At 39.2% G+C, this 144,179-nt stretch overlaps 2 protein-coding genes across 6 annotated transcripts; both read left to right on the top strand.

Annotated features, from left to right (window-relative positions):
* Positions 1-3,016: 3,016 nt before the first annotated feature.
* LOC118699741 (zinc finger protein 474) lies at positions 3,017-13,994 on the top strand. Its single transcript, XM_036403881.1, is given in 4 exon segments — positions 3,017-3,178; positions 3,180-3,701; positions 10,368-10,548; positions 13,773-13,994. Coding segments are annotated over 4 exon segments (1,017 nt in total). The 3' UTR covers positions 13,925-13,994.
* Positions 13,995-53,089: 39,095 nt separating this feature from the next.
* On the top strand, positions 53,090-141,271 carry SNCAIP (synuclein alpha interacting protein). Of its 5 annotated transcripts, XM_036403272.2 has the most exons (13): positions 53,585-53,699; positions 54,342-54,563; positions 88,978-89,080; positions 98,882-98,954; positions 109,307-110,169; positions 111,818-111,997; positions 113,440-113,553; positions 118,952-119,077; positions 124,351-124,520; positions 131,024-131,116; positions 133,547-134,615; positions 136,428-136,495; positions 140,703-141,271. In XM_036403272.2, the coding sequence occupies exons 3-13, from the start codon at positions 89,024-89,026 to the stop codon at positions 140,785-140,787; spliced, it is 2,898 nt and encodes a 965-aa protein (XP_036259165.1). In that variant the 5' UTR covers positions 53,585-53,699; positions 54,342-54,563; positions 88,978-89,023; the 3' UTR covers positions 140,788-141,271. The 5 variants fall into 5 exon arrangements, with proteins under 5 accessions (XP_036259163.1, XP_036259168.1, XP_036259165.1 ...); XM_036403270.2 differs by lacking the exons at positions 53,585-53,699; positions 54,342-54,563 and adding an exon at positions 53,090-53,238; XM_036403274.2 differs by lacking the exon at positions 54,342-54,563.
* The last annotated feature ends 2,908 nt before the right edge of the window (positions 141,272-144,179 follow it).

Raw genomic sequence — 144,179 nt, 5'->3', positions numbered from 1 at the left:
ACAAGAAAATGATAGAGGTATTGAGCTGCTTGTGCTCTCATCATTCTGTTCTATTTTGATTAGACTGAAGCTCTTATCCTGATTCTAAACTAGACATAGTATTTAATTTGCTTTTAATTACATTGAATTTCTCTATAGTTGTAAGTGACGTCACTGCAGTTCATGAAGTTGTTTTTAAGTGTTGTCCTCATTGGAATTGCAGAGGAGAGAAATGTTTTCCCACAGCTATATGAAATGATCAACTGTACCTTCCTGCTTTATTAAAACATACTGCAACATTTTAAAAAGAAAAACATAAGAAAGTTTTATGTTTTGGATTGTTAAATCCCAGTCCTGATTTACTCCCACATCTTTACCACTGAGCTTGAGAGAAGATTTGAACTGCTCATATGCCTTTTCATTTCACACTGAATTTATAGGAAGTTTCCAAATAATAACAGTGAAGTTGGCAGGAATAAATGTAGACCAAATGGTGTAATCCCCACAAGGAAGCATAATTCTCTTATGAAGTATTTACAATAGCAAGCTTGGAAATCCAACAATAGGTTATATTGTTAATAGATTGTTTATAGCATCTTTTATTGACTGATTCATTCCTAATGCCAACAGATTTAGTCACCTAACATTCTTCATATGGCAGTTCAGTGTTCACTGTTGCTTTAAGAATCCTCTCAGGTATGAGAAAGTTTCTTTTTGACATAAATCAATGAATAGGACATAAATAGGACCTTGCAAAGTTCAGAAGTTCCCTGAAATGTTACTGAACTTTCTTATGCTCCCTTCCTGTGACCTGCCAATAACCCTTATCTCCGCTGCCTTCATGACCCTTTAATGTTTCCCTGGCTCTCCATTCCCTTCATCCTCCTAAAGAGCTTGGCTATTTCCCAACTTGGATTCATCCAACAGGCCACCCTCCTTGGAAACTCTCCCAGTCTTTCAAACAGCCTTGCCGTACAGTAGCCTAAATACTAGTTTGCATATTTAAATTTCACATACTGCTGAACCTGTTATTTTGATATCTGAACTAAAAATTCCGGTGCTGTAGTTCTGTGTAACCATCAGCATATATTATGTGCACCTGATACACCTGATAGCTTCAGACATGAGAGGATATGACAGGCACACACTTTAGCCTGTTTTTCAGCTGACTGCAGTTATCTAATACAGTTTTGGATGAGGTGTTAGCTTTGAATGCACCAAGTATAATGGTCCTCAAAAATTTTATTTTTAACAGCTAGCTACAACATACTTGCTCACAGATTTGTTCCAGCACAAATCACAGACTGGGTCTGATGATCTTCACATTTTCCAGTTTTCCTACAAATAAATACAAGCTTCACAGGAATTATCTGTAAAATAAGAAAGTATCCCAAGTGTCCCAGAAATATCCAGCTTTTTAAGTATTTAAGCAAGCAGTGTCAATGCAGCAATCTAAACATCTTTGTGTGCTAGGCAAAAGGATGATACTCACATGAACCTGATGACAACTTGTTTTCTCACTGTTGCCCCCATACTTAAGGTACCCCCTAGAATATTTGTAAGAGACTAGAATAAGCTCAGTTGCTGCTTAGTAACACAGACAAAGTTTAAGTTTGTCATCTCAAAATTAATGACAAAACTGTGTCATTGCAGTTGGGTATAGTAAAAGTCAGCCCATGGGTTTAGAGGTGGGACAGAGGAGGGTGAAAAGGCTGTTGAGTGGAAACAGAGTCTTGAAAGGTGACATGGCAAAAAAGCAGTAAAAACATCTAGGTTGCAGCAAAGGAAGTGAACCAAGACACCACGGCCGCCGGTGTGGATATGTTTGTGTATTATGAATCCCCCACAAGTTTGGAAGGATTGAGATAAAGTCTGGAATATTCAGTAAGGGCAAGATGACTTCAGCCACATATTTCTTCTATCACAGATGAAGTAGACTGTCCTTGGCAGTTACCTATCTATGTGATGTGCTAGTTTGTTTTTTTATTTTACCATGCAATTAAAACAGTAGCCTCTGCAGTACATGTGTATGGTCTGAATTATATTTTCTAGTCATTGGAGTACCAGCCCAAAATACTGTGACAAATGAACATTTAAGGGATAAAGCACAAATTTATCTGTTTACAGGGGTAGACTGGACATTGAAAAACTGAAACATATTTAGTAATATCTGGAGACTGAACAAATGCAGTGTCCTTTCTCTCTCATCCAGCACATACGTCAGCCCCCAAAGCACCTCAGTAAGCCTTATTAAGAAACCTGCTCCGTTTCATTAATATCACTCTTGTACTAGGACAATCAAGACTGGTCAGAGAGTTTGTGACACCACAAGTGCTGAATTAAGGGGCTAAATTATCTCTTTCAACCAATAGATTGACTGGTAACACTTTCCTTTCTTACTGTCCCTTTGTAGATTGGACATTGACATCTGTCTACTGAGAGACTTTTTCTTACGTCTCTGGATACAGGGAAATGATGTTTAAGTATTGACTTTGAAGACTGTCAGAAATACCAGTTCTATCAGAAACTGAAAATAAAGCATATTGGTTATACACCAAACCACTTGCATGTCATCAGTTTCAGTTTGTGCAAACCCATCTTATTTCATGTCCTTCATGATTTTACAGTCCTCTGGGACCAGAATTTCAGATTTACATTGTTCAGCTGATCACTACAGATAAGAATATATTTGATGTTATTTATCTCCTATTTAAAAATACAATAGATTAGTAAGGTTAATTGTGCCTTGTGATAAAACCAGTGGTTGGTAACCTCAACTAGAGAGAATGCATTTATTAATTTATACTAATTTCATTTGTTTCAGGGTCGTGTAGAACAAAAGACAAAAGGATAACACACAGAAACCCCCTTCTCTACTGAAGCAGGCATAAGGTTCAGTGTTCCAGCTTTGAAGTCCCTAATATATTTTGGCTCATGAAAACGGATTAAGAAGATGTAGAATCATTTTGAATACCAGACTTTCCCAAGCTCTTTATGTGTAGGAGAGAGAGAAGTTTCCTGAAATGTGATACTCTTCATGGAAACATATGTCAAGAAAAACAATGTGAACAAAACTTGTAGTAGTCTATCAAGTGCTGAAGAAGCCCCTATTATTATCTCTAACACCTTGCCTTTAGAGCAAGTTTCACGATCTTATGTTCCAGATCTTCCCAGAATTTTTCCCAAAGTAGTACATCTAGGAATCTGAATCCCAGAAAAGGTGACCAGGCACTGCAATAATATCACAACAGTCAAATTCTTCAGACATGTCTCAAACACCAAGAAGACCTCCCTTCAAGGTATGCTATATCTGTGGCAGAGAATTTGGGTCACAATCTATTGCTATACATGAACCTAAGTGCCTAGAGAAGTGGCGTATTGAGAACAATCAGCTACCAAAGCACCTTAGAAGGCCAGAGCCCAGGAAACCTGAGGTCCTTACTGGTTCTGGTTCCTATACACTTGCAGATGAAAATGAAGCAGCTTATTATAGTGCTCAAGCCCAGCTGGTGCCCTGTAGAAAGTGTGGCCGAACCTTTTTTCCTGACCATCTCCCTGTGCATGAAAGGTGCTGCAAAGGAGGTGGCAGCAGTGCGAGGCTACCAAGTGCTGCTGCTAGTAAATCTGATAAAGCACCAAGATCTGGACCTGGCCCAGCAAATGGTGATCCATCTGAGGCCCGTCAAGGAACGAGCAGGGCTGCACCAGCTGTATCAGACCAGGTAAATTGCTTACCATGTACTGTATGAAAGGGTGTGCATGCATCTTGATGCTTGGCATTACAGGGGAGATTGGCTTGCCATCAAATTTAAAATCACTTTTCTTCAGAAGCAGCTTTTAACTGCATGCAAATTTTTCTCTGCTAAATAGAGGATAAAGAAAAGGGAAATACTGGGAATGGAATAGGGGAAACTACTTATTCCTATTTATTTTGATTTTCCTTTTGAATGGGAGTAATTGGGTTATCTTTGAGAGTTTAAGAGTTATATCCTCACGAGGGACCATTGCTTGATTTAGTTCCCTAGGAGATTCTATTGAGCAGATCAGGCAAGGTTTGGATGTCGTATGTTTTGGGAGATGTTAGGTATTTTTCTTGAGTTAACATGAAATGCAGTGTTTCATTGTCCTGCAAGTGCTTCAAAACATGATTTTCATATTCTACTGTTATTCTTAATCTTGGCATGCAACATCAGTTTACTGAGGACTGCATGTTCAAAGGCAGCAGTTCTGGGTATAACAACAACAAAATAAATAAGACTGCACATTTTTTTCCACTGAATTTGATTCAGGATCCAAGAATAAAGACGCTGATTCACATTATCCAAAAGCTACACAGAGTTTTGGAAAATTGGATATTTTTTTTTGCATTTGTTTCTGCACAAGCTGTCTTTTGGCCAGGAGTTTTGTAAGATAGTTGTCTAAATTTAGGCCCAGTGTCCAAATTAAATGGCCTTTTTTTTTTCTTTTTTTTTTTTTTAATGTGGGCTGGAATCCTGATTGCCTACATTACTTTCGAAAATGGGATTTAGATCTCTCAGTCACCAAAGGAATGCAATGCTATGCAGAGCATTTCTTAAGATGCTTTAGAAGGCAAAGTGTGTAACATGTCAGTTTACTAGCTGCTGAGTAAAATTAAGACAATAGCATTACGCTAGCTCACATGAGACTAAAGACTTCAGGAGTCCCTTTTTTATTATGCTATATGAAGCCACTAATTGATATATTTTGGTGAATATATTTATTATGGTCTATGAGGCCACTGATTGATACATTTTCGAAAATTGATATATATTTGGCAAATTTGCTTTTATCAGCAAATTGTACATTATCCACAAGCAGTTCAAAGTGCTACACAGCTGCATTTATAGTTGTAGGAAAAGTGGTGCTGTTTATACTACATTGTGCTCTTTCCCAAAGAACTGTCATTGCTCTAAAGGTGATTGTTCAATGAAAGGCATGGGTGTGAAGCAGAGAGTTTAATCTATCACACATAATTCTGTAGATTATAAAAGAGAAGGTGAGGGCAATTTTCTATAATTATGGTCCCATAAAAAAAAAGTTTAGAGTGTGGTTTGGCACTGACAGTGATCTGTAAAAAATGTTACCCTCTTGCACAACGTATCTGCTCCCCTTGTGGATTCACTCACATCTGCTGACTTGTTGAACAACAACATTATTGCCACTTTTTACTTCTGTGAGCTCTGCAGAGCCAAAATGAAATCTGTTAAAATCTGTTCTTCCTTCTGTGTGAACAACAGGTTTCCTCATTTACTTTCAAGCAGTTAGAGTTCATCAGTTGCAGAACTAATGAGGCTGTACAGCTTACAGTTTAGTTTGTAATTGACTTTGAAGGACTTTATTATTAACAATGACTTTCAGGAAGAGATAATGGATTTTACATCTCTTGAGGTCTATTCTTTAGTACAGAATTATGCATTAAAGGTACAGATGTGATGGGAAGATTGAAAGAAATGTCCTGTGATCCAAGGGGTTCCTCAGGACTTGCAGACAATTTATAAGAAGCTGTCAAAGGAAGCCACTTTCCTGTAGATTTAAATTCTCTGTGAGAGAACCCTCATTTCCTGTTGAACATTTTGAAAGGTGTGGAAAACACACATTGAAGGATGTGGAAAAGCATTAGGCTTATGGAATAACTGCAGATTAATTATGAACACGGTCAAGGTCTGTGTCTCCACTAAAGTCTTCCTCTTTTTCCAGCATATGGTTTTCATTTTGCTCACTTTACCAGCTACTCAGCTGCTTATTAATACTGTTAAAAAATAGTGCTACACTAGTGGTGGAGTGAAATGGCTACTGTTTTGGTCCTGGCTGGAAAGCATTTGGGGCAGTCCCTGTCTCATCTAACAGACTTACTCACTGTGACAGTGAATTATTTAAGTACTTGCCTAAAGTCCTGATTCGGCAGAACATCAGAGGAAAGCAATAACTGAAAAAAAACCACCCAGCCCTTATGTATTTAAGAGAATTAGTGCTACTGTTAAATAAATTTATGCAGTGAAAGATGGCCTAAATGAAAAACCTGGATTTTCCTTATTTTCAAAATAAAGTTCTGACTGATTTAGTGATATATCATGTAAAGTGCATTTTAACTTTTCAACTGCAAGCACTTCTCCCTGTATGCCTCTGCCCGTACACCCTGGACTCTCTCCCCTTCAGCAAGTGTGGCATCAAGTATGCCAGTATCATTACTGACAAACTCTTTCTCAGTTCTGCATTAAATGTCTTTAGAGGTGGAGACTGAACAGCCTCTGTAAGCTGTCTCTTCCAGTACCTGTCCTCGCTCTCAGAATCAATCAACACATCTGAGTTAATCACATCTGGCTGTGTAGAATAACAGCATTTGCTTAGAGACTCTCAAGGGTCACATCAGCTCAGAAATTCTGCTTTGGATTCTGCTGTGATACCCCAAACAATGGAAGTGGTGTCTGCAGCTACTGAAACTCAGACTTGCACTAAAACGGAGTCTGTGTTCTATTGTAGAACACAGACTCTGTTTTAGTGCAAGTCATAGACAAAAATATGTGATATGTGTAAGTGAGCACCAATAACTTGCTGTATGTATATGAGTTATGGGGTTTTTGACAGTAGATAATGCTGATCTTAAAAGCCTATTAGATGGTGCTGCCATCTGCTGTTTTCTTCTTATCTGCTTAACTACCTAAAAAGATTTCACTGATGTTCCTTTGCTGAATTGTAATGCATTTTAACACAGTGCAAGTCTTGAAAATTTGTGTAGCAAGAGCTTTGATGTTGTATTTTGCTCTAGCCTAAAGCCATGTAGCATCTTGGTAAAGGGAAGGCTTCTTCAGGTGCACTATAATTCTAATGAACTTGGAAAGTCAATGATGAGCTTTTTTTGCCTCATTGCAGTGGTTTTCAATACCTTCCTAGAGAATACTGACAAATAAATTTGCAAATATAGAAAGGTAGATGAGAATGGACAGTGAATGGGTGGTTTGAATGAAGCTTACTGAGTGTTATCATTGGGAATGACTGTGTCCTTCCTTCCTTTGCTTGTACATGGATGCGCTATTCATTGTACTGACGTACTCAATTTTAAAAAAAGCACATCAGGAGCAAAATGGGATATTTCATGCTTCCAGTGGAGTAATATTTTTAATTGTATGCATAATCTTGCAGAATTACCTTGCTGTTCAAGGCATATGATCCTAACATGAGTGCTGTTGTAGGCTGTGAAGTGGAGTGACAGCTTTGGATAATCATGAGAACCATATACCTTGTCCGTGATCCTTATGCTAAATGTCTTTTACTTGGCTGAGAGGAATGTGTGGAAAGGGTTGCTTTCATACAATAGACTGCTGCTGCTAAGTGCTTGCACCATTCTTTTCCTGAGCCTCTAATCCATGGGCAGTTCAAGTCTATGACAAGAGCTCCATAGCAGAGCAGGATGCCCCCCCCTTCCCATTAAAATAAATGGATAATTAAACAAATAAGAAGGGAAGAGGTGTGTGCAGTCCTGGATGATAAATATTTATGTAGGGAAGTTTGGGATTCAGTCTTATTGTGTGTACTTAAGAAGAAATAAAAAGCTTTGTGCAGTATGGAAGGATTTGACCTCATGTAACACCATAACAGCAGCCTGGGGCTAACCTTAAGTAATGTCAGGTCTATTGAAAATACATAGTTGCATAGCCCTCTGAACTAAATAACTTCATTCATAGTCACGCAGACATACTTAGCAGTCTTGGAGTAAAAAAGAAAATACTGAGACACCAGAGGAAAGCCTAACTACACTGTTAGGTATTTGTAGGTATTTTTATAATAACACATATCCTCAGGAACAGACCTTCCCTACAACCCTTTTTGAAAGTTGAAAACAAAGCAGTGAACAGACAGCCTAGCCACTGGCCTGTGAGTAGTTTGGGTTGGAAAATTGTGGTGTTTCCAAAAATAGTTTAGTTTCAAACTGCAGGCCTCCAGATGTTACATTTGGGATAGACACACTGAAAACAAAAAGAAATGAAGGGTAAATATCATCAGCTGCAAAAATTCCAAGTAAAGCTTATCATATCTTGGATTCCACAGTTAAAAAAAGAAAAATCTGTTACTACCAATTGTTAGGCTAATCTCTTTCAGGTTTTAAACATGTGTGCAGAGAAAAATTTGTGTATATAATTGTATGTGTGGTGATGGGTCAATCTCAGTATTTTTCTGGAATAAAAATAATTCTATCCTAAGAGTGATCTGATTTCTTTTAATTAATTCTGCTTTCTCCTGTTGATTCTGTACCAGTTTTAATTGTGGCAATTGCAAAAGACAGATATTTCTACTTGAAAAGATTTCTGCATTTGCACTAGGATTCCTTTTTCTTATTATGTTACCATAGAAGAGTCCCTACAATCTGAATATAAGTCAAATTGGTCTTTCCTAGTTTGTAGCCAATAAGTAACTATTTAAATGAATGGTGGCAACCCAGCTAATGAGAACTCATGGGGAAAGTGTGTTCCCAATGATGTTACACCTAGCATTTTTAAAGAAATTTCTAAAATAGTATAACCATACTCACAGCAGTCATGCACACTAAAAAGAGTTCTCTGACCTCAGGAGTTTTGATTGTAGTTTCCTTATCTAAAATTCTCCAGAGCCTACAAATAAACATACAGTGTCTTCAGAAGACTTCGTATCTGGACCCAGAGTCGTACTTTAAAATCAGACAAGTTCTAGCTCACAACTTGAAGTAAAGAAGTAACTGAAATTTGATAATGAAAAGTTATAAGATGTTTTTAAAATAGCTGTTGTTGTATTCATCAAAAAAATAGGAGAAGAAGGCTGTATTTTTATATATTAGAAAATATGCTTATATAAAATACTGTGTTATCAAAGATAGCAAGGAAATTCCATTTGTAAGTCAAGAGGATGTGAAAATGTCCTTGGAGAGCCCATCTTTGGATGTTATGTTGCAAGACATTGTGAGAGCTTTCCAGATGAAGTCCAACTTTTCCCAGAAAAAATACACTTTATAGAGTAGTATTTCTTTCATGTAAGTGAGATTACATGTGTGATACAGGAAGGCAATCTTATGCAGATTGTTCACTAATGACATTTTCAGACTGTAACATAAATACAAGAAGAGCTGCCCAGAATTTCGTGAACACATTGATGGGCTGACAGAAAGAGTCATAAATACGGGAACAGGTTATGCTTTGTCTTACACAGCAGCAGAGGAAAAAATGAAACCCCCACTACTCTTGTTTGAGTGAGAAAGGTTTCCTGTATTTGGTCTGGCATGGCTGTCCGTCTAACTTGAGTAGGGCAGGGATAACTCATCTCTTACTGGTATTCTGCAGTCAGAAGTGTAGGAAGTGCTGGCAGTTGTGAGACCCATCTGTGTGCCTCAGAGTTCTTCTCTGCAGCATGTTTTTATCCTACTTCCTGAGCACGGCTGGTACTGACACCACGCGTAGCCCAAGACACGCCTAAGGACACAGCTGAGTCCATAATCTGCAATACCACAGTAATTATACATTTTTCAGCCTTAGATTATGTATTTGTGAGGTTTGGGGTTTAGGAATCTTTTTCTTCTGTTGTTGAGCTGTTTTCCTCTGAGAACAAAAGCAGATCTTCAGTGTGGAAACAATGACTTGCTTAGAGTCCAGTTCTGCCCTTGCTGCAGTCACTGGCAAGGTTCACACTAAGGCCTTTGGGATAAACAAGCAGCAGTTTCTTTTTTGCCCCTCATCCTGAAATATCCTGGCTTGGTTTTAATCTTTGAAGGCCAAGAATTCCACCAGATAACTAATCTCTGTCAAAAGTGATGTAAAGATCCACAATCATCTCTTGGGAGTGCTGCCCTCACTGTCCTGCTTAAGAGAGATACTAAGGCTGGACACAGCGCTTTGAGCTGTGTTCTGGTAGAAGATGGAGTCTTTCTGTTATTGTACTAGACATCAAGAGTTCAGCAGATGAAGCTTCTGTTGCTGCTTTCCATTTTACGTCTGCTTTGTAAGTAAAAAATGGCTTCAGCCATTTAAGATGGATGTTGCATTGCAACCTGATGAAGCAGAGGTGTTGTTTCTGCATGTGAAGACTTTGCATTTTCATGAACTTGCAGGTATGAAAATAAAAGAGAGGAAACTTAACACAGCTAAGTATAGATTAGTCACACCCATCAGTCATCCCAGCATCTGCATAAGAAACCTGCCTGTTCCAGGTGCCCACTTAATGAGGCAGTATCTCTTACAAGCCTCAGGACTCATTCCCAACAATACCAGACTGAAAAAACCAGTTACACAGATTTCACAGATAACACATTCCTTATCTACATGATTGCTTTCATACAAAGTCATTCTGATTCAAAATGAATATTGAAAACAATGTTTATTCTTCTTCATGGTTGTTATTTGCAGGCAAAAGTGATAAGACGGCCACCAACAGTGATTTGCTACATATGTGGCCGTGAGTATGGAACAAAATCTATTAGTATACATGAGCCACAATGCCTGAAAAAATGGCACCAGGAGAATGAAAACCTTCCCAAGCCCTTGAGAAGGCCAGAACCCAAAAAACCTGAAGTCAGAACTGTGCAAGGTAAGCTACAGACCAAATTAAGAGAGATGAGCAAAAAAGTGTGAGGAATTAAAAAAATATTTTAAAGCAATAGGTAAACAGTTTGCAAGTACTTTGTTCTCCAGTTTACTGTCAAGATCTTGTTTTAAGCTTTTCTTCTGCTTCACAGAAGGAAACCTTAAAAATAATAATAAAGTCTTGAAAGTAAAAGTAGTCATAATCTGTGGAACATGGCTCCTAGGACATTCCCCTCTATGTGCCAATGTGTCCTGAATCAAAACACAAATAGATTAGCAACCTGCTTCACAGCTACACTACTACTTTTTGACTTCTTTTAACACAGGCATGTCTTAAAACGAGCAAAAACATCCAAAAATAACATGCAGACATGACACAGAATCATTAAAATAAAATACCCTCAGGCAACATAGGTGTAGATACTTCAGCCAGATTCTTCTACAGTCAACAGCCCGTATTGATCCCTTTTTATTTACAAGTCTGAGAAGCTTTCATTTTGAGACACTGTAATATAAACTCAGTGGAGAAAAATATATATGTAGTACAAAGTAAACAATTAATTTTTGCCAATTTTACATGTTTGTGCTGTGGGTTCTGTTTCCTAAGAATCCACTTCTTCAAGTCAATGAACACTGATGATCCCCAGCATCCCCACAGATGGGCTGTCAAATGTATCTGAGGGTCGTATGTTCACTCTAGGATGTAAAGGAATTCCTATCCATGCTTTGCCTGGAAGCTGTTTCCAGGACTTCCCACATAAAGTTATTTCATCTTTCTTGCTGGATGCTTTCCCTGGCCCTGCCAGCTGGTCTGAGCTACTTTGGGCCAAGTTTGGACCACTTCCTCACAGGCATTTAATTCACACACACTTTTTTTTTAAATTCCCCACAATTTCCCTCAGCTTCCCAAAATGTCTGGAAAAGTAGACAAAGTCTCCTACAAGTCACTTGTAAAAGAGTCGTACACTAGATCAGTTTACAGCAGTACAAAGAAATATGTCCTCAGAAGACATGCTGGAGAGAGTAGGATCACTGAGAACGCTAACCAGATGTTCAAAATAATAATCAAAGTTAATTAAAGTGAATTAATATAAAACCGGAACTTGGTTAACAGATGCCAAGTGGCATACTTGAATCTGCAGTAAAAGATGTGTTCAAAAGACATCTTCATTGTATTTGCCTTTTAAGATGTTAAGCACTTTTTAATTATTACACATTGTGTGGTAAAACAGATGGAGAAAATGAGAATTCCATGTGAAAGAGGGGGATGCAAAAAGGCAAATCAGGTTATTTTGAAATACACTATTCTTATTTTGAAGGAGTGAAAGTGGAAAGACAACCACTCTTTGAGAAAACAATCTAGCAGAAGGCTCCCAGATATGAATCAGAAAGTTGTCTCATTTACTCAATGAGTCATATCACAGGCGCCTCCAATCTCCTGTGAGGTGTGTGCCCACAGTTCCTCTGGGGATACTGACCTGCTTCCAGCATCTGTCCCTAAATGCCTGCTGATGCAAGCCTGATCAGTTCTGTAGCTTGAGCTAAAACTGTTGTTCCCCCTGCAGCTGCCTCATATTCCTGGCTTTGAGAAAATAATCTCAGTGTTGCTCTTTTTCCATAAGACTTACTCTTGATCATGTGGTAAATGCTATAACTGACCTTCAGACCACATGCATGTACTGCATGTCTCACAGTTTCTTAGCTCAGGGGGGAGGGATTACCCCGTTGTTGAATGAAATAGACAATGTTCAAAAAAAGCTCAGAAATATTAACTGCTTACATAAAACTTTTTATAACTTACATAAATCTTTTTCTGAAAACTCAAGTGTCACGGGAAGACAACCACTGCCTTCATTACACAGTGTTTTGTTTGTGGAATGCCTAACACATGCCTGCAAAGAGAAAGTAATCTCTCTTTCTCCCTCTCCTTTTTTTTTTTTTTTAATATTCCATAAACTTTCCAAAGTACAGAAAATACACATTCATTTCCTGCAAGCAGAGGGGATATTTGTCTCAGCCAAGAAAAGAAACACTACTTGGTTACTCTTCTAACAAAAAGAACATTAGGAACAGGCATATTAAGAGATCTAAGGCTTATTGTGGTTATGTGAACCATTGGATATGATTCATATTAAAATTGTATGGGCCTTTAATGAAGAGCTCTATCATGTGCCAATGACAGAAACCATGGAATATTTTTAAATGCAAAAATCCTTTTCTTTCAAAAATTGTCCACTGCTAACAGTTCAAAGAAAAAAACCAGATTTTAAAATCTTTTTCTATATTGTCATACCAAATAAGAAGGGTGAAGCAAATACGTATTTAATTTGAGCCATGTAGACTTTGTAGACTTTTTTCTGCATGCACTTCAAATGAAAATCCTTAAGATCTAAATCCAGGTATTAAGCAACCTGCCTGGCCTTTTTGCAAATCAGTTTGAAACGACACTATGTGAAAATCCATTTCAAAAGGAAAGTCCATTTCAAGATGAAAGTAAACAAGACTATTTTTTTTACCCAAATTAAATCTTGAAAACACATCTGACTGTTTGAAGAATGCTTCCGAATTTTCAGAGCAGTCATTCTTCCCGCAGTGGAAAATAACTGAGGGTAGGGCTGGATTAGTGTTTAGATGACAATAGATGCATCACTGCAATGACTTCACAGGAAGTTGTGGCTTTAAAGTACTGTAGTTTTTGTCTGTAAGGTTTTAGGCTTATCTAAGATTTACTCCACTTTTTAGTATAACTCACATAGACTTTAACAGGAAGAAAATTGGGCCCCTTGTCCAGAGCAGTACAAAGAGCCTATTCTCAAGTATGATATGCTCCCACCCATAACCATGGTCAGATAACACATGCTTGTTAAACAGAGCTTGAAGCAAAGCCAAAAAGTGAATTTGCTGATAATAGTACGTATGCAAAGATGTTAATAATTATCTGAGAATGCAGATCATAACACACAGCATGATGTTTTCTCTGTACTCTCATACAATACAAAATTATTCAGTTTGAAGTTAATTTAATTCAACCCTTGGGACAGAAAACAGCCTTTTTAATATACTTTTTACTCTTTTGCTTCTTTCTTTTCTTTTTCATTTGCAAAAGCAATATGTTTTGCTTAAACTGAAAGGCTCAGTCAACAGGTATTTCCTGAAAATATTTTCCATAAAGAGTTGAATGTGGGTCTCCAGAATGAAAGCTGATACTTTCTTTTTCTAATTTTCCAGCCAAAGGTTTCTATGATCTTGATGCTCTAAATGAGGCTGCCTGGACCAGTGCCCAAGCCCAGCTAGTTCCATGTGATATTTGTGGGTGTACTTTTCTTCCAGACAGACTGATCGTCCACCAGAGGTCCTGTAAACCGAAACCTGCAAAGTGAAGTGGAGTAACACACATGCATACAAATGCATGTCTGCTCACACATACACAGACAGACAGACACACATTTATCCTAAGCTAAATAAAGTGTGTGTGTGTGTGTGGTGTGTGTGTCCATGCCTTTCAGACAAACCATGAGAAAAATAAAATTCATCCGGAGAGACATGGTCACCAAAACTTTATTGTGTAACGATATCATGTGCTCCAAAAGTCTCCAGAGTAAAAATCAAAGCGTAAAGTCAAATAGAGAAAATTACTTCATTGAAAACAAAATTTTGCTTCTCCTCTTTCAAAGACTCTCTGGTTGGTGTAAAGACCTTTAGCCGAATTTGACTAACCAGAGAAACCATGTAGCTCCTTTAAGTTTGTTCATTTTTGTTTGGGTTTTCCAGTTTTTGGGGTTTTTTGTTTGGAGCACTCCAGTGTTCACATTCATGTGTAACTGTATCTCATGAATCTCTTGACTGCTACAAGTGAAACCTTCTCATGTAAAGGGATCCATTCGTGTGGTAGAAGCGGACACAGGCTGTTTTTAAAAAAACACCCAGAAGTGCCCTCATTTTGTTTAAGAATGATGCTGACCATGTGATTTGTCCTCAGCTCAGTAAACTCATCATGCCAAAAAATTTGTAAGTCAGGGAAGCACATCTTGGTCATGAACTTTGTAAAAGAAAACATTTTAATGTCAAGACAAAATGATCATGATGTGCCAGATGGCTGGCATAAAATACCACCCTGCCCTCTGTACCAATTGTGGCCATAACAGAGCCAGTGCTGGCTGGAAGAATGGGTATTATACAAGAAAGCCATGGGGAAGGTGTTTGAAGGTGCTGTTTTGAAGAATGCTGTTACCTTATGTAGAGGAATGAGTGCCAAAACACATCAGTATAGGAATAGGCTAAACACATGAAGGACGCAATACTCCCTTTTACAAGGTACAGCAGAGAGCAATAATTATTTTACTTACTCTGAAGCCTTTTATTAAGTGGTGAGGTTATTCAAAAGGTATGACAAAATCCAGTACAGGTTGTGAACTAGCAATGTAGGCTTCCTGATATCATGAAGGAAACTGTACATCATGTATGGGCTTAAGGCCTAGAGTTGTCTGTTATGTATTATGTGATTGATATGACTTTTCTCAGAGCATTCACACTTAGTATTGGACTTACGAATCAGAGGAAGTGAGTGCTTTTATACACACTAAAATGAAATATGGGTACCAACAACTTTTCCAAGCGATCAAGCTGTGTGATTTGTGGAGTAAGTGAAACAAGAAGCAATATCTTTGTTCTGTTATTAGAGAAATGCTCCTGACTCCAGCCCTGGCGGGCTGTTAATTCAGACTGGAGAAGTACCAGCATTCTTTGGTGAAAATAATTTCCAAAACAATCAATGGTACCTCAGCAGCCCTTTCATCTTTGGAATGAGGATTGTATAGTCTGAAGATAGATATCTTCAGGAGTCAAAGGTTCAGTTTCTGTTCTACAGAACAAAGCTGTGTAAACCCTGCAGATCTGTTCTTAGTGTCTCCAGCATAAGAAGAGGTGCTGTCGGAGCTGGACCAGTGCCACCCCTCCTTCTTTTGGCTGTGAGAAGGCATGTGGCCTGAGGACAGAAGAATGGGGGCACTAGTTTGTGATTGCTAGACTGGCTCCTAGGAGCTGCTGGCTGGCAACATATACTGCGAGCTCCTGAGGTCACACCAAGTGCTGGCCCACTGACAAGTGGTTTGGTAACTGGAGGATTATGGATATCATACAATCTCACCTTTATGTCCCCTCTTGCTCTTCTTGGAATGATCTCTTTTCTTAGACACAATAAGCATTTTTTGGTTACATCTGCCTCATTGGGTCGCCGAGATTCATCTACATCCACTTCCAGAGCAAAAACATATTTTAAAGAAAGTAAGCCTTTGCAGAGTCTCTGCAATGTTTGGCATTAAAAATTCAGCTCTGCCTCTTAGTGGAATTCATATTTTGGAGTCCCCGTGTAATTCTGAAAGTTGGACTTAGTGTCTTGATGGTTCTAAATCTGTCAGAGATTTCATCCAGAACATGTTTTCTGTGTTTCATTGTCAGCTCTACACTTGGATATGTTTTGGTTTCTGGAATTTTTTCTCAAAAAGCAGTAAAATCTGTCTGATGAGCTGAATGTTTATGAACAATAAAAAAGTACCAATATTAAGTGTATGTTGTGTCCTATCCAGAAATACTACTGTAGGGGAACTCCTGAAGCCATAAGCCTTGAGTATGTTTTCCACATCATCTTTTAAAAAAGGAAATGAGGATCTGTCAAATTAAGAGCTGTCTCCGCTAGGTGGTGATTGCTGCTGAGTTCTGAATTCAATATGGGATTTGAGAAATGGTGAGCCTTACCACTCAGAGAGTAAAGTCAGCATTGGGCTGTGAGGGCTGATGGTGAGACCAGAGCATGCAGAAGCTCAGCTGGAGCCAACAGCCCTTGGAAAGATCTCAAGGGTTGTAGCATTCCCTTCCCTCCACAACTTCATGGGAACAATGATTTCCAAAATATGTAGAAATATAAAAATCATTGACATAGGAGTGCATATTGTTCCATTTCAGATGTCACTCATATCCCAAGGTTACTCTGTCACAAGCTTTTCTGCTGAGCTCACCAGTGCTGGTGTGTTTGCTGACGATGACAGTGAGGTCAAAGCAAGCTTTGTTTACTGTAAGAAGCACTGAGAGTGCCTTCATGGCTTGCTCTCAGCAGAGCTAAAATGAGATCTTATGAGCATTACAATTATTGCTTGGCATGTATAATTTTGACTTATTTTGCAGAAGAAGAAAAGGAAATGAGAAATTGAGCTACTTTCCTTCCTTTGTTTCTGTACTTTAGTGATTTGTCATTTAACCTTATCTCATCCACTGTTGGCTCAATGTTATTTCCAGTTGAATCCCATGTTTCCTACTGCCACAGCACATTTAAAGAGCTGAAAAATATCTTCTGATACTTCAAAACCAGTGACATTTCATTTGGTTTCCCACAATTGTGCTGAGAGCAGCTAAAAATATTGCTGGACAAAATATTCAGAAAGTCAGGACATGGATTGACAAGCAAAATTTAATCACATTAAACAAATGAGCATGCACTTTCTGATCATAAATAAAAGCCATGACTTACATTTTAGTTCAGCCATTTGAACGTACCAATTTCAAATTAAAAAAAGAGGCATTTTATAAAAGCAAGTCAGAAGATCATAGTCAAGCTAGAAGCATTTAACTGCAGACTTGAAAAATTGGGCATTAATGAATCCATAACTGTAGTTAAGTATTATATATAAAGGGTTATAATCTCTTGAGCTGGGAATGCCACAGTTACCATACAAACTTCAAAAGGCCCTGCATCTTTAAGGGCAGTAGTTAAAAATGCCTGATAGGCTTGAACAAGACAGTTTCATGGACCTTTTTTCTTAAAGGCTACTGGGAGAGAATGGACCACAACTTGAGGAATAAAAACATTTGTAAATGTAATGTCAGTTTCTAATTGAAGATAGTGAGCACTTTTATGGATCTGTGAATTCTGTTTGCAGGCCACAGACCTAGAAAGCATATAGCACCATGTAGAAATGATGTTTTCAGTACTGACAATTTGAATGCTTAAGCTTTAGTCCAGGATTTGTAAACAGGATTTTTGATCCTGTGCTCACTGAAACAAATCCTACATTTATTGAACTGTATGTATGTATATACTGTACTGTATGAGTAGAGGATGATCAGATGTTAAGATTAAGACATGTGTATGTCTTAATCCAATTAAATAGTACAATTTTTTATGATAGCACACAAGCTTTCAAAGTCTGTTTGCTTAACAATAACAAATTCTCATAGTTGAGAATTTTGTGTTTATTACCCAGTGCACAGAGCTGGTCCATGAAGAAGGAATTCTAGGTCTGAATTAATCTTCTGTCTGAATTAATATTTTCTTTGAGGGTCCTGTGCCTAGTTTTGCTTCGCTGTCAGTGGGGATAAGGCTTCTGAATTCTGTATTTCTGAACTGTGTTAACCACAGTGGGTACAAATGAGTTTGCTGTATGTGGAGACATGCCACCCCTAGCAACATGGTAGGATTGTGCAAAAGCAGGATTCAACAGGGGTGTGAAGTCCACCAAAAAACGAAACCTGCAAACCTGGAAAACCCTCCAAAAAGTCACCTGAGGGACTGTCTAAATTCTTGCATGCTGTTACTGTTTATTCCTTGGTCAATAACATAACTGACATACACAGTATTGATGACTCTGGAGCACACAAGAATGAGGTACTCCTCTTAAATATATATTTCTTAAAAAAACTTCCATCATTTTCACTTGAAGAAAAAATTTTATAATCTTCACAGAGTTGAGAAGAAAGAGTTGACAGAGGAGCAGGAAATTGTACCTGACAAGAGAGACTCCAGGAGGCCAGGCTGTTTAACTTCTCAAAAAAACCCATAAAGTGCCTCCCTGATAGCCTGTACATATCCAGACTAAAGAGACTTCTTTCCAGTCTTGAAAAATTTCCAAGCAGGAATTTGTTGCTAGTCAAACTCAGAAGGAAGAAACCCAGGATTTTCAAGCAGTTTACTGAGATTTTCAGTAGAATGTCTATGTCTGTGGCAAGATTTTTACAAATAAAATAATAAAAAGTTATGTATAGGTATAATATGAATAAATTTAGGCCAACCTTGTATTACAGTATAGCTTGTAGAACACTGGACTCTAAGATTTTTCCAGATGATCATGAAATATAATAATTAACATATATTTTTCAGGACAGTTTGTAGAAGTCTAAGAAAAATATTGCAAGTAACTAGTTTTGGAGGCCCAAGGACCATTTAATAAAATCATCCCTCAGCCTTGGAAAGGTTGCAATAAGTAATACATCCCAATATTAAGGCAAGAGAAGCCTCTTTCCCACAGGCCTTTGTGTTCATGTGTTAATTCCCTCTGAGTTCTGTTGTCCCATTGCCCATTGGCTTTGACCACCCCAGTTCAGCCCCCATTTCTGTTTATGTATATCCTCTAGAATGTTGTCCCTTCCCTGAATCCCCATTGGTCCTGTTTTACTGCATTGCTCGGCCCTGTCAATCCCAATGGCTCTCGCTGTCCCTAAGCCCGCCTTTGCACCATTTTGCCCTGCTCCCATTGGGCCCTAACCCTCTGCACTGCCTCCTCACCTCAGATATTGTCCTGGACCCTGAAGCCATCCTGATTCTTGTTCTTGGAGTGTATTTGAAGCTGTATCCTGGTTTTTTGGATTTTCAAGCAAGAACCTGTCCCAACACATCCTTTGTCAGCCTTCTGGTGGTCTTGTGCTCCAGGCCCACACACGTGGCCGGCCTGGGGACCTGTTTTAGCGTGTTGCTATTGTTGCTATGTCTGCCTCCCGGACAGGGACTTTCTCAGTGAAGTCCCTGAAAGCAGCAGGCGATCATCTGCTGGACAGCTGTCATTGGGAAGAAGACACGTTCAGGTTAGCCTGACCCTGACACTAAGCCTGAGTGTTTTTGGGCGAGGCTGCCAGGAGAGGCAGCACCCTTGGTGCAGCAGGGGGACCGGCTCTGTTGGTGAGCCCCCGCAGGACATGGTGTGCCTGACCTCTGCCCAGACACACAGGAGGGTGGGCAGCAGGGAGCCTGCCCAGAATCTGGGTGCTTTTCCATTAGAGGTCATGTGGGTGAGGGGTAACAGCCATGGGGAATGTGCTTAGTGTGGCTGAAAAGGATGTATATATATGCAGGTTAGGGAAGTTTTTAATTCTTAGGCAGAAATAATTTACAAAGAGAGATCTGAAACAATTCATTTGTTGGTTGTTTAAGAATGTTCCCGTCATTTCTAAAGACTCTGTTAATTCATTGGGTTTTTGGGACTCTGTTGGGGCAAAACTTTATATTCTGCAAACAGAGGAAAAGTTAAAAGTTGCTATGTTCTGCACTCTTTTTCATTTAATTTATGATGCAGTTCAAAGTTTATATTTGACCCCTGCTACCCAGTTGCTGTGTTCCTCCCTCCGTGTTCCTAATCTCTCTGTCCTGGAGAGTAGGACAGGAGATGGAAACTCCCTATGGTTGCAGATGAGCCACCTGCCTTCTGCTGTCTCCTCTCCCTTTCTGTCTCCTACCCAAGACAGTATTAGCCTGGATGTTTTGGGTCCTACCCTAATCCATGCTCCAGCATCCTTTATTCCTTTTCTTTCTTACCACCCTTCACAAAAAGGCAGTGGCCCTGTAGGGGGAAGAAACATCTTGAGTGACTGTCTCCCACTGCCCTCCCCGTTTCCCAGCCCTCCATGAGTTCCTCTCCCATGACCTGTGACACTCCTGTGTTGGGCATTGCCCCTGCATCAGGAGCCTCCCCTTTTGGGGAAAAACCCCTTCCCATTGAGGGCCCCACTTCCCTTCATACCCCTGACCCAGCCTCTTCTGGTCACCAGGTTTCCAGACCTGGAAATGATGCTGACTGGAAGGCAGCCATCCTGGCTACCGACAGCCCACACCACCAGGCCGTGCCGGTCAGCTGGCCATCACACCCCTCTGCCAAGCCATATCCATCCTCCTCAGAGGAGGAGGAGGGTGAAGGCTCGTCCAGTTATGAGGGTGAGTGTGATGACCATTGGCAGAAAGGGCAGAGGCAAACAGTCAAGGAACAGGACTGGACAATGGCTGCTAAAATTCAAGCAGCCCCAGTGCAGTACCAGAGGGGAGCTAATCCCAAGTGGGAGTGTTTATCCTATGGAGAGATGAAAGAACATTGCAAAACAGCCAAGGATTTTAGAGATGGTCACCTTATTTTAACAACGTTTTGTCTGTAACTTTGACAATGCATGTTTTAGTGCCACATGATTTAAAACATACAGTGCCTGTCCTACTTTCTCCCACTGAATATATATTATGGGAGGGAGTATGGAAAAGGCAACTTTGAAAAATCATAGAAGACTATGCAAATGAGGAGGGGTGGGCATGCCTTACCTTAGAGCACTTAGCTGGGGAAGGGGGACTACTCCAAGCCTGAAGATCAGGCCATTGACCTTCCCCAGGCTGTCTTGGAGTTCATCAAAAGTGCTGCAAAAACTGCTCTAATCCAAACACCTGATGGGATGATCCCCAGCCTCGGCTTTGCAGACATTGAGCAAGGGAAGAAAATCCCCTGGACAGCTTTGCAGTTGCACATCAGGACTTAATCCCAGATATACAGGAACTTTCCCCTAGATTTTCCCAAGGAAACCATAAACCAGTTTGATAAACTGTATCTATTGTGCCCATCAGTGACAAGGCATGGAAACAAAGTAGTCATTTTCAGCAAGTTTATCCCCACTACCAATCCTGACATTTCAACTGCTGTTGCTTTTGTTTGCAGGCTAACCCGTGTCCCCAGAAGTCAGGACCACTATGACCAGGAGACCTCTGCATATAGCCGCCAGAAAAGGATTCTGGATGCTCCTCACTGTGCCATATGCTCTTAGCTGGGTGATCCCACCAGCCGACCACAATGTTTGGGTCACCCTCGCCAGGACACTGAAAGAAGATAGCATGTGTCTGTCCATGGAAAGCCCTTACAATCCCCTTTCTACATGCCTCGTAGGGCTACCTATGGATGAATGGCCGGTAACGGTGGATGCCCTCCATAGAAGGCAAGGTAGCTCCCCCAACAACACCCACAAGAAGCCTAGCTCAGTGGATACCTGGGACACCTGGACTGAGGGACTTGAGCATGCACCAGAGGAACCCCAAGAATTAGATCTATAGGGATCCTCAAAAATGAATTACTTTGTTAAGTTTTATTATAAGCTCATATGGGGAGAATGGGACAGCAGAATGGTTAGGCCTGATGAAAAAAGTGTGATTGTTAGACAAAATGTCACTCCCCATCATTCACTTTATAAAAGGAAAAAGAATTTGTGTAATTACATATTTCCCATTACCTGCTGGTCCAGCCTGCATCCCAAAAGGTTACCTAAGGGTGTGTTTCTTGTCTGTGGGGACTGAGCATGGCCCAGGATTCCATCCTGCCTCCAGGGGGGTCCCTGTAGTCTTGGGCAGCTCACTCTCCTGACCCCGACATTGCCCTGATTCAAGACTGGAAGAGTCAGTTGGCCCCCAAAAGGAGATTGCTTAATGAATTTGACGAAAATTGTGATAGCCAAATTATGAATTGGAGCAAAGGTAAGAGAGTCACAGACTCCCTTTTGTTACCTTGTGTGGCTGCTGCCGAAGCTCTTGGAGAGTTAAATGCTTTAGGGTGTTGGCTTAGCAAGCAGTCCAATGCTACTTCCATCGCATTAAGCAGCCTGCTTGAAGATGCTGAGACCGTCTGGTATGGTACCTTGCAGAACAGAGCAGCTGTTGACTACCTGCTGCTCATCTCAAGGCAGAGCTGTCAGGAATTTGAGGGCATGTGTTGTTTAAATCTATTCTCACACAACGAGTCTATTAATCAGAGCATCCAGTCTCTACAAGATGAAATAAAGAAGATGCAAGCAGAAAGTGGCGGAGACTGGATTGATGGACTCCCTGGTGGTTGGGGGCTCACAGGTTGGCTCTTGTTGCTAGTTGAAACTGTCTTGTGGGTTACAATTCTTATTGTCACTGTGTTAGTTATGTTTTCCTGTTTTGTTTGCTCTTTGTGCAGGTCTGTGAGAGCGGCTTTTTTAGTAAAACAAAAAGGGAGAGTCATGGAGGCCCAAGGGCCAGTTACTAAAATCAGACCCTCAGCCTTTGAAAGGTTGCAATAAGTAATACATCCCAATGTTAGGGTGACAGAAGCCTCTTTTCCACAGGCCTTTGTGTTCATATGTTAATTCCCTCTGAGTTCTGTTGTCCCATTGCCCTGTTGGCTCTGATCACCCCTGTTCAGTCCCCATTACTGTTTATGTATATCCTTTAAAATGTTGTCCCTTCCCTGAATCCCCATTGGTCTTGTTTTACTGCATTGCTCTGCCCTATATCCTGTTTTTCAATAAACCAGCATTCAGATTTTCAAGCAAGAACCTGTCCCAACACCATCCTTCATCAGCTTTCTAGTGTTTTCATGCTCCAGGCCCGAACACATGGACTGCCTGGGGACCTGTTTATAGCCTGTTGCTATGATGTGGTATGTCTAGGGTATGTATTCAAGAATTCAGAGTTAGCAAACTAAAAGAAGAAACAGAAAGATGCATATATTTTAAAAATAGTGCCATCTCTACAAGAATGTGGGCCCTCACCTGTGAAACATGTAAATAACAAGGCTTTTTAAGGTAAAAGTGTTTGAATTGGGTTAGGATTTGTACCTGTATTTGAAGCTGAATCAGGCTGCCAAGTCAGATTGTGATAAAGAGATATTTAGAGCAGCAGTAAGAGATATCTGGACAAAAAATTTATAGGATACAGTCTCAAATGGAAGATAAACTGCCAGTCTTGTCAGAAAGAGGAGTTTGATTTCAAAACAATTAGGTGCTCTGCCTTCCTTGCTTTCTCTGGCACCTCAAAGGGAAAAAGATTTACCTAAGTTAGCTCATAGGACTTGGAAATCTCAATAGTTAGGAAACTGGCTGTTTCGGGTTAGTTTCACACTTTATTGTTGTAATACATCCAATTCAAAACAAGTCATACTTACTGTCTATTTATACCAGGTTTAAAGGCTGGAAAGATGTAAAATAAGGGCTCTGCCAGATACAGCTTCTGATAAAAGCAGATTTCCAAGACCTCTTTCTCCAGTCTACTCCCTCATTGTAACAAATGCTGGTTTGTTAGCCACCATAGCATTCCCTGTAGTTGTTTTCCTCCCTGTGTCCCCTGGTCTACCATTTAGGCTTATTTGATGCATTCAGACAGACGTATCTTCTCTAAATACCTCTTGGAGAACAGTTAAACTTCTCAGTGTATTGCCATGAGGCTGCAAAATGTGTGAAGCGTGGAAGAAGCCAGAGTCAGAAACATGGATCACATGCTACACTCCATGTTACAAGGCCATATTCTGGATACATTCAAACAATACAGCAGAGCCACATGGAGGGTTTTTAATCCCTTAATAAGAAATATTTACATTTTATCATGCAAAAGATAAGATGTAGAAGGGGTATGCATCTTGAAAAACACAGTTGTGGCTACGAGAATAAAGAGGCTCAGTCTGTTCAGCTTCTCAAAGACAAGACAGGCTGTTTGATCTATCTTACATGCCATATTTCAGCTCTGAATTTTCATAAACCAAGTACAAGGGGAGAAGTGAGCACTCACAGAATTCCACTTCTGCATACTTAACCTTGACATGCCCAGGATCCCAAGAGTGCTTTACAAACTTCATCTCATGTAGATAACATAGCAGACTAGATACTAGAATACTCATTGGTGTCACACTAAAAATACCCGGTACAACTTCCAGAGTATTACCTTTAGCAAAATTTAGACTTCTGGAAATACAAAGGGGGACACTCATGTTGTCTTGTCTTGGCATTTTTGAAAAAGTCTGTGGAAAATATCAGCAGGTTCTCTAGTGTTTCCCATTCAGTTTGGTCTGTGAAGCTGACCTGAATGCCAGAGAGAATAGAGAGTTGTCAGAAATGTGGCTGTGGTATGAAGTGGTCTGGACAGGCAGTTTATTTTCAGTGGAGGTAAGAGGTCTTTCTCCTTCTGAGCATCTGTGGTCAAAGGAGTTAGGTGCCTACATACCTCGAGAGATCTAGCTCTGTTTAACTAGAGAACTGTACTAGTATTTGGAAGCTGGAATGAGCTGTTGGCTTGTACAGAAGATTGTCACATATTAGGAAGGATCTGAAGAAGGTCTGTGGGCTTGATGTTGAGTACAGGACAAGTACAATGTCAGGCAGCCTAGTATTTCTAAGACTGAAGAGAGCTTCTATCCAGTAGAGTTCCAGCAATTATATGTAGGTGCTATGAATGTATTGAGGGTTTTTTATTAGGACTAAGCAAAAATTTCTGTAGTCTAATTAGATCTATAGTTTGATTTTTCCCTGAATGTGATCCTCTCAAATATTAGTAGTCTGCTATTCTAAGGGAAAACTTGTCTATGGAGAAGGGGAGCTGGTAACCAAGTCCCAAGGTCCTTATTCAGTGACTACAGACTAACTTCCTAGTCTAGGGGGCACACTAAATGTCAGCGTGTTCTAGGCAAGCCCAGGAGTTTCACAGCACACCAGAAAGGAAAGATCAGGGAGGACAACTCTGACCCTTACAGTTCCAGCAATCCAGCCTGAAATAAATGGAAAGATAAACACAGTCATTTGAAGTCAAAGTTTAATAAAACACAGCCCTTTTTCTGTTTTTTTTTCTGTTTCTTGAGAGTGTCCTTAATCCAGTTTATAGCCTCCATCTGTCTCTATTATCCACAGTTTGAGTCTGCATTTTTTTCATGCCAAAAACCTGTTTACAACACCTCTCTTTGTAGATGGTTGTTTTGCTTGCGACTTAATTGGTTCATTTATGACTTTTGTATTCTCTTTTCAAATTTATTTTCATCATGTGTTTTCATTCATTCATATAAAATCATGTAATAAAATTCTATACATTAAAATTACTCTGATATAGGTAATTAGTTTCAAACAGCCTCATGAAGTAGCTATTCTTTTGTCATCCAAAAGCTGCAGTATCATCCTAGTAAAATGAACCAGCCCTTGCAGAACCACGTAGAGATATTTTTTATGGATAAAATCAACATGAAGATATGTCAAAGTATCACTCCTCTCATAAGTGAAAACGGTTATGAAAACCCAGCATAGCTGGTATTGGGAGTGGCAGTTTCCAATGCAAGCAAGATGTTTGTCATGAATAAAGAGCAGGAAAAGGATACCAACTGTTGAGAGCAGAGTTACAGTACATACCCAGTGCTTTTCCACGTTGTGGTAATACAGATGTTTCTGATCTGTTCTGCTTTGGTCAGTGAGGAGGTTTTTGCCTTTCTGAGAGGACAAGCTGCAACTGAAGCTGTCCAACCATGCTGCCATGCTACAGTCTGCAGCACTGCATTTAAACATCCAGCTTAGTTCAACTCGCCAGGTTCTGACCTTGATAACATTCTATCCATGATGATCCAAATAGGCTAACACATTCTATTTGCAGACAGATTTTGCAGCATGTGTGATGTCCCTTGCTCTGAGCTGCATGTGGCTGAACTGCCTAAGAAAAACCCCAGCTATTTCCACTCATGTTGTATTTCTCAGAGTGTCTCACTCAAAGTCTAAGAGAAATAGAGGGTTAGAATCCTTTGATGAATGCCAAACATACGTGTGAAGCATGTTTTTCAATTTCATGTTTTCCAAGAAAAACTTGATTAAACAGCCATAAATCCTCTGACCTGGAAGTAGAAAGAATAAAGCTAACATGCAGGTGAAAATCAAGCATTTTTAGGGTTGAGTCTTTTGCTTGTTTTAGGGAGTTGTTTGTCCTTGTTCAATAGCATAGTGGTCAAGGGACCAAAATCTGTTTAGGAGTAAAAGTAAAGGGCCAAACCACAACCTTAAGTTTGATTTTGAATTTTTAAAAGTATTTTTTCCACCTCATTTTTGATTTAATCCGAAAAATTTTTAGATTCAAAAATCCCCCAAATATTTTGTGGTCTTAGATTCAATTTCCGTTGTTTCCCAAGATCTGTTTTTGTGGAAGAAAGAATACGATTTTCACAGAATGTATGACACTTTAATTGCAAAGTCTCATATGCAGCAATTTTCTACTAGTTCCCATTCTCATGACTTTTCTAAATCTACAGAGAGAAAAGGTGTTCATGAAGCACTTTGCTTGCTGCAAACTTGTTACCAGCTTGGGCTATCACTCACATCTACACCAAGGATGCTGCATCATCTTGTAGATGAACTGCATTGCATAAAACAGGACATAAAACAGGATGGCTGCACTGACACAGCTGACTACAGCTGGGAACTGATACAGTCTCACAGTAGCAGACACGGCCCTCTACAGTATCTGTACAACAACAGAAGTGACTAAAACAGTCAGCATAGAAGAGATGTAAATTATTCTATTTAAAAAGGTTCAAATACTTATTGTTGCCCTGTCTTTGTAGTAGATGCCACATTGTAGCAAAACAGCCCCCCTATTCAATATCTCAAATATATTTTTGTCCTGTCTTGTAAACAGGTACTTTCACATGTGGTAGGAGTGACCAAACATGGACCTTAAAAATGGATTTACTTGTATTTCAACAAAAACCAGCTTGTATAGTTAGTTTTCTGACAAGGGGTTTGGGGATTAGTGAGAAGTAGTCTGTTGGAACTGTAAGCACATTAACACTGATAGGTTTTTTTAAATTTTTTTTTCTGTGACGCTCTTTGTTCATTCAACTTTAAATTATTGGCAACCTCACATCTGCAAGACACACTTGAGAAACAGTGCGCTTGCTTGTGTGCTTGTGAAGCAACGAAGCCCAGCAGGTGGCAATATAAGCACTTCAGCTAATTTGAAATCGTTGAACACTTGTAATCCAATAGCATTATGATTTAGTCTTTCATAGGTCTGACTTGCATGGAAAACAAGCTTCAACACTGAAGGTGATTCTATTCACTGAAATAATGCAAATTCCACGTGTGAGCGTCTGGCATTCTTTCCATTTCTGGATCCTTCTTGTGTCTTTGGAATTTACCAAGTACTGTTCCATTCGTCTCAGATTGAACAGTGTCATGTAACTGTGACCAGATTACATCTAGAAACACACCTCGGATATTTTATTTCTGTATGTTGAAAGAATGAGCTCTGACCAGAAATTTCTCCTAAAGTGCTGTTCTAAGCAGGTTTTACATATGAGTCAACATGAAGTACGTATTCTCATATGGTTAAGGTTTCAAAAGGTTTGCTCTATCTGCAATTAATCAGCTTCCTTCAAAACCATGACCTCCTTCTGCAGTATGACTTCAAGATCATGTCTCCTGGTGGCTAACACTGATTTCCAGCTCTTCTTGTACATAAATGTACTGTTTAAAGAGGAGTGAAATTACTTGAGATTGGACTAGAATGTTTTACTTCTAAAAAGACTCAAACACAGACTTTATGTGCAAAGGCATGTGAAGGGCACAAATGATATATTGAAAGATGTTTATAGCCATAAACTACTCTCTTGAAGTGTGCTGATTATCTGTGTAAGCATAGAGAAATATATTGAGAAAATGAGTTTTAGTGGACATCCAGTTCTCTTCCAGGCTTCTGGGGACTGATGTAACTGGAGAGTTCCCCAGGGTGAAGCTAAGAACCAAGAGTGCTGGAGAGCCACTAGGAACTCCACACAGATTGCTAAGGCATCTGACAGCCTTTAAGAAAAGTAATACTTTGCACTAGCACTGCACCTTCTCTTCAGGCCTCTCTAAGTGCCTTAAAACCAGCCATTAGTTCAGGCTTAGAGCCTTTGCCGGGCAAGGCTCATTACCACCACTCTACAGCTGATGAAACTGCTGGAGTGCAACATTACAGCTCAGCCCTGTTTTCCTCTGCCCACTCTAACCTCCAAGAAATGGTTCACTCTTAAGCTGACTCAATAGTTTGCTAGGAACTTGAAGCTTGCTGGAAGCCTGATCTTCTGAACTGTAGCAGACAATGTAGAAGCTAAAATTAATATTTAATATTGCAAACCAGTTCTAGAAGAAGTCAGATGCAGATAGACCAATATGACTATCTAAAACCTTTGTCATTTTCTGTAATGCTGATGAGAAACAAGTCTTTGCAAATGCATTCCCAAGCAGGGATTATGGAGAACAGAACTGGTTGCTTTTGCTCATAGCAGTACTGTTGCTTGAGAAATCTGTTGAGCAACCTGCTCAATCTCAGGTCTTTTATTCTTCATTAATATTGATCTAATAACTGCTACTCACACTTCTGTTACATGTCTGGAGTGAAAGATGCACACACTAGAGACCAGCAATGTGTGAAGGACAGTTCACTCCCAGCATTCCTCCTGACTCCCAGAGGCCCTGCTCAAGAAGGAATCCTTCAGTAACTTCTCAAAGCATCCTGTGCCAGGATCCTTATGCTGTATGAGAGCAATTCAGAGGATGCTATAAACACACTCATCTGACATGCTGCACAGTATTTTCTTAATATTTAGGAACTTAGCTTTCTGGTATATTATTTGCACTTTGGGCTCTAATTATGTTTTTGGTTTTTTTGCTCTTTTGTTTTCAAAAAATAATAAAATAAGTAAATTTTTAAAAGGAAAAAATAAGGACATAAACCCTTCAAAATATGCTCTCTCAGGCCCTGTCACAGTCCTGGTCACACACACTTGGGGCTCAGGGGAGATCACTGTCTGCCTTCTAACCAGGCTGTACCTCAAGAGGACTCATGATTTTCAAGTTAAGATTTTTTCCCAGAGGCAACAACAGGAACCTCAGCAGGTTGCTTCTGCTGGCTGTGACAGGAGCTGAAGCACTGTCAGTGAGAGAGATGAAGACCATTTCCTCTCCAAGTCAGACTGTCTGACAGACTCCCATAAGAAGAGACCACAGTCTGACAAGCAAGTCTCAGCACTGTGTCACAGTGCTGCTTGTGGTCTGTGACTCCCTAGCCTTGGGGCACAGCCTTCAGACACAGACCCATGTGGGAAAAAAGCACCAGGACTGTGGCACACCATCACCATCTGGGCTTGATGAAAACAACTCAGAGGCAAGGCGACCTGTTAAGCACTGGGCACTGGCACCCCCTCTCCCCAGATATTGAACATTACATGGCGCCCCGTGCCTGGGAGGAGGCATCTTGCCTGACATGCTTCGACCTGGGGAAAGAGATGTGGGAGGTGGCTGGGAGAAGGAGCACATTTGGGAATTGCTGGGTGGAACATGGGAACTGTCAGCAGCTTCCAGCCCTTTCCCACATCACTCCTCCCTGCTGTGTACCACCCACAGGCTGCATAGAGGAGCTCATTGGCTTAGTGGCAGCTTCCCATGCCCAGAATTGCCACCACCGTGTCACTCCCCTCACTGAGTAATGCACATGGTGACAGAAGTGATTTCCATTGCCTGCTGGTCTCCCTGACAGCCCTGCCAGGTGTGCACAGTCTGCTGCAGACCTGGCACACGTGGGAGAGTCACAGTGACCAGTCACAAAGGACTGGATGAACATCTCTAAGAGATTTGGATTCCCAAGTTTTGAAATATATTGAAGGATTATAATGGTCCTTAGGTTACTTTTCCTACCAAGGGGAAGTGCACATCATGCTCATCAGTGGAGTGTCAAGAGGGCTCAAGTCTCTTGCTGCCCAAGCTACATTCGTTTAAAAACCTGGGTGTCAAAAATAAAAGACATACTAGTCATGAAGGTGAAAAGGCGAGCCTTTTGGATTCTAGCATTTTATTTTCTTGAAGCCCTTCTGTTTCATCTCTTTTTTTCCCCTCTCTCCTGTTTAATTTATTGTCTATATATCAGATTATGTCTATATTATCCTGCTTTAAGTTTCAGCAGATATACTTTACATGTTGCCAAATCTGGTGGGTAGAATTTCATTGTGTATGTCTGCATATGCCACAGACTCAAAATTTCTGTGGATCAGAAACTTGATGGAATATCATATTTTGGAGAGAAAAAAAAAAGGAAAGAAACTGAAGCCTGAACTTTGGTCTTGTTTATATCAGAGAATGTAGTGAAATTGTTTTTGATTTCTATGCATGTAATTGAGATCAGACTTTGGCTAAAGCCATGTATTTTGTCAAAGGCAGAAGACCACGGTCACCTTTGGGATATTGATTAATTATAACCACCAGGCTGTCTTTCCGGTGCAGGTGGTGCATTGTTATATCATGTGTTTTTTCTCCCTGAGTATCTAACTTACTAGATCTGCAGACTTTCCAGCCTTTATGAAGTGTTTTGTAACAAGGAAGAAATTAATGGTCAAAATCAGCAATGAGCCACAGAAGTCAAATCTAGACTGGATCATTGTAAGAGCTGTGGCTGGGCTGGAAGGTATGGTTATAAGGTTTCATCTAATTACTGTGGAGAAGTGATGGATTGGGGGAAGGTGTTAGGCATCTGCCAATGCCTGCAGGTGCTCAGCACCCACCTAGGTAGGGTCCAGTGTGAGTGCACACAAGTGTAAAAAGAAATGGGACTATTCCCCACACGTGCATGTAGGATTACAGAGAACAGCAGGAATAGCATTTACAGAATCCTCCTGACCTTGAATTCACCTCATCCTTTTTCAGTACATAAACTACTGTAAATATCTGATGTGACATACTGCAGCTTGATGCAAGCCAGTACAAAATTGCATTTAAAGAAGTGCCTCCTCCTTTAGCAACTGGGTAGAATCAAAGATGACCCAATTTCAGTTGTTTCTTACATGCACCAGATATTTGCTTCTACAAGGTCTCAGTTGCTACTAGAAACACAGCACATTTTCTGCAGCAATGACAAAGAGAAAAGGCTTGCATTGTACAGAAGAGTACAGATTTTTATCCTGGTAATATAATACACCTAAATACCTACAGGAAATCCCAAGCTGAGTATTATTTTAAAGAGTGGCAAAAGCTGCATTTAAAAGACAGCCTTTCTAATTTCTGCCCCATTTCCTTACTGATGAGAGGAGTGGAAGATGGGGTTCCTGTGGTGTATTAGAACAGGGTAGGGCCAGTGAAGGTCCCCACAGATGCTGCTTCCAAGAATATAGACTCAGATTTCTTAAAATGCTGAGCATGTACAAAGAGAACCCCTGAACCTGGTTGTGGAGAAGACCATTCTAGATCCTGGATGATTATCTACATTGAAGAAATAACTGCTAGCTGGTATGTTAGCAGTGATTCCCAACAATCCCTCTGTATTTCCTTCCTCTGCAGTATCTCAGGATGCCAGGAGGAGCAGCTGCAGCTCCTGGAGGTGGATATGTTAACCAACTCTACTTCTGAGATCCATTCCAGTTTTCAACGGCAAGAATGGCCGGCCTCTGTCTCCGTGCCAGGGTCTCCCATAGGGAGATGATGTTTCCCCTGCTCACCAGGTGTCTGAAGAACTAACACCCTCCTTGATCTGCTGCATCAACCAGTACCTCAGTTTCAGCTGGGTTTCTTTCCTCACCAGGCTCTGTCAGGAACAATCTCCAGCAGTGACCCTCCATGTGTTCTTGGGATGGCCCAGCATGGGAATAGAGCTTTTAGGTCAGGCTGAGGGGTGGAGACAAAAGAAAGGGCTATAAAATCTGAAAGTGATTTCATAAAATGCATCCTTTTCCTCCAGAAGAATTAACTATATGTGACTTAATCAGTACAAAAAACATTTGAAAACAAAACCTATCATCTAATGTGGAGAGGAATACTTCTAACTCAACTCATCAGAAGAATTCCTGAAGAAAATCACAGCTACAAATGTAAGGGGCAATGTCAGGGTTTTACAAGTGATAACCAGTTAAATATTTTACAAAGGATCAACTGAGAGGAAGACTGGATATTAAGAAGCTGAATGATGGGTTAGCTTTTGCCAAACACTTGTCTTTTATCTTTGTTTATATCACAAGCTCTGAATTCCAATCTCTGTATCTATAAATTGTTCTAGGAACAATAAAAAAAAGTGCAAGTACTGTGCATCACTAATGTAATTAATGCCTGACAGGTATATGGAAAAATTAACACTAAATACTTTGAAATTCATGCAAGTATTATTTTCTGTTCTCTAACGCAGGCCTGAAAAATATTTAAATTTTTTAGTTGTATAATTTTTAAAAAAATATTTATTTTTATTAGTTACTAAATATTTAAAGAGAAGAACAACCAACTTCCAGAATTTATAGTTATATCTCCACAAACAAGCCAATATAGAATGGTAGTGTGCCTCTGAGTGTCTGTGGAAAAAAATTAGGCAAAGAACAGGAAGAACAAAAGACTACTTCAGAAGTGATCTAAGGAGACGAAATACATATGGAAGACTTTTTGTTTCAGCATATCCAAGGCTGTTTGTTCTATAGCTAATTTACTGGATTTTCACAAAGTGTGAAATTAGTTCACAATTCTGGGTGCAATGCAAATGTGTCATTGTTTAAAAGTTGATTTGGAGTACCAGGAAACACCATAGGGATGGATTTTATCAAAAAAAGGGCTGGGCAAACCTGGCAAGTTGAAAGGCATCAGTAGCCAAAAGATTATCGTTCCCTGGTGGTTTCATTTTTACAATACCAGCTCCATTTTATTTTTACTCTGTTGGAACACGAGCCAAATGCTGTTGCTGGAAGAGGATACTCTGCTTTAAAAACGAGGACAAAATCTTGTGACAAGCAGCAAAAGACTATTTGCTGATGTCTGGAGCACTGCAGAGGGTCTGATCTCAGCTCTATCACTAGTATGCCATGCACAGCCATGGAGTGCTTCAGTTTCCAAGTGGGATACTGCTACTTAGCTTTCCCAGGGCTGTTGTTTCTCTGTCTCAGGCATGCCCTTCAATGAGGGGATTGCAGAAGTTCAGTTTACAGTGCTGCTGTTGTTAGTCACAAAGCATAACAAACTAAAGACTAACTGCTTTCTTGTGCCACTGAAATGACCTTTTCCTTTCTTTAGGGCCTTGGATTTTATCTGTCTGCTGTGCCTTTGTGTAAATTTGGGCAAAGTCTTTGTAGCAAGAAGGTCCTAAAGCTAAAATCCTGACCCTGAAGCCAAAGCCAAAAAATTGCAATTGATTTTGGTGCAGGCAAAAGATTCTGGGACATTTACCTGACATAGTTCTTTAAATTAAATATTAATTGATTATCCTCTGAATGGTAGAATTTTCTGTCTTTTTATCAGAGAAGTAGCCATTATTTTCTTCTGTGGCACAGAGTTGCAAAACAGTTTTGGCTCATTAAACACACATAAAAAAAAATTATGATGTGTTAGCAATAAGTGCTTAAGTGAAGCAACTCTAGATTTTCAAAACAATACCCACAATCTGGGTGGTTTTGAAAATTCTGCTTTTTCCTGTAGATCCAAATTTCTTACCATATCTTTTCAACCTTTTTAAAAATTGCTGTAGTTATCTGACCTCTAAAAGACAATTTATTTAGATTGATGGATGGCTTGCTGTAATTTTTTTTTATCTAAGTGGATGATAATAATAAGTTAATAATTCATTCCTTTGAGCCATGATTTCAAATCTTAGCAGCATAAATTCACCTATATTTTTCACATCAAATCAAATCAAATCAAATCAAATCAAATCAAATCAAAACAAATTTCATGCTTTTTTCTTTATTAGAAAATGATGAGTTCCATTAATTATTCTCTGGCCTTTTGTGCAAGAGGTTTTTCAGTTCCTTTGATCATTCTTCATTTCTTCTCTTTATTGCCTAATGTATTTAATGTACATCAGTTTTCTCTCCTTCATGGCAAAGGAATAAAACTGGTGATGCTGCGCAGTTATAATCCCTTAAGTGCTTTGTAGGAAAACACAAAAAAAGGAGTCACTGATGTGTGAAGTAAATGTAAAGTACTGGTCTGTATAAAAATTGTTTTGTGGCACAATAAGATGCTTCAAAAAGAACATTCTTAAAAGGCAAAACAAGAAAAGAGGTGGTGAAAGATTATCTCATCATTCTCCTAATGCACAAGTGCTCCACATAACTCATGCCAGCCTTTAAAATGGAGCTCTGATTTTATCCTTTTTATTGGGTTTTTTTATATTCCTAATTTGCCAGTGCATATAGGAACTGCTTTCATCAAAGGTTTGGAAAAGAAAAGATGCTTTTTCTTTTCTTTTTGTGCTTATACAGTGTTTACACTGTCTTGGAATGTTTCTCCAAAGCATACTTGTTCCAAAGGATAATGGCATTAGGCCCTTCCCTCGGTGAAGTAGGCAAACTAATCAACATCATTTTTCTAGAAAGCAGCATCAACAAAAATAAAAATACAAACATCATGTGGAAAGTATCAGATTTCACTGTTCAGTCCTCCCGACCAAATGTTCCTTCTGATTTGAATTTATGCCCACTGAGACCTCAGTTCTGCAGTCCTCTGCATGTGTTCCCATACCAACTCACCAGCAAACATCTCCACAGCAGAAGTCACAACATCCTTTTTCTCTATATGTGGTATTGTTTACCTACACTAAAGTGTCACATTTTAAACACCTAATTTACAGTGTATGAATAAAAGGTTTTGTAATTGCAACTAATGTCTGCATGTTGAAAACTTTCAATAAGAATGATATCAAAAATAATTCACAGAAATAAATTAAGGGTTTTTTCACCTCAACTTTGAAAGCAGTTCCAATACTGCTAGATGAGAATTTACATTATTGCTATGACCTTCATTAAGCTACAAAACATAGGCAGCTACCTTTATCCCAGCTACTGGCTTCTCCTTGAGAAGCAATGCCATTTTCTGTGAACAGAATCTGCTTACTGCATAAGACAGTAAAACCTGTCCTGCAGCTTCTGTGTATAAAAGTACTGACACAAAATACCTCTAAAGCTGCTATAGCTTATTAAAAAATTCTAGTCCAAAATAATAGTCAAGACTTGATCATCACAGCCTGTATACGCCTAAAATAAATAAAACTAAAAAGAGGACAAATATATATTGAGTTTTCTTGCAGTAAAACCAGCAAACAAAAACACCTTCATACTGGGCATTTAATATTTCAGAGCCTGTTTCATGCTTAAAACCAAATCAGGGCACGCGAAAACTCACACTTGTCAGAAACAATGTACTTTCATTTTGGAGTACTTTTAAAAAATAATAAAACAGGAAAAGATATGACAGGCTGAGCAAGCTGACAGCAACCCTTTTTTATGGCAATTCAGTTATGAGAAGATACACCAAGACTTGCCAATTCCAGATTCAGTCACATTGCCTTCCTTTGGGGACGTTAACAGTTCCTTTAGTGTATTCCAGTCACCATGCAATCCAATACCTGGGAAGTCTAGAAATGGGCTTGTGAACTGTTTTGTTTTAAAGTCTTCTACTTTGTATAATGAACAAAATAGTTCTTGTAAGACACAAGTTTTTCCTCCCAAGAGAATGTCAAAGGCATTCATCGATGCAAAGAGCATCTGCATCCTCCTCCACAAAAAATAAAAAGCACTTCATGCAACATGAATTATCTCTCTTAGAAGTAGAGGAACTTTGTTTGTCTAAACCTTTCTGAAGTGACCCGAAATTCAAATCTATTTGCAGCCTGAATTGTGTCAAGCTGAGCTTGTCAATCATTTCAGGATGAGCTCTATCATATTTGATGGAAAAGGATAGTACTGCTCACTTAATGCCACACCATTTATATTGTGACACTGCAACCACTGATGAAATCTTCAAAATTTGGCCTACTAGTCATTAACATCAGCAGGATGCTGGATGTTCATCAGCAGGACAGCAAACGTTGGAAATGGGGAGTGAACAAAGGGTAGAAAAATGCTTAGCTTTTTTTTGCCTTCTGATTTTGCATGAACTCAGATACAGTTGAAAATGTCTGGTTTTTTCTTTTTAATTTTTATTATCAAATATACACTTACCAGATAAAGTGGATGTTTAAAATATTAAGGTCTGACTTGTCTTTCATTTCCTGAGGCCAGTGCTTCAGTAGGTCTGACATAAGAGCCAGAACATCAGCTTAGCGCTTCTTTCTCTCAACACAAAGGAAAATATTTAGGGTCTTGATTAAGGCCTGCCTGCCAGCCAGGCCCATCTGGGACGCTGAATCACACCACGATTAGTGGGACAGCTGAAAGCCTTGGTGACAGACACACAGCACGGCACAGAGCTTCTGTGGACAAGGCAGGAGCCAGAGCATCAGAAAGAGCTGCGCTGTGGATCCTGAGCCCTGATTAAGCTGGTAGGCCCAAGGAGCAGCTCCCACCCTTCCCTCCCTGCCAGTAACAACAGCATCTGACAGAGCCAGAGAAGCCAGAACAAGTAATCCTTGTGGCCTCCTGTACCTCGTTTTGGGAAGTAAGGGTTCTCAGGGCAAAGGAATGTCTCGGTGTGCTGGCAGGAATTTGTTGCTGTTGCATGCTTCCCATACATCTGATACAGAGGGTAATTGATGTAGTTTTTCCTTAATTTTGAACACTGCACATACAGTAGAAAAAGACAACTCTTACTGTCCTTGTACACTTTCCAAAATCCAAAAAGATCAATTAAATCCATAGGAAGCAAACCCTCTGCCATTGACACTTGCCTGCACTTTCTTTGAACCTGATACATTTGGATCTGACACATCTGTGGAGCCATTAGCAGTGAGTGCCTTTTATGAGACACTGCCTCTGATATTTTTATCATACTCCCCAGACATTATATCATGAGAGCGCTCTCAGTGTGGGCTCTGATACAGTATGACATGAAGTTTTTCCATAATGTAGCTGAAACTGTCACAAGAAATAGCTTAGCATGGGTGGTACGTGAGGGCATGCAGCTTGTGTGCTGGGAGTTGTTTAAAGTAGTGAAAAACATAATTTTGTAGTAAGAACCAAGGGACTTAGACTGCATTTCTTTTATTGTTGCCAATGGCTGCTTCTTTTATCCAAAGAGATTAAAATATGCTCTTAAGTGCCTGCAAAGCCCTGGAATGTGTGGTTTACAGCAGTATTAAGAACTGACCTATAATTACAAATAGACATGGCACTAGTAATTTATTTGGTAAGCTTCTGAAAAGCTGACTGTTTCATTCCTTCTTATAGATTGAATTTAGGTTCTACAAAAGCAGGCAAAGCAGTAGGTCATGGTTTTCTCCCACGTTCCCTTTCTCCAGGAACTCAAACAAAGCATGTTATTTCTGGATGTAGTCTGGGTCTGAATGTTTTTTTTTCCTTCAGAATCCATGGCACCAAAGCATCCATGGCTTTGAGTAACCCAAGCTGAAGCTGGTCAGTTGTTTCTTATATGATACTCTTGGTGGCAGGGGCTGTCTACTTTATAACGATGGTCTCTGCAGATAAAGCAAGAGGTCAAAAAGGAGACTTTACAGTGATTGGGAATAGCTTATGGACACCACCTGGCTGTATAAACTCTATTATAGAAAGCTTTGCCACCTTTGCAAGCATCAAAGTCCAGGCACTCATTGCTTTCTCTGTGCCAAGTGAAAAGACTTTGGCAGAGACTAGTCAGCAGAAAATGGAGGCCTTTGTCTTTACAGTTCACTTGATATAATTGTTGTGTCACTCATGTAAGACTGAAATGCACCAGTCACCTATGACCAGAGGAGTAGCCCTAAAAATATGGCTTAAAGAGTGAAACTGTGAATTCTTACACAGATGAACTAGCAACTGATTTTGTGGCTATTGTCCTAAGTCAGCTCTTCAATTTTTCAAAAGAAATCAGATTTTTATTTTTGGTACTATACTGGACATTAGGAAATGAAATACACTGTTATATTCATATTGTGCGTTGACCTACTTACTTAAGCAATGACATATTCTGAACTGGAATACCTGAAATTAAGTATTACAGAAATAGAAGAAAACTAAGCTAAGAGTGCAGCCCTATGTCAAGAAAGAATAATTTGAGAATTCCATGTTTAAGTGTTAAATAAGAATTCTTAACATCACTCCTAAATAATGAAATTATTTCAGGATCAACATTTTGGAAAGAGTCAGCAATAGCTAGATCAGTTGCTTGCTCTTAGGCTTTTCTGCCACTTCCTTCTTCATGGTCCTCATAATTAATGAAATTATATTAGCTGAAACTCTGACTCCTTTAAAATAATTTTGCTTTTAACATAAAAAAATATCTTTAATGAATATTATGAGAGGAAACACAGTAGTCAAACTGCATGATATGTTTTAAATATTGTTCGCTGTAAAGTAAGTGTTGTGATACTGTACGCTAAAGAAGAATCTTCTAATGGTAGATGTCCCTAAAGCTTGCTGGAAGAGTGTCTTCCTTCACTGGTGCAAGTCCCACTGCCTGTTCCCACCTGGAAGTGACCTCAGTTGTGACAGTCAAATGCTGTAATTCAGTAGGACCTGCTGAGAGTTTTGCTGAAGGGCAAACGTGCTACACCAGGCCCACTGCAATGCCAAGGCATTGTAGCTTCAGCCAGCCAATAGCAGCCTCTCACACAGGCATGCTCTCAAGAGTCACACTCAGAAACTGACCTCTTATTTTGCATTTCTTTTGATATATTTAAGAAATTCCAACTTATTCCACCACAGATTTTTCCCATGTATGTTTTTTTAATAGGAAACTAACAGCAACAAAAAAGAGTTCAATTTGATGGTTATTTGTTATAAATAAATAATGGAGAGTATCCAGCAGCAGCAGAAGACAAACTGCATCATCTTTTCTTCATGGATATAAAGGAGGTAGCATGACAATCTTTACAGGAAAAAATCACATTAAATTTAGAGTTGTAAATGGGGAAGTAACACAAGAGATTTAACTTAAAAAGAAAACTTGTTGTCAAAGACTCCTAGAAGACAAAATATTTTGGTTCTGATATATGGAAGAGCTTTACTCATTCCAGTTACAGGCATTAAGCAGAGCGGTGGCAGAAAAAGAGAATAAATCTCCATGCCTCAGTCAAGACTTATTCTCCATGCCAAAGGGTAGCACAGAAACAGCAATGTGGATATTTTTATCTCCATACTGTCCAACCTTGATTTGAGTTCTTCTATAACGCATTTCTAATTTGGTATATTTTCCTTCATTTTGCTGCCCATTTTGCCTGTGGCCTGCTTACTTTGGCTAGTTACCCCTTCAGTCTTCTCCACCATCGTGTGCACAGAGTCCTTCTTCTCTAGTCCAAAATGATATACTTGTTACTGCTTTCTCCATGGATTTCTCACTTTGAATCAAATTTCACCAAGAATATAGTGAAAGATATGAGTGACTTTTTGGAAAATGTTGCTGGATATTTATAATTTCAGAAAAGATGAATGCAAAGGACAGGTGAACTTTCCATGGTATTTTCATGGTGTTTTTGTTTTCCTGAGGTAGACCAGTTTGCTGTGATTGTTACAGCTGACCAGAAAGTATGAAAATTCTGTGCTTGCAATCCCTTAATGCACTGAGGCGTATCAATGTTTCAGGAGGGAAGCTGGAAGAGCAAGTAAGTATCTTCCTTTCGCTGTTTGTAGTCACCCCCAGTAACAACATGTGCAATGCACACCAACCATTAGGGCATTTAGGGTCTCCAAATTTTCAGCTCATCATAGAGTACAGGTGCTTGCATTTGCTCTTCTAATGTAAAAGTAAAAATCATTGCAGTAAAGAGAAGATTGGTCTGATGTATTGTCCTTTATTTACCACAAAGATTCCTTTTTAAAGCAAATGAATGTACTTGCATGTTCAAACATGAGCTGGTAGGTCTAACTCCTGCCCTACTTTTTAGACTGCTAATCTCCTTGACTGAAAATCTTACGTGATAAACTTTTCATGAATTAGACTTCAAGGATTATGACTGAGAAAAACACTGACTTATAAAGGTGTTCTTTCATGCATAAGGAGAAAGGTTTATCCAGCTTAATCCTCTCTTTGCACAGCTTATACTATTACCATGGCATGGGTCCCTAATACTTCTGTAGCTAAAAATCAGTCAGCATTTCTCCAACACTCACCTCATTGAACAGCACCCACCTATTCCTTTATGCCCTCTTAAATTTCATAATGATCTGTGTTTTAAATAATTTGCCTTGGCTAAACATGGCCCACCCATAGGTATTTATAGCTCTAGTTGTCTGGGATTGTATGCTGCTTTATGTAGATTGAAAATATGCCCTAATGTCACAAACATGAAAAAAAATAAAACCAAAACCAAACCAACCGCAAAACCAAAACCAAAGCCACCACAAAAAACAAACAAAAAAAAAAAACCAGTGCTGATGAACTTATTTCTTGGTTTTTAATAATGACACATTGGTAGAATAAGTAAGTCTGCATTCCCATCAACTATCTGCATTTTTTGTCATTAACTATCTGCATTTTTATGTCTTCCATATAATTTCCTCCATAAATTTAAAGGAAAATAAACAAGCCTAGGCTTATTCCACTCTGAAATAAAGCACTGTTTTTAAGACTATCTGGATAGCAGAATTGAGAGACCTGATACTACCAGAGTAACCTGAAATCTAACCCCATTGCTGCAAACCTGAATGTATCTTATTGTAAACAGTGGAAAAAGCTTAATTTCAGAAGGTTAGAACTTTATCAAATAAAACACTTTTTTTTTAGCAGGTTTTGCACACACTGAATCCCTCAAAAAAAAAAAACTTTATGGGTCTGTTTCACAGGATATGCAAAAAGCAAGCACAGATTAAAGGCCAAATGAGTTGACTTTTGCAATATGGAAACATGACATCTTTCAAAATCCTGACCCCAGTGAAGCCAGTGGAAATTTTGGGGTTTTTTTTTTTCTTTTTACTAGAGCCAGAATTACATACTGTGTTGCATCCTTCAACACTTCAACAAATTACTTTGAATCCTGTATGTCTTCTTAAAATATATTATATGAGAGAGAGAAGCATGCTAAAAAGGATTATTTTAACTTAGTTAAGCCACTCCTCTTAATCATGGATTTACTGACAGTGTGCTGTTTACTCTGAAGAGCTATGTCAAAACAACAAAACAAAACAAGAACTAGCAACATAATATTACTAGTGAGAATTATTTGAGACATTGAATTGCTATTTTACATTGCAGAAGTTGGAGCTGTTACTGTATGTTTCACCCATCCAAAAAAAAAAAAAAAAGAAATCATTATTCCATTATTTTAAAGCACAAAAAATATTCCAACAGGGCAAAGTAAAATTCTCCAACTGGCAGATGGCAGATGAAGAGAACTCAAAGAGGATATCTCTTATTTCTGTATAACATTTTTCCTTAAAAAATAGTGAGGTCTCTGTAGCCAATAACTTTGAATACAAACCTTCATCCACTCAGCTAGTGGGAGAGTTTTTCAGTGATGTTTCAGTGTGAACCATGATGTTCACAATATATGTAATACCTTCTTATTTCTGACTCCTTATTTTGGAAATCTAGTTGGACTCTAACTCTGATATACAGTGCTTTCTAATGAATGTGAATATCTAAGCATATAATGAATTTGTCTTGGCTCTCATTGATGGAGTAGTTGATGGAATAATTTTGGAATTATATCAATTGGAAGAATTGAAGTTGGTTAGAAGTTAAATTAATTCTTCTGCAGGATGCCCACCAAACGTACTATGCTTCCCTAGCACATTTAGTCACAGCCATTCTGCAATCAGAATGAAGTAGAAACTCAGCTCTAAGTGGCTCGTCTACGTTGTCATTTCTTGCCAGAGTGTTTGTGATTCTGACCGTGATGGGAAATGCATGATAAATATGGAGTGAAAGTATGGAAAGGCAGGATTCCATAAATTATACATCAAAATGAAAGGAGCTAAAGTAGGAGAAGGAGATACAAGATGAGTGATAAATAGATCATGTCTATTAGGAAAATTATCAGGGAAATCAAGTGTGGCAAATAAATTTTTGTTTCATTTCAACAGCAACTATCTGCATAGTTATGTTGGGTCAGATGAGGTTATTCTGCTCATTATCTTTTTCCTGATAATAGTCTTATTGAGGTAGGGTTTTTTTAAGTTATTTATTCCATACAGGAGAATGACATAAACTAGAAAAAAAGAAGAAAATAATGCAAACAGAAGGGATATGTCAAGCCAAGGATACTAAATCTAAAATAGCAGCTGGCTGAGACAATGTTTGGCAAGGAGAAAATCAATGCCAGAGATAGGCATCTCACTGCTGGGTCAGGATTATTTCATACTCAACTGCATGAAATATTTTACCATTTCCTTTAAGTCAATAAGGCATTGAAAAATCATCCATCAATGCAGGAACATCTGCTATTTCTATGCAATGTCACAGCAGAAAATTGAGAAAAATCTGACACTGGCAACAGTTTTGGATTTTTGTGTAAAGAAGCATGTGGAAGAATTCTTCTACTCGAGGTGAGGGGCAGCCTCACCTCGAGTGCTGGGGGCAGTTCTGGGTGCCACAACACAAAAAAGACATTGAGCTGGTAGAGAGGGTCCAAAGGAGGGTAACAAGGATGGTGAAGGGCCTTGGGGTGAAGCCGTGTGAGGAGTGGCTGAGGTCACTTGGTCTGTTCAGCCTGGAGAAGAGGAGACTGAGGGGAGACCTCAATCCAGTTCTGCAGTACCCCCATGAGGGGAAGCAGAGAGGCAGGCACTGATCTTCTTCTTTGCGGTAACAGTGACAGGATTCAGGAGAATGGCATGAAACTCGGTCAGGGGAGGTTTAGGTTTGATATCAGGGAAAGGTTCTTCACCCAGAGGGTGGCTGGGCACTGGAACAGGCTCCTGAGAGAAGTGGTCATAGCACTAACCTGACAGAGTTTAAGAGGGTTTGGACAATGCTCTTAGGCATATGGTGTGGTTTTGGGGGTTATCCAGTGCAGGCCTAGCAGCTGGACTTGACTATCCTTATGGACTCCTTTCAACTCATGGTACTCTATAATTCTGTGAATACATTTTATAATTACTCCATATGGCCTGAAATTCCTTAAACGAATTTCTGTTGCAGTTAACACGGCTCTGACCTATTTTCTCTCTGATCTGCTGACTGTGTTCCCAAACCCTCTTACATGCCGTAATCAAATTCTCACCCAGTCACACTGGACCCAGTAAAATCTTTTCTTAAATGTTTTGTATATTTCTAATTGGGCCTTCCTTTTTCTGCTTTCAGAAATCCTTCCATTTCTTGTTTTAACCTGTGTTTGGAAAAAAATGATGAAGTCAGCCTGTAATCTTGACAGGTGCTGAGAGTGAAAATTCTACAGCTTTTCTTAAATTGTGTGGCTTCAAATGTAGATGCGGGGTTTTGGCACACATCAGTGTCAGATCACAATTGCTCTCTTTTTGTCTATTTTATCCTTGAAATCACAAATCCTTTTTAGCTAAGTCACAGTTACCTCCATGATCTCCAGTGCTCAAACTTCTACTTACATTTTATTTTTGCTGATATCATCCTTATGTGAAGAACTAACTTCACACCCTGAGGACTGGCTCTAAACTTTGCCTTTTCATGTTTCACTATTTAAAACAGACATCCAAAAGCAGCAGCTGGCAAAAAAAAACCACCTTGGGATTTTTGCCTGGCCAGGAGACAGCCTGTTTTGACTAATGGAGGATGACCCATGACCCTGTGACCCTTCAGGCTTCATTCATAACTGCAATGTACCATCCCTGGCCCGGGATAATCTCCCAAAGACTGAGGGATGTTAGCCTATTGCTGTACAAATTCTGATAGTGTGATAGACACTAGTGATAGCGATAGATAGAGCATCTGACTGAGTACGATTCTGGGTTAAACTCTAATTTTTGGTGCAGATTGTCTGAGATGTTCAATTTGGTCTTGTCAATCACACAAAAGTGTGTGGGGGAAGGAGGGCTGAATAGCTTGGTCCTCATGTTGATCCAAGGCCAGCTCCCACACCATTCTAAGTGACCAAAAGGCATTTCTAAACTATGCCAGCTGATAGTAGCTCTGGAGGAAACATCTGCCAGGTTGGCATATCTCAGTGCCAACCAAACATGCCAGCTTCCAGTTCTTGGACTGGGAGGACAAATTGTAAGGATCCACCTAGATGCTAATATAAGGCTTCCTTGGAAATTAGGAAATTCTGTTCTAGCAGATTATAAGTTTCAAACCCCTTGGTAATCCTCTCATATTGCTAAGAGTGTAGAAGAAAGAGATGATATGATTTCACATCTTCATTTTCCAAGCTCTCAAGAGGCTAAGTATTCTGGATTTTTTTCTCATTATGCAGGCACACCACAATAACAACCAGTATCCAGAACAATGGAGTTGTCACAAAGTGCAGAGGCTGGTACTTGCATGGTGGCCCATGAGCGGGGAACATGCTGCCAACAGAGATTCAAATAAGTCTGTTTTCTTCTGGAGAAAAAAAAATTGGAACCTGTTTCTTTGCCATTTCAAATAACAATAATATATCAAGGGAAAAGACACAAAAGAAAGAGGAGGAGAAACAGAAACAGCTGGAGAAAGAGAAGAATAACACTAGTGTAGTACACAATACTAGTAGGACAAATACAAAGAGAATAGGAATACCATGCAAGATGTGTTATCATTGGCTACTACTATCCTCCTTATGACATATTGGAAGGAAGAAAAGAAAAGATCAGAGTTGGAATCTTCACGGGTGTAAATCAACATCATTCTTCTTTGCTTAGAAAAGTTATGACAATTTAGAACAGCTGTTATTTGGCCCATATTGTTTTTAGACTTTTTTTCTGGTCTTTTTTTTTGTAAATCACAGCAGTGATCACGGGACAGAGGATGGATTGACAATACGAACTGTGAATCCCATGGGGCATGACTGCTGTTTTGAGTTTTCAAAGTCTTTTGAATGCTTAATACAATGCTACTTGAATAACTAACAAAGTTTTCTTTGGCAAAAACCCTATTTGGTATAGAGCAACTAAATGATGCCTTCAAATGATAATTACCAAATTGTGGTATTGCTGATTCATAATTGCATGTGTGAGTGTTGGGAGAGGGAAAAGTTGATTCTGTGTTGAGAAGTTTTCTCCATGTGGGGAGAACTTGTATTCCAGGTTTAGAGAGTATCCTGAGTTTGGAGGGATTTAGTTTAGACTTCAGTTCTGCTTGTGCTTTGAAAATATGCCCTCTTCCTCATGAAGAACAATATGTTGTTTCTTTATTAGGTTTTGGTCTATTTTACCCACAGTCTTTATCTTCTTGTCAAGGGTATTTACAAAGAGTACCATAGTGCAATATGCTTTTATAATTGTGATTCTTTTATGAATTATTTATTGCAGACAAATAATACTTACTAGCAATGGCAGAGTAGTACAGAAAAAAGAACATAAATAGTTTTCTCTTTAGTTCCCAATACTTGAAATAGGTATCTGTTAGATATCAAAGATGGCAAAGAGATAGGTAATTACAACAGTGGAAGAAAACAACAGTGGGACAGAACACAGAAGAGCCAAAGGAAAATTCTGTCTGAAATAAGCTTGTTTGTAACTGCCTCTATACAAGGTAAGACAAGCAGGTTTTCCTGTGGTTCTGCCTTCTGCTCTGCTCTGCTCTGCTCTGCTCTGCTCTGGTGAGACTCCCTGGCATGCTGCATCCAGCTCTGGGGTCCCCAGCACATCAGCCTGTTGGAGTGAGTCCAGTGCAGGGGCCACCAGGTTGATCAGAGGGATGCAGCACCTCTCCCACGTGGGAAGGCTGAGAGAATTGTGTTTGCTCAGCCTGAAGGGGAGAAGGCTTCAGGGTGACTGAATTGCAGAGCCTTCCCATACCTGAAGAGAGCCTAATGGAGAGGAATGTTTTCCAAGAACATGTATTGACAGGAGAAGGGATAATGGTTTCAGATTGAAAGAGAGCAGGTTTATTTTAGGTATGAAGAAAAAACTCTTTGCTGTGAGGGTGATGAGGCACTGGAACAGGTTGCTCAAAGCAGTTGTCGATGCCCTGTCCCTGGAAATGCTCAAGACTGGGCTGGATGGTCCTGAGCAACATGGTCTAGTGGGAGGTGTCACTGCCCATGGAAGAAACTAGAGGATCTTAGAGGTCCCTTCAAACCCAGTCCATTCTGTGATTCTGTGATTGTACAGAAATCAGCCTGAAACCTGATTTCTAAACCTTAAAGCAGTCAGGTTAAGTCAGCTTGAAGATTAACAAGACACCTCCCCTTTTCCAGTAGGAATGTATAGTAATATATAAAAATCTTTAATTCTAAATGTTAATTATGGTAAAGGAAAGCAGAATTCTCCCATGTTTTTCTTTGTTCACAGAACTATTTCCAATCTTACAGATGGAAGCTCAGGCAGACAGGTGGTTTTAGTAAGCTCTAGTAAACACAGATTTGCCAAATAAGAAGTCATGTGAATGGGAATTTTTATTCCTTATGTGAACATTAATGTTCTGAAGCATCTTGTCACCTGAGAAGGTGGAAACTCTCAACATCTGATCACAGCAATGATCAGATGCTACAGGTGACATGGTCTTCTTCCAGGACAAAGCAACACCTTTACTAAAGGTAGCTGTATCCTTGTATTGATGCTCGCACACAAAATCCCTGTACTCAACCATCTCTGTAAATGCCACATTTTTTTGCTGTCATCTCTCTCCATATGTTGAAACTCTGTTACTATTTTTGCCCAAAATAGTGCCTTTGTTAATGAAAAACTTCTTCTTAGAGGTTAAGAAGGCATCACAATGAGAGTGGTCCATAATGGGAGTAGTGTGGCCACTGTTTGCACCTTTACTTTTTTAAGATCCAAAGCAGACCACTGTGTATTCTCATTTGTTGAGCTAACCCAGCAAAAGAACCCTCTCTTCTAAGTGAACTCAGAAGGATAAAGAACTGATATTTACTTTCCAAGGAATAATTTCAGGGCTAGTTTTAGCTGTCATTGTGTCAATGACAGTTTTAGCTGTCATTCTTTTCATGTAGGTAGACATGCAGATAGATGTGTGCGTCTGCGTGCAACTGCATGTCTGCATGTGTTGCCTGAGATTCAGAAAGACAAGAGAACAGGAAGCAGCCACCTCTCTAACTGCTTAGAAACACTTTGTTTTCCTCTGTGTCGCCCAGTTCCCTCCACAGAGAGTTATTGTAGAACTCTTCAACTCAGCAGAGAAGTAACAGGCCCCAATACACTGGTCAACCCCCAAAGTTGAAGCTTTTCTGCCCTAAGTTTATAATGGGAATTTGCCTTCCTTTTAGGCCTTTATTACAGTCAGCTGGTTTACAGATTGTTTTCTCTAGAGTGTTTTTTAATCATTATTTTAGCAATTACTTAAAGACTGTTTGAAATGTCTTGCTTTGATCTAATTCAGGAAATAGAATCTTCTGCCAAGGGATTGACAGTAAGCACAGATTTAAACTTTCTCAAAATAATGTTATTAATTGGGGCATCTTCAAAACAGTCAAATCAGTAGTGGTGTACTGGTTAAAGCTATAAAGTTTTTTATTAGTTCACAGGGTTGCTGTGACCGGAATTCGCTTCTGGCTCTTACAATAAGTTTATGGCGGTACAGATTTTGCTTGAGGCTCATGTGAAACATAATATTTGGTCTTAATCCAAGTTAATGTGTTCCCCAGTCAGGATTTCCTCTAATGACTCATTCATACCCCTAATGAATTGAAAAGGATATGTGTAAATTGACATTGAACCTAAACTCCAAGGCTTTTGACTTTTTCTCTTATCTCTGGATTGGCACCATACAACATCTTTATATTCTAGTCACATTAAAAAAAAAACCAAACAAAAAAACAACTCTTTTTCCTTGTTTTTCTTGCCTAATGAGGTCACATCACAGAATGTGTGTCATATATAGAGGATGGGAGAAAACTGGAGTGTAATTCTGGACAGCCAACCCTATGTATTCCCAGTACAAAACAGTAGCCAAGTAATCCCACAAAGCTCTAATGCTGTAAGATAATGCAAAAACCGGTCGGGTTCAGCTGCTTTGTGGGATCTGCTTCTGTGCGTGCTCTCATCCTCTGAAGACTGCAAATTCACCCACCCCTTAAACAGGAGCATTCCCCTAGCAAGTGATCTGACTTCAGCATGGGAGGGAGAAGGAGCTACACCAGGGCAGTTAAGAAGCAGACATGTAATCCCTTGCTACAAATTCTGTCTTGCCTTGTGGCAACTTGCTAAGGTGGCCATATTCAAAGGTGGTCTTGGTACATAAAGCAGAGGAATAATGAAAGAAAAAAAAAGAGAAAGATTTATTATTATCTGTAATTTGTTGTGAGGTTCACACTTAGAAGCTTTCCAATTTGCCAAAATTAATTTTCAGAATGAAAATCTGTGACGTTAAATATTCACAAATTCAAAGCTGTGGGCTTGTATTACTGTCAAAATATCAGGGAAGTTTTAAGAAATCCTTTATAATCTGTCCAAAAAATTTTTGGAAGGGGGCTTGAAAACATACTGTAAATACACAGATGTTGTGGTAAGAAAACCTATAAGAATGGACAGCTTCCTATTTATATTGGGCAAAGTCAGAATCTCAAAACTCAAACAAGCTGAATGAGAAGATGAACAAAACATACATAATTTAACAGTGAAGCTAATGATATATTACAACAACATTGTTAGGAGTAAAGTAATCAAGATTAGATCACTTTCTGAAAAACATTCTCTAGTTCAACCAGGAATTGTGGGGCTTTATGCCAGAAATCATAGTAGCTGATTATGGTAATTGTCCCTGACCCTTTGATATAGTAATGCCATGTACTAGCTTTCCAACCATACAATGTTCAGTTCTTCTGCACAGCTGTGCCAAATGTGTGAGCAGGACCTTGGATGTCACATTGTGAAATTCTCTGTGTGATTTATCCAGCAGAATAGATCAAATAAATAAGCATTTAATAAAGTCCAGGCTTGAGTCTCCTCTCCGCCCACGATGCTGCCAACTAAATGGCCTCTTAAGATTGCAGAAAATACTTTCTGCCCAATCCCAGAAATAAAGCTATATGCACTGAAAGACCGTTTTGAACTAATTATTTTTGGTTTTGTAAGCCTCTCTCTTCTTATGGATGAGGAACCAATCTGCATTCTTTTCAAGGCAAACTCTTGCTTTCTGAATTCTGCTGATGTGAGATTGGCCCACTGTGGGCTAACAGATCAGGTTCAGGCATTACAAGCACTGAAAACAATGCAAAAACACAGCAGAAAAACAATTATTTTATTGCAGTCCTAGCTATGTAGTCTCAATTTTCCTTCAGATGTAGCAGTTCCATGAATCTCAGATGGTCAACTTACTCATCAGCATATGTGTGTATGTGTTTGTCATAATCAAGGTGAAGCAGTAAGTCATTACTTCCAACAGTCTATGAAATATTGTCATCATTTTCTCTGCCTAAGAGAATTGTGCCTATACCATTATTTGCTATATTCCTATATGCTTCTAAGAATTAAAATGGTTTTTCCAAATTGAGCAAAATATTTTATATATTTATGGCAGGGTAGACTGAAGGTGGGAAAAATTAAGAATGATGCTTTTAGAGAGTTAGATGCAAGGGTGACTTGATCCATGTCCTGTTTACATCCAATCAGAATCTGAAAGGTGAAGCTAGGAGCAATTCACCTGGTTTGGACTCCTTTGAAATCAGTAGATAAATTTTGTCATGCTCCAAAAACGCTCTTACTGATTCTCAAAGTTAAATGTGTTTTTAATATTTTTAATTTTTTTTTTAGAGAACTTCTAAGTGCCCTGATGACTGCCTTGAATGACTGTGAGTCATTGTGGTTCATAATTTGACTGAACTAAAGCTTGTTCTTTGTTATTTCAGGAGATACTGAATTACTCTTACACTGTAATTGCTAGGTTTTGCTAATATGATACTGTTGGTGATGTTCCTTGGTGGAGATACTATACATCAGCAGTCCTAGTTCACCATGTGCCTGTATGTATTCATTACATAAAGTCCCTAAGGTTACCCACTGTTAAGAGTTACCTGTTCAACACTGTACAATACTGATTAGCCTTTTCCAGCCTTAATGCTCGGGAAAAAATGGCAATATACTGTATGTTCCTGGGCTCATCTCTTCTAGGCTTCTGCTGCCTCCTTTCTGTTCCTGCCTACCTTTTGCTTCACAAGACTGCTGCACATACCCAGGAACAAATACAGAGACACTACCATTGGTCCTGCATAGGAATAGAAAAATCTCCTGCTGGAAATGTCTCCATGGGCTTTGTGCCTTAAGTATTATGTGGTTGTGTCTTCATGAGCAGTGTCACCAAGAACCAACTTTTAAGTCTCAAACTCATTTATTAGAAGAATTTCAAAAGTAATGGAAGGTTTTGTCTTGTGTTTATTAAAGTCAATGTATGTGATCACTGATGGATGCTGTGATTGCTGCTAACTGCCATGGGCCCTTGATGTGGGTCACAGATCAGTCTGTTCTCACGTGCATCCAGCCATACTCTGCAGCTGACACAAATACTGTCCCTGGCTTCACCGCGCCACTAAATGATCCTGCAGAGACATACTAGAAAAACAACAGGCAACATATTTTTTAATCACTTTACTCCATTTGGAATAGGATTATCAATGACAAGCATTTTACTGTTTCAGAAAATGTTTGTATCTGCACACACAGCAAGAAGAGAGCTAACATTCTGTGATTTTATTTTAGACAAAAAATAATGATGGGGCCGTATAGCTGGCAGTAAAAATCCATCCTGAAGTTCTTACAAGAACTGAAGCTTACAAGAACTGAAGTGTATCATTATTTAAGGATTTTAACAGTCATACAGTCTAATCAGCACTTCTTATTGAAATACTATTTTCAGCAATGATTTCAGAAGTACATACACAAACAGGGTTATCAGTACTAATTGAGACACTGATATATATACATATACTATATATGTATAATATATATACATATTCAAAGACACTTGGCAAGCTTTTATCTTAAAAATTGTATTTGCATATGAATGGTCTTTATAGATTCTAAATTAAAATAAGATTTTTTTTTTGTTTTGTTTTTTCATCAACACTGTCAGGCAGGTCATACTCCTATATAACATTGTATTCTGGAGCTGACATGCATTCCTTTCAAACCATTTAATTATACACAGCTGACCAACATTCCTGGATAAAACCACCTAATCAAGTGCATTACAAATACCCCAAATGGTTACTAATCTCCATATATGTACAAGTGTGAAATGTGCAGTATCCAAATATCCTTTTCCTAAAAGTGAATTACATAAAAGCAGAAGACCTGTCCAAAGAACTCCCTTCTCCATGTTCAATATGCCCAGGTGGTTAAGATACTATTGCACCACATAGTTGTCTTTGCACATAAGCACTAGAATCCATCACTGTAATTCATATTCAATTTGTTTTCTACATATCTTAAAATGTAGTTTAAAAGAAAGAAATATAACAGCTTTCCACTTCTGGGCAAGTATGTTAAATAAGCTGAAAATGCATAATGCTGCAGCTCAAGTAATGTATCATGGAGGGCTGTATTTCCTTTCATGTCCATGTTGCTGGGTTCAGATGACAAGCTTCTCAATGTTGTTAGTCTAATGACTTTGTCTCAGGACTAAGCAGAACTAAAAGGAGGGGAGGAGGGGAGTTTAGGCACTTTCACTAGAAATCCCTACAGGAAGAGCAGAGACCTACTTAGCTGGAGACTAGAGCATTTTCCCCGTTTCCAGAGACGGTCGTCCAGAGCAGCGCTACGTGCTGACTGATGTGGGCATGCTTGTGGCAGTGCTGAGCGTGCTCCGTGGGCAGTAGTTTTCCACAATGCCAAAAGAGCATAAATTCACTTAAATTTCCTGTATGCATCTCTCGGGCTTTTGCACTCCTCAGTCGTTCGAGCAAATGAAATTTAAGATGCTCTGTGTTTGAAAGGTAAAAGCACACAAAAGCAGTGGAAGGTGGAAAGGTATATAAAGGGATACACTTTAAGACACAGGATGGAAAATGTGCCTATGAAAAGTAAGGGGGAAACAAACCAGGCTAAATTGCAAAGAGAAAAACCCAGCCAAAGGGTTCACTTTTCTGCTCTCCTCGTGCTGCCACCGGATGCCCGGGTGGCAGGGCGCTACCCGGGCTAACCTGCTTCGTGCACCCACCACCCCTGCAGTGCCTGAGGGACAGCCGGCGGGTTTCTGCCCGGCTCATCAAGCACCTGCAGCGGCGGGGTGCAGAGGCACCTTTAGCAGCCCTGTCTGAGAAAACGCTGGTTTCTTGCCGAGGCAGGAGGGACCAGCTCGATGGGAAGGCGTGCAAGGATGCCACCGCCTCTGACCTCGTGAACCCGTGAACAAGAGTGAAGCAGCGAGGCTTTCCAGGTTTTAAAGCAGATTAAAAAAAAAATCCACCCCAACCCCACGGAGTTTTATTTTAAACAGATGCGAGCGGACTGAACTCGGCATTTTCAGGCTCGAGCTCTGCATTTCCATTATTTTTAGCGCAGCGGCGTACCACGCGCTTCGCACTGGTCACGCCGGAGCAGCGTTTTCAGACGCCGCAGGAACCCCGGGGCGGCGGAGCGGCAGCTCCGGGGCAGCTCCGCGGCCGTGGGCCGGGCCCGCCGCTCCCGCCGCCTCAGCGCGGGGTCCCGCGCAGCCCCCGCCCCGCGCCGCCGGTCACGTGGCAGCGCCCCCCGCATTGTGACGCAGCAGGGCCGGGCGGAGCCGCCCCCTCCCCTCGCTGCCTCCGTCCCTCGCTCCCTCCTTCCCTCTCCCTCTCCTCCTCCTCCTCCTCCCGCTTCTGCTGGCCGCTGCCCGGTGGCAGGGCAGGGGCGGAGGGCGGGGCGGCGGGAGCCGGGCCGCTGCCGGAGCGCTGCCTGCACCGGCGGGGAGTGGCGGGGGGCGGCAGCCGAGAGGCGGCACCTGGGTCCTGCCCCCGTCTCCATCACCCCGGCCGCCGTGGAACGGCCGCGGCCGAGCGGAGCGCAGGGGTGAGGTGAGCAGAGCGGAGCGGAGAGGAGCGAACGAGGGCTTTGTTGCCGCCGACAGCGCTGCCCCCGGAGCGGTGGGAGAGGGGGTGCGGAGCCGAACCCGGGGTGCCCCGCGGGTGGCGCTGGAGGCGCTTCCCCCGCCGAGGCGTCCCCGGGGGCGCGGAGCGGGGCTGCCGGGCGGCGGGCGGGAGCGGGGGGCGAGCCCCGGCCCCGGCCCCCGCCAGCCCGCCCCGGAGAAGTGCTTTCCGCATGAAATCAGGGCTGAACGCGGGGGGTTTCGCTGGGGCTGAGCACGTACGTGATGTCAGCCGCGCGAAGTGCCGCCGCGAAGCCCTGGTCGCGCAGTGACACTAGCCCCCGCCGCGGATCTGCCGCTGCTCTGCTCGGAGCCGGGCGTCCGGGCGGGCACCTCGCCGTCAGCACCCTCCTGTCCCGCCGGGCAAGCCGAAATCTGGAAGAAAATCAAGTAGGAGTTGCATGTTTGTAACTGTGGGGAAACAAATGCCAAGTTGTCTGGTAGAAACATGCTCCAAGGCTTATACTTGCTTGGGTCAGTCCAAAATCGTGTTTGTGCAGCAGCGGGGATCAAACCTTTTTCCTACCCGCATCAATGAGTGTTTTATGTGAGCAGATGTAGTTTATATAAAGAAGAGCTCGAGGATCAGGTTCCGATGGTACTGGATATATAAAGAAGATGGTTGGCTTAAAGCCACATCTCTTACAGCGATATTAATCAGTCACAACTGGTCCTCGGAAAGTCCCCTCACCCGAAAACCCAGGAAAAAACTGCTGGTGCCTGTGTTTTCCATGGAAAATCTTAGCATCTTAGCCTCCTTTTATACCTCAGCATTCCACCAGCAAAAGGAAGCTGAAAAAAATGTTAAAAAAATTCTGAAGCAAATCACTTGACTGTTGGACCCTTTTCTAGTATTTAATGGCTGAAGAAAGATATACAGTCATACCACTGGGAAATCAAAATAATTTTATATTTTGTGCAAGCAGCACTGATCCTGCAGCCAGAAATTACATTGAATGGTGTGCATGCATTTAGCCTTGTGTAACATGCTGTAGCAGACTTTTAATGGTGTCCTGCCCTTACTGAATTTAGGAGTTATGTGCACTGCATGTGCTTCCAGCAAGCCGTAAAAAGCATGACCTGTTGCCTTACTACCACCCATAAACATGAGATTCTTCACCCTAAAATCCTCTGCAGCTCACTCATGTGTGAGCTCATGGTTGGTGAACTTGGTAAACCACTTCAGTCTCCAGACTGCTAAGCCTGCAAATATGCCGTGTGGAATACGGGAGCCATATTTTGAAGATTTGGCAGGTAAGCTGAAAAACTGGTTCCGGGAGCAGGCTTGGGGGATTGCTCAAGAGGTAGTTCAGACACAATGAGAAGCACTTTTCATCTGAATGAAACAATTAGAATTTGACCTGTTCAGTAGTCAGAGACACTTGCCTCATCACTATAGGCAATCTGTGAAAAGGCCTGTAATGAAAAGGCTCCCTTTGTAAGGGGTATGTCGTATAAAGCTTGACTTGTGCAGACTGGCCATTTTGCTCAATACAGTCACTTACACTGTCTTAAACTGGCAGTTCACTTACTTTTCAGGTGTTCGTGATTTCTGGTCTGTGTCATTGATTCAGTGGGCTGCAGAAAGCACGTGTGTGACTTGCAGCTTGTAGAAAAAGTGAGTAAAAGAAAACTACATCAGAGTATTGGCCCAGTGTAGAGTTACCTCCAAATTCAAGGAGACTGGTTAAAAAAATCTCCTTCTTTTTTGAGCAAGCAGTCCAGTGCAGGCTACTCAAAATGCTTTTAAGTGTCATTTTGGAACAAGGAGCTGGATAGTCTTTTGGGTGAGGAAGTTCTGTAGAAGATAGTAGATTACATTAGCTAGAAGCTGCTTGTCTTAATATCTCATTCTGCAATGACAGCAACATGGAAAGTAAGTATGTCATGAGTTCTTTGGGGCCAGCTTCCAAGTTTACAAAGAGCTGCATGTAAAATTAGACTGCTTGGACAAGGTGACTGAAGGTACCCTTGAAGATTCAGTCCCTTCACGGAGTACTGTGAATCAGTGATAAGTCACTTTTTTCATAATCACAAAACCATGATCCCAAATATTAGGTATTTTGTAACTGTTTCTTGACTGGGCATCAACAGAGCTTGAAAAACGATGAAGTGTTCCTCTGCTTCCCAATTGTCTATTTTTCCTGGCAGCTGAAATCTGTTCCCATGTGGACTCCATAGGTGTAAGAAGTGTTCATCCCACGCACACCTGAGCTGGAATACCACCTGCATTGGCACAGCTCTCTTTCTCACAGTGTTCTTCCAGGATGTCTCAGACCTGTACCTAATTCCTCAGGCAGCTCTGTCCTTGGACACTTGTCTGATTAGAAGCAGGAAGGGGAAAGCATGACAGCCCCACTGCAGCTGCTCTAGCTTCTCTCCTCTGAGATGGAGACACACAAGTAGTGCTGCCTCCACGTGCCAGATATGCCAGCAAGAAAGGGGGAGCAGCCAGCCACAGGCAGCCCCTTGGGGTGGCTCATCTGTCACAGACAGCAGCACAAAAGTCGTGTTGGCAGTGGTGCAGGGATGATGGTCCTTGTGACATAGTTTGGTGTCCTGAAGTGGTGATGCTGCACACCTCATGAGCACAAAGACAGTAGTTCAGCAAGTTATGTGGGATGCAGCAAGTTATCTCCCTCATCTGGTGTTTAAATGCTTCAGCTGACTAGATAAGGTGTGTAGCAGAGCTTTATCTGCACCCTTGTCTGTCTCTGATTGTGTGCGAGAAGCTCCAGAGGCAATCCATGAATCATGCCTAAGGAGGCAGGGAACAATTATTTTTTATTTCAGTTTTAGAATAAACCTGCATCTCTTTTCAGGTAGATGTCACGAGGAGAATATTCTCATCCTTCCTTATGCAGCCATGATAATTAAAATTAATGCCAAGTAGAATAAAGAAAAGTTTCTATTTTTGTGCTAGTCTGTAAGTAATCTATTTGCCAGTGCTTTACTCTGTGTTGCTTAGCAAATACAGTTTTTTTTTACAGTTGAAATCTATATGATCACTGTCAAAATGAAAAATATGTTAGAAAAAGTTGAGAAACATTGGATTGTGGAAGGGCAAATAGTAATTCTTTTCAGCTCTTGTCTGAATAGTACCATAACTAAACTAAACTGAAGGAGATGGTGCTTAGATAATTGGCAAGAGGACTTGGAGTAGTGTTGTGTCTGAGCTCCCTATTTTTCTGGCAGATCTGTTGTTTCTCAAGGGAGGTAGAAAAGATAGGCTTACATGAAGCAGGTGCATAGTAAACACAAGGGAATTTCTCTTTAAATGCAAATGTGGTTCTACAATAGATTTATATGCACAGTGGAACCATTGGAAACAAGAAGATAGAACATATGCATCAGATACTTTATTGATTTAAGTCCCTAAGAGAGTTCTAAACTGAGGGGGAGAAATAATTAATTAATTTTTGTGGTAGAAATATTGTCTACTATTTACCTGTCTAAAGTAGAACTGTGATTTCATCTTCTACAATAAAGCAGCAAGTGATTCAGAGGTCTGAAGGTCTTAGAGTTATCAAAGAAAAGTACAGTTCAGCCGCCACAATTTGGCAATTGGGGAAATCCTTCATTAGGTGTGTTCTCTTGTGTGTTAAGGAGTGTTTACAAAAGCTTATTTTGAATACGAATATGGCTGATTTGCACTTCATGAAGAATTACGAAGCAGCACTTGAAAGTGTATTTTTTCTGGTTAAAACATAGCATTGGGTTTGTGAGATTTGTTGTAATCATTTCCTTTTTGGTTTAATTTCCTCCTCAGTTCTTGTTTGCAGTCAGACTGCTGGCATTATTTTTGTTTATACCAGATAAAAAAGCATTGTCTAACTTATCTTTTAAACTCAATACAGTGTACTACATGACCACTTTTATATATAAATCCTCCCCCTTCTTCCCCCTTCTGTTTTATTGTTACTGAATCAATCTGGAGCTTTCCTTTTAAAATGAAATTCTAATCAGGAACTTAGCACTTCCCTTCAACCCCCCCTATTTTAACCAACTTGTTTACATCTGTGACTAAAAATCAGGCTGTGCTGCATTAGCTTTCTTGGAGCAGGCTGCCCAGAGAGGTTGGGAAGTCTCCTTCCTGGACCAGCCTGGACATGATCCTGTGCAGCCTGCTGTGCGTGAGCCTGCTTTATCAGGGGATTGGATTCAATGATCTCCAGAGTTCTCTTCCAACCCCTGCCATTCCGTGAATCTGATGTGCATGACAGGGGCATGCATGAGATTGTGATTTGGAGCTGTGGATCTCTGTGGGTTATTCATCCATGTAGTTCTTTTGCAGGATCTTGCCATACTGACTGGCCTCTTTTTCTTATAGAATTAGGAAATACCTTTAACTGCTTATATGTGCATGTACATTCCTCATGTTCTCTTTAACTAAAATTCAGATGCAAATATTCTGCCTTTTGTATGCTATGCTGTCAGTTCCAGTTGAGTCACAGTAGTAAATTTATGAAGATCCCATGAGCTGCTTTTGTATGGGCTCAAGGTTTTGAATATTGAAGTTGTCAGCCTGTTGAGACACTTATTTGAATATATGTAAAAGCTGTCTCCAAGATGCTTTTAAAAGCAAACAAAAAAAAAAAAGGGCCAAACAAAATGGAGCAAAATATATCTTGGAAATATACTGCACACAGAAGCAGAAGAGTGCTGGTAAGGTAAATGAGCTGTGTCATTTTCCCTGACCCACATTCTACTGTGCTAAGTATAAGTGTACTCATTTCTCCTCTTGTTACATGGAAAGAGTCTTCAGTTATGTGTCCAAATTATGTTAATGTCTAGGATATTACCATTTTGCAAACTCATATGCTGAGGTCTGGATAAAGCACAATATTTGTGGTTGTTGCTAGGACATGGCCAAAAATTTACCTTGAGTTACAGAATGGAATCACCAGGAAAGTGAGTTACACTTACATCATTAATTATTTGCTTCTCATTAACATTGAAACTCTGACAGGTTTGGTGCTGTGACCACTTCCCTGGGTAAAGAACCTTCACCCTCTGTGTGAAGAACTTTTTCCTAATATCCAGTCTAAACTTCCCCTAACACAACTTCAAGCCATTTCCTTGGGCCCTGTCAGTGAGTAGAGATCAGTGCCTGCCCCTCCTCTTCCCCTCACAAGGAAGCTGTAACCGCAGTGGGGTCTCCCCTCAGTCTCCTCTTCTCCAGCCTGAACAGACCAAGGGACCTCAGCCACTCCTCACACAGCTTCACCCCAAGGCCCTTCACCATCCTCGTGGCCCTCCTTTGGACACTCTCTAACAGCTCAGTGTCTTTTTTGTGTTGTGACACCCAAAATTGCCCCCAGTACTTGAGGTGAGGCTGTCCCAGAGCAGAGCAGAGAAGGACAATCCCCTCCCTTGCCTGGCTGGTGATGCTTGCCTGATGCACCCCAGGATGTGGGCTGTTGCACTTTTGTTGACAAGAACTGGGAGCAGTTCTTAAAAATTCACATTTATAAGGCAGAGGAATTCTTCCATGTGCTTGATGCACCCCAGGATATGGTTGGGCCTTTTGACTGCTAAAGCATACTGTTGACTCATTGTCAACTTGCTCTTGATCCAAACCACCAGATCCTCTTCCATGGGACCTTTAATTCTTTCTCCAGCCTCTCAGTCTGTCCTTACAGCCAGGAGTGCCCTGTCCCAGGTGCAGAACATGGCTCTTGCCCTTGTTATGCTTCATATGGATGGTGTTTGCCCAGCCTTAAAATTTGTCAAGGTGTCTGCAGTGCATCTCTTCAATGGAGTCAGTAGATTCTCCCAGTTTAGTGGAATCTGCTGGAATGGCGCTGCCTGGTGACTGGAGGTTTTGCTGTCTTTGAGTGCTGAGATGCTCAGGTCTAGAAAACTAATTGCAGCACAACTGTGCATGTGCTCAGGGTTTCCACAAAGAGACAGGCAGCAGAATGTTTATCCCTGCACCCAAAACTTTATGTATTTTACTAGCTTGCTTCTTCCCATGGTAAATTGGCTTGTATGTAATCCCTGCTGCTGTGATCCAATTCCTCCCAGGTCTTTAATTGTCTGAGTCAACATTAGCTCTTGTGTGTCTTTATACTCTCCCAGTAAGGCAGCAAAATATGCAGAAAAACTGCATTCCTTCTTAACTTCTGGTTGTGATTTAGTGAAATGCACACGAAATCTCCTCAGAGTGAATCATTCACTGTGCAGTCAGTTTAAGAACACGCGTGGATCCCTTTGGTCACTTGCTGGACAAAAGATAGTAAGCCATCCTTGAGAGGATGTCATGATTTGTTTTTTGTATCCAGTGGAGGCTAGAGCCAGTGGAATAGTTGTAGTGTTGCTGCCATGCAGTGAACTGCTGTTGGAGGAGAGGAGTTCCTGAATTTGAAGGATCTTATTAGCTCTGGGTTTCTGCATCACAGTAAGTTCTGCCCTTGTTGGCAGCACTAATAGATAAAGGTATTAGTGTCTTGATGTTCTTCTGAAATTACTGTCCTTGAATCAGTAGGTAGCTAATGTGCCTGCTTGGGTTAAGGGTTCAGAACCCAGCGCTGGCACTGCTTTGGAATGGAGAGGAAAGAGTGCTGTTTACATGTCACAAGGTTTCTGCCAGCTGCCTGTAGAGTGTATGGTGTCTCTTCTGTAGACAGTAAAGCTGGGTGAATTGCTGTCCTTGAAGGTTCAGGTTAATCTGGCATGACTCTGTAAATCCCCACAGGAGAGGCCAACCAACACATGGTAAGGAGTATTAAGGGAAGTTCTCCACAATTCCAGCTAACGGAATTTAGCAAAATGGACACTCTCTCCAGCATATGTTCCTCATCAGGTCCCATATGCTTTACAGTATGCTTCCAGGCTTTTCTTTTTGCAAATGCAGTTTTTAGATTAATTTATCTACAGTAGCACTGTTTCTGGACGTGTCTACACTGCAATCGAGTAGTGTGACTGCAGGACAGTTCTGTAATTGCTTTGATCAGTATGTGATGTGAAGACATGCCAGCCTAGACTTAAGAGAGGGCTTTCCAAGCCTTCTGGACAGATTATTAAACCATGCTGAAGTCTGCTTTCATCTGTCTCCACTGCTATTTTTAACTGTCCTCTCTGGATTTGCACTCTTGTGGATATGCCTACACGTGCTGACATAAACTCAGGACTGCCTGCCCACTTCATGCCTCCTGCAGCATCGCTGGAGGATGCTCTGCATCTCGGTGTGTATCCCTTATTCTTTGTACTGAGACAGTCTGGTTTTCTATAGAGTTTAACTGACTGTCTCACTATTTAATTCCCCTCTGTAAGGAATTATAGAAAGGGCAGAAGAGTGTCAGAGAGACTTCTGGCAAATTTCCACTCCAAAAGTTAATTTTATAGTCCCTATTCCAGATTTGATTGTTAAGTTCAGCCTTAAAGAACCATCATATCCAGGCCATACATTTTTGCAAGTGTTAAAATCCAAATGAGACCAGGTTAAAGGAGCTATGTTAGAAAGTGAGCATTTTAAAATGTTCTGTATCAAAACATTGAATCTAGAGCACAATTATGGAGGGAAAAAAAAAGTGGAATTAAATAAATGATAAGAAATATCGGCAATAACAGTAAGGTCACTATAATATATAAAACACAATCCAACTCTGTTAAAAGGATTTGGAATTTTTTTTAAGAGAAGGACTGTATGTTTTTTCAACATTTCAAGGAAGATCCTTGCACTGCTAGGAATTTCTTGTTTTGGTTTGTGAGGATTTTATTGTTGGCTGGGGATTTTTTTTTTTTTTTTAATTTATGTAGTGAGGGTTATTTTTGGTTTGTCAGATTAATTGTTAAGTTACTCCATCTGCTTGAAAATGAAATCAGTGAACCTTCTTATGAAGGTACTATATTGTATGAGTAAAGTTTGACAACAGGTATAGTCGTACATCAGATTTTAGTAATTTTTTAATGCAGAAATTGATTTTCTTTCTGCATTAAGAACCAATCAACCAACCAACCAACCAACCAAAAAAAACCCCAAAAACCTGATCTGTATCTAAGGATATAGTCTGAAAACATCTGTCAAGTGTCTAATTCTTGCACTGTGCACTTTCCGTGCTATTTAACAAAGATAAGGGAGAAAATATGGCTTAAAAATTAGATCATAAAAGAATTAGTTAGTGCAATTTTTTTTCATGCCAAAAAAAATATTTCATATAAAATCAGTACTGTCAGACAAAGAGGAATACAAAATAGACTCTCGTTTGTTACTGTGACATGAGATATGCTGTAGAGGAGTAAGGTGAAACTGAGCTTTTCAGCCTGGTAGAATGCTACAGCCTACATGTCTGCCAAGAAAATATTTAGTTCCTAGATAAATGGTTAAACTGAAATAAATAAAATGTTCTTTTATCTTTCATCAAACAGTTCTTTAAAAGAAGTGTTTCTTACTCCTGTCCTTGACACCTTTCTAAGGGAAGAAGAACAGCCTTAGTTCACTGGATGCTGCACAAGAATGCAAGCTAAGCCTGGTTTCTGCCTCATGTGGTCTTGAATAAATTATCTGATTCTTTTCACTTATGAGAAGAAAATATAGTAGAGAACTTCAAATTGACAGTAGCAACATCTTTTTGTAATATGGCAATCGAACAGTGCCTAATATTTTTGTTATGAAAAGAATAATTCTTTATGTTAAACAGCTCCAGCACCTTCAAGCTCTGAGGTTCAGAGTGTGGGACAGAGAATGGGACATGCATCACTTCTCTGGACAACCCATTCCAGTGCCTCATCAGTCCCCCAAATTAGGATTTGTTCCTAATACCCAAACTAAACTGGCTGTTTTTTAGTTTGAAACTATTGCCTCTGGTTTTATTTCCACAAATCATGGTATAAAATGCCTCTCCAACTTTGCTGTAGGCCTTCTTCAATGAGGTTTCCTCAGAGCCTTCTCCAAGCTGAACCATCCCAATTCTCTCAGGAGACATGTTCTACCCCTTTTATCATCTTCATGGCCCCCTTCTGGGCTTGATACAGAAGGTCCATGTCCTTCCTGTGGTGGGACCCCAGAGCTGGACACTGCAATAGGGTCTCACCAGAGCAGAGCAGAGGGGCAGAATCCCCTCCCTCACCCTGCTGCCCACCCTGCTTTGGTTGCAGCCCAGGACACGTCTGGCTTTGTGGGCTGTGAGTGCCCATGGCTGGGTCATGTCCAGCCTCTCACCTACCAGCACCCTCAAGTCCTTCTCCTTGGGGCTGCTTTCAATCCCTTCATTCTCCAGCCTGGATGGATACTGGGAATTGCCCCAATCCAGGTGTAGCACCTTGTGCTTGATCTTGTTGGACCTCATCTCGAGCCCGTGTGCCCTCATCTTGAGCCTGTCCAGCTCCCTTTGGATGACACCCCACCCTTCAGGAGTGTCAGCTGCGCTGTCAGCTTGATGTCATCCTCAGCATTGCTGAGGAAACAGTTTGTCACGGTGGCCAAGAGCTGGCACAGGTTTCTCAGAGGTGGTGGAGTCTCTCTCCATCCTTGGAGATACACGACAGCCACATGGATGCCGTCCTGGGCAGCAGGCTCTAGCTGAGGCATGGGCAAGGGGTTGGACTGGATGATCTCCAGAACTCCTTTCCATCCTCATCTGTTTTGTGGTTCTGTGAAGCACTGTGAAAAGAAGAAACATTGTTATCATTAATACACAGGCTATTCCCTGTAGCCTTGTGTGTATCTGGCTCAGTGATGCTGGCTTTGCACGCAGCTAAGCACAACCCAAAATATGGCATGGCTGTAGCCAGGAAAGATGTGTGCTTTCTTATTTAGGTTCCATTTATTGAGCCTTTTGGTGTCGGGTATATGGGGTAAGTGAACTGCAGTGAGAGCCACCTCCCACTTCTGGCAGGGATCAGTACAGTTTGGGGATGTGGACAGATACACAGGAACACCTGTGTGCTCCCCTGCATCTTTCTGGCCTTTCTGCTGTGGTTTTTTGTGGCTTCCTGTAAGCCCCTTTGTTTCCAGCCTCTGGATAATAATGCTTTCTATCCTGTAATACTGGAAGACTGTGAATGAATTGAAGAGTTTGTGAAACACTTGGGCATTATTGATGAGTAACTATAAAAAAAGCTACAAGGATATCTTCTGCTTGCTATAGGGCTATGGCCGTCTAAAATTTTAAATAAATTTAGACTAGTTAAATGCTGGATGGGGGAACACAGGAAATGAAAATGCACACCTGATATTTCTGAGTAGTTCGGGTGTGCTCTGTGTAAGGCAGATCACCTTTTGCAAAGCATTGAAGTGGGATCCTTCAGTTAGTCCCTGCATCAAAATCAGTACAAGCAAGAAATGTGCTCATGCCTAAATTTTGTAACATTGTGGGGTTTGATGTAGTGAGTTAGTGAGGTTCATTTCTTTAACAAAGTTTCATTTTTTTTAAATGAAGGGTTTTAGGAATCTCTGAAGATACTACAAAATTTCAGTTTAAAATAATAGTACTACTTCTAATTGGCATTTCTGCCCCCTCATCCCGCAATTTATTACAGTACTAATAGCTGCACAGCTGAACACTAGTGCTGGTTGTATCTGCTGCCCATAACATTTTAAACAAATAATATTGGACAGCAGTATTCCACATAGAATAGCATTATATAGCTGCAGAGCTGCAGTTGCAGTCTATTTCTCAAATGAGAAAATAATGACAGTTTCAGAAGACAGCATTCTGGTTTCAGGGGCATAGATGTCTCTCGGGAATAATTTAGTTGTTTTTCATTGAATATTCCAATTTCCACCAAGCTATAATGGAAATAAAATGTTCATTTTTGACGGTGCTTAAATTTACAGTAGTTTGCACTGTTTAATTTTTAAGAAGTTTTGCAAACAACATCATAGTCTATGTCTATGGAATAAAGTATGAAAAACTCTACAGTTTCTCTATTGTCCTAATTTTAATTTTATCAAAATGAAAATATTTGCATAGATGTTAGTGGTCAAGTGTCATTTCTAAGTCAGAGGAAAGTTGATGTTCATAGTAGAAATGATAATATTTTTTTTAAATTATTTTCAATGCTTTTTTGCTTTAAAAGTAAATATAGTAAAAGTAAAACCTACAATACGTGCATATAGTACTTGTCAAATTTATTTTATTCATCATGTAGTGTAAAATGAAAGTGGGCTGGTCTGAGTGACAAGGAGTGTGAGTTCTGAGTTTTTTCAGTTCAAAGTTTGTTTTTTTGAGTATGAGGTTTGGTTCTTTTGGTCCATGGGCACCATGTGCACCGATATATGCGCTGTGTGACATGCCCTGTGTAAGGCTGGCTCACATCCCAAATTGAAGTGTAATGCTGGTTACCCACTGCTGCCCCTCAGCCCTGACTGCTAATGGAATTCACCTTGTGTCAATGGAAAATTCAGCTTTGGAATTTGGAGTGTCAGAATTTGCTAGAGTGTAGCTCTTACATATTCTAGCCAGTTTCAGGGCATAAAGGATAGGATAGCGGAATTGACAGCCCAAAAATAAAAAAGGGGAAAATAAAAAAGGGTGTAGTTGGAAGACTGGAACCACAGGAAAGTGGTTGCAGAGAAAACAGGCCTCCCACAAGAGAGCAGGACAGTGCAGAGGCTTCACACAAATGGTGGATACACTTGGCATATTCTGACCCTTGAAGCAGAGAATCTACTTACGTAGGAGTTTTCTCTTGACTTTATAATTAAAGCTCACTTGAAGCAAAAAATCATCATGGGACTGAATGCAGGATTTTAGCAGGGAAATGTAAATGAGGCAAGTTCTAAATTTCTAACTTCAAGCACAGCATTTGAATGTTGCAAACTTAAGAGCAGTGTTTGGCATTAATTCTTTTCCAGGATATTTCTAGAAATTATTTAGCAGGCCACTATGGGGCTACAAGGTGTTGAAATTCGACAGGACTATTATTGAATTTAGGCTGAATAATTTAAATGGAACAAAGAAAGATGCAAGGAAGTGCTTGAAAAATTCCTTTTACTCATCTGTGTAAAAATAATAATAATTAAAATTACTTCAAACCCTAACATGACCTAACACATGCTTTCAACATTGAAAGTGTATTAAACAAAGATATTTTCAATTGCTTGGTTTTATTGAAACAAAACTTATAAATTAAATGTGTTCTTCAGCAAAAAGAAAATGCAGCATAGGAAGATTTATGGGGATGATATACTGATTAAATTGGTTCCATATTTTTGTATGATCAGTACCTGAAGAAGATAAGGTGAATAAAGATGCAAAGTAGTAAGGAGAGAAACTAAAGTCAGGATTTGTGTAGCAAAACTTAAGTATCAAATAATATAATTTACTTTAAATTATTGTACTGAGCAAAAACTTCTGTAGGATTGCTGCCCCAGTGCTACTGCCCCCAGTGCTGCTGCCACTAATTCAGAGAAAGAAGAGAAACCTCAGTTTATGGTTTGAAACGAGTGCAGTGAGTCACATCTGCTTTATTAAAGATGTTGACACAGAATCCTCCACCTCCCCCTAAACCAAGGCATGATTTGGAAAGGCTGAGCTCTGCTATGCTTGATTTCATCCTAACATAAGTGCTGGAGCCTACATTAGCAGTGGTAGTTGCCATAAGCTCTATGTTGCTCTGTCTTACTTTGGGGCCAAGTATCTGGTTCCTTGTGGATGTGGTTACTAGGGTATATTATTTTTGGATTTTTACATAAGAACTAGGCTACCAAAAGAAGGCATATTTTTTATTTCTGTAGTTCATGAACTCACAACAGCCCTGCAGATGTTCAATATTCATTGCCTTTGCCAAAAGACTAGAAGTTGTGAGTGCTTTGACAGCACAGTACTTTTCAGATTGTACCTGGAGTAAAAAGTTGTTAAATCAAAATATTGTGGATATTTTTATGTATCGGTTTCTTCTTGAGTTGATTTGGAACCATATTGAACCATTAATTTCTTGAATGTTCTGCTTAATTCTCCTCAAATGCACATCTCCAAAGTCTTGCTCAAGTAAGTATGAGGGCAGTGTACACACACATTTTCTTCTATGCTGTTTATTTACTTTAACATGTAAAAAGCAGTTACAGTATTGTAGTAAATGTCAGTAAAGTATTGTGCTGCTTTGAGTGGTTCTAGGTGACACATGTGCTTTACGCTTTCAGCCACCATTTAGGATGGTTGAATTTTCACTTTTTCTGTGTATTTCCGTGCAAGACATGTTGTGATTGATGTCTTGAGAAGTTGCATACGGTATGTTACAAAGCCTGATAGGGATTGTAGAGATGCAGAGCAAGACATTATCAGTATTCACAAGTTAATTCCTTCTTATTTGACAATGTTACTGAAAGTTAGTTACAGGTCTGTGTTTTCTGTGTGTATGTTAGCAGTGTACTGGTTATGTAAAATAACTCAGGACACGGGTCAGCTGATTTCCCAGTCCTTTTTTAGCAGTTGCCTCCTGAATTTAAGAGCATAAGCACTGGCTTTATTGTGGAATGCACTGTATTTGTCACTAATATTCTTTGAAATAATGAATAGAGCTGCAAATAATCTTGACATGAAGTAACACAGCATTTTATGTCTCTCAGTGTTCCAACTGACCATGACTTGATCCATGTAAGTCTTTGGTTCAGTCTCAAATCTAGGTTTAATGAAGGATTTACAGAAATGCTGAATAACACTTGTACTTTCACATGATTGATGCAGTGTTCTATATGTATTTTACAGTTCTGCATTGTAAATTATTTGATGTTTAAGTATAAAAAACAGATGAAAACCTATAGCTTTAATATTATGTATGCAGAGAAGATGGATATATACACATGATTACTCTCTGTACTTGTGATTGTTGAACCTCTGCATATTAAAATGTATTATTCATTTCTGCCAACAGTCATGAGTCAGTGGAAAATAATGGGCGCAATCATTTGAAAAATGCGCATTCACTATTTGCTTGTATTCATCTCAAAGTTCAGACTGCAGATGTGTAACCATTCATTTTACTGTTCTCAGTGATGCGTGTAAGCCTCCTGAGGATTCACATTTATGAACTTCCTGCATTGGCATTGGCAGAACAGAGAGGTAACATGAAATAAAATTTATTTCTGCCATAGAATTTAGTGATATAAGAGGCAGTTATTAAAAAGAATCAACACTCAACCTGATTTTGTTAGTTCAGCTGCTGAATTTCCACTAGTAAAGTAATAAATTCAATTTGCAGTGGACTTTTCCTAGTAATTGCAAACATTGTATATACATTTTCTCCCGGGAGTCACACTTTGGAATAGTAGTGGGGTTTTTTTCCTGAAATTTTGCAGGAAGTAGAGAAAAAAGATGAATGTCTTTTAAGATTAGTTTGTAAAGAAAGCTTTTCTGGTCTGATTTCACTTCTAAAATGACTGAAGAACAGATTTGTTAAATTCCTGATGTTCTGCTCAATCATAATTTTCTATGGAAAATTATGTCATACATAATCTCCAGATCTGTATGTGAATGTATTATTTTAACCTGGGTTTGGTGTTAGCATTGAATTACCAGTACTCAAAACAAATGTATTTGAAGACTCTTTGGCTAGTTCTGCTTAAGAAAATATTTTTAAAGCTCAGAGGAAGTACAATGAACTAGTTACTAGCTGCACAATTTATACTTGAGCCTTTGTACATTCAGTGCTACAAAATATATCAATGGCAGGTTTCCCAGTGTTGTGTATGTTCTGTTTTATTACTGGTTTCTCCAGATTCTGCTTTTGGTCTAATTTAACATTATTACTGGCTGATAGGATATGAAATTTTTTCCCTTTGTTTCAGTTGCTTTTGTTTTGGTTTAGTCCACTCATTGATATGATATCCTTTATGGTTTTCATGATTCAAAAACAAAGGAAAAAGCCCTTTCGTAGACCCTGACAGAACTGCTTTTTACATGTTGCTGCGATCTTGCAGTTTCAGAGGTTGTGTTGATTATGGGGTAGTACAGTGTGATAAATCATAAATTCAATCCTTTTTATGGATCCTCCATAAGAAAGTACTGCACTATCAATTCATTGCTGTAATATTGGCTCTTGAAACAGTTTTGAATTCAAATTTAGAAAGGAAAAAAAGCCTTTTTTTTCTTATTTTATTAATATTTTAAAACATGTTAAGGCTCATGGTTGTGATGGGGAAGAAAGCAAAACCAATATTTTAATTACGGGTATAGGATAATAAAATGTTCCCTAACTGAATTTTAGATCTCCAACTGCAACATGGAAAATAGAAATTTCACCAGGACCAACAGAAGTAAATATTCTTTTCCCATAAATGGAATGGTTTAAACCAATCAGATCCTTGAAAAATTACAGCACTTGCAAAATATTTTAAAAAAATTAAAAATTACAATTTTCTAGACATGGGCTTGCAGAATGGCAAAGTAATATATAAATTGCTTTAAGAGAGATGGCTTTCATAAACTTGAGAATGTAAAAAAATCTCCAATGGTGGTGTTTACATCATTGTAATTCTGCAGAGCAAATGAAGTAATTCTCTTTCTTGCTTTGTAAACTAAATCTAGTGTACATTAAAAAAAGATTTAGTAATAATTGTTTTGCATCCCTCAAACCCTCTGGCATACTTTAAGGTTCCCTGTCCAGGTTGATGGAAGTGGTGATGGTTTGGAGTCAGCACAGCTGCTTATAGAACTTCTATATCATTCACTGGTGAAAGTGGAAGAGTAGTCAGTGCTTGCTCTTTTCTAGGCTCAAAGGGAGCTTTTCAAATATCTGAATTGGAAAGTACGTATATGTTACAAGTTCACATAAGTTCATTTTTGGAGACTGGCTGATGCAGCAACTCTGGATTTCAGGTGGGTGATGAATCTTTTACATTAAGAGCAATTCCTGCCTTCTTCTTCAGTATAAATCTGAATTTTAGGTTCTGTGGTAGATTAGGTAGAGTGGGATATTCTGTAGAATTGCTTGTTATATTCAGTCCTGGTTTCTATATGTACAGAAGTATGCAGCAGTGTATTTTCTGTCCCAGTGAGACTCCCAGCTGATTCTGAAAGATTTTACTTATACCTGGCTTTCCTTAAGGAAAGAGCCACTCTCCTCAGCATTAAAGGATTAAGCATTTCTTGCTTAAAAGGTCCTGCTAGGGCTTTAAAGAATTTGTACAAGCATTAAATAACTCACAGGCAAAAGGAAGGTGCTGTGATCTTGCAGGGAAGAATGTAGCTTCCTAAGTATTTTGGTGATAGGCTCTTTGGATCTATCAGTTAAGGGAGAGATTAGTGTCTTTATCGCTTGCAGCTCTACAGATGTGCCTGATCTCTTGTGGAAACTCTTTCATAAGCTGCTTAGTAGTTTCTTTGTGTGACTCTCTAGCACTTTATGGCTCTGCATGCATTTCTGCAAATCCTCAAAGAACGGCACTGCTACAAACTCAGTTTTCCTGGTCTGCATTTGTGAGAGTGCTGGATCTGTGAGTGTTTGAACAGCCAAAGAGGGTGAAATTCTTCATTAATGGTCAGAACTTTGAGAACTTGGCTCTGAGGGCTGGAAACAGTTGGTTTTGGGATTTCAGATGGATTGGACTCTGACAGCTGCAGACAATATACTCTTTTCTTTGCCCAGCATGGTTCTGCTGGAATTGTAAGGCATCATCTCTTATCTCCTAAGAGCATTTGTAAGAGTAACTACTGACTTTTGAATAGCAAGACTATACCTTTTCAAAGACAGATTTGCTAGATAACAAGGAGCATAAGATCATATTCTTCAGTAGCAGCTAACTGCTTAACTGACATAGCTATCCAAAGTTCCTTTTCAGACTGTATGGCTATGATAAATATCAGTGAATCATCTGTGTAATTGAAACACCATATGAACATCCTGGACCACAAAAGGTTCATAATTTTGTCAGTATTCCAAAATTCAATTTCTGGTATTGGCAATGCTTTCTTCTGTGTAGTAGGATATACAAAGCAGGAAATCCTTGTTCCTCTTTCTCACCAGATGTAATGCCCCTTTACCTTGCAACAAGTGAATGGAAAGGATTGGAGCTTTTTAAAAGGAATAATCTCTTAAACAGTTGCAACTGGCGCTGATTTGCTCTAAGTAGTGTTAAAGCTGTTTTCCCTTCCCGAAACTGGGAGAGATCCTAACTGGTTGCTTGTTTCAGTGTATATGTGCATGAAAAAGAGACAGTAAAAGTACTCCTCTGTTGGGAAAAAATGGAATAACAGTCTTACAACACTGCCTAGCCAACTGCATTTATTCCCAGTGAAGCGACTACACTTGTACCTTGGTCACATGCCAAGACTAATGATTTGTTTTATAGATGCTGAAAGTTATATTAATAAAACTACAAATTATAGTGTAGCATAGTAATCCACGAGCACAAGCTTTCCTATGACAATATTGTTTACTGGAGAACTAAACATTCTAACATTGATTCTTAGTTGTTTGCGTAGATTTTTGAACCAAGTCTAGCCAATCAGTGTTTCTGCTTACTTCTCAGTTGCAGACAACCAAATACTTACTTGTCATGCTAAGCTGCTGTTTGACAAATATTGTCAATTTGGGATGGGGGGGTTTCTTCTATTCCTAGTTTTTATTTTTTTTACATCCTCCTAGAACTAGGAGTAGAAATGTTGGTTGGCATAATATTTGAGTGAAAAAAATAAGAGAGTGTGGTATTTGGCCATACATTCTTTCAAATCCCTGTCCAGAGATTGTGCTACATGTAACAGCTGTTCTTGGTGGGCCCAAGAGTCATGACTAGAAAAGAGTTTGTGAGTGTAGTTCAGGCCATTACAGTGGAGGTGAAGGACTTGAGAGGGTCTGGAAATGAGGATGATAGTTCAGTGGTGAAAGATCAGTTCTTCACTATGTATGATAAGCAGTTTAGGTGTGCAGCTTATCTATTTTAAATTGCAGACCTTCCCAGAGGTCATCCTAAGCTATATGTTTGTTTCACTTATGAAAGCCAGCAGCTAGAAACCGGAATGGGGTATTAGTTAAAATAAACAGAAATCAGAATCACCTGGTTTTGGCATGCTTTTCTTGTTGCTGTGAACAGAAATGTAGTTGATGTGGATCAAAAATGAGGCTACCACAGAGGAAAAAGCTTAATTTCAAATCAGTCAGTAAATAAGTGTGTCTCTGTTACTCCCTACCGGTTTACTGCAGGGGCCTATCTGATCATCTTTAGCCATTAAATATCCTAATTCACTCTTTATAGCTGAATACATGTTTTGGTAGGTTTGCAAATGACTACAGGTTTAGTGAAGTTTGAGTAGGACATATAGAAGAAAACAAAATATGTTTTAATTTGCATAGACTGTGTAAAAAGTAAATAAAATTTCTTCTAACAGTTGTGATAGGCTCATCCTTATAATGTCTTGAGGGGTTTGGATACATTTGTAATTTTGAGGTCATTGCCCCATTTTTCCATTTATTGGCAGCTAAATTTTGTTCATTCAGCTTCATATGCTTTAAAATGAGGCTCTAATTAAACTGTTTCAGTAAGCTGCAAACATTTCCTGTTATCCAGCTCTGATTTTTCCTACCGTTGTCACCCGTGTCCATGTATTCTGAGGTTTTTCCAGACAACAAGGCTGCTTTTTGGCTCCTTCATTTCCTTTCCATGTGTCATTGATTAACAGTGACACCCACAGAAGTAGCTAGAGTACTCTAGGCAGAGCAGTTAAAACCTTGGGCTTTAAAGAGTAACATGTAACACAGGGGAAAGGAGAGGGAGAGGGAGAAGGAGAGGAGTCTGAATAGTTTCTGGAGATTAGAGTCCTGGATGGAAAGTAACAGAAGTGCAAATGAAAAGTCTTCCTGTTTATTTTAGTAATTTATAGTGTGGAGTCAAAACCAAGAGATAGATTTAAACTTTAGTGGTAGAACATTTGTGGTCTGGTTTCCAACTGTAGTAGCAAGTCATTGTGGCCAACTAACATCCAGAAAGTTAAAAATACTAGTGCAATATTTTTGCATGTGGTAAAGGAAAGCACAGTCATTTAAAAATTAATCTTACCGTCTGTGATATTTCAATGTAGAGGACATTGGTTGTAAGTTTCTGTATGTTCATTAAAGGTCTGACTTTTTTCTTTCCCTCCTGCATTTTCTGCAGCTATTTCTACAAATGCAGCCTAAGTGTGAGCATTATTCTGGTAAATCAGAATAGAGGGGTTGTAAATCCACTTTTTACAGATTTAGTAAATTACACAGATCAGAAGTGTACCACCCCCTTTCTTATCCATACTGTCTTTTGAACACAATTTCAAGTTGCACAAATTGTAAAGGTCAGTTTTGTTCCAGTGAGAAGAAGACAATGAGGCATGACTGTTCATCTGTCTGGTAAACAATTCCTGAAAAAACAGCTGTCGAAAAAGAAGATGAGACAACACAGTAGTCCTAGCAGACTTCTCATTGCGACTGATTCTGGTTTTGATAAAAATAGATAATTACAGTAGGTGATACTGGATCACAGAGCTTTTCAGAAAGACTAATTGCTAGCTTTCTGATTTGAAATATCAAAGAAACTATATTTAAAATAAAAAGCCCCAAATACTTCTTGAATTTTTCTCTGGTTTCACTGAGAATTTTTCCATGTCTATAATGTGGTCTCATTTTCTCTAACTGAATTGTCTTGTTTGATGCAAGAGGGCAAACTTCAGTTAAGAAGTAGTGAAGAAAAAATAGTTGAAAAAACCATTCTGGTTTTTTTTTTAGATTGTGAAGAGTGATCTACATTTTTCAAATGGTGAAGTTTATTAAAATTTTCATCAATGTTAGTGTTCCTCATCCAGAAATTTGTGACTTTTATATGTCCCTAATGGCTTATAGGTATTTAGCTGAATGACAATTAGTAAGGGAGCTGTATTGGTCTCTTTGTGTTCTTTTTGACATATCAGTCAATAGTAATAAAAAAAAAAAAATAGAAAAAGAAAAAAGTGAGTTCAATTTCAAAACCTCTTAGCAACCATATAAAAAATAACTACTGCATTGATTTTCAAAACGTCTTAGCAACCACATAAAAAATAGCAACTCTGTTGATTTCTCTGATAATTGCCCTGGAAGAATGGTTGGAGCTTAGTGGTACAAACGTAATGAAATGCATTTATCAATAGTTGGTATGTTGGATAGGCTGCATAAGAAGCCGACAGTAAGACACTGTCAATAGGAGGTCTAGTTGTAAACTTTCACAGCCTCTTTTACAGATTCATGGTAGTGCAGAAACTGTGAAAATAGGAGAGAAAATAAATATTACAGAATACCTGTTGCAAGAGGTAGACAATTGGAAGGAAAAGCAAGACAATGTCCTCTTCATTAATCTTGCAAGTTCCTTAAAAGGATGTGAAGCACAGTCAGCTCTACATATGTTGTAGATTTTATGTAAGAGACTTTGTGAGAAATATTTTCAGAGCCTGCTGGGATATAGTCAGGATTATGGCAATTTCCCATAAGAACATGTGTTTACCAGCTACAGCTTCCTTCTGAAACACTATTAAAGAATTGTTTTCATGAAGCGTTGCATTTTTTTCTGTTTGAACAGGCAGAACAAACAGGATATCTTGGTCATAATGAGCAGCATAATGAAATTATAAGTACAGTCTAATTGCAGCTTGTTTATGTCATGATTATGCAAACAATTCTTTTGATAGGTATTTCTGTTTCTGCATATGCTAAAAAGCCTTTAAACAGCATTATCTCTTTTTTGTTCTTATCTCTGCTAAATACTTCAATATATAAAAAGGATATGAGAATGAAAAAGTATTGAAACCCTGCCAAGCTGAAAAAATGCAAAATTAGTTCTCATTTCTGCCTTGGATTTAGTTCTCAGTGTTGTGTATCTTACATTACTCGTGTTATGATATCCTGTGTTTGAAATATAAATTTTCTATTACTGAGTTTCACACACATTTACAAACTAACAAAATAATAGGAAATAAATGCTTAGAGGAAGCATTTAGTCATTGTTAGTGTAAAAGCCACCAATACTGTTCCCTACATAACCTCAGAGACCTGCTTGAAAGAATCCCATGGGTACAGCCCTGGAAAGAAGAGTTGGAAGGCACTTGTTGATCATAGAATCATAGAAAGGTCTGGGTTGGGAGGGACCTTAAGGAATATGGGCTGTGGTGGGATACACCCCAGAATAATGAGGGAACTGGGAAAAGAACTTGCCAAATCACTCTCAATCATTTAACAGCAGTCCTGTTTTAGTGGAGAAGTTCCAGCTGACTGGAAATTAGCAAATATAGTGCCCATTTGCAAGATAATCCAGAACTATAGCCCTGTCAGCTTCTCATGGGTGAGAGTGGGAGCTTCAGATGAAGTTTATTAGAGAAGCTGTCCCATTGAAACATGAGGTAGAGAAAGGACCTTCTAGGTTTCTAAACTCCTCATTAGAGGGGCCTGAGTGCAGCTGAATCCAATCTTAGCCCCAGTCTTTTGTCAACAGTTCAAATAATTTTGTCTCACAGAATAAAAGGTGGCACATCAGATGTATATGTATAAAATGTATTATTTTGATGACAAATAATCAGACAAAATATCTTATTCAGAATCACTTAGTATGCAGTATAAAATCTAAAACTACTAGTAGCATATAGTGTAAGATAGGATACTACACCATATCAAAGGAATTACATTAAAATTAGCAAAAAGAAACAATTATTAAGTAGAGATTGAAGTAACTCACCATACCAATGCTTGTGGGCAGATCTCTTTCAGCCTCGAGGAGTATCTTTGAAGGGGCAGTCCCACTTTAGAGGAGGAAACTTCATACATACTGCAAGAAGGAATATGTTAGAAGAACCTAACCACATGAGAGTGGTCTGGACTTTTATAGTATCAAGTGATTGATTGCCAGTCACATGTCTCCAGTTGTCTCAGTAATCAGGATGTTAATTTGGGTTTAGTGAACCAGACTGGTTTTAGCATAATTCAACACCAAAAGCAGCACATGATTCCCCCTCTCAATCCGCTACTGAGAGCCTTGCAAAAAGGATATTGTCCAGTGGCTGAACCACATTCCAGGGCAGAGCATCGTGCTACACATCCTAACTTTGGTCCTGGGTAAGGTCATGGAAGAGATCATCCTGAGTGCTCTTGCATGGCACATGCAGGACAAGCAGGGAATCAAGCCCAGCCAGCATGGAGTTAAGAAATGAAGCTACTGCTTGGCCAACCTGATTCACCTTCTATGACAAAGTTGAAGGGAAAGATGTGGATGTCGTCTATCTAGACTTCAGTAAAGTGTTCTCCATCTCCCACTGTATCCTCCTAGAAAAGCTGGCTTGGATGGGTGTATTCTTCAATGACTAAAAAACAGGCTGGATGGCTGGGCCCAGAGAGCTGTGGTGAATGGAGCAAATCCAGTAGTCGCTTTGTCCCTAGCAGTGTTCCCCAGGGCTCAGTTTTAGGGCCAGTCCTGTTTAACATCTTTATTGATGACCTGGATGTGGGGATTGAGAGTATTCTCAGTGAATTTGCAGATGGCACCAAGTTGTGTGGGTGTGTTGATCTGCTGGAGGCTTGGAAAGCTCTGCAGGGAGACCTGAACAGGCTTGGTCAGTGGGCTGAGGATACTGCAGGATGTTCAGCTGCAACCCCAATGCCAGATTCTGCATTGGGGTTGCAATAATCCCCTGTAGAACCACAGACTTGTGCAGAAGAGTCTTGAAAGCTGCTCAGCAGAAGGGGACCTTGGGTGCTGTTTGATCAGTCAGGCTCATCTCCTGTACTCAGTGGTGGTGAGGCCACACCTGGAGTTAATTTCTGGGCCCCTCACTTTAAAAAGGACATGGAGGTGCTGGAGCACATCCAGTGACAGGCAGTGAGGATCTTGGAAGGTGAAAAGAAAACATGTCTTATGAGGAACTCCTGAGGGAGATGGGTTTGTTTAGTCTTGAGGAGAGAGGGAAACCTCATGGGTCTCCACAACTCCCTGGAGGTTGTGGTGAGGTGGGCCTGGTCCGTTCCCATGCGTCCAGTGACAGAACCAGAGGAAATGGCCTTAAACTGAGACAAAGGAGATTTAGCTTAGATATTAGAAATTTCTTTCCTTTTTAGCAGGGTCAGGCATTGGGATCAGTTGCCCAGGGACGTGGTGCAGTCGTCATCCCTGGAGGTGTTTAGGAGGGATCTGGATTAGGCACAGGATCATGTGGTTTAGTGTTTTAGGAATTACTGTAGTGGTGCTGGGTTGATGGTTGTACTTGAAGATCTTAAAGGTCTCTTCCACCTTGATGGTTTTCTGCCCCCCAGTGATGGGGAGGGACAGCTTTCACTACCTGAGATTCTTCCCATACAACTAGGCCTTGAGCATTCCAGGGATGGGGCATCCACCCCTTCTTTTCTCAACCCATTCTAGTGCTTCACCACCCTCACATTAAAGAATTTCTTCCTAATATCTAATCTAAACCTACCCTCTTTCAGTTTGAAATCATTGCTCTTCTCCTGTCACTAACTTAATAATAGTTCCTCTCCATCATTCTTGTAGGCTCCCTTCAGGAACTAGAAGGCCACAATAAGGTAATCCCTAAGCCTTCTCTCTTCCAGGCTGAGATAGAGTGTAGAAGAGTGAGGCTCTTCTCCATGAAGACTTCTGCAGTGCACACTGACAGAATAAGAGGCCATTGGCACCAAGTGAAGCACATGAAATTCCATCTAAACACAAGGAAATGCTTTTTCACTGTGAGGCTGGTCACACACTAGACCAGGCTGCCCAGGGAAACTTTGGAGTGTCCATTCTTAGAGATACTCAGAAACCAGGTTGCAGTCCTGGATTTAAACCTGACCTTGTGTGAGCAGAGGGGGTTGAACTAAATGAACTCAGGCAAACCCTTTCAGCCTATTTCATGCTGCTGTTTTGGGTGATAATGTTGATCTATCTGCTGGCTATTTTTGAGGATATATAAAGCTATTAAAAATGTCTTTGCTAATTTTAATTTTTTTTTCTTTGAGAAAATTAATTTTCTCTTTTATAAAAATTGATTTTTGTTGATGGAAAATAATTTTAATTGAGTTTTTGCTGTTACAGTTTTTTCTTGTAAATGCAATGTTTACCCCAAGTGTCCTTTTTGATATTACAGGAACATTTCATTTGAGAACTAAATTATATTTCATGGAGATGATGCTGGTCTTTTTTGTGGGAAGTGGCCATTTCATACATGAATGATAAAAATTTCACACTTTAAGCAGATTGCTTTATTTGCAACTATTTCTTATGCCTCTGGGTGACAGGTTTTTGAATTTACAAGTAGTTAATTTAAAATGGACATTATTATTTTTCTTGTAATAAAGATTTGAGAATTGTTATTTTCTGTGCTAAGCAGAAACACTTTGTTATTTTAGAGTCATGCTGTCACAAAAATGTTTAATGGGAAGACTGAACAAATCCAATTTGAGAACAAATAGTAACTGAAGATAGCATGACAATAAATACATATTCACAGGGCAGTATAAAGGAAGAAGCAGAAGTTCATTACCATTTAAAGACCATTTTTAAACAAATGAAGAGAGCAGCCCTCAAGTCCAAGTAGGGTCAGTGGCTGGCAGGAAGTAGTACTCCACATCTTAGGTAAGTATCATGAAAGCAGCAGTAGAAGTAAGTAGAACTACAGGCTATTTTCCATTATTGACTAGTTTAATGGCCATTAACAAAAAAATGGCTAAGAATGAATAGTGCATTGTTTCATTTAATCTCTCCTCACAGGTAGAGCCTCTTTTTTAATATGGAAAATTACTAAAAAAGAAATTACATTAACAGTTAAAGTTACTCTCTGGTCCCTGTGTGCAAATATAACAGCATGTCACAGTGAAGAGGAGAGCGTGCTGCTGCAGCACACTCAGCAGAAGCTGTACCTCTCTGTGTGGTACCTGAATAAAGCAATGCTTTTCCTACTGGCATCAGTTGACAACTGGAAAGTGGCAAAGCCAGACCCGATTCCACTTCCATTGCAAAAGTTAAGACAATAGAAATTGAAGTAAATCCCACCACCTGCTTTTCTTACAGTTTGTCTGGGCCTACATCCGAGGCAGCAGCTGTGTGTTGCATTCCAAACACAGGGTGTCCAGTGTGGCCACTATCCCACTGGAGATCATTACCAACAGTGGTATTGTAGAAACAAGTTACGATAATGGAGTAGCATTTATTCTTGCTCTGTCTTCTACTGAGGTTTTGCCCTGTCTTTCCCTGCTTTTACACATATATGTATATACATTATTTACAAAGGGTTTGATCTGGATTTGATCTGCATGTCAGTAAATCCTAAAGCACATAGAAGGAGTTAGCTGGCCTGAAATAACTGAAACAGTTGCCATGTTAGCAAGATTGCAATGAGATAAGCATATTAATTTTGCATGACTGTGGGATATTTCATATTAAGAACAAAGAACCATGTAGTACTTCAAAGGGAATAAAACCATAAATTAATCAACTACAGCCAATTAAATATTCTTGAACAGATCAGTTGACCTCTTATTTGTTTTGATCCTGTCATCAAAGTTAAGCAGACAATGTATTAGCCTTTTTACAGTGCTTGAATCATATGCTATGGTAGTTTGGAAATAAAAGCTATTAATTTTCAACTCCTAAGGTTTCTCTTTCAATGCTAAGTGAAACAAACAACTTTATTTTTCTAAGCCTCATTCCAAAATGCTGAAGTGCATATTTCTGGCTGAATGCTTAGAGTCCCCATTTCTTTATGCTTGAATATTGAAGGAATATAAAACTATTGAGTGGGAAGAATGGTTTTTTAATAAGACATCTGAGGTGGTTTGCAGTGAACAGATGCCTTTCTAGATGGGTTACAGTAAAAACAACTCTTCAGTTTGTCAGATCACTCAGTAGCCTGAATATTAGTTTCTTCTTGCTATGTTGCTGCATTATTTTGGAAATGAAGGAGTAGAATCACTCTCTTTTAATACTAATGTAATGGTTGTTGATGAGACAACTAAATGGACCAGAATTAAAAAAGCCAGGAGATGCTTCCAGCAGACAGATAGACACTCATTGTGCTAAGGTGGGTAGTGTCTTAGACACACAGATATCAATGGCAAAGCTTGCTTGTATGTTACTGCAGCTCAGATGTCATCCTTAGGGTAATACTTGCAGGAAGTTATCTGAAGTATTATTCAATGTGCTAAAAAAACACCCAAAAGCATGAGGAACTCTATCTTAATAAGCATGCTTTATCTTCACTCTGTGTATGCTGATGCACACCTTACAGATGTCAGTCTTTGTAGAAGTTAAATATGTTTGATGTTAAAGTGCCTGGAGTTGTGATGAATTTTCCATTCATTTTATGGAAGTAGAAGAGTAGGTGATCCATATATTATTACCTACTTTCATGATTTCTTCAAAATCATAGAATCATAGGGATTTTGAAAGGTCATCTAGTCTAAATCCCTTGCAATAAGCAGGGACATCTTCAACCAGATCTATATTTGCTACCAGATCTATATTTTCAACCAGATCTGTATTTGCTGAGAGCCCAGTCCAACCTGACCTTGAATGTTGGCAGGAGTAGTTGGCAGATGACAAGTTGTCAACTTGCTCCAGTGTTTCACCACCCACATTGCAAAAAAATTATTCCCTATTCTAGTTTAACCAACTGTTACGTTTTGTTCAATATCTGTAGTCCCTACTAAAAATCTGTACCCATCTTTCTTGTAAGCCCCCTCTGAAGTATTGAAAAGCTGCAGTAAGGTCTCCATGGACCTTCTCTTCTTCAGATTGAGCACCCCTGACTCTCTCAGCCTTCCCTTGTAAGAAAGTTTTCCCCTCCATCTAGTTATTTTCGTGGCCCTCCTGTAGACCTTCTCCAATCGGTCCTTTCCTGTCCTGAGGATCCTAGAACTGGTCACACTATTTGAGCTGAAATCTCATGAGAGCAGAGTAGAGGGGCAGAATCTCTTCCCTTGACCTGGTGGTCACTCTGCTTTTGGTTTGGACATGTTTGGCTTTCTGGGCTGGCAGAAATTGTGCAAACTGTGCATCTCTCTTAAGCCTCCATGGGATTGAATAATAGAATCATAGAAGTGTAGAAAAATCCCAAGTCAGTAGATAAGCATGAGAATCATCAAAATCCAGCTCCAGGCCTTGCACAGGACTGCTCCAAGAATTGCAGCCTGTAGCTGAGAGCACTGTTCTCTGACCATGTTCACAGGGGTCTTAGGATGAGGGAAGAGACGAGGATCTGACTCCATTTCAGAAGGCTTTATTTGTTATTTTATGATATATATTATATTAAAACTATACTAAAAGAATAGAAGAAAGGATTTCATCAGAAGGCTAGCTAAGAATAGAAAAAGAAAGAATGATAACGAAGGCTTGTGGCTCAGACTCTCTGTCTGAGCCAGCTCACTGTGATTGGCCATTAAATAGAAACAACCACATGAGACCAATCACAGATCCACCTGTTGCATTCCACAGCAGCAGATAACCACTGTTTACATTTTGTTCCTGAGGCCTCTTAGGAACAAAATGTAAACAATTTTTCCTCCTTTTTCTAAAGGAAAAGGAAAGGATTTTTCATAAAAGGTGTCTGTGACACTGTCCAAACAATTCTTGAGCTCTGTCAGGCTTGGTGCTGTGACCATTTCTCTGGGGAGCCTGTTCAGTGCCTAACCACCCTCTGGGTGAAAAACCTTTTCCTGATATTGAACCTAAACCCCGGGAGGAGTTTCATGCCATTCTCTCGAGTCTTGTCACTGGTCACCTCAGAGTGATCAGTGCCTGCCCCTGCTTCCCCTCACAGGGAAACTGCACAACTGAAATGAAGTCTTCCCTCAGTCTCCTCTTCTCCAGCCTGAACAGACCAAGTGACCTCAGCTGCACCTCCTATGGCTTCCTCTCAAGGCCCTTGACCATCTTTATACCTCTCCTTTGAATGCTTTCTAATAGCTTTAGATCCTTCTTATATTGTGGTGCCCAAAAGTGCGCAGAGGCCTCAAGGTGAGGTTGCCCCAGTGCTGAGCAGGGTGGAACAGACCTGTCCTTTATATGCAACCAATATGGAAGAGCACGTGTTCTCAAGGTCTGGGTATATATGTCCAGGAGAAGTTCAGCTACATTTGGCCAGGAATAAATACATTTGTTCTTATCTCAAACCAGTCCTCTGTTGTAACAGTTCTGTTCCTAATGAAGCCTCTGCTGGCTTCATTAGGAACAGAACTGGGCTTAGTGTTTGGGACTGTTCAGGGCTGTAGGTGGATAGTTTCTGTATGTCTGGAATACAGAATTTTTCTGAAGTAAAATTTTGCAACGACATCTTTTGGTATTGGGAAATTTGCTGACTTCTCTCTTCCTGTTCTATCTGTGTAGCTTGTGTGCTGATAGTACTTGAATGGTGATTAAAAGCAGTGCTTTTATTTTTACTTGCCTTAGAGGTATCATACTATTATGAATTTCTGTTGTGAACTTTTAAACTCAGGACTATTCCTGAATAAATGTGATAAGGGATTAGGTAATCTTATTTGCAGAATACATTCCTTCACTGAAATAAATCACATAACTTTTCAGCTTCGCTGTTACGTCTTTTTTTTTTCCAATAAATTGTTATTTAAAATTCATCTTAACTCTTTAATATCTCCTACCACTCCTATTGAGCCTTCCTTAAACATATTTTTATGTTTAAGATCTGACTTGATATGTAATTTCAATGACAAATTGTAGAAAAAATGTTACCTTGTATAATCAGAAAAAATACTTCGGGAAATCTAGGGGGTAACAAAAATGGTTGCAAATGCAGTTCAGAGTACATTAAATTATCACAAACCCTTATATGACTTTAAAATACTGACGTAGTCTAACCATTTATCATGTTGCCATTTTATTTGAATGCATGAAGTTAAAGTAGTATGCTTGCAAAGGAAATCAATCTCCATTTGAGCTTTATTGTCACTCTTTATATTTCTAAAATCACTGCTTAAAAAATTATTGATTGTATCCATGTAATTTCCCCTTTAGAGATGATGGAGATAATAGAAATATGAGTTGGAAGCTGGGGTCTTCTAAGAGTGCATGTATGTATAGTATGTATAGTGTTAAATTTAAACAATTACTCATACCTGAATGATCATGGTAGTTCCCTTCCAACTAAACTATTCTTTTCTATTCTAATGAAACTGTATGCTTCCCATGTGTTTGATGTTTTCACGTGTTTGACGACTTTTGCATTTATCACCTGCAAAGGCACCGTCTGTATTTAGTGAATAAAATATTGCATGTTGTCTACAAAGCTTCAAATGTGCCCTCTTTCAGGGCCCACTCCAGTGTATTTGCATTATGTTTATATTTAGCTGGATTACTCTTGCACCACAAAGCTCTGTTAATAGACAAGGACACCAGCTATAGGAAAAGCCAGACAAAGGTAGAGTGACCATGCGATCCCTGTCTCAAAGAGCATGTCATCTTTAATAGGAGACAACAGACAGCCAGGTACCAGGGAGCATAAGAAATGATGGGATAGCTAGAGAGGTGGTAGTGTAGCCCAGAGCAGCTAAGCTTTCTTGCCTTCATTCAGCAGTCCAGTTCTCACATCCCCCAGCTGTGGCAGTGCTCATGGACTTACTGTACTGCTTTCTGCACATTGTGTATTAAATAGAGGTGGAAGGCCAAATTAATTTTTTGGTAGAACTTGCATGTTACAGTAGAATATGAGGATGGAGGAACAGAATTCAGTTTTAGGCATTTCTTAGTGCTGACGTCCCTTCCTCAACAGTAGATTTTAATTGTTTGCTGGGCTTTTCATTGTATGCTGAATAGATTTAACATAATGTAATGTTACACTGTTGTGTTTGTTTGAAAGTGAAAAAATTTGGAGTTATGATCTTGGTATTTCTTAATGGTAGGGAACAAAAGTCAGACACTTACCATAGTTCAAGCATTAGTTGAAACGCATACTGTGTGCTTAAATTAAAGATGTAGTGTCTTTCATTTCAGCCCACAGATTTTGTTCATCTTGAGCTACTATAGCTCCTGATGCTTAGGAAATGACCATATGTTTATTTTGTTATCTTAGACCTATAATTGAAAAATGTAACCGTATCCCCTAATTAAAAAGCAACTGTCATGGCATTCTGGCATTTAAAGCCTAAATCTTTAATATTAACTGTGCTAAAGGAAACTTAAAAGTATTTTACATCTGATACACTTTGTATTTGCTTGAAAGTTTAAGTAAATCCCCAAATATTTTGTTAAAGTAGTTATGACTTGTGGAAAATAAAATCCCATGTGGCATTTAGCAGGATTTCTTTGAGTTACAACTGAAATAAAGATTTAATTGACAGCAGATCTTTTATTGTTATGTATTCTTGGTTTTTATGTATCCATAAGTAACTAAAATTATGTATTTTCAATTACATGTTTTATTTTGGCTCAGTAAACAACATTTTCCCTGTACTCCCTCTTGGATTTAGCCTTTCACATGCTGCACAGAGACTGTTTTTGTCTGAAAGGATCGGTTTGCTCTCAAAGCTACTGGATTCACTATAGGCTTGTGGCAAAGGCGTCTCTACAAATCAGTTGTGCTGTTTTGTTCCACAGTTTTGCATTGAGCAGTCAGAACAAGAGCCGAACCTGATGTTTGCACATATCCTGCCTCCTATGTCAGTCTCCTCATTCACTCAGTTAATTGCCTGACAGCAGATGCTCACCTGTAGGGCCTTGTTCTTGCCCACAAGCACTAGCGTGGGTTATGTGATGGGGCTGATCTGACTCTTAAAGCATTCCTGCCATTCCTGCATTGAGTCTACTTCATCCTCAAAAGGCACACCAGGCCCTAGGGATTGCTGGTGGCGTGACTGTTTGTTTGAGACTGCATGGAGAGAAAAATCCAAGGCTTGATCTACCTTAGAAACTAAATCTGTGAACAACTGTAAACATTACATCTTGGCAATATGTACCATCAGCCCAGAGCGGGTTTTTAGTGTTTGTAGGAGTTGATGGATTCATTCGCTGCATCTAATACTTCATTGCTACTACTATTAGTAACATTAGTATTATTCTAGAATTGCCCCCTTTTGTCCCCTTTTTTCCTAATTCATCTGATTGTACTGAATGTTAGCAACAGGATTTGTGCTCAGGTGTCTAGTTTTAGCTGTGAAGAAAAACAGCAGAGGAAATCTGTTTTATAAAAACAGTGTTTGAGAAGGAAAAGGATGAGTTTGGTTCCAAATACTAGTAATATCTGTTGCAATACAACATATGCAATATGTTATTGTACTGATAATCCTAGTATTTCCCCATTTCTTTGTAGTAGTTTTTAGCTTGTTTTCTCCTGGTGAACTGGATCACAAAGTTGTAACAAGATGTTTTTTTCCCCAAGTACATATGCGTGATGTTTATGTGGTTTTCTTCTTTTAACTGTGAATTCTGTGAGCCAATCAAATTACATTAACCTGTATAAAACATACATGTGTGTGCATATGACACTCTGCAAATCAAATTGCCAGAAAGGAAATGCCCTTTTTGGGGTTAAAATTTTGTGGAATATTAAATTACTAGCTTCCAAAATACAGCTAGGAACATTTATAGGTTAAATGTCAGACATTTCTGCTGACAAGCTAGAGACAGTCATCTGTATTGCTTTGATGTTGGTACTGGAAGCACATTATTCTTCTCATGTCAGCCTCTGCTAGCAGCTGTAATTTTGGTTGCAATTATTTCTACCTTGAATTTGACCAGTTGTGCTTATGATCCTCCTGTGAATCTTATTCAGATTCTTTCTGCTTCTTGTGTTGTGCTGGATTCAGCCATCACAAAGCTCTCAGAATAGTCACAGTTCTGAGTACCATCCTTACCATATGGTTTGGATTATGCATGGTGGAGTTTTACTGTGTTAAATTGTATCCAAAAAGTCACCTTTTGCATAAAACTCCAAGTATAGTCATGAGAAATCTTATTTAGTCATAATAATTGAATTGACATGCTGTTCAATTTTACTTTGTTAAGAAAAAAATGAAAATCTTGTAGCAAAGTGAATTCATTAATCTCTCGCCCTTTTTTTTCATATAACTGAATACTATTTTCAGAAAGCATTCCATAGAGAAAATGTCTTTGTTTTGGTTATTAACTTCCTCTTCAGCCATTGCATGTTTCATAGTCTTTAAGTTTTGAAGACAGAAGATAACATTTTGGGGAAATAATGATGCGGGATTGTGGACTGACTTCATGGGTTCTGTACATCACTAGGTGGAATGAAGTCCTTTTGTCAGCTGTGCATGGATACAGTGCATTTCTTTGCTTCAATGGCTTCTTCCAATTTGGAATGAAAAAATAAGTTTGAAAGGTTGAGACCTTTCTGCTCTAAATCTTGAGATATATGGTAACCAGAAATAATAGTTATATTACTAAGGCTGTGGAGTTTTTTTTTACTGGAGTTTTTAATTAATCATTTTTAAAGTGACTACTTAATTTTACTTTTAAAATACTATTTCAACATTTTATTTTAAAAAAAATGTAATTTAATTTTAACGGAATTACTTCAGTCTTAGTAGAAAATAAAAACTCTGGATCACTTCTTGATTCTTCTTTACGTGACATGTTTAAAGTAGCTTTATTTATCTCTTCTGTTGACTTTTAAATATAGTGAGTGGGCAGATTTTAATCCATTTAATTCCAGTGAAAAACAGAAACTCATTGGAGCTTTGGTTTGATTTCAGACTATTTCGATGTTATATGGCCCATATATTTTTCAACCCTCAAACTTATGTTTTAATGCTCATTCCTTCTTCATACATTTATCAACTTATGTAGTAACACAGTCCTTTCACTTGTCTAGGACAGTACGTAGAGAATCATGCAAATATTCTGAGTTGGAAGGGGACCAAAAAAGGATCATAGAACCCAGCTTTCTACACAGAAACCCCAAGAGTCACACCGTGTGTCTGAGCACATTGTCCAAATAAAGCTTGAACTCTGTCAGGCTTGGTGCTGTGACCACTTCCCTGGGAAGCCTGTTCCAGTGCCCAGCCACCCCCTGGTAGCTGGCATATAGAGCTAAAATTTGTCAAATACATTTGGCATAGACAGTCAGCCTTTGTCTTGCTTCAAAAACTAATAATAATTTGGTTTGAGCTGGTATCAGTAGTCACAGTGATAAAGACCCCGCTCCAGCATGGACTTTCTGTGGGATCACAGCCTCCTTTGGGCTTCCAACTGCTCTGACTTGGGGACTTCCACAGGCTCCTCCGTGGGCTGCAGGCATACAGCTGCCCTGCCATGGCCTTCATCACAGGCTACAGGGGAATTCCAGCTCTGGCACCCGGACCACCTTGGCCCACTCCTTCACTGACCTTGGTGTCTGCAGGGCCATTGCTCTTGTATTCTTACTCCCCTCTCCTGACTGTTGTTGCACAGTGACTTTTTCCCTCTCCTAAAACTGTTATCCCAGAGGTGCCACCACAGAGGCTCAGGTCTGATCAGCAATGGAACTGTGTTGGAGTGCTCTGTCTGGAACCGGCTCCGTCAGACACAGCAGAAACTTCTAGCATCTTCTCTCAGAAGCCAACCCTGTAACTCTCCCACTACCAAAACCTTGCTTTGCCAATCACTGCAATATATTACCAGTGCACAATTTAGCTGAAATGTCTATGAGATACATAAATCTTTAAAAAATATACCGACACTTTGTGTTTCTGTAAAGGAAAATCTGAAGTGCAGAAATTTGTAGACTTGAATGTGTCATGCCTTTTTACAATAGCTATTTCCTTTCATTGTCAGGCTTTTGCCTGATTTTAGTGGGTCCCTCTGAGCATAAACTTAGCATTTGCAAAATAAAAAGCTTCTGATCAGTTTCACAATAGAGATACTTCCGGTTTTACTTTCTGTGGCCTTTTCCCACTGCTTCACTCAAGTCTAACAGTCACAGTGAGAGAAAATTGTAGGTAGTTGAGGTTGTTCTTACATGCTGCTCTTCTCCACAGTGTCACCACACAGTTGCTTGGAGAGTAGAAGTGAGAAAAACCTTGAGTCGAGATCAAGACAGTTTAGTAGGGAAGGGCAAAAGGTGTGCATGCAAGCAGAGCAACAAAAGGAATTCATTCACCATTTTATGTGAGCAGGCCAGCCATCTCCAGGAGAGCAGGGCCCTATCATGCATATTGCTGACCTGGAAGACACAAAATCACTCCAAACACCCTTCTTTTTCTTTCATCCAGCTTTCTATGCAGATCATTATGTCATCTGCTGTGGAATACCTCATTGAGTTAGTTGGGATCATCTGTCCTGGCTGTCCCAACTCCTTTAGCATCCGCAGCCTGCTCACAGGTGGGGAGGGATAGGGAGCAGAAGTGTCTTTAGCTCTATGTAAGCCCTGCTCAGCAGTAATGAAAGCATCCCAGAATTATCAACTCTGTTTCCAGCACAAGTCCCATTCCCAGCCCCATACTATCTGCTGTGAAGAAAATTAACTCCACCCCAGCCAAAACTGGAACATTCACTTAATGAGAAAATGATGCTGATAGAGCTTCAGTAAGAAACAAAAATTTGCTTTTCTGTCTGTTTTAGGGTATTACTGGAGTTTTGCCTACTGGTTCTCTTTCTAATAGCTTCTCAAGAACAGGTGTATTAAGGTCAGCTTTGTGCTTGGATAGTGTGTTATTAGGGAGATAAATTACTGAGGTTTTGTCTGACACTTACAGAAAAGCTTTTTTTTTCAGACCCCATATCCTAGGACATTTTTAAATGCATGTGGAAGTTTCACACAGTGATTTTATTTAGGCCTACAGAGCTGATTTCATTATTCATAAACATATTTCTTGGTAGTTGTCATAGGAATAAATTGGGTTTGTGTCTTTTTTTTTTTCCTTAGGGTGTTTCCTTTGCTATGTACAAGTACTGGAGGATTTAATTTTCTCCTATAATAATACTTAATCCTTATGTGGTGACTCACATTATTGAAAAATGCATTGTGCTTTTGTTTTTCTGCTTCCTTTAAAATACCTTCCTTTTCTACTTTTCTGTGGCACTTGTCTGTAGTGATAATACACACCTTCATTGTAGTTAGGATTGACAATGAGGGGTTTATTGTCTTTGGTCTTCTGACTGTTGACGCTTCAATTTATTCAGATCTAATACTGATTTTTCCAGACAAATTTCTTGCTTTGCAAGAGAATTTGCTCTTCTTTTCCTCTTGCTGTAAGAAAATGGTTAATGCCCCTGATAATTAACGCACATGATATAATTCTGGTATTGAATTTGTTGATGTGCAATCAGAGCCTGAGGGGTGGTAAACCATTAATCTGTAAAGCACTGGCTGCATTGTGTGTTAGTCTGCTTGTAAGCAGAGATAAGGTGTGATAGGACTTTGCTGTCTGTGCGCAGCAGGAATCTCAGTTTTTTTCTGCCATCTTGGGAAGAGGAAAACTACAGTAACAGGAGTTGCTGTGAGTAAATGTCTTATTCTCATGAGAAGGCACATCATTAACACAGCTATGGTTGCAAGGTCATGAGGGTGTTCAACAGCTTAGGTCTTTATACCTGTATTGAACTTCTGGAGGGACTGAGTGATGCTAAACCAAGTATTTTTTACTTCTACTTCAAGTAGCACTTAGCTGTTCTCCCAGAAAATTGGAATGTCTGCTTTACAATATGCAGAGTAGAGGTGGCAAATTGTATTTATATTCTAAGATTAAGTTAGTACTTTATTAGTACTTTACTATTAAAGTTAAATGTTTCAGTATTGTAGCAACTATATGAAAACTCTTCTGTGTGATTTTGGCTCTCTAAAGACATTTTTCTTTTCTTAATTAGGTCTTTACTAATGTGCTGACTCACCCAAAATGTCCATAAGAGAATAATGGAAGCTCCTGAATACCTTGATTTGGATGAAATAGATTTTAGCGATGATATATCGGTAAGTACACATCTTATTTTATTTGTTCAAGTTGAGACAACCTTAGATATCTCAGTCCTGATATAAAAGGCAATACTCCTGTCATAAGCCACACTTCTTTTTATTTCATTTAAGGGAATGTTTAGATAGGTTGAATTTAGAATAAAAATCAGATGTTTTGTAAAGGAAATCTCTCTAAAAAGCTTAGAATGAAAACTTGATTCCTCTCCTTCAGGCAGTAAAAATTACTAGTAGACAAAATTAATAAATTAGTTTCATTTCTGGGTTGCTTCTCTCCTGTTTTGTCCTGAATGAGCTATATGTGCTGTAGTGCTAGCCTTAGACACCAACATTTTAAGTTTACTTTTTTAATTAAATGTATTTCAGTTGTTGAAAACCTGTTTCTCTCACCTTTGACTTTTTGATGAGGAGCCATTTCCCAGGACAGCTTGATTTTTATCCTTGGTTTTATCCTTAGGTGTGATGTGGTAGTGTACAGTAAGAGATAGAAAGACTTCTAGGGATTCATAGGCAGCAGTGATCCTTAGTGTCACAAATAAATCAGCCTGATTACAAACAAAAATACTTTCTCATTTTTAGTGTTTTTATAGGAGGCACTGGTACTGTGTATTTCTCTATTACTCATAACACTGCTCCTACTGCCAGTGTTTCTGCTTTTTGTGCAATGGAGTTGTTCATATGTTCAATGTTTGAGAAAAAATAGACTTGAATACATAAATTAAATCTCCTGTAAGAGATTTTATTAATTCAATTTTCAGATTAAAGTATGCCACCATCTCCTCCCATGTTTCATAGTTTTATAGTTTTTTTTCCACAAAGGTCCTGGTTTTCCTGTTAGCATTTGGGACTCCTGATTCATTTTAAAACATTCCAGATGCTTTATTCACTGACAAATTCCTTTTGAAGAGAATTTTTTTTTCTACCTATTGTACTGTTGAATTTTTATTAAAGCAGAATATGGCAAATGCCCAAAATATTACAAGACAATAAGCCAATCTTGAGTGAATACCTTATTATGGGCAACTTTCTTTATATTACTGTTATATGCCAGATTATGTCCTGGTATCTGTTTCTATACTCAGTTTAGTAAAACTGTAAAACATAATAGATGTAACCTTTCCATGTCCCTCCCCTTGTGGCTGTTGCTGCATACTGGTGGGTTAGGTTACTCACTGCTGAACAGCTCAGGCTGCCTGCTTTCATAGGCTGTTCTTTCAGGGGATGCTGAACATTAAATAAAAAATCATCACAAGTGATTGAGGTAGCAGGTTTACTCCTTGCTTTAACAACTAAGAGGACAAAGGATTTGTTGCCAGAACCCAGATCAACCAGACAATTCATGGTTACTCTAGTGCTCTGCTCATATCTCATCATACACAGTTTAAAAATACCTGACCTTCACCTTTTATCATTAGCCTGCTCCGGTAAGAGCAGCTGCACAGCATCTGTATTAGCAAATTATATTATTCATGTTAGCCCTCTGGTTCTAATCCAGTGCAGAAAAGTGACTAATAATAATGGCAGCAAGAAGGCTGTTAAAATGATGCACTTACAAATGTACCTCATTTAGAAAGCCACTGTTTGTAGTCCAGACCCTTCTCATCCATTTCAGCAAAATTGACCAAAATGTAATAATCAAAAAAAAGATAGACAGAAAGACAGGAATTTGATTTAAAAGGCAAATATATAAGTAAGTAAGGGAAAGGGGGTGGGGAAAGTGTGTTTGGGTTCTTACTTTATTTTTGTTTGTTTGGTTTGGTTTTGGTTGGTTGGTTTTTTGTTTTTTGGGGGTTTTTTGTTGGTTTGTTGGTTTGTTTTTATGTTACATTTGTACATGAGAAAAAGAAACCACATTTCTCCAATATCATGGAATCCTAGAAGGTTTTGGTTGGAAGAGAGATTGGAAGGTCATTGAGTTCCAGTCTCCCTGTCATAGGTAGGGATACCTTCCACTAGATCAGGTTGTTCCAAGGCTCATTGTGATGGGTTGACATTGACTGGTTATCAGGTACCCACCAAGCCACTCCCTGCTCCATCAAGAAACTTGTGGTTTAGGGAGAGGGACACCACTCAGCAATTAGTGTAATTGCAAAAAAAGACTCTTCTTGGTGATATTAATTTACTGCCAATCAAAAAGCACAGGATGATGAGAAACAAGGACAAATCTAAAAGCACCTTTTCCCCTCTCCTCCCTCTCCGCAGTCTCAACTTCACTCCTGAGTGCTTTGCTTTACCACCTGGATAAGCACAGGGGGATGGGGGATGATGGGGTTTGCATTCAGGTACTAGTTTGAAGGCAAACCAGTGGGAGATCCCAAGTCAGAAGTACAATTTAATAGGAAAATTAAAGTAAGTGCAATATTACAGAAACACTGACACTGACAGAGTCTGAATGCGACCTGACACCCTGTGCATCAGGGTGTTGGTATTATCTGATTAAATGGTGGCTGCAGTCCTCTTGAAGTGATAGATGTAGTTCTGTGAAGCAGTGATCCTGTAGAAGGGCTTGATCTTCCTCCAAAGATCCAGTGGTGGTTGTGGAGCTCTTGTCCTCTGGGAATTCAGTGGATAAAGCTGCCTGTTATGTTCCAAACTTCCGATCATATCCAGGTAGGAATCCTTGGATCCTCCTGCTGGGTGGAGCATCTCACAATGGATGATGTAATTTTATCAGTCTTGCAGTGAGACTCAATGGCCCATTAGCAGAAGATATCCCCACGAGTTATCAGGGATGAGTCATGAAGTAGATAAGGAGCACTGCCCTACCTGGTTTTAACAGCTTATGAAGATGGTGATAGAATACATACTTCTGGGTGCATCTTACATTGTAACCTAAGACAGGTTATCACAGAATGTCTCCGCTGTTCCCTCCTCATCCTCTTCATGCTTGCACCAGCGTGGGGTCCTACCCATGGAAGGCAGTCCTCTGTGAACTTCTCCAGTGTGAATTCTTCCCAAGGACCAGCATTCTTCATGGACTGCACCAGCATGCATCCTTTCCATGAGACAGAATCCTTCAGGAGCAGACTGCTCCAGTATGGGTCTCACAAACTGTGACAAAGGGTCACAGTTCCTGCTAGAAAACCTGCTACAATGTGGTCTCCTCTGCACAAGTATTAGTTCCTGCCAGGACCCTGTTCCAGCACTGTCTTTCTGCAAGCTGCAGGTTTCTTCAGGGCACTCCACACACTCCAGTGTGAGGTCCTCTGTGGGCTGAAGGCTGGATGTCTGTGATATGGGCTCCATTATGGTATTCTCCTGTGACTGCAGGGGAATGTCTGCCACAGCATCTGGAACTCTGCCTTCCTTCCCCTACTTCTTCACTGACCTTGGTATCTCACATTTTATTGTTCCTCTCTCCCAGCTTTTATGCAGTACTTCTTACCCTTTCTTAAGTCTGTTATCCCAGAGGTGCTGTCAACATTTCTGATGGGCTCAGCCTTTGCCAGCAGCCCCTCCTACATGGAGGCAGCCTCCGCTCTTAGTTTGCCACATAAACCAAATACAATCATGTGTGGTGGGCATCCACAACTTCTCTGGGCAGCCTGTTGCAGTGTCTCACTACCCTCATTGTAAAAAATGTCCTTGTTGTATCCAATCTAAATTGATGTTTTCTCATTTGCCCCTTGTCCTGTCACTACAGGCCCTGGAAAACAATCTGCATTTTTCTTATAAGCCTCCTGTATGTATTGGAAGGCTGTAAGAAAGTCTCCCTGCAGCCACCTGTTCTCCAGGATGAAGAATCCAAACTCTCTCTCAGCCTTACTTCACAGAAGAGGGTGGCCCAGGCCCCTGGCTATTTTCATGATCTTTTTCTGGACACACTGAGCAGGTCCATGTCATTTTTGTCCCAGTGGAGACAGTACTCCAGGTGGATTCTCCCAAGAACGAAGTCCGTGGGAGGATCGCCTCCCTTACTCTGCTGGCCAGACTTTTTGTGCAGCCCAGGATATGACTGATTTTCTGGTCTGCAAGTGAGCATTTCCAGTTTATGTCAAATTGTTTATCCTCCAGTATGCCAAGTCCTTCTCTGCAGAGCTGCTCTCAATATCTAAGTCTGTATGGATACTGGGCATAGCTCTGACACACAGGCACAGGATCTTGACATTGTTGAACTTTATGGTGTTCATGTGGGCCCACACCACAACGTGTCCCAAGGTCCCTCTGGATGGCATTCCATCTCTCCAGCAAATTAACCACTCAGCTTGGTGTCATGTGAAAACTTGCACCTGATCCCATCATCTATGTCCTTGACAAAGATATTAAATGCTTCTGGTTGCAGTATGCATCCTTGAGGGACACCACTCATTGCTGAGTTTCACTTGGAGACTGAGCTGCTGATTATAACTCATTGGACATGGCCAATTCCTTGTCCATCTATCCGTCAAACCCATGTCTCTCTAAATTAGAGGCAAGGAAGTTGTACTTGGATACCGTGTGCCAAAGACATTACAGAAGCTGAGGCTCTCTCTGTAGCTCTCTCACTCCATTGTAGGAGACTACTATCTTAGTCAGGCACAATTTTCCCTTTGTGAAGCCACGCTGGCTGTCTCTAATCACCCCTCTGCCATCCATATGTTTCAGCATAAGTTCCAAGAGGATCTGTTCCATGCTTTTACTGGGCACTGAGGCATGGCTGACCTACTAGTAGTTCCTGGAGGCCTTCTTTTCATCCTTTTTAAAGGAGAATGTGATGCCACTTTTATCCAGTCATTGGAGACTGACTGCTATGACTGTTAAAATATTATTGAGCATGGCTTAGCAGCTACATCTACCAACTCCATCAAGGTTCTGGAATGTAAATGTGGTGCTCATTTTATAAACTAAGATGGTTCCATTCCTGATCTAAATGGTATAGTATATTTGACTGTAATTCAGATAGCAGAATAGGTTTCTGGGGCTCTTGTTTATGTTAAACAAAAATAATAATCTGTATGCAATAACATTAAGCAACCCAGCTGAATATTTTCATTTATTTCTCATTAATAACTGCTTACAGAAAGGAAAGGGGAAATAAAAGACCTTTAGGTTGCATTAAATGATAGATACATTGTCAAATTTATGTTTTATGCTTTCACCTTTTTGCTATTTCTTGTGATTTTGAATATAAATTTATTCCTGCTCTGAAGTTTTATGCTTGGTATGCTTGGTATGGTTACCTGAAGGTTTCCTAACCCTTTGGTTGGAATGCAGGATTTATATTGCACTGGCAAATTGAGGAAATTGAAACAATTTTATTTTTTGGTTTACAGAAATAGTACAAGATAACCTCATCATAACCAGAGTTCCCCATGCTAAGATACTTGTAAACTCTTAGAGATTGAGTGTATAGACAATTGCTCTGATCATTTTCTTAGCTCTGTATGAATGAAAGACAGGCTCAGTGGTGCCAGTGTGAGACTGCTCCCGATTTAAAGGTTTGTGAAATGAAAGTGCAGTAATTGAGTTCCAATCTAAGTAAACAGCTGTTGAATCATCAAGAATTTTGGGACAGCTTAAAAAACTTCTTGTGAATCCTTGCCTGGCAGGGAAGACTCAGATGTGCATTTTCCTATGTGTGGTCAGGAGTATGCCAAGCTGCTAGCCTCCCATTTACTCGACAGAGGGCCCCTCCTGAGCCTGCTGCACCCTTCCTTGGCCACAGGAAGAGCTGGATCACCCCTCAGGCTCACACACAGCCAGACTTTGCCTACCCAGCCACCAATCCTGCTGGGCTCAGTGTGCAGGGTCCTACATCACCGTGCAGGCACGATCATTAGCTGCAGCATTGATTCATTTACCATCCAGCTGAAGCTCTCTCTTACATCTCTCTTTTCTTCCTGTCTCCCATTTCAGAATGAAGCAAAATGCAGATGTCCACTGGGTGGAAGTGTTAGTTTCAGACAGACATTTTGTACCCCTAATTGTGTAAGTAGTGTCTATATAGGTCCCCTTTTAAGCTAAAGGGAAGAATAATATATCAAGTGTCTATATAAAATGCACAACACATAGCCCAAATAACCTAACTAGTGCTCCAAAGATGTTCTTCACAGCTGTAAGAAAGACACTTAGTTTGAGGAGGTGATATTTCCCACATGCACCATACCAGTCTAATCTCTTTCCTTCTCTGTTTTTTGTTTGGAAGCTGCTTAAATTGACACTACTATTGAGAAAAATCTTCCTGCAACATCAGGCCAAATATTGTTCCTTTACTTTTTCTCAATATATCTTGCTATTCTCAAATAAATGTCTCAGAAATACAATGACATTGCACAGTTAAATGATTAAGAAGATGCATTGTAAAGTGGCTAATTTAATAGGTTTTTAATATCAATGAAACTTTTTTTTTACCACTACCACAAATAAACTGAAATGAGACTATTTACATGGACACACTTGAGAAAAGGTGCTGTAATGGAGGACAGTGTCTCTTTTCAGTACCAAAATGAAAACAGAACTCTGCATTTAGGATCAGGACAGAGTCACCGGTGGCAGTAAATTATTTGAGTTCTGATACTGCAAACAGTTGGATGTGGTCCTTCATGCTTTGTGGGTTGTCATGGTTGTGACAATGTGGTCTGAGAGTCACACTATGCAGACAACTTTGCACTTTGACTCCATTTAGGATTCAGCAGAATGTGGAAAAGTAACTTTTGATTCTTAATTTACTTGGGCTTTTTACTATTTTCTGTAATATTTCTCTGCTACTACCTATGATCAGTTGATACTTCTGGAACATAAGTGTGTGTGCAAGTGGTGGACAAGTGGCACAGAGCAGAACAGTCCTATTAAAGATTTTTTTTTTCTTATGTGTTTTGTTTGAAATTCATTGCATTAAAATTTGAAAACCATGTGAAATTTGAAAGGTTAATCTTGGCATTAATTCAGATTCTGTAGTGCAGTGTTACATAATGAACAAAAGTATTGTATTATAAGGGAAGTCCCATTTTTCCTTGAATTACCAGTGTCCATTGGAAAAATATGTGGGACTATCTTGCATTTGCATGGAATGCTTGCTACTGCTTCTTGTCTCATTTGCTGTTGATACTGCCCTTCCATCTTACAAAGTCACACTATGCATACAACATAGTATTCTGCATACAACATAGTATTCTGCATGCATACATTGCATTCTTTAGAGGCTTATTAGAATTCACTATTTCGGCAGGCCTTAAATGCTGAAAAGGAACTCAGACCTCAAACAGTGATCAAAAATTCCATTACATATGTTATCTTAGGAACAAGCTCTTAGTTTGTTACTGAATGTCACCATCAACCACAACAGACTTTAATTAAATACCAAAGATCACAGTAAGCATTGGCTGAGGAAGTAACAGGATGTGCTCAGCTCTGAAATTGTCAGTTCTGCCCTTGGGCATGGTCCTCTGCTCTGGCTGAAGTGGTTACTCCAGTAGTGAAACGTGAGAAGTTGTGTTTAATTTTGCATGCAAAAAAAATTGAAATTATTAGATGAAGAGTTGAAAGTTATTAATTTTAAATGCAGTTGAATACGTACTAAGTCTTAAATTCTGTTCCAAGGAAGGATGGCAGTCTCAACTTCTTTTGATGTCCTGTTTAACCTTGAAATTTGCAGTTGAAGAAAAGCTAGAAGACATTACTGATTATTAGAACTGGAGCTTAGATATGTGCGAAATCGATTGTTTTTATGGTTGGGAAAGGTCCTCTTGAAAAAGTAATTTTATTTTTTTCATGAACCAAAAGCTGGTTCTTTACATTTTAACCACAAAATACAGAAGGCAAAAATGTAAATTTGCAGAAGTATCTTTGAGAACAGAGGTAAGTAGGAGGAAATCTGTTAATGAAATCAAACCAATATTATCAAAATGAATAACAAATTTATAAACATTCGATAGATTTTTGGTGGTGGGATTACTAACTGAATACATTTTAGAGCAATGCTGAAACAGAAAAAAAATCTGGTTTTCCAAGAAAGAGCAGGAAAAAGACAAAAAGAAAGACGGCTTTCTGTTTTTGAAGTTGTCTGACAAAATACATAGCAATAGAATACAAAAGGCCTCTTTCTAATTGAATTACAAACTGTGTAATAGTTTAAACTGCAACAGCTGGTCTTATGAAGCTACCATATTCCTTGGAGACATCCTCTTGGATTCTTTTGAGAGTCTTACTAGACCAGTTCAACATTGCATTCTAAGTCTTTGTGCTGAAATAGCAAGATGTATAGCTTAACAGCTCAGGCTTTATTAAACAATAACTAAAGTGAAGGACAGCACATGGTGTTTGTCCATGTATTAATTTGTCTTTAGTAGCATCCTTCTCACTGTCTCAGCTCTGTTCTTTTTTGCTTTAGGCTGTCATATCCTGAAACAGTCACAGCCTTATACACAGCCCCTTGTTTAGTGGGGATTGGAATCACTGGGTAGTTCTGGAGTGCTGCTTCACATTTTAATTAATAAGTTCAGTGTTGATCCTGGGAATACTTACGAGGGTTTCTTCTTGTGGTTGAGGTTTCTCAATACATCCCTGAATTAGGTCGGCAAGGGAAAAAGTAGGGCCTGGGAGGTTTTCTAGGCTTAATGAAGTAACTACAGTTATTTGAGTAACAGTCTTAAACTTGCACCAGAAAAGTACATTACTCTGCAATTGGTCACATGAGCTTGAATTTAGATTATTTTGAAAGAGATTGCCAGCTGTGCTTTAGAAACATGTCAAACACCGAATGACTAACTGTCAGCAAAACCCAAGACAATGTATCACTATTTCTTTTTTTTGCATGGAAAGTTTATATGGTTTCATATGTAGTTGTTTTGCTTCATTGGTCAACAGCACACCAACTAAAATGTCTGTTTCTTTGAAAACATATGGTGTTTATGTATTCTTAGAAAAATTTCAGTTGTGCTAATCCTAAATGCTTTTTTTTCCTATTTAAGTTTCCAAAATACTGTTTTATAGGGTCTTTTTTAGTATAAGCAAAGTAATTGATATTTCTTTCATTTCTTTCAAATGAAAATCTTAATGATTTTCATTTGTTTAAATGGAGATTCCTATAACATTTAAGCATTTGATTAAGAAAGACTTGCTATAAAGCAACTATATCAGAATGTATGGTTTTATAACTCTGGATTCTATGTCTTTCTAAAGGTATTCCACAAGTATATAAACTAAAAAATTCTTTTTAGTAAAATACCTATGCACCTCTGGGTTTTTTATTTTCCATTTTTGAATGGTTAATGTGGAGAATAACATGCTGATTCATATTAGATGTGTTTTATTTTGTAAATATTTTACTTACATCAAAATAATAGTACAAGTTTGCTTTAATAAAGCCCAGGTTAGAGAAATGAGCCTGTTGTCTGATATGTTTGGGTACACACCCTCCTCTCTGGAATAAAATCTCTGCAGTGCAGATATTCTGCATCCCTTTTACATATCAGATTGTGACAGCTTGAATTGTAATTTTTGAGCATGGTAATTGTTGCACTGCAGCACCATAAAGGTGCACAGGTGGGCAAAGTGAGACCCTTGAAGCCCGCATATGGTCTGATCTCTGATGTATCTCACATTGTGTTTGTGCCTTGAGTAGTGGTGACCTGCAGGAAGGAGAAATCTGAGGTGAGGAGATGATTTGCTCTGGCTTTGAAAGTCTGTTTCGGATGTCTCCGGGTGGGAAACAAAAGCAGGTGCCTTTTGCTTTTCTCATGCAACCTTAGACCATCAGACTGCCAGAAGCAGCCTTGCTTTGTAGATTTAGTTAGTGTACATGACATTTGAATCTCTTGGAAATCTTACTTTTTGTCTTTTTTTAATTATTCCCTCTATACATTTTGTTTTCCTTTTTTACAGTATTCTGTAACTTCTCTCAAGACCATCCCAGAATTATGTAGAAGGTGTGATTCACAAAATGAAGACAGATCAGGTATGATGCCCATTTTTGTCCACCCATACTATTCTAGGCTTTGTTTAAATCATGTACAGTTTGGCAACAATAACTTCTTGGCAGTGTCCTGTTGTTTTGTTTTTTCTCATTTATGTACAGTGTTCTGGAAACATGAGTTTCTTTTTTTTCAACAGATGTTAGTTCATTAGAAGGAAAGAAAGTTCCAAAAAAGGATTTGGCTGTATACAGATAAATGTAGGGCTTCATCTCAGCAGCTCCAAACCACAGTATGTGCAACAATTTACTTGAAAACCCGAGAAACCATTGGTGACAAGACGTAATAATGTAGGCGCCAATGAAAAAATGTTGGATACATTTACTACCCATATGGCCACGACCAGTCTGAGGGATGATGTTTTGCCAGAGTCTGAAACTGTATCAAGGATGCTACATGATAGAATCTACTCTAAGGCATACTGTAATAGTTAAGATTAAAGCAGAGTTTTTTAGTTTAATAGTGTAAACTAAATGAAGAATCATGGCATATAGATGAGAACCAGCTGGAGACCTTCCCCCTGCCCCCTGACAAAAAGTGCATTCAGCGTTGTTTTTCACTCTGTAAATCAGATTAATCTGCTTTTATTTTTCTCTTCCTGATGGAGGAGAAATGAATTGGTAAGAGAAGCATTTTTGTTGAGCTATGAAAAGTTTATTGTGCTTTTTTGATCTTTTAATTGAACTTTTGTTAATATTGTTTCATCAAGTACTTTTATAACAGAGGCAGGAGATCTGGAATTGATGGGATGATGGGATGATACAAGGGCTTAAGAACCATGCTATATTTCAGCAACTTTTATTTCTATATTTTCTTTCAGACTTTTAAAAATTTTTACTGTGTTTAACTTAAATGAAAACTTTCTGATTGCTACTTCTTCTAACAGAGTTATTAGAGGCCAGGTCACCACATGCCACTGTCCTTGGCAATAAAGAGAAGCAAACCTCTCCTTACAATACTTACTTGAATATTACTTTCACAATACTTACTTGTCTGCACAGGGCACAGCAGTGGTTGCGCATAGTATTACTTGTTGCAAGCAAGAGCAGGGCAGAAGTGTAATGGGTGAAGACTCTTGATGCACCCCTCTCAAATTACCCTATCTCCTTCTACCCCAGTCTCACCCCATTCTCCCCTCCATCCTCCCTTGCATATTCCCCTCTTTCTTCCCATCCTACCCCTTTACACCCTTCTATCCTTCCCCTATCCCTGTCTCATCCCTATCCCTTTTCTTCTGTCTTCTTCCTTCCTTCTTGCTGGTACTTCCCTGCTTCCTCATCCCTTGCATCCTGACACCTTTCCCCTTTCTTCCAATTCCTTCCCACTTCTTCTCCTTTCTTACCCATTCTTACTTCCACTCTCCCTGTTTTCCTGTTGTCACACTGTTGCTCCACACTGTTCTTCTCCCACTCTTCTCTCATTCCTCCTGCCTCCTTCTCTCCCCCTTCCTTGTTTTCACCCACTTCTTCCCCCTTCTGCTCATCCTTCTTCCCTGCCATACTCTATAGCAATCCCTCATTGCTCCCCACATGCTCCCACCATTCTCTCCCATATTCCTCCTCCATTCTTCTTTCTCCATTTAAAATTAAGGTAGTAGTCATAAAGTGAAATGTAATCCAATAGTAAGGATGAAATATTGATTATGAGCTCTTCCTTTAGATTGTGGGATGCTGACAGCATCCCGTGTATCTCTCTTGTTCCGTGGTTGCCTCTGCAGATGGACATTTTTTTATTATGATTTTAATTAAATCAGTACTCATCTATTCCCTTAAAAAGGGGTTGACAGAAGCAAATACAGGGTTTGCTGGAAGACAGTAGTAGCTCTGGGGAGTCCACCAGTAGAAGTTAGTTGCAGATTGGTTAAAAGTACAGAGTAAAAAAGAGGTCTTTTGTACTGATAGTAGTATTGGAAAAGTGGAAATAGTACTAAAAGCTGAGTTTTCTTGCTAGTCAACATTTATTTTGGTGAATTGGAGATGGTACTGAAATATTTTTATTTTTACTCTGTTTATTTACTGAGTAATAATATAGTGCTGAACAGGAGTGTATCACTTTACATGTCTGTACAGATTTGAATATCTCAAGTATCTTGAAATATCAACATAGCTGGATTAGTCAACATTATATAAGGCTCCATTTGATAACTTCATAGTTGCTTTTGACACAGTCTTTTGCCTTCCCTATACTGTAGATCATTGAAATAATGATGCCAAAGTATTGATGATGTCTGCTATTTTTAATGAAAATGGATTATATAATAAATCTTTCATACTACAGCATGAAGCATTCATACTAATTTATATCTGCATTCCACTGTTAATTCAAGTAGTTACAAAAAGAAAAACTCAGAGGTTTTACAAAGTGCTGATCTAGCTTTTTACCTCTTACTGACTCCTGCTTACTTAGATGTTGCATTTCTCCTTTAAAACAGAGAGGACTATGAAAGTAGCTGTCCAATAATTCTTTTTTCAGAAGAACTAAAAGTTAAGCAAATGTCAACCATAGATAAGACATGTCATAATCTAAAAAAAATTTGTCTGTCATCTTTCTCTTAGGAAAATATTTAGTTCACTGATACAGTTAAGAAAAGATTGTGGAGAAAGTAAGATTCGAATTCAAATACTTGAAAAAATAATTATATATATGTATATATACATATATACATAGGCAACAATTTTCACCAGCAGGATTGTTGGAACAGATATAAACCAGACCCATTTCTTATTATGGAATTACATTTCTTAACTATATGTCTAACAATATGGAAGTGTTACTATTCATTGTTTGCAGATAAGTTTGGTAAATAGCCCTGTCATTCCGATTTTCTTTCCCCCTTTCATGTAAACACTGAATAATAAGTTAGTAACATATGAAAGTATTTGGTTACATTGTTTTCAAATTACTCCAAGCACTTTTAATCCTAGTCAAGTACTGTGTTTAGAAGTCAGTGTGTCTTCTCTAGTATTTCACATAATTCCTTCAGCAGACTTTTTGGGTTTTTTTAACTATTTCTGATGGCCTGTAACTTTTGCTCAGATTACTTGTTCCTTTGGAAAGGGAGGTGTTAGAAAGTTTTCCCAATGTGTAGTTTTTCCTCCTTGAAATGCCACCATTTCCTCCCTTTATTGGAGAGCACTGGCAGGTGGAGTGTATTGTTGGGAAGGTCCTGTTCCTGCCTTGCTCTTCTGCAAGATGTGCATGACAGCCATGAAGCAGCAGAGTCTCCATCCTGTCTCAGAATCAAAGAATCACAAAATATTCTGACTTGGAGGGTGCCCACAAGGATCATCAAAGTCCAACTCCTGGCCCTGTACGGGACACCCCAAGAGTCACCCCACGTGCCTGAGAGCATTGCCCAAACAGTTCTTGAGCTCTGTCAGGTTAGTGCTATGACCACTTCCCTGGGGAGCTGTTCCAGTGCCCAGCCACCCTCTGGGTGAAGAACTTTTCCTGATATCAAACCTAAACCTCCCCTGACCGAGTTTCATGCCATTCTCCTGAAACCAGTCACTGTCACCACAGAGAAGATCAGTGCCTGCCTCTCTGCTTCCCCTCATGGGGGAACTGCAGAACTGGATTGAGGTCTCCCCTCAGTCTCCTCTTCTCCAGGCTGAGCAGACCAAGTGACCTCAGCCACTCCTCACACGGCTTCACCCCAAAGCCCTTCACCATCCTTGTTACCCTCCTTTGGACCCTCTCTAACAGCTCAATGTCTTTTTTGTGTTGTGGCACCCAGAACTGCCCCTGGCACTCGAGGCGAGGCTGTCCCAGAGCAGAGCAGGACAATCCCCTCCCTTGGGGACTGTCCCTTGCATCAGGCACAGCTGGCCATGCTGTGCCTGATGCCCCCCAGGACACAGGGCCCTTCTGGCTGCCAGAGCACTGCTGGCTCATGTTCAGCTTGCCATTGACCAGGACCCCCAGGTCCTTTTCCATGGCTCTGCTCTCCAGCCTCTCAGTCTGTCCATTCATCCAGGGTTTCGCCATCTGAGGAGCAGAATGCATCACTTTCCTTTCTTAAGCTTCATACAGTTGGTGATTGCCCAGGCCTCTGATCTGCAGGGCCTCTTGTCTTCAGAGAGAGTAACCAGCTACTCCAAATTTGGTATCATCTGCAAACTTCCTTAGTATTCCTTCAAGTTGTGCATCCAAGTCCCTTAAGACTTCTCAGAGTCCTTCTTGGATTTAGGGAATTCTGACTCAGGAAAGTTCCAAGGGATCCTTGGACCCAGTATATGTGTCAGTACCCCCAGATTACAAGGAAAGAGATATAGTATTGGCAAAAAATTGCAGGGAAAATCGTGGTTTATTCACAATAAAGTGATTAAGGGTAATTGTTTTTTCTACAATTGTGCATCAAGATAATGATCTTTTAGGTAGCATAATAACCACTAAGGTGGCCATTATCTCAGCTGTTTAGAGCATGGTGCTAATTAACTCCAAGACTGTGGGTTTAAACCCTGTACAGGCCATTCACTTAAGAACTGGACTCAATGATCCATGTGGATCCCTTCCAATTCAGAATATTCTGTGATTCTGTAATTTTTTTATCTTCAAAGATAAAAAATTAAAGAGTGTGGTTTAGAAATAGACCAAGCTAGCACATTTTTCCTGAAATGAAGTGTTAGCCTGAGTGCCTGTTGATTTCCAGCATTGTTTAATATAGACTGATGAACTGAAACAGAAATCAGTCCTTTATGCTTTTGTTACTAAGCATGAAATTCGTTGTATTCTTTCTGGGCAAATTTTCTAAGGACACTTGAACAATGGTTCAAGACAACAGTGTTAAACAAGCTTCACTGAACCATGTCATTGTTGTAGTATATTCTGTCATCTTTGATGACTTTCAGTTGTCATTAAATGGCTGTTTCAAATGAAGGCAATATACTACTCTAGATCTTTATTCACTGATTGGTAAAAACAAATTCACTTTTAATGTCCAGCAGTTATCTTTCTGCACTGTTTGATTCATTCCCAAAGAAACTGTCATTTGAAAAATTATTCAAAATATTAGTTTTCTAATTGACAAAGATAAATCAATGAGCAGAAAATTTCTGTCTCAATTTCTGTCTCATGCTCTTGGTAATTTTTAGTTGTATGAGAAAATAAAGTAAAATTTGATTTGGAAGCAGTGTTAAAACCATCAATTTCACAGACTTGTATTCTATATTCTATATTCTATATTCGAGACTATACTCCCCAAATATCTCCCAGGTAAATACATCTGAAACAATAAAATACTGATTGGATCATTCCTTGGTAGAATACTGAAGAATTTTCTTAGTAAAAAACAATTGTGCTAGCTGCATATAAGTTATTTTCCTACCAAATTTTTGCATCCCCCCTCTTCTTTTTTCACACATTGTGTGCCAGAATGACCTCTTCTGATTTTTCATTAGAACTTTGTTTGCTGTCTTCCTTTTACATCCATAGATCACTCTATACAAGAGTAAATCAAATTTATAAATTTCAAAATTTTCTTCACTTTTTCTTTATTATCTATTCGAGAATGACAGCTTTTGTGTTATTCTTCCTCAAGCCAAGATAAGAAAAAATATTCATTCATTGAGCCACAAATTGTTTCAATTACCTGGAAAAGATGCACTGTTATTTAAAAGCATTAATTATTATTTACCCTGTATACCCTTCCTTTTTTCTTTAGAGTGACTTGAAATTCCACTTAAATGGGAGCAAACACTCTCCATTTTTATCTGTGCAGGGTTGTTCTTTAATTGAGGTTCTCATGCTATAAGAGTTTATGTTAAAGAACTCCAGTATGTATTCCTGGTACAGGTTATTGATATATTAAAACTGTAAAACAGTGCCACCTTCAGTCAAAATGAATTCAGTTAAATATGAATTTTGTGATATTAATAAAGGAGTAAATAGATCTTTGGATCTGGCTCTGATTATCCACTGATTTGTAAGAGACACCCGTTCCTCTATCACTTGGAGCCCACATTGGTGATTACAAAAATGAGTTTTTGGAAAGTTTTCCTAGTGTAGTCAACACCTCAGCACCTGTATACAAAGTCAAAATCACAATGCTTTATCTTACCTGAATTAATGTGGGTCTTATTTGATTCAAGTCTCTGCTGAAGGCATATCACAAGGAAGAAGCTCAGGCATTTCTTTCAGATGACAGTAAAACTCCAAATATGAAACTTTGTGTAGATTTGCTGCAGGTCCCCTCCTAATATTGTATGAGCATTAAGTTGAAATACTGCATTTTAAAAAATATGAGCAGTTGACAATGCTATTCATAAGCTTTCTTAAAGTAAAACATGATACTGATATTTTCATTAAACTCAGGACAATTTAGAGGCATTTTGGTGTTTGCCATTAGACTGTAAGTATCACAGAAACTGCCTGTCACAAGTGTAAAATTTCATCTGTGCAGGAGGTTATCTTGATGATTGGAGAAAACTCAATTACCCTGTAGTTCTACAGATGGTTGTATACCAGATACTCCACCTCTCACCATGCTCTAGATACAGAGGTGATTGAAAAATACTCTGAAGTCAACAGATGCTTCCTACTGGAAACATGTTATAAGCATCAATTTTGATTCCTGAAAATAGAATCAGGTGGGGATTAAATTGAAATATAAGTTGCTTCCTAGTTGCCCCCTTTTCTGCTTATTTGCCTGCAGTAGTTCTAGGACATCTGTAAGTAAATAAATATATAAGAAAACCTATAAATAAGCCTGCAGGCCTCTAGACTCATTTGCATTTTGTCTTCCTCAGAAAAAAAAATAGAGCACCATGTATGGTGAGGAACTATATCTGCAAATTTGGCCCTTGGGCCCTTGCAGGTTTTTGCCAGATAAAGTTTTTTTTTTTGTGACAAAGAAATACTTTGACATCTCAGGTCTATCAGGCAGCTAACACTTCTTTACCAACACAAAAGAAGTCTGCAGTTTCTGTATTGCTCGCTCTTTTTGCCTCAGTAATACAACAGTAGAATTATCCAAGTCTCTTTTATTAATGAGTAAAAGTTTGGGAAATAATTTTGACACATAGTTGGGGGAAAAAGATTTTCATCACTTTTTAGGAGTATACCAGAATTATTTGTCAGATTCTGGAATCAAACTAGCTGCTCCACATTCTAGCCCTCTGCCTTAAACTCAGGCCATCTTTTACTGTTGTTTATAAAACAATCAAACAGTATTTATTTGACTCAGACTTTTAATGGCCCCTGTCTGAGTTCATAAGTATGGAGGGATGAGCAAGAGGCTTTTCCTCTGGAGCAGCTGTTTAAGACTACTCAGCATAACTCCTGCTGTGCTGATGCTTTGGGAGCTATAGGCAACATTTGCTTTTGTTTCTTCGGGGAACAAGCATCTGAAAGCAGAAAGAAAGAGATTCAAGCCATGTCCCAGTCCACTCCAGGCTATGGCTGCAGTGTCATGGAGAGGGAAATCATGCTCTAACAGTCTAAGGACTGATGCAGCTCCCAAGGAGTAAATGGCACAAAGAAATACTGTGTCTGCTAGTCTGACTTTCTTTCATCCCTTCAGCTATATGATTAAATGCTATGTTCTAATCCTTTATTAAAAATAGTGGAAATTCATCATCTCAGTTAAGTGAAGAGGATGATTTTAAGTCAGTAAAAATATTGCTAACTGGTTTTGGTGTTCCAGTTTAGTTCTTTTTCCCTGGAAAAGCTGTGTTTGTAAGGAGATGTTGATAAAAAATACAATGAAAAATGGAAGTACCATACTCTGCTCTAACTTTAATGAAAGAAAGGAGAAGTACATGACTTCACAATTGTCTGAGGCAGATTTGTAACAAACATCATTGCTTCTTCTCAGTGCCTGATTTTACAGTTTGGTCACCAGTGGTTTATGTAAATGCATGTTATTAAAGTAAAAAGCAGAGAAAGTGAAGCAGCAAAATAAATGTAAACTTAAATAAAGTGACGACAAACAAAATGCTGATGCCTTTTCCTCTGTCTAGACCCCTGTGTTGAAAGCAGTGTTTTCATAAAACTCAGACAGAATTGATTTCCATACTGAGTGCTTAATAGTTCCTGTCAGAACAAAACAGCTGGGAAACATATGGTATCCATTTCCCAGTATCACTTGGAAAAAATTTCACATGTAAATAAAACCAACATAAAAGTGTAGGCCTTTGAACCTAGAATCTTATACAATACATAAATAAGTCAGTACAGTGCATTCTTTGTATTGGCCCACTAAGTTACATGCCTTTTGATTATTATTATTTTTATTTCTTCTTCAGAAATGTTTTCTTAAGCACTTCCAAAAGTATTACTGTAATTTTCAGACATCCATAACTACTAAGCCATACTAATCTTTTGCTTCAGATATTAATGTTGCACTGAAAGTGTATATATCTGTTTCCTTAGGAAGGTGTACATGGCAAATTGTGTGTTTTGACCACAAATTAGATCCCACTGATATGCAGTTAGCACATGTTATAAATCTGCTTTGTTTAAACAGTGTTCTTGACTTTCAGACTGCATTAACTCTTAGTGTACATTGAAAGGGGCGTAGTAACTGCCTAAATGCTTTTGTGGTTTTAGTGCTGTCCCTCAACTGAAAATACCAAGAGAAAGAAAACCATTTGCCAGAATTCCATTTACTATGAAGATCATCCATATTACCAGATGGGACTATTTCTGAAAGAGTACAAATTCAGTAGGATTGAGTTCAAGTTCAGTAGAATTAAGAGTTCAGTTGACTTGAGCTCCTTCCCTTCTCTCAAGTCAGATTCACTACTCAAACTATCCTGCAGTGCACTGAAATAATTGCCTGGAAAGGTCCAGAGCTATAGATATGAATGTGGATGTGGGTGTGAGTGTACACAGGTTATAGATATAAGGGATGAAAAGTTTGACAGAGAAGCCAACATAGAGAGGAGAAGTTCAGAAGGAACATCACATCTCAATAAGTAGGCTTGATTTTTAGATCAGAGAATCACAGAATTGTTTAGGTTGGCTAGAGCAGGTTAAGCCAGGTCTGTGTCCAGTTGAACTCTATCTCTAATGATGGAGCTTTCAAAAATCTCTGGACAGCTATGCCAGTATTTGACCAGCCACACAATTTAAAAAGTGTTTTCTTGTGCTCAGATAGAATTTCTTATATTTCACTTGGTGCTGGCTGCCTCTTGTCCTGTCATGGAAAAGAGCCTTGTTACCTCTTCTTAATAATGAGATTCCTTCTGACCCTTTCCTTTCCCAAGCTGAACAGTCCCTGCTCTCAGTCAATGTTCATGAATTTCTAGTTCTTGTAAGAAAAATGTATCTTCCAAAGGAAACAGGCCTTAAAAACTGAGTTGTTGTTATTGGTGCTAAAACAAATCCACTAAAAAGCTTTGGCTAACTCTTTTGTTGCCCTCTCAGAAAATCATCCTACTCTTATGATGCCTCTCAGTGCAGAGCAGAGTACAAACTAACATAGTTGGACCAGACCCCTGTAAATGCCACTAGGTTGTTACTCGCAGAATGGGTCAGGTTGGAAGGGACCACAGCAGGTCATGTGGTCCAATCTCCCTGCTCAAGCAGGGCCATCCCAGGGCATGTGGCACAGGATTGTGTCCAGGTAGTTCTTGAATATCTACAGTGAAGGAGATTCCAGAACCTCTCTGGGTAACCAATTCCAGTACTCAGTCACCTGCACAGTAAAGGAGCTCTTCCTTGAGTTTGGGTGGCACAGCCTCAGTGTCTGCCCATTGCCTCTCCTGCTATTGCTGGGCACCCCTGAGCAGAGCCTGGTCCCTCCTTGTGAATGCCTCCCTTCAGATACTCATAGACATTGATGAGGTCCTGCCCCAGTTGTCTCTTCTCAAGGCTGAGCAGGCACAGCTCCCTCAGCCTTTCCTGTGAAGAGAGGTGGTCCCTTGCTAACAGGGACAGCCTGGACCCACTCCAGGAGCTCCATGTCTCTCTTGTACTGAGGAGCCCAGAACTGGACACAGCACTCCAGATGTGGCCTCATAAGGGCCAAGTGAAGGGTGAGGAACACTTCTAGATCATTGCTGGGAATACTTCTCCTGATGCACCCCAGAATGCTATTGGCCTTCTTGGGTACCTGCACACATCATTGGCTCACAGACAACTTATTTTCTTGGTTAGAACTTGATTAGAACTAACTATTTGTAATTATTACATTATATATCCTTGAGAAAAGTTTGTTTTAGGAATGTAAAATTCTTCAGATAGAGTTGCCATTAAATCTGTTTAGATATGAATCTGGCATGTTATCATATAATTCTTGTTTCTGGTATTTGGCCAGGTGTGTATTTAAAAACATGCTATCATGTCACATGTCAGGTAGCACTCACTGCTAAATCAAATTCCTTTATTTCTCTAGTTTCCAGCAGCAGCTGGAACTGTGGGGTCTCAACTCTTCTTGGAAATGCACAGAAACCAACAGGAATTGCAGATGTGTGCAATAAATTCAGACCAGTGAAGAGGGTTTCTCCATTAAAGCACCAGCCAGAAAGCTCTGAGAACAATGAAAGTGATGACCAGAAGAACCAGAAGGGAGACTACCAGAAAGGCAGTGATTCTCAGTCTGCACCTCCAAATGATGACCAGAGTCCAGGAGAAGGAGAGAGCCTTAAAAGCAAAGGCACTGAGCCTGCTGTTCTGCTTGGGGAGCTGGAGCACTATGACCTGGATATGGATGAAATTTTGGATGTGCCTTATATTAAATCAAGTCAGCAACCTGTTCCTTTTACAAAGGTAGCTCCTGAGAAAAAACTTTTAAGTGTGTGTTCAACTGTGAACGGTCTAAGTGTCAAGACCTGTCCTGCAGGGAGCACAGAGAGCTCGCCTGCTGGCGGGACGCAGTTCTGTGTGCTGTCTCCTGTGAAAGGCACTCAGCTGAGAAAAACACAGCCCATTGTCCTTGATCAGCACAAGCATTCAGCAGAAGAATTAGAGCTTTCTCAGCCTTTAGTTAAGTGTAGCTCAGCCCATGAATCTGAAGCCCAAGGCAAGGGCTTCTTCAGCAGGACACTTGCTGATCCTCTTGGTCACAAAGCTGAGAAGACCATGCCGAACTGCCACCGGAGGACTTTCCACCTGCAGACAGCAGTGGCAGAAAGCAAGCAGCTAGAGGAGCTGAGTATGAACTGGACCAGTGCAGGGGGCCCAGAAGAGAGGAGTGAAGAGGTGAAAAAAATTAAGAGCATTTTAAACATTGTAAAGGAAGGCCAAATATCTTTACTGGTAAGTATCATCTTTTTCGTAACAAACGTAGGATAAAAGTGATCTATAATGTTGTTTATTAGGCTAGCTAAGCTGATGTTCATATTTTGAATCACTGCCCTTTTATCTTGTAGACTCCTTACTCCTTAGAAATTAAGCTTATGGGCTTCCAAATTGAAAGTATTAATATTTGAATAAAATATGTAGCAAAACCAAGATACTAGGTTTATGTATGCATGGCCAAGATTGCTGTTTTATGCAGTACACTGAAATTATAAAGAAGGCAGACATTTTAACTAATAGGATCATTTAAATATCAAATTTAAATCCTAACTGAGTTTTGCCTTTCACATTTGTGGGTCACTTTGCTCAGTTACTGCTGGTTTACCATTATTGTTATGTAGAAGTTGATGATGGGAACAGAGAGGCTTCTGTTGTATTCTGATTATTATTCAGGAGTGTTTATGCTGTCTTGTTGCAGCAGCATTCTCAGGGAGGAGCTTTCTGTAAAGCTTTGTTGGCCTCTGACCCATATGAAGGTTTTTTTAGTAAATTCTAGCACTGTGATCAGGCACTGTCAATGATGGTTTCCAAAGTAACTGGCTGCAACTTAGCACAATGATGCAGAGCATGTGATCTCCACATGGAACAGCTGGTGAAGGCACAGTGTATGTATAAAAACTGTTTTTGTTAGATTTTTGTTTAGCTTCTCTGTTTAGCAGTCTAACTCAAGCACAAAGGCATGCCATTAACATAGAAACAAGGACAAAGGAAGATATTCAAAACTAGACAGAGGCAGAAGAGAATATTAGATTACTCATTGAGAAATAAAAGCAAGATAAATTTGTCCTGAAGTAGGAATTGGGGGGAAAAAAGAGGACATCATAGGTAAGAAAATATGTATTTTTTCCAAAATGGTTGAAACCCCTTCATGAAGTACACTCATGGAACAACACTCTGGCAAGACTGTAGAACTCTAGGAACTTTGTTATTGCTACTTCTTGATTCTGTCTTCAATCATCTGTTTTTCTTTTGGAGTTTCTCAATCCAATTATTTTGTCTTTAAATTAGAATTGGGAAGAAATAATGTATTACATCATAGTGTTGTTGAACTTTGAGTAAATATCTCAACAGTTTTTTTCATGGAAAAAAGCTATCACACAAAAGTCTTATGTCATGTGCTTTAACTATGTTTTAAATGGTGCTTAGCGTAAGCTGTCACTTTTGTGATGAGCAAAATTAATCAGGAATGTCTTTCAGAAGTCATGAATATTTTCTCTTCAATTATGTATCTATATAATGCCAAAAAAAATTTAAAAGGAAAGAAACTCAAAATAGACAGAAATTATTAATATATGGGTATTTTTGCTGTTACCTTATTGACTACGCTAGTGTCAATTGAAGGCACTTAAGATCTTGCACTGTTGCATGACATTTACATGAAAAGGAGAGAAACTTCACAGTTAATCAAGCCACTGAACATCCCACCTCTGTCCTTATGCTAATAGTATCCAGGTTCTGTACAGTGAAATGAAAAGCTGTGGATTTTTACTTGTGAAAGAGCATGCCTATTGGGAAACCTCCTTGTGTTTAGCTTGTGTCTGGGGCTGTGAGGATAAATGTATCTTTTTATCCTTAGTTGTAACTAACATAGGGCTTTTTTTAACAGCCACATTTAGCAGCAGATAATCTGGATAAGATCCATGATGAATGTGACAACAATCTGTTGCATGTAGCAGCATCAAAGGGACATGCAGAATGCCTGCAGCATCTCACTTCTTTGATGGGTGAAGACTGTTTGAACGAACGAAACATTGAGCAGCTAACTCCAGCTGGGCTAGCAATAAAGGTAACAGGCCCTTTCTCTACTGTAAGTGACATAAAGGTCGTTTAGTGTCCTCCTGTGATGGCAGTAAGAAATGCATCCAGCAGCATGTTATTTTTCAGGCTTTATAAGTGAGAGGAAAAAAACCCCTGTTGGCTGGTACTATATAAGCAAAGTAAAATGGATTACTACACAAGATGTAATATCCACTGTATAATAGTGACAGTTTTTACATTGTTATCAGTGCATATGCATTAATTTTTAAATCAGTCTACTGAATCTAGAGACTATTTGTTATATTTCAATCAGCTTTCACTTAACTTGGATTCAGTTGCTTCTTTAGGGAGCATAACAGTTTCTTGTTTTTTTACAAGTACTGGTATAATCTTGTAAGACAAGTGTAGAACAAGTTTACAAAGCATAAAAGCACCTTGAGGTGAAAATTCCCAGTTGTCCAAAGCAGTTGATGATTTAACCATAGTGGTTCGGGTTCTTTAGTGAGAGTGAATGGTTAAATGTCATTCCTTTTATCCTCTAAACACCTTAGGGACAAAGAAGGGAAGGAGTGAAACATAATACAAGAGTTTCTGTTTCTTTGAGGGGGTTTATTGTTACTTGCTTCCTGGGAAAGGTTTGGAAGCTGAGAAGACTGGTGGATTCCAACCTGTAGTTTTGCATATTTAAAGCATCATTTCAATGACCTAGGGCCCTAGTGCAGTTGTCAGGGTTGGGGTTTTTTATTTTTCTGGGCCAAGCTATATGATTAGAAAATTAAACTGATCCTAGTTGTACTAATGAAATGCTCTGAAATCTTGGCCTGTATCAAACTGTATATTTACGGACTGCCAGTTTAAAGTCTCAGAAAATTTTTGCAATTTTCTTTCTTGTTTATTCAAGGTAGGTATATAATGTGTTTGTAAGCCAGTAAATTCTGATACTTACTGCTTTTGTGGAAAAGAGGTGCACACCCAACATAGTACAAGATTATGGGAGTTACAGTGGTATAAAGGAAGAGCAAGAAAAATAAATATCATTGTACCAGTGTTGAAGACCACTCTGGAAGTAAGAATAAGGAGCCACAAGGTTTAGTTAAGCCAGATGACTTAAAGGCTCTTACAGAACTTTGCAATGACCCAGGACATGTCCAGTTATGTAAGTCATCAGTAGAAATACTTGTGCTGGGGCATCTTCACTTGCAGGAAGAACTCCAACACATTCATACTGTTTTCTGTGAATGACAAAGAATGTTCAATTATTATTGGAAGTAAAGGAACCAATTGTTAAATAAACCAGCCTTTCTGCAGAAAAAGACAAAAGGTGTTATTGGCTTATTCTTTAAATTCTTAAACAAACTGGAAAGTTCTAATAATTCTGATAAACTTTTTGCTCTCTAGCAAATGTATTTAGAATGGAAACAGCTGGACTTTAGAATGGAATCTAGACTGGGTTTTTTTTTGCTTGTTTAGAATGGTCAGCTGGAGTGTGTTCGGTGGATGGTGAGCGAAACAGAAGCTATTGCGGAACTCAGTTGCTCGAAAGACCACCCAAGCCTTATTCATTATGCAGGTTGCTATGGCCAGGTATGACTTTCTTTTTCTTCTTCAAATAGATAATTTAGATGCTTGTACAAGAATTTGGATTATAGTGTGTATGTCATTTTGTGGCTTTTAATTAAGGTGTTCTGAATTAGTTGAAGTATAGCAAAATCTTTCCTAACTTAACTGCATAATTTTTTCAGCATTTTCCCTTGTAAAGTTGTTTGTTTGTTTGTTTGTTTGTTTTTTGGTTGTTTGGGTTTCGTTTTTTGGTTCTTTGGGTTTTGTTTTATAAGGTTTGAATAATGGCAAGGAGAAGATTAGCTGGCATATTAGGTCAACCAGTAAATCCTAAGAATGTCTACAGAAATTAGCTGTTGTTTAGAGGACTCAAAGGATACATCAGAAGAGCAACAAAATTCTGCAATTTAAGAATTCATTGTATTGGCAGTGAAGTATGGTAGAACTTGAACATCATCTGTCTAGCTTTAGCCGCTTTAGTTGAAAACTGCATACAAAAGTAGGTAGTAGATTCTGTAGATTCACAGAATATCTGTAGATTCACAGAATATTCTGATTTGGAAGGGACCCACAAGGATCATCTAGTCGAGCTCTTAAATAAATGGCCCATACAGGGCTTGATCCCATAAGCTTGCTCTAATCAGCTGAACTAATTGTAAATCAATCCTGTTTCACATCTAACTTGGCTATTAATATTACAGTGAGACAGCACAGAAGTATAGCATTCTAGTGCTTTGCTAATATCTGGAGGAACATATATGCCACTTACTTACACTACATTCTCTTCCCACAATGTCTGTTTTCTCCTAAGTAGATCTTGCAATAACCCATGTTCAAGGGACCTTCTCCAGGATCTACTGTGAAAGAAATAGTGATCAGTTATTCTTCTCTAACCTCTTTGGCAGATGGATCATTTTATCCCACAGTTTCTTTGACAGACATTTAAGATAAATAATGGAATCATAGAATCATAGGCTGGTTTGAGTTGGGACCTTAAAGATCATCCAGTTCCAACTCCCCAGACATTGGCACAGACACCAAACCTTACTGATTTTGTGCTAATGCTTTTTACTCTTCTTAAGAGACAGCAAACAAAATATAACCACCAAGAAAATCAGTCTTTGCTGTGTGTGGTTGTCTCATTAAATGCCATACAATTATTGTGGCATATTTCTGCTGCTAACTGCTTCTGTCCAAGCATGAATTTATTGTAAGGGTAGGGAAGGAGAGGAGGCAGGTTTGGACAGCTATGGAGCTGGGAGTCTACTTTTTCTCCTGCTGTTTCCATAGGCACAGAGATGCCTTTGTTTTCATGCTGTGCAAAGATCTCCTTTTTTCTGCACTTTCCTACTATACAGATGTTACTGGTGTGAGACAGGACCCTGCTGGATATATAGATTGCTGGTGTTAGCAAGCTTGCTGTAAACCCAGCACTGAGGATAGAGAATATGTGAGCCAGATCAGAACTGGAACAGAGAAAAGAGTACTTTCTACTAGGAAGAAAAAGTTTGGAAGAGAAAGTTGCATGTGAACTTAAATTCATATCTTCACTTGATTAATATGATTTTGTCCTCATCTCTAAAGATATTTATATAAACTAAAGCCAATGAAGTTTTGGAGTTTTTTCTGTGAGCTATGCTATCTACTGCCAGAAACAGATCTGGCACACTTTATCTAGATTCTTTTCAAAGCAGAACGGAAGCTCTACCACTTAAGAAACACCAGCCACAGTCAGCCACCCATGAAATTTGAAAAGGTGATATATAAATTGCTGCCAAATTTTCTTAGCTGAATGCCAAGCAAAGTTCATATGTAATGCCGATTATTTTTTAATAATCCATAAACAACCTTCAAACATGAGGGAATATTGAGGCTGAAGAGGTGCCAGACTATCTTACCTAATTGTGTTAAGAAAAAAAAAACCTTTGAGAAATTTAAATGCTTACTTGGCACTGTCCTGGAAGCTTTAATTTATTTTACCATTACTTACACGAGAGATAATCCATGTAAACACTGGTCTTGGCAGAATTACAAGAGTAATATTTTTACAAGGAAGACTTGTTATTGAATCCTTACTAAAAGAGTCAGTCCATCCATTGTTTCTCCAGGCATTAAACATGCACGCCATGTTTTTCTTCAAGAATTATAATTTAGAATGGGCAGCAGAAGGGAGTTCATAGCAAAGTTCCTATGTTAAAGGTCATCAAACTACAGTCATGGTCTGCCTCCAAGGACATGTCAACAACATTTTATTTTTCAAGTGGGAGAGGGGACCGCATAAGGTAATCTGATTGAAGAGAACAAAAACTCAAAGTCAACCTGTAGCCTGGTCAGCATAGCTCCTAGCAAGGGTTTCTTTAAGCATGATATTATGCAAGAGAAACCATGCTGGCTGGCAGGCCTTTTCACACTGGGCATAAGTCATGAATACAGGGCTGCTAGCTGTGTCTAGTCACCAGTCACAGGAAGGTGGTGGTGCAGTCCTGGATGCACATTGTCCTAGTCCTGACTTAGAGCTTCATGGGGCTGGCATATCTTTCTGTCAGGGATGTTGTGGTAGTATGGACTGCACAGGTGGGTGCAGAGGGTGGGGAATGTCAAGGATTTGTGGTTTCTGAGCTTTGGAGAATCTAGAGAGACTGGTCAACCAGCCTGAAGCATGCAGTTATCTAGAGGGGATCCTGTGCACGCCTTGATGGTGGTACAGTTCTAGAGAGCACAGTGGGAAGGGTGTATGACATTCAGATATGCAGATAGCTAACAAAACACCTGTGTTTTACACCTCAGGATATTTGCCTTCCTGTCTAATGTCATTATTACAAAGGCAATGTGTTGTTTTCATGCACTCCTACTCCTCTACTGTGAAGGGATACTGGGAAGGCCAGCTTATTTAATTAATATCAAGTGATGGATCTAGGATTAGCTGTAGAGTCAGTACTCTTCAGCATGCTAACTCTTCCTTTTGTAGACCATGTAATCATTTAAGTGGTCCATGTTAGTTGTACTTTCTTCCCTAAAAGTCATCTGATGGAACCAAAGTCAGCAACCTGTCCCAAATTTTCCTGAAATCTTCTTATAGAGAGATTTGAATTATTGTAGATCTAGAATATGCCCGGGAGGTGATAATAACTGCTAGAGCATAAGCATTGTAGGTCTTAAAGGTAACAGATATACTGAATAATTTATCAGCATTTATCAGTTTCTATTACTTCACAAAAAAAGTGATTATTTTTCATTGCCTTCATCTGATGAATTTTCTTGCTATCTTTCCTTTGGTTCTGAATAAATTGAAGACTATAAATCTATTCCTGAATACATTTTTCCTTTAAATATGTATTATGAGTGTTAATAAACAGAAATGTGGCTTATTTTGATATATGATGGTTTTGTTTTCCCTAGTTTTAAGTGAAAAAAAAAACTTGTTTTCTTGGGTTTTTTGATCAAGGATAAATTTGTTGAAACACAAACTGTTTGAGTAGAACTATGATGTTGTGCCTGTGATCACTCAGTGCACAGGTAGTCCTAAGTAGAGAGGACTGAATAGGGCCACCTAGCCACTTGATTTACTCGTCGATAAGATAAATGACTAGAAAGCATCATTTGCTCCATGCTGATTGTGATCATAAAATTACAGAACATGCTTAACATTCTGGTCCCTAATATGTTCCAAAGAAATATATGATTTCAAAGCAATAGTTGTTTTCCAATTCTGCAGATAAGTTTTGTTAAAATATTTTTCTTTTAATTATCAAAACATAGGGGCAATTCATAGGAGTACTATAATCCTTCTTCCTTGCTGGCCAACACCACTGGCATATTGAGAAATGCTCAAAAGTATTTTTAAAGGGATATGTGATCTGTAGTCATCTCTCCATGCTGGCTGTCGGCTGTGTTGGGCATTCAGCCAAGGAGAAGTCAAAATACCTATGCCTTCACCCTGTAGAAAGAACAAAATTGCTGCTAAAGTGAAGATATGAAGAAGATAAGCATCATACAGAGTAGCCCTCTGAAGCAGTAAGCAGAGACCCAGACACATGAATGGGCAGAATCATCCTGGAGTAGCTCTAGAAGGGTCCTCTTCTTTTCATTGAGATTAAAATTTCTGTTGTACTTTTACACAAAAAAATGCAGGTTTATATTCAACCTTTTTAGACTTTTCTTTCTTAGTTTTTACTCTTTCTCTTTTCTACTAATTACTGGTCACAGTCCTATATGTGCTCTTGGTACTTTTTTATTTAGGTCTACTTTAGTTTTCCACATTTCTAATTTTGGATGATTATGTATTTATGTGTCACTGAAGCTACTGAGGTGCTGCAGGTCAAGTCTGTGGATCAGCTTTTGCCTCAGCAACACTAGAATCCACAAAGCCCCTTTGAACTGGAGCTCTGAGCCAGTATAACATGATAGGTATCAACACAAGGTATTAAAAAATACACATTTAAATAAAAAACTGTATGCTAGGAAGTAATTTAGTCTTTTCACCTTTTCAGATAGAAAAACTGGGAAAGCAGCTGTAGTCAGCTTTCATGGACCCCACTTTTCTATACAATCTATAGATTTATTCTAGATTTTCAATATGTATCATATTCATTATGACGAAATGAAATTTAATCTGGAGTGGCATTGGAAGTTCCTAGAGAGAAGAATTTTTTTCCAAATAAACTCCCTGGGGAAAATAAGAAGTCAAAAAAGCTTAGTGCACATATGTAGCTCTCCATTGTTAGAAAACAATACCCAAAAAAGTTTACATTGCACCTACATACACACAAGAAAAGGTGATGTTGAAAAAAAAAGCTTCTGCTTCAGTTTTGGCTTCCAGACCTCCAGTGACAAGTTTTCGCAGTCCAAGTCTCCCCCTCCTTCCCAACATGCAGGGCATACAAATGGTCCATGAGTCAATGTATTGAGTTCTTAGGGTAGCTTTATTTTCTGCTTTTAGTTGTGTTGCTTTGTCTTTAGCACAGCCACACAGAGATGGGGAATGATTATAGATTTGAAGAATCTAACTGCTCAGCTCTGTCATCTGAGCATAATCTTATTTTGATTTTCCAGAGAGGCTTTTGTGAAGTCTGACCAAATTTCTCAACCTGATTTTCAGCTTTATATATGGGTTATTCTTCTTCAGGTTTCATCACCAACCCAGAGGCTCGCACAATCTTCATGTACAATTTCTCAGAATGTGTTACAGTACTCATATTTTTTATTTCTTTTTATAAAATAAAGTATTTCAGCTTTTTTCCTTGGAGGGAAAAAAGAAACCCAAAACCCCCAAAAAGACAAACCAGAGTTCCATGGTATACTAAGCCTACAAAGTTAAGAAAGACTGAAAACAAGGAATTATTGGATAGTATTAGTAATAGATGACAGCACCAGTATTCCTTTTCATTATTTCTTATCTTTTGTGACATTTCTTTGTCCTTAGGAGAAAATCCTTCTGTGGCTTCTTCAGTTTATGCAAGAACAAGGGATTTCGCTGGATGAAGTTGACCAGGATGGAAATACTGCTGTTCACATAGCTGCTCAACATGGCTATCTGGGATGCATACAGGTAGAGTGATAGCAATAGCAGAAACCTCTAAACTTTAAGCTTGAATGACCAAAAAAAATATTAGAAATCTAAGTGGGAAAAATTATTGATACATTAAAATATATCAGAAGGAAGAACTTTTTAAACCAGTAGGAGTCAGACTGAAATACTGAAAATCTCTGGGTTTTGATTCTATTCTCGAGTATGCTGTTGTAAGCCTAAACTAACTTGTATTGCAAGATGAAAGCATGATTATATTGTTTACATATAAGCAGCTAGTGTGTATGTTTTTGTGTTACAAAAGGGCAGCCAGTGCAGATATGCATACTTTTCTCATTACTCTGATATTTACCTTCTGTTTCTTTTTCCATTGAAAAAGGATCTTTGTAGCTATCCAGCTCAGGGGAAGTATAAAATATAGGTTTGTTGCACAATTTACACTTGAAAAAACAATCCTTCTGAGACTTATCATCCTGAAATGAATCTGTGCTATATAATGAAGAGTGATGCTGACTTCTAAGTAAGTTTCAGTAAATCATTTTGGCCACTGAAAACAATATAGTTCTGTTTATAGAGGTGCTAAAAATGGTAATTTGTCCAGCTGAGAAGGCTTACACATCTACTGTACTTACAGGAGCCAGAATAAACCAGTTTGGATACCTCCATCCAATACCTGTGTTCAGTAAGATATACCAAAAAAGTCATGGAGTTGAACTGGATGGCTGGTCACAGAGTCATAGAACCATTGGACCATTAAGGCTGGAAATGACCACAAAGATCATCAAGTCTGATCAAACTAGCACTACCATCATGTTCACCATTAAAGCATATGTCTTCAAATGCCACATCCACACCGATTTTTTTTGTCCACTTCCAGGGACAATGACTCCACCACTTCAATGGTCAGTCTGTTCCAGTGCTTAACAACCCTTTCTGTGAAAATTTTTTTCCTAATAACTGTTCTAAACTTCTCCTGGCACAACTTGAGGCTATTTCCTTTCATCCTGTTAACTTTTACCTGTGAGAAGAGGCCAATTCCTACATGTCTACAATCTCTCATCAGGCAATTGTAGAGAGCAATGTCCCTCCTCAGTGTCCTTTTCTCCAGGCTAAACAACCCCAGCTCCCTCAGCCTCACAGGACTTTTGTCTCACACCCTTTCCCAGCTCTGCTGCCCTTCCCTGGATTTGCTCCAGCTTCTCAATGTCTTTTTTGTTGTGAGGGGCCCAGAACTGGTCACAGGGCTTGAGGTGTGGCTTCACCAGTGCCCAGTACAGGGGTACAGTCACTGCCCTGGTCCTGCTGGCCACACTATGGACACAAGCCAGGATGCCCTGGGCCTTCAAGTGCAGTTGAATCTCATCCAGTTGGCCTCAGCCTTTCGATCCAGTCTGTGCAGATCCCTCTGCAGAGCTTTCCTGCCCTCCAGCAGATCAACTTTCCTGCCCGACTTGATATATCTGTGAATTTACTGATGATGCACTTGATCCCCTTGTCCATATTGTTGATTACATTAAACAGGACTGGCCCCAGCCCTGAGCCCTGGGGAGCACCACCACTGACCAGCCACAATCTGGAGGTAAATACACTCACCACTGCTCTCAGAGCTCTGCCATCCAGCCAGTTTTTTTCTCAGTGAACAGCATAGGCAGCCAGAGTCTCCAGGAGAATACTGTGGGAAACCATATCATAGGCTTTGTTAAAATCCAGGTAAACACATCCACAACCTTTTCCTCATCCATTAGGCAGATCACTTTGTCATAGAATGAGGTCAGGTTGGTCAAACAGAACCTGCCTTTCATAAACCCATGCTATAGGTGAGATTGTCCTGTTGTCCTGTTTGATCCCTGGTTGTCCTGTACTAGTTGCATGAGGATGGTCAAGATAATCTGCTCTATGAACCTGCCTGGCACTGAGATCAGGCTGACAGGCCTGTTCTTCCCTAAATCCTTCCTTCTTCAAGCCCTTGTTATACATGGGTGCCAAGTCTGGCAGCTTCCAGTCACTGGAGCCTCCCTGGTTGATCAGCACTTCTGGTAAATTATTGAAGGTGAAGCAACTAACGTTGTGTTAATTGCAGGTGTACCCTCTGTCCATTGAATTTGCTAGAACCATTAGTCATAGGAGTACATTTCAGTGTTTGTGTTGTCGGCACTTTGAGCAAAAGCTTTTTGGAGAAGAAAAAATAATAGTAAAATTATTCCAGGAAATTGCAGAGAGATATTTGATAAATAAACAAGTCATTGCAGAAGAACAGATAAAAAAATAAATAATCTCTTGGCAGAAAGACAAGAAATAAAAATTAAAGTTATTAAGTCAAGTTAGGGAGGAAAGTCTAAGAAGGAGCAGTAATTCTCCGAGGACTCAGATATGTATCAGTAATCAGTAAACATGTTAGTCCTGCAACCACACATGAACCAATCCACTCTTCAGGCCACTGAAAATACAGAACATTTGCATTACTCCAACCCTAAAAGAAATAGGAGAGTTAATTTTCATTAGCTAACCTCTCCAGAGAGCTAAGTGTATTTGTGCACACTGTTATGTTGGATCTACAGCTGCAGAGCTGCTGCTGCTGCTATTATTATTATTCTTATTGTTGTTGTTGTTGTTGTTGTTGTTGTTGTTGTTACAGTCTATTTATATATTTGGTCACCCAGAATACATACTTCTGTAAAAAAGCCAGTTTGAGAGTATCACATAATAAAAAAACAAAAACAGGTTGACCTGAGTGAATAGACTTGAAAAGAAGACAGTCAAATAGATTTGGAGGACATGACCATCTCTGCATTTTCTTGCTGAGGGAACATGTCTTTTTTCTTAAAGAATTGAGGAATGGATCCTGTAAAAACTCATATGAGAATAAAATAAACAAACCATCACATCCATGCTGAATCTGGTGGTTTTACTATTGTATTGTAGCCAATTGCTATGATCAGTTGGAAAAAATGGATAGAAGAAATGTTTATGATTTGTTGGTGGGGGGCACTGTTGTGGTAGAGGGTGTGCTTAGGGTTCCTATGGAGTGTGTGTTTAGGGTTGCTATCTCAACAGTGCCTCATCAAGATGTGCAGTGCATTTGAAGGAGAAATGGGTATGGATTACTCTGAACAGAGTGGTGACATCTGCAGGCTGTTTTCATGGATAAAACTAAACAAAGAAGAGACTAGCCCTGCTTTCCCTGTTAAGGACAAACCTTACTAAATGGCTTAGAATTTTAAAGATTATTTTATTTTAGGTAAATATGCAATTCAACAAGTGCTTTTTGTTGAAGTGAGGCCATGAGAAATAAGTTATGAAAATATCTAGTGGTGATAAAAATACGCAATGTCAGTAATGTCACTTCACTAACACCTCACAGTCTTACATGTAGTTGATCTTTTGGGCTGTGAAACAAAATAAGCTCTGTGCCCAGTAAGTTGGAGTCTAATTTAAAATAATGTACTATGAATAATCTGGTAAGAAGAAAGAAGTGATAAAGAAAGCAGAGAAATTATAGGCAGCAGCATAAAAAATGAAGAATCACAGGCTGTCAGTGATTCCCTGGCCCGCTTACTCACTGTGTTTATGAGCATATGATGCTCCTATTATGTTTCAAACTATATGATTACTTTCTGAAAGGTTATAACTCTCCTTTGTTTTCTTTCTTGACAAATTAAGCCCAACCTATTGATATGAGATGTAGTGCAAGAGTTTGTAACTTTCCTTTCTGTATGGTTTTAGCAGATCAGACAGACCACACATTCCACTTCTCTCCCAGCAGAAGCTGAGCTCTCTGTATGTGTTGTTTGTCGTCAGCCAAGTCACTCCAGCCCTCAGTGGTTTACCAGCTCTGCTTGCAATTCCTCTTCTGCATGTGTATGCATAAAGTTAATGATGCTGTAGTTTCTGGCTGTACAGGATCACAGGTTTTCCTAGGGGTTGGTATCAATGCGTATCAAAGCATTGCTGAGAATATTTAGGTCCTATTTTACCTACTCCATCAATGCAAATAGCTCCTAACTCTGATTATGACAAACAGATCATAAAGAGGGAAGACTTGGTCTCAAATCTTGCTTCAGTTATTGGATGTCTTGAAGTCAGCCAGACAGAGCTTTTTTTGCACATACAACACTCTTTATTCTAGTCTCAGAATAACTCAAATGTCATGCTTACAACATGGATAGTTCTCCAGCAGCAAGCTAGGGTTCTCTGCTGGTGCCGTGAGTAACACAGGGATATGCATCAGAGTCTAAGATCTTATTTTTCTTGAAGATTAAAAGCTGACACATATTTCAGTATGTCTTCAAAAGAAAATAGTGCAAAGCAATGAGATTCTCTCAGCATTAAAAAGCCACAGTGACCTAACCCCCCCACCAAAATTCCAACTAGATTGGTATAGTCATTGTACAGTTCTTTGTGTGCAATAAGAAATTTGTGCCTATCTGACCTAAAGCATCTGCCCTGTCTTTCATATCTAAGCATTACTTAGTTAAGGAGTCAGGACACTGAGACTTCCCTAAGGAGTGTTTTAAACATAGGGATTCTGCTGTGGTAGAAAATGGAGAATTAAACAACAAAAGGAGTCAGCAAATATTGTAGCAAAGACATAAAATGAGATTCTAAGGGTGTGTTACCATACCTTGCACTGTGGAGATCCTAAGAAAAGACCTGGTAAGCTATTACAGCTCATCACTACCCACTATAAACTGGCTAGCAATGTGTTCATTCTGCTGCTGCTCTGGACCCAGATGCCATCTAGAACAGGTGTCCTGTGTCTTCTTTTCTAGGTCTGCCATGTGTAAAGTTATCACAATGTTCTGTAATGCATAGATAGGTGCATCTGCAAAAGTTTGTTACTGTGGTGCAGGAGAGAATCAATAGGTGGCCAAACAAAAGTCCTCTGTTCTCATTTGGTAGTCCCACTCACCTGTATGAATGCTACAAGTACATTCAGGATGAAATGAATGAACATGAAAATGAATGAACAGAAAAAAATTCATTTAGTAGAACTTCGAGGGGAGAGGAAGGAAGAACATATAAAATGTAGTCTCTTTATAGCTCTTCGGAACTGCAGCTCTCACTCTTCTATGTTACTGTTGCACCTGAGTGGTAGATTTTACTGGTATGTGGTTTGAATTCAAGCTGCAAACAGATTTGTCAGTGACTGAATTTTAAAAATTACTGGCTTAGACTAATGTTTTTCAAACATTTTATTCAGGAGTGCTTTTTGTCCAACCATTCTTGTGCTGATCAGAAGTCACAGCAGAGATTTGCACTTACAGATGTCACTGTTCCCTTTTATGTTTTTACAGACATTGGTTGAATATGGAGCAAATGTCACCATGCAAAACCATGTGGGAGAGAAACCCTCTCAAAGTGCTGAGCGACATGGGCACACCATGTGTTCCCGCTACTTAGTTGTTGTGGAGACATGTATGTCACTGGCCTCTCAGGTTGTCAAGCTGACTAAGCAGCTGAAGGAGTAAGTGTTTCATTTTTAGCAAGAGGGGTTATCTCAAAACAATACTCTAATTTGCCTTCAGTTTATTAGCAGTGTCTATTTTCTTCTTCTTATATATGACATTTTAAAGTTGGATTTCTACCTTATTTCTCCACTCTTTTCTGCTCTCGAGTATTTGTCCCTTCACCTTTAGCACCTTAGTTTTTCAGCTGTTCTTTTTGTGGCAGTTTGCTGTGGACATACATTAAAAGAGTGGAAGCTAAAAAGGGTATGTATGAAGAAATCCAGTCCCTTTTCCCTTTACATATCTGGCAATCACATCATTACAGATCATCGTTTCTGCTCATATAGCATGCTTTTATCTACAGGTTACAGTGCTGGGTGTTGATGTTGGGAGGAACAGTAGAGACAATAAATGCAAGGATTTTTTTTGGTCTTGAAAAGTCACCAAAACTTACAATAGCTACTCAGGAACTATCTTCTGTTCTATATTTCTTCATATGAACTCGTTTTAATATTTTGGTATGTTTTTTATTAAATATTCTGTAACGAGCCTATTATTTTGAAACACAAACAATTCTAGTTGCTTGATTTAATTGTGGGTACAGTTACTGTGGCTTAACATGTCAGTATCCTCATAAGACTCTTAGAAACCATCAGCACTGATGTGACATTGTTCCAGCACAGATATGTGATCAAGATGTCAGCTATCACAGTCCATGAAAATGACTTCTAATAACCCCATGTTTCAAGGAGACCATATAATTCTGTGGTGATAAATGTGTAGCTAATTGCATTGGGTATGAATTATAATACTCTGCTAGCAGGGGAGCTGCAGAGTGACATCAGTGAGAATGAGTGAGGGTTTTCCCTTTGGTAGACAGAACTCTCTGAAACAGACCCAATGCAGGACACAGCTAAGCCCCACTGGTCATAAACATACCTAAAAAAGAGTAGAAAATGCCAGAGAGATGAAGGAAACAGAAGAGTGACAATCAGAGGGAACAGCAAGGCCAGAGGAGCTGGAGTGGAGAAGGCATACCCCCAAGTGGTCCCTGGAGTACCTCTGATAGAACAGGTAGAAAGGGCTGCAGCCCATGGACAAGCCCAGAGCCAGCGATATCCTGATTGGAATGCAACCTGTCAAAGACCTACACTAGAGAACAGGAAAGCGTGGGAGGAAGGGAGTAACAGAGAGAAAGTGCTCCACATGAACCCTGACTGGTGCTGCATGTTGGCTTACTGAAAAGACTGGGGGTAACCTCCAGCAATGACAAGAGGGGAAGAGGGGTGTCTGGAGTAAAGCCTGGGAATGGTGAAGAGGAGCTAGATGTGCAGGTGAATCTGGGAGAGAAGTTGAGCTTGGAAAAGGGGAGGATAGATGTTTTAAATGTCTTCCTTCTTTGTTTCCTAATACCTGAACCAGTAGTGAAATATTTATGCTAATAAACCATGAATTAAGTTAAATCCCCCATGTTGAATCTCTTTTGTCCATGACAGTAACAGGGAAGTGAACTCTGTCTTTATGTTTACATTTTCCCTTTGCAATATTTTCATGCTATTACATTTATACTGTCAAAAATACAAACACTGATCTGAGGATCATTATAATATTTACCATTTCCATCATTTTGTAGCCTGACAATGTCCCCTGGATATTTCAATGTACCTGGTTGCACTTGGTCCATTTGCTGAAAAATACTATCATCTAACATAAAGGAAAAAAATAAACATAAGGCATTTCTCTAGAAGACAGAATTAGCAGCTGACTCCTGTCACAAGTAATATGATGGAATATATTTTCTCCATAATTCAATAGGAAAAAAAAAACCACACAAACACACACATACCAGGAAGTAGAGGTGGCAGCCACAGAATACCCATGTCTCTGTTCTCACCCAGTCCTTGATAAAAGTTTTGCCTCTCGTTTGGAAGGAAACGAGTTGTTATGTGAGTCAGCAGGCTGCTTACTCCCACAGAAATACTCTAGTTGTGACTTTCATGACAAAAGCATTAATACTTTACCAAGTATCCCTGTTGTCTCACAGACTGCATCCCTAGGAAGTAATTGAAATTATTCTTATCTGGGTCCTGAGGAGTTTCTTTGCTTGTTTCAGCTGGAGTTAAATCTCCTTCCCTAAAGCAGCCTATTTTTCAGGCTTCAGATTAGTTTCAGTAAGTGCAGCAGCAGCCTTTTCTCCCTCTTCTACAGAGATATTTCTCTTGTGGAACCCTGTTGCAGTTTACTGAGGCAGTGAAATAATCTGTTTTCTGCTTGAAGGAGCAGCTTCTGCATGGCTATTTAGGCTACAGGCCTTAGGCCACAGGAGGTTTTGATAAATGCAATGGACCATGTTCAGAGGCTCATGCTCAGGAGCCAGAAAGGATGATGGAAGAAGACACTTGCCCTGTTTTGCAGTTGTCATCCTTCTGAAAAATCCAAGGACAGTACAAAGTGTATCCATGGAGCACCTTGACAAGGGGATCTTATTCATAGCAGGATAATTCACTGTCTGCAACACCTCTGAAGATCCTGAAAGAAGTTAAGAATATCCTGAAGACATTAGATGTCAACAGATGGGAGTCAAGTTTGCTATCTCATTCTTTGAAATGTACGTAACATAGCTGTTCCGTAGGAATAACTGCAACCTGAGCTGGCTTTCCTGGATTTTCACCAGTACTTCTCCCAGGGTTAATGAAAACACTGCTCCAGAGACAGAAGAGGTATGACTGTATCATGATGGAATACCTGAAGGGTCAAAACACTGAGGGCTCCTATGTGTTTCCCAGCCTTCCCTCAGCTTCCATAAGCATGAGCTATCATGCAATCTTCTTTTTTTTGAGTACTTTATTGATGAAATAAAGGAGCCTCATCTGGTAATACTATTTCCCCAACCTAAGAAAGGTTCTTGATATTTTTCTTGATATATCTTCTTGATATTCTGCAAGAAGAAAAACAATGCAGAAACTCTCTTAGACAAGTACTTATCAAGACCTAAATCTTCAAAGGTTTTAACCCAAAGAATGATGTGTCATCTTCCATTCTCTTGTTATGAATTCTTCCAGTCATCAGACAACAAAGAGGAGTTTTAGGGAGAGTTATTCCAAACCATCATACTGTTTGGAGCCATTTATTAACAGAAGACATAAAATCAAAATAATAACATCATTTTTTTTTCCAGTTTTCACATCTTGCAGGTCTTTGAACCAAAGCAGCTCAGATGACAAATTCAGAGGAGTAAAGAAAAATATTCTGAGCTGAGTCTAATTCTCCATTCAGGGGCAAAAGCCTTTATATTTTTGGAAGAATGAAATAAGTGGAAATTACAAATGTTCCATCAAATCTTCACAAGAGGATTAGCTGAGGGTTTCCCCTAAAAGGGAAAAAACCAAGCAATTCTTTCCATAGGTAGAGAGGAAAGTGGCCCACAAAGACCTGGTGTTACTGGCTTCAAAATGCAAGTTTTGCTTTAAATCTCTTGCTAATTACAGAATTTTTTTCAATCCAGTATGACTTTCTGAGCTAAACACAATACTTAGGACAGTCACAAAAGTTTCCTGTAGAGGCTCTACAAAGTAATTTGCTTTCATTTTACTTCCTGAGGTCTTCACAGGTCTTACAATATTAGTTATTCTCTCACCGACTTCACCTGCCCAAAAAAATCCATAGTTGCAACGTAGAAAATTCCTACTTGCAGTATAACTTGTATTATTTGGGCTTTCCTGGTCTGAAGACCATGTCAGAATTAATGACATAAAGTGAGTGCTTCAATAGACTTCTTTTGCAATGCTGCCTGAAAATGGACCTGCATTTCCAGATGGTACTGTCCTACATTTATGGACCTGCATGGGCTAGTCAATTAATGAGTGAGACACCTACGGATTCTTCTAATATGCTGTCAAGCAAAAGATCAAAACAAACCATGAGTCAAAAGATGAAGTTGAGAGGATAATTTAATATTCTCTGTTGTAGGCACTTTTCTGTGTTGTATGAAAGAAATCCATTATTTTCTGGAACATCTTAGGAGCAGCTGTGAAAATAACTGAATAAAAAATTTCCATAGTGGTATGGTAAAGTGTGTGCAGGTTGGTGTTTCATTGGTGGTTGGTTTTTCATTGTGTGGGTTTTTTTCTGGGGTAGATCATGGTATCTAGACATATAGTAAGAAACCCAATATAAACTTTGAAATGTTCATCTTTTTCACTTAGTTAAGCCATTTTGTGTTCTGCTTTGTAGCATAGTCATTCTTGTGTTATTTGAAAAAAAAAACAACTAAAAACTGAGAAATAAAAAGAAATTAAAAAAAAACATGCTATGAGAGATACTCTTGCAGAGCCCAGTGCCTCAGCCTATTCCCTCTGCAGTTACTGAGCTCTCTGATTCCCTAAGGACCTATCTGGGGTCCCCAGATGTCTAACTTGACACTGAAGAGTCCTTACATATTACTCACAGGGAGGATTGGCTAAGCTAAGATCCCCAGAATTTGGCCATCAATTATAATAAAATGAGTATATCCTCTTACCTCTGAAGCTACAGTGGTCTTGTCTCCTAAATCAGTCTGGCTTTAATACCTTGCACTATTGCTATTCCAAAAAGTTGTGATCTCGTTTCCATTGTTACCTTGGAATATATATGTGCATGTTATTTATCTTTAGGGATAGTGCTGGCAAGAAGTGTGGGTGTCTGTGACTTATGTACTAACTAGTTAAACTGTGAAAATGGAGTAAACTTCAACTCTTTTAGCACAATATTTTGTTAAAGGGGAATGAGCATTACCTCAAGAGGTAGACATGTCATAGATCTCCACTGAAACTAAAAACATAAAAAACTGTTAGCTGCATTATTTAGAAAAAGAAATTGAAGGAATGATAAAAGGAAAAGAAAACAGATGAATTGCATCACAACCTAAAAAGAATTTCACTGGCTCTTGTAGGAGAGTATCTGGCGATCTGCAATATAAGCTAATGTTGACAGATGGTAGAAGTAATTTTAAAATAGTCTAAGGAAGTGTGTAGGCCAGAGGAAGAAAGATGGAAAATTAAAGGAAGAAAGGATCTACATAAAGCATGGCTGTGTTGTAAAATGCAAGGCAGTATGTCAAGATCATACCTTTATTTCTATTTCACTTTTCAAATTCACTTTGATATATTAAAAGTAAAACATATTTTTTTTCTGCCAGCCCTGTAAGTACAACCTCTAAAAAGTGATCTGAATTCTTTCTGGCCTTGACATGGCCAGTTATAGGGACTGCATTTGGAACACAGCTAAATCTTTTGCTGATGGCATGTGAGCTAGGAAAGGGTCTAGCTCATTGGTAGAGAACTGCCTTAGTTCTGCAAATCCAATAAGAATAAAAGTACTAAAAACATAGACAGGAACAGAAGCAGAGCCTGGGGGAACATGATAAAAAGTGATTTTCCCATGGTTATTTGGTCAGGACCATGGAATACAAACCTCCAAATCTCTAATTTTCTATAAGTTTTCAAATAATTCTCTCTGTGCAGTGTTTAGATGCATTGTAAATTAGAGACCACTAAACAGATGTTAACTGTGGAGGTCAACAAAAAGGGGTATTCTGATGTAAGAATGGAAAGTCTGAATTGTATGGAAGCAGGAAAAAGATTATCTTTTTGTAGAAATTAATCTGCCATTGTTGTACTTGAGGATTTGCAGGTTATAATGCTCAACTGAGACCATCCAAGAAAAATAGGTATGTTGCAGGACAAACAGATGTGATTACAGGTAACAAATGGAAAATGGAGTTTGTACTGTGGATATCACTCTCATTAACAATTTTTAGGTACTATTGCAATTTTTAAGTGCTGGTCTCTAAAGTTATCTGAAAAACAGTGTAGATCAGAACACCACACTGAAAGTGTTACACTTGGGTAGGTATAGTACAGGGAATAAGGTGGATGCAGAGCCCAGGTAGGACCTTTGAAAAGGTTGCACAACAAGCTGATGTGATACAAACATCAAACAGCCAACTCCATCCTGCAGCTGTAGTTTGGACCAATCCTTTCCAGTGGGCAGAAACTTTTCTCTGAGCTCATTTGCAAAGAGGAAGGGAGAGAGCAGTTTCCTGAGCTGTTGCTCAGATGATGAAGGCCATCCACCAAACATATGAAGTGACTGCTTAATCTGTGTGTTTTCTGTTCTTTTCCATAAACAAGTAAGAAACAAATGCCCTAAGTTTACCATATTTTTGTGTCTGTGAGTCAGTTTAAATTCACTGGTGCTTATAATCATACACTTGTCCTTATATGAAGTATAATAATTGGATCTGACAAATAAGTTTTTCTCAGTTGTTCTTTTACAGTGATCCCAAAATGTCAGCAGAAATTCAGACAGAAGCACAAACTCTCTATGTTCTTATTCATAAGTTCTCTATTTATTATATAAAGTACAGGTGAAGGGGACTTCTTTCTTTAATTCAAAGGGTAGTATCAGTTTTCCTGTAACTTACTTATGTAAGTTAGTCAGTTTTACAATTTGAGGTAAACAGTCTTACATTTTCTTGCAGGCAGACTGTGGAACGTGTGACATTACAGAACCAGCTCCAGCAGCTTTTAGAAGCCCAACGGTCAGAGGGCAAGTCACTGCCCACATCCCCAAGGTAAGGTGACTGGAACTGTACTGCAGCCTGGATTTGCATATTTTCATAATATACCAGATATCAGGAGAAGCTGTGATCTGGCTAAATAGTAGATGTGTTCTGTAAAGAAAATGTGGGGCCACCTCGTGGACTTGAAGCTGAGCTTCTAGAGTTTGACAGTAAGTAATACTGATAAATATTGGAAATTTCTGAGTATAAACTAAATAGTCCCTGCTTTCCAATAGAGAGAAAGCCAATTTTACAGTGGAATGTTGTATGTTTTAAATTAGATGAACAGCAGAAGATCCTAGAAACTCTAGGAAAGATGTAAAGGTTGATGTTTTGTTGGTCTATCATACATTACTTTTAGCAGTAAGTTATAAAAAGTTACCAAAAAAACCTGCTTTCTTATTAATACAGTTCCTTATACTCATTAAATCTTTTACCTGCTCTAGATTGTGTAAAAAGTAAATCTCTGGAAGCTATTGTTTATGTATCCTGTCAGAAGTTACAGAAAGAAACACAAGTTTCAGACATTAAAGAGGGAGACAGAGGACTGTGTCTCTCTGACAGTGAGAGGTCTGCATGGAAGCACATGAAGCAAGCATGACTTCACTCTCACAGCAATCTGAAGATGATTTTGAAAGAAATAAAATAACTCACATGCAAATAGAGCTTCGTTTATCCTTAATTTTTAGTGTATTTTCCTCTCTGGAAGCCATTTATAGTGCTTTCCCTATTTCAGAGTTGTTAGGGGGCTACATGTATGTGAAAATGTAAAGCTGGCATAAAAGCTTCTGCAGCCATTGACAATCAGAACTGTGGTCATCAAGTATGAACTTGTAGAGTCAATGACTGCTTTTTTTTTCAATTCTCATAGAATCTTGAGCATTTTCCTGTACCAATGCTCCATGGTCCTGTATTTCATGTGTCACTATTTCAGACAATGTGCAAACAATTGCAGTTGTAGATAACAAAGACATTAGGATTGGAGATGCACTTGTGTAAAGGAACTTCAGCTAGGAAAGGGCTGTAAGCTCCGAACTCCTGCTGAAGTAGAAAACTACACTGGAAAAAGGGGGGTTTGCCTTTTTTTAGGAATCTTTGTCTTCCCTGTGTGCCAGCTCAACAGGGACAATGGGACCAAAAGCTATTTTCTGGCTCATTTGGTTTCTGTGATTTTTGCTGCCTGATCTTTCCAAGTGGTCTCTCATCTGAGTTCTAGTGCGCACTAGGACTGTTTTACTTTCAGCACCAGATAAGATCAAGTGAAAGCAAATCCCTCATCATTCATTATTCCTGTAAAAGGGTAGGCTTCAGCTTCATTTTGGTTAAGTCACCAAGTCTGAAAATTACACTCTATTTATTTTATTTCATAGTTGGCTACTACTTTTCCTTCTAGTTGGAACTCACTTGTAGATATTTTCATCATCCAAGGAGGCAGTAGCAGATCTAAGATAACATATTCCTTTTATTAGGAATGTGCACTGTAGATAAATGCATGTTCTTCAGAGTGTGTAGGTTTGCCTTAAGAAAAAAAAAAGGCATAAAATTAATTGAAAATTAGGTGTTTAGTATAGGCATGTGAATTTTTTACATTGTGAGAACTACGGACTCATCAAAGAAGGATGTGCTTACCAACCTCACAAGACCTAAATTTTGTCACCTTATCCTTGCTTAGAAGAAAAGTGGTTTAAAGTAAGAATGTGAAGTGTTATGAGTTCTAGCATATGTCACGGGAAAAGAAAAGGTCTCTGCAATTTACATTCTTCACAAATCAGGCATTGTTGAAATTGCTGTTTCTTTCTGTAAAAGAGTTGAAGTTCTAAATTTAATTTATTATGCTATTAGTATGAAATACATTCATGTCACCTTTCTCTTGCTTTTCAATATTTCATATCTGAAAAGGTTTTCAGTGCAAATTGCCCTGATTTTTTATGAGGTCTTGAATGGTTGTTATTATTAATACCAGATGCAGTTTAGATTTATGAAATCAATGCTATGCAGAGAGGTGGTACTTAAACAGGACCTAAAATAAGCTAGTTTTGTATTATGATGTGACTTGAATAGTAGGCATTTGGCCTTGTGGAGATTTTTTGCATGTCAACTCTCACAAATAGGAGTAATTTCTCTAGGGTTTTCCTCAAAGTCATATTTGATGTTTGATTAGCCATTCTAAGTTTTAATTTTAAGGAGGTTTGGTTTTTGGTTTGTTTTTTTTTTTTATTAGAGAAAATGAAGGCACTCAAACTCTACATAGGAGTAAAAACAATATTACATCCTTCTCTATGGAATCTTTGCTGTGGCATCACAGTAATGAATTCCATATGAGTAGCAATGAAAAGGATAAGTAACAATAAACTGAGACAGACACATATATTGGAAATGCCACTTTCACATTTTAGATATGCCTTAATTTTGCTGTGACATTTCCTCTTTTTTTTCTTTAAGCTTGCCGTCATCTCCTGCTTCTGGCAAACCCCAGTGGAAACCATCTGAAGCAGATGAATTGTCTCCCCCAAAAAGTAAATTGAACACCCAAGATGGGATTCAGATTCTTGGCAGCTTGGGAACGAGCACATCTAGTCGTGCTCGAGCTAAGATAAAAGATGAGGACTCTGATAAAATCTTGCGCCAGTTGCTGGGGAAGGAAATCTCTGAAAATGTCTGTATGCAGGAAAAGCTGACTTTAGAATTTCAGGATGCTCATGCATCCTCCAAGAACGTGAAGAAGATTTTGCCAGAGAAAAGGGAGTTGAAGTTAGCCCGACTGAGGCAGCTGATGCAGCGGTCTCTCAGCGAGTCTGATACAGATTCAGCTAATTCTGAGGACCACAAGAACACCCCTGTGAAAAGAACTGACAAACCAAGGCCTCAGCCTATAGTGGAGAGTGTTGAGAGTGCAGAGAGTTTGAACATGATGCTTAAGAAGCACACTTCCACAGCAGGACGGCGTTTTCCTTTTGGCATCAGGGTCTCTAAGTCTGTGGACGGCCACAGTCCTTCCCCTACTTCGGAGAGCAGCGATGCGGATAATGAAGCCCCATATCAGTCTGGTACCGTCCCTCAGAACCAGTTCTGTGCAGACAGCTCTCCATCTAGCACCGACAGTGCTGCTGCCCAGAAGGTTGCCACCAGCCCAAAGAGTGCTCTCAAGTCTCCATCCTCAAAGCGCAGAACCTCTCAAAATTTGAAACTTCGAGTAACTTTCGAGGAGCCTGTGGTGCAGGTGGAGCTAGCAGAATCAGAACTGAATGAGGAAAAGGATAAAGACCGGAGCAAAGGAGTCGTGCGGGCTCCAGCCAGCTCTGGGGAGCATGCAGGGGAGCAGCTGAAAAGGCCTTTTGGAGCCTTTCGGTCCATAATGGAGACACTGAGTGGCAACCAAAATAACAACAACAACTGTCAAACAGCTAACCTCATCAAAACCTCCTCAACGCTACCTTTTACCTCACTAGGAAGGAAGACAACAGAAAGCAAGGGAAATCCAGCAGTTGTCTCAAAAGGAAGAAACAAGCCAGTGAGTACACTGAAAGAAGGAGGGGCCTTTTTTTCATGTCTCATTAAGTAATGCATAAGTGTCTCATTTTCTTGTCTCATTAAGTAATGCTTCTTCCTTCTGCCTTTCTATTGCAAAACAATACACACAAATACTTTTTTGTATTTGACCTACAGAAAGCCCATCCACTTTTCAGTTTTGGAATAATTTTCCAAGGAGTGGCAGGTATTGCTTATGTATAGAGTCTATGCTCTTAGGGCACATGATTCCCATATTCTGTGTTGAAAGCTTTCCACAGAGATGTGATTCACATGGAAATGATGTTTGATGCTTCAGTGAGTGACAAAACATACAATGAGAATGGCAGTCTTGAAACCATGCATTTTCTTAGGAGTAAATAATGAAGGACTAGCCCTGTCCTGTAAAGACTGATGAGGCCAACCAAATAAGAAAAATAACAGAAAATATTGCAGAAATGGTCCTTCATGCTTCTGTGGGAGCTACAGCCAACCCTAGGTGTTGAAGCTGTCGGCAGCAAGTCTTCCTTGGCCACCTTCTTCTCATAGCACAGAGTGTTCTTGTGTCAGAACATATGGTTGGCCTGTCAGAAAATATACTGGTTCAGATCTTTCCCTCTCTACAGCGAACAGAGTGCCTTTTCTGGGAACCTAAAGGAAAGAGGGATGTGTGCACTTTAAAGACTGGTCCACTAGTTTAAAAGATAGGAGAAAATACTTGGAGCAAATGCATCTTTCAAGGTTTTAGGTCATAGGTTGAACTCGATGATCTCAAAGATCTTTTCCAGCCTAGTTACTTCTGTGATTCTGTGATTTTGTACTGAATAGAAGAGACAGATGTAGGAAATACTGTGGGTGCAGTATGTTTTTGGAGTGCAGTGCAAGCATCCGGAGATACAATAGAGATGAGTGAGAGGGAATTGTAGATGACTTAATCCACTGTGGAAGACAAGCAGGGAGGGAAGCAGTAGATAGAAAGACATCAGGCGAAACAATAATTTCAAAATAAAAAAATACATAAAGCAGGCTAATAGGAGGAGGGGCAGTAGTGAATTATATACTGTAAAATGTATGGCAAGTTAATGGGGGAAAAATGCAGGGAAATCTTAGGCAAAGAGGAGGCAAAAGAAAGAATGGAAAGAGAGAAGTGGGAAATAGTGAATAGTCCATATTAGTGGGTGCTATTAGACCATTCATAGCTATTGCTATTGCAAACTGAAATGAAATTAAATGAAACTGAATGAAAAATTCAAAGGAGACCTAAAGGGCTTAATAGAAGTGGGGCTGCATTTCTTAGTCTACTTAGAATCACAGTATGAACTACTGATTTGAGTCTTTAAAGACATCCACTATCTCGTTGAACAGCCAGTTTAACAAAGTAGTTTTACAACACAATGCCTTTTTTTAATGGGTGATTCAGATTTCATAGTGACAGGAGAAAAGACAGTCTGTTTTCAAAGATGTTCTGATAGGTTGCAGGTCTATGAGCATTTTTTGTAGTTCCCTAAGAAATTTGAAGGATTGTATGAGGTAATTGTAACAGTATTGATGCTTGCAATATAAAATGCTTGTTCTGTGAAGAGAGCATGTTTGCATGTTACTGCTGCCAGCATCAGAACTGTGGAAAGAATAAATTTTCATACCAACCCAAAGAGCCACAGCACATATCTCAAAGAGGTAACAGATTCAGGTGCAAAAAAAAATCTGTTAAATTGTTACTGTGGCTATCTGACTGCATGTTTTAGTTGATTTCCATGTTATGCATGTGGGAAGCTCTGTGCATGCTCTTAATTGTTATGATGTTATACTTCTTTAGGATCCTTACTTCAGCTACACCAGTCTTTCTTCTAGCACGTTGAATGAAGAGCTGGGTAATTATGCTTGGTATGTGCTTTTGCGTGGTAATGTTTAGCATCTCTGTTGCCTTCTTTTCTCAAATTGTATGTGTTTTTTAACATTGTAAGTGAAGCACTCAACTGATTGATTCACAAGAGAGGAAGTAGACGAACATATAAATTCCTAGAAAAGCAAAAATTTATGATGGATTTCTGCTGATGTCACCATTGAACTGGCTACAGGATTTCAGTTCCAAGCAAGTACAGAAAGTATTCATGCTCATAAATCCAGCAGGGTATATAGCAGACTTTGGCTGAGTATTCCACCTCTGTTGAATAAAAGTCAAGTACCAGATGAGAATGGAAATTAAATTTCCCCTCGTGAGAAGAGCAAAAAGACCACAGTTCATCTCTAAAGAGAATACAGAGAACATGAAGCAGAATGCTTTACTGTAAGAATAAGTGCTCTTCTATTTTCACACATTTTCCTTACTTTCCCTTAGACTTTGAAGTTAAATCTGTTTTTTTAACTCTTTTTAATATCAGATTAACTCTGACTGTATTCAAACTCCTTAATTTAGTTCCGTTCCCTCAAGATTATTCGGGCAGATAGAAACCAGTCCCTCAATTACATAAAGATATGTTGGAAGAAACAACACTTGATAAAATGTTTATTTTATAAGCAAATGCTCTCTAAAAATGACCTGTCATTTTCACTTAACTCTTAACACTCAAAAATTCCTTTTTTCTTTTTCTGTTAAACTGAGATGTAAAGTTAGTTTGATATTAGTTATTCTGCAGTTCAAGACCCTAAGTTTCCTAACTTTCAAGTTAGTGTTTTCTAAATATCTAATACATGGAGGAAGGGGGGTCCATTCTCTAGTTTTCTATTGCCAGGACTTCCCATACTTAAAAACTCAGTTTCTGTAATGGAAATGTGAGTCTTGTTCAGAAGCCACTGGCACAGTGTATATGAAACCAGAAACTGTAAGATTTCCAAGAGGTTTCATTCTCTCCTGAAAACAAAGAGGGAAACTTTTGTGCAGAAAACTGGATAACAGCAGTCTGAGGGAGCATCAATGTGAAGCTTCCAGCCAAAACATCCAGCTGCTTGTAGAGGAATACAAAGTTATTAATCTCATTCTTATGTTAGAGCCATCTCCTAGGTGTAGGCAGTTGTTGTAATTTGTCACTTTCCTTGTGTACTGCTCTTGTGAGAATGGCAATGTGGCATTTTCCCAGAAATGAGAGACAGGGAATGTCTGGCTGCCACTGCAGGGCTGTAGAGTCACTTGCTGGGAGGGTGATGGTTGGGCACGAACTCCTGGCTATTGCTCCAGGCACTGCTGGTCCAGGCAGCATGTCCTAAAGCCCCCGTTACCACAGACACTTGGAGAACCAGGGAGTGGGAAGCAGGGAGCAGAATGCACGACTGGCACAGCCTGAGGAGGCGTTACAGTGCCCAGAAATCAGGAGGTGGGCAAACTGTGTGCCCAAGTCTGTGGCATGAGATTTCCAAACATCACAAAAGAATGGGAGTTGTATTTGCCTTTTCAGAAATCGGAACACAGACTGAAGGTTCTCAGAACTTCTAAATTAACCTTTGTAATGACCTATAGCATATGTTGTGATTTTTGAATAGCAAAATGGGTGCCTGTCATATGTCAGCTACATGATGCCCAGTAGTTGTGACATTTAAATCTTAAAAAAAATCACCATTTTATGCATTACAACCTCCTGGACACTATTTGAATTTTCCCTGGATAGTCTGGGCACACTACATAATTATCATTTCAGAACTATTTTGAAAAAAATAAAGAACTTTTTTTGAAAACAGGACAGTCTTTGGTGGTTAAAAACTTTACAGATTTTTACATTGGGAAGTTATATTTCTAAACACTGTCCCAAGCCCATTGTGACACTGCACCCTTATAATAGGGGATTTCATTAGCATTTTCTGAAATCTGAAGTTATTATACAAAGTCTGCTTTCAGTGAGATTGCATTCCTGCCATCTAGTTTCCAGCACTTTTTCTTCAGCTTCTGTTCTTTTGATTTGTTTTTTTATTTTTGTTTTCATTCAAAATACCCCAAAGTACATTAAGGGCTTGTAGTTTACTTTTTCAAGTTGGTCACAGCTTAATAGTAGAAGACTGTGCTAAATTTTTAGTGGCCTATTTAAATTTGGCACACCCTATTTTTCTTAAAGTCTTGGAGGAAATTTTGAATGTGCAAGATGGTTTGGAATATTTTTTCCTCTTTTGGAAGGATTATTTTTGCGTATTACAACTCCAAGCAAATATTTGTAGTCTTTTTCCATCTTACCTGTATGCCAATGAACAGTTCCTTCCCACACTTTGAGTCAACTGAGATCTGCATTACATTAAAATAAACAGTAAGTCACCATATCAATATAAAACCCTGTACAGAGGTACAGCTATGAACAGCAAAAATTGCTTCCTACATGGGGGCACTCAGCAGAATCCATCATCATGTCTGTCAGATAGTAAAATGGGCATGCTTCTAAAACAGCAAGTGGGTCTAACCTAATACATATCCCACTGCTAGGCCTAATATGGATAAATTACAACTTCAAATATATTCTCCAGGAAAAGAATGCTTATCTCTGTGTCCAACAAAATAGTAACCATTAACTAATTACTAACCAGTAGCTAGTAACTATACTAGAAGAGTGTAACATGAATGTGAAAGTAACTTTGTCACAGAAGATTTACATTTGTTCTCTGGTGATCTGTTGTGATCATGTGTCACTGCTTGTTGCATGAGAGGATGTATTAGTGGCGATACAGGCACTAGAATCTGTTAGAAATTTAATTAGAAATTTGGTTACTAATTAGCAATATTAGTTATACATTTTTTCCAGTTGTAAAAAGCATATCTGTTCAGTATTGTCGCCTAGAGACATCTGCATTAGCCAAAAATTTTCTTTGAGGTCACACTGCAACTGTAGAGCTGCCAAAGGGCTCTTTGGTGTGCCTAGTGAGCCTCTACATGGGGAACTCACCCACAGGGTCTTTCAACCCTGCAAGCCTGGGCCAATGCAGCAGGTTAGTCTTAGCATTATAAAGCATCCTTCAGTAAAGGTACACAAGTAATGCTATGATAACAGCAATGCACCTGAAATGCCAACATGTAGGTATGGCAAAGAGTTAAGCTCCTCTTTTATCTCGTCAGACTCAGTTCTGCAAAATCTGTCTGGTCTGGCTCAATTCTGTGCCTTTTGATCTTGCCTTGGGTATGTGACAGCTGTAATTTAGATGAATAAAGAGGGGTTTAAAATAGAATGATCCCTCATGCGTTTCTTATTAGGACCCAAAACCATGAGTTCAGCTTCTTAAACCCTGAAGTAACCACCAGGTTAACTAACCATCCTAAGTGTAAGTTTATTGGGAATATTGATTCTTTGTGATGGTTGTAGATTGAAATAAAGCTATTCTAGCTTACAAGAGTCAGGCTTATGAGTTAAAGGCAAACTCCTTCATGCACACTCTTGGTCTCACTCTAGTGTCTGTCCTTTGCTGCAGCAAACCAGCTAGTCTTGGTTGTATTGTAGGAGTTTCGCTCTTCAGTACTAATAACTAAAAGTGAGGGTCTTAACAGGTTTGAAAATTGCTGTGGATTAGATGCTTAGTGAACAATCAGTTAGAAGGATTAATTGATGAGAAGGTGAACATATTGGGAATTCAGAGCAAGAGCATATGAAAGGAAGTGAAGAAAATGAGTGCTACAGATATGTTGTGCTTAATTTTTCTACTCTTATTGGCAAGCTTCATTCAAATCTCCTACACAATAGATAGAGAGGTTCATTTCTCTCTGATGATTATTAACAGTGATAAGATAATTCTATTTCAGGCAGATCAGAAACCAATAGGATATGTCTAATGTTGATTGTGGTGGATCCTTCTGTCACTGTGATACCATCCTCTAAAATACAAGGAATTTTTTTTTATATTCTTCGCATTATTACCAGAACATGACAACAGCACACTAGTTAGTGCTGTGACTTAAAAAGCTTCTCATCATCCCATTGGTTTTCAGGTTTGATTTCAGAATGAAGTTATAACTCAGAAAAAATCCACAATGTTTAGCATGTGTCTAGAAAATGAGCACAGACAGAAAGATTAATTCAGATTTGAATACATACAAGTGGAACAAAACAGGGTAAATAAACACACTGCCAACACCTTTATATTTTTAATGTTACCACTGAGTAATTTTCTCCGTTTTTTTCTCCAGGCATGATGACATCAACTGGAAAATCCAGAAATCTGACAGTCAAAAGAGTATTGAAGAGCCAGAGCTGCAGGAATTCTTCCTCTAAAACATGTCATGATGTCTCACTTTGTTTGAAATACCTGAAATATAGCCTTTTGAAACACTTTTATGAGACATACCCCTCACCAGCAAAACAGCAGCTGTTAGGATGCCTTAATTTGTATCAGTTATACCATATACAAATCTTTTTTATTATATATGTGTATATGTAACTTGTTTGTAAGCTGTGCTGTGTAAAGGCATGGGTGAGCAGAAGTAACAATTTGAAAATTGTTATGACACTTGCAACCTCCAAAATGTTTGTTAGGCCACGGAACATGTTTTGTACTTTGTGTCTTGCATAGATATATTGTCATATATCTTTATTTCCCTTTGTCAACAGCATATACTGTCAAAGTTTCATCCAGGACTCTGCCTGAGCAGCTCCTCAGTGAGATCAAGGCAAAAGCATTGATTTTTCTTTTTAGTATGTTTTGTCTGTTGCTATTTCTATTTTTTGTAAAAAGGAAATAAAGACGGTGTTAATAGGATACACTGCGTGCAGATATTCCTGTAATTCATTTCCTCTTTTGAGCGGTAAGGTTTTTTTGTTCTTTTTGATGTTCATTTGATAATTAGACAACATCCAGTTTCTGGATTCAGTCAATTAGTTGTGTCAAAAGTTGCTTTAATATTTAGTAGTCTTTTATCAGCTTTAAAACATGTAGAAATAAAAAAAAAAGTGTAAATGCAGTTTTAAGTTACCGATTACTGCTACTTGCCAAGCACTGGCAGTGTGCTCAGCTTTGCTGAAGTTACTGCATAATCTGCTGAAACTCTCATCCACATTTCTCAAAGCTGTCATGATCCCTTTATTGAATGTTCTTTTAACTTTTCAGAGAAAATGAATTAATTCACTTTATTTCTGGTAAACTATGAGTACATTCTTCAAATGCATCCTACAGCACAACATCCAAAACCTGACTGCTAGGCAATCTTTCCTTGTCACATTTATTTATAGCAAATATGTGTGTATACATTTGCTTTATTTTGTTTTGATTATGTTGATTTATTTCCATTTGAAGACTGCTACAATTTTCTGAGAAAGATTCAAAGTCATGAGGGTTTGTTTTGCTGACTGTTCTAATATAACACAGGGAAGTCCAAAAAAGTTTGCCAAGGAAATTTTTTCTTTGTCACAAAGACAGTCATAGAATCATGAAGTGGTTTGGGCTGGACAGGACTTTTATAGATCATTGAGCTCCAATCTCCCAGTAGTGGGCAGGGACATAAAAATTATGATCTTGTGATAATTAAATTCCTGCAAATGCAGAACTAGTAACTAAAAAAATGTGGGCATGTGAGGATTTTGATTAAGTACAATGCAGTTGATTTCTGTGCAGTTTCTCTTGCCTTTTTTTGGTGTTTTTCTTGACTATTGGGCTTCATTTATGGTCAGTGAGGAGAGAAAAACTTCCTGATTAGGATTCATTCTGCCTATTAGATATGTCGTATTTGCCCGGAGAATTAGCTAATCCCTTCCTACTTACTACAGGGGAGCTGCGATAGTAAAGCTATAGGAATAATATTGGATGCCTTTAATTAGGTGTGATAAATGTCTTTTTTTGTGTCAGTCTCAGGGCAATGTCACATTTGGCCACACAGCTTGCATGGGCCAGGATGCCTGAATGCCCCAGGCACCTTGGGTAAGCACAGAATACTACTGGATAAATACAGGAAATACAGGGCCTGAGACATCAGGAAAACAAACAAACAAACCCCAAACAAACAAACCCCCCCCAAACATAACCAAAACAAACAAAAAAACCACACTACACACAAAAAAACCCACCCCAAAGCCCACACAATATTAAAAAATAAAAGCCTGTACTTGCAGAAATGAAACTCGGAAATTCTTTCCACAGTTCTTATCTGCCACTTGGCAGCACTCTGATTTTTTAGCTAAAGTGATAAACCTCGCACGCTAGCTGACCTGTTTAAAGAAACAACCAAACCTCCAAAAATATCTGTGTGTCAGGAACAGCAATACCTCTAACTGGGCCTCCTGTCATCTGTGTGCGTATGAAAAATCTGAAAGCAGAATAAGAAGAGACATATGTGCTACAATTGCCAGAGAGGTGAAAGAGAGTTAAAAAGGAGAAATTCTGTGTCTGGTAGAGGGGCTTAAAACAAACTGGCAATGTGCATTTTTGAGAATGTGAAGAGAGCTGACCGTGTTCATGTGAATGGCAGAAGCAGCAGTCCTGCTGAATGATCTTGACTGACTGGAGATGTGTGAAGTCTGCCACAGTCTGTTGTTCCTAGCTGAAGCAGGGGATAAAACTGAATTTCAGTGAAAGGATTTGAAGCAGATCAAGATGTAAATATTGTCAAATCCTGGAAATAAGAAACTGCTTACTCTAGAGTCTTGAGGATTTAAAAGTTATCTGCTCTCTGCAATGTAGCAATTTACAAAGTGTATTCTTATACAGCATGTGGAGAATCTGCTGTATAATGCAAGTATGCTAGGGCAATGCAGATTGCTACAAGAGATAATATGATGCCAGGAGCTGTTTGGGATGTGTGGTTAAAGAAATCCATGGCTCCTGAGCACATTGCAACAGAAAGATATTTTGGGGCAAGCTGGTGCAGAAGAGAGGCCAGCTTGATGTAAGCATGAAAAGTAGTGTCTGGAAGGCTTAAGGTGAACTTGTGTTGTATAAACTGCTGATTTTATTGTTCCTTATTTGTAGTCTCTTTCCTACCCAGGGCCCCAAAGCCTGCACATGGTACATCTGATGTCATGCCTTATAGAGAAATGCTTATTCTGTGATCTTCAACTGGCTGATGCCTGTGTGCTTTGTGTATTTGTATCCTTAGTAGCTATAAAACCTAGGTGCTGTTACTTCTCCTGTTTAGTTTATAATCCTCTAAGCATATCCCTTCTGGCATGAGTCTAAGTCAGGCTTCTGTCAGCAGAGCATAAGCATTTCCTAGAGGCAGAAGAGATGATCAGGGAATTTCCATCAAACATCTTCAGAAAATATCACCTATCCAAAGCTTTTAGCAGGAACATAAACCCCCTTATGATTACAACTCTTACATAAAAGATCCTCCTCCACCCACTCAGAAGTTTTTGAACCAAGAAGTCAGTGATTTGCTAATGAACCAATGTGTGTCCTAGTAAAACTGTACCTGTGGACACCACAGATACAAAGAATAACTTCACCCAGAAGATGTCAAAATAAACCTCCTGGTGCTTATCCTGCAGTTCTGTACCAAAGGTGATAAACAGAGTGCCAGAGAGCTGTAGTGAATTCCCAATTTCAGGTAATCTCTGACTCTTTTTTTGAAAAATGAACATAATTTGCTAAGAGCCTTGTGATTTTTTCATGGTTGACTGATTTCTTTGGTTCTGGTATTTGAGACAAGCAGCATATGGACACACACGCAGCATCA

Source organism: Molothrus ater, chromosome Z (assembly GCF_012460135.2).
Source record: "Molothrus ater isolate BHLD 08-10-18 breed brown headed cowbird chromosome Z, BPBGC_Mater_1.1, whole genome shotgun sequence".
NCBI lineage: Eukaryota > Metazoa > Chordata > Aves > Passeriformes > Icteridae > Molothrus > Molothrus ater.
The sequence above is the reverse complement of the archived record's forward strand: the minus strand, read 5'-3'. Positions and strand labels throughout refer to the sequence as shown.

Coding starts and splice junctions, on each gene's coding strand:
- SNCAIP (XM_036403270.2), top strand. CDS start 89,024: ATGGAAGCTCCTGAATACCTTGATTTGGATGAAATAGATTTTAGCGAT. Junction 111,998..113,439: donor CAGCTGGGCTAGCAATAAAG/GTAACAGGCCCT, acceptor TTGCTTGTTTAG/AATGGTCAGCTGGAGTGTGT. Junction 119,078..124,350: donor GCTATCTGGGATGCATACAG/GTAGAGTGATAG, acceptor ATGTTTTTACAG/ACATTGGTTGAATATGGAGC.